The 105902-nt window shown below is 36.7% G+C and overlaps 7 protein-coding genes across 18 annotated transcripts; 3 read left to right on the top strand and 4 right to left on the bottom strand.

The window, feature by feature from the left end:
* Nucleotides 1-3576: 3576 nt before the first annotated feature.
* On the bottom strand, nt 3577-4808 carry LOC120776178 (melanoma-associated antigen D4). Its single transcript, XM_040106795.1, has 5 exons — nt 4529-4808; nt 4300-4468; nt 4082-4238; nt 3949-4021; nt 3577-3880 (listed from the first exon to the last, which is right to left on the bottom strand). Exons 1-5 carry the CDS (start codon nt 4697-4699, stop codon nt 3791-3793), a joined length of 660 nt encoding a protein of 219 aa, XP_039962729.1. The 5' UTR covers nt 4700-4808; the 3' UTR covers nt 3577-3790.
* A 535-nt stretch (nt 4809-5343) lies between these two features.
* LOC120776176 (guanine nucleotide-releasing factor 2) lies at nt 5344-57682 on the top strand. 5 transcript variants are annotated; one of them, XM_040106792.1, is made up of 20 exons: nt 5344-5747; nt 44105-44417; nt 44492-44945; nt 45527-45714; nt 46601-46711; nt 46783-46905; nt 46969-47141; nt 47279-47572; nt 47984-48536; nt 48753-48979; nt 50022-50045; nt 52288-52393; nt 52462-52906; nt 52971-53139; nt 53356-53524; nt 53586-53700; nt 53760-54157; nt 54237-54362; nt 55392-55523; nt 55585-57682. In XM_040106792.1, exons 1-20 carry the CDS (start codon nt 5720-5722, stop codon nt 55715-55717), a joined length of 4281 nt encoding a protein of 1426 aa, XP_039962726.1. In that variant the 5' UTR covers nt 5344-5719; the 3' UTR covers nt 55718-57682. The 5 variants fall into 5 exon arrangements, with proteins under 5 accessions (XP_039962726.1, XP_039962724.1, XP_039962727.1 ...); XM_040106790.1 differs by lacking the exon at nt 5344-5747 and adding an exon at nt 11556-12801; XM_040106789.1 differs by lacking the exon at nt 5344-5747 and adding an exon at nt 42257-42431.
* A 2404-nt stretch (nt 57683-60086) lies between these two features.
* LOC120774302 (coronin-7) lies at nt 60087-77641 on the top strand. Of its 7 annotated transcripts, XM_040103828.1 has the most exons (15): nt 60087-60256; nt 60371-60483; nt 69008-69559; nt 69632-70188; nt 70255-70407; nt 70623-71258; nt 72358-72583; nt 72651-72718; nt 72935-72967; nt 73052-73227; nt 73525-74451; nt 74551-74896; nt 74964-75099; nt 75191-75300; nt 76553-77641. In XM_040103828.1, the coding sequence occupies exons 3-15, from the start codon at nt 69064-69066 to the stop codon at nt 76646-76648; spliced, it is 3960 nt and encodes a 1319-aa protein (XP_039959762.1). In that variant the 5' UTR covers nt 60087-60256; nt 60371-60483; nt 69008-69063; the 3' UTR covers nt 76649-77641. The 7 variants fall into 7 exon arrangements, with proteins under 7 accessions (XP_039959762.1, XP_039959763.1, XP_039959760.1 ...); XM_040103829.1 differs by lacking the exon at nt 60371-60483; XM_040103826.1 differs by having other exon boundaries at nt 60087-60483.
* Nucleotides 77642-80113: 2472 nt separating this feature from the next.
* LOC120775622 (nuclear transcription factor Y subunit gamma) lies at nt 80114-82722 on the bottom strand. Its single transcript, XM_040105871.1, has 3 exons — nt 81578-82722; nt 81283-81477; nt 80114-81220 (listed from the first exon to the last, which is right to left on the bottom strand). The coding sequence occupies exons 1-3, from the start codon at nt 82559-82561 to the stop codon at nt 80876-80878; spliced, it is 1524 nt and encodes a 507-aa protein (XP_039961805.1). The 5' UTR covers nt 82562-82722; the 3' UTR covers nt 80114-80875.
* Nucleotides 82723-83034: 312 nt separating this feature from the next.
* On the top strand, nt 83035-84962 carry LOC120775621 (probable dolichyl pyrophosphate Glc1Man9GlcNAc2 alpha-1,3-glucosyltransferase). Of its 2 annotated transcripts, none has more exons than XM_040105868.1 (5): nt 83035-83173; nt 83237-83891; nt 83948-84213; nt 84279-84389; nt 84444-84962. In XM_040105868.1, the coding sequence occupies exons 1-5, from the start codon at nt 83106-83108 to the stop codon at nt 84940-84942; spliced, it is 1599 nt and encodes a 532-aa protein (XP_039961802.1). In that variant the 5' UTR covers nt 83035-83105; the 3' UTR covers nt 84943-84962. The 2 variants fall into 2 exon arrangements, with proteins under 2 accessions (XP_039961802.1, XP_039961803.1); XM_040105869.1 differs by having other exon boundaries at nt 83086-83173; nt 83248-83891.
* On the bottom strand, nt 84893-91520 carry LOC120775620 (matrix metalloproteinase-14-like). The gene is made up of 10 exons (XM_040105867.1): nt 91242-91520; nt 91014-91166; nt 90666-90862; nt 88862-89023; nt 88500-88789; nt 88274-88443; nt 85712-85941; nt 85546-85649; nt 85328-85450; nt 84893-85248 (listed from the first exon to the last, which is right to left on the bottom strand). The coding sequence occupies exons 1-10, from the start codon at nt 91422-91424 to the stop codon at nt 84917-84919; spliced, it is 1944 nt and encodes a 647-aa protein (XP_039961801.1). The 5' UTR covers nt 91425-91520; the 3' UTR covers nt 84893-84916.
* Nucleotides 91521-94126: 2606 nt separating this feature from the next.
* Nucleotides 94127-97181, bottom strand: LOC120775585 (probable insulin-like peptide 7). The gene is made up of 3 exons (XM_040105821.1): nt 96926-97181; nt 94546-94709; nt 94127-94441 (listed from the first exon to the last, which is right to left on the bottom strand). Exons 1-3 carry the CDS (start codon nt 97042-97044, stop codon nt 94278-94280), a joined length of 447 nt encoding a protein of 148 aa, XP_039961755.1. The 5' UTR covers nt 97045-97181; the 3' UTR covers nt 94127-94277.
* Nucleotides 97182-105902: the final 8721 nt, after the last annotated feature.

The following is a 105902-nucleotide window of genomic DNA, read 5'->3' as shown; positions in this document are numbered from 1 at the left end:
AGAGATAGCAGAGGATCTCAGGATCTCTTATGGATCTACTCCACGCAATTTGATAAATGTATTGAGTATGTGGCGTGTTATTGCTAGACTCATACTAAAAAAAAACTGTATTTTTTCAAAAACCAAGTAGGTTATAGATTGAAAAGAGAAATTTGACATCGAAGCTGATCAATTTTGGTGACGATGCGAGGGATTAAGAATATGACGTCGAAACTCAAATCAAAATTCGATGAAGACGAACGGCCTGAATGACGGCCAATTGAGCCGAGGCTTATAACAAATTTGATCAACTAAACCTCACTTTATTGTACTTATTGTTCTTGTACTTAATTTTAGTTGCTATGGAAGTCGTAACTTCGTAGCAGTTTATGAGAGAGTTATAAGATTCCAGTGCTATGGCTTTATTCAGCAGGACAGAACGTCAATCATTGTTATTAACTAGGGACCTCGTTCAGGCTTATTTCTGATCTATCTAATGACTTGATCCCAGTTTAGTTAACCAAAATCAGCGGATATGTTCGTTGGAATACATACATATGTAACATACGATGGCAGACCGATGAGCGCGATTTCTTTCTCAACGTATGTAGTATATTTTTACCTTTCAACCCAAGTCTTTAAATAGACTGAAAATAGAGGTCTGCAAAGTAGAACTTGGACGCATGGACAAAATCAAGAGTAAGTTTAGAGTAATGGTTGTTGAACGGGAAAAACTGATACAACGTTCTTCGCCGCCAATTATGACTACATATCGCGGGAAAACTCGGCCAATAACCCACTTCCTTCAGGTTGATTACACTTCTTGAATGACGGAAAACGGTATACTGTATGGCTGCTATATTTCACGGTCTCACTAATGCGTTTGTTGTTGAAAATGTGCAAACGCGGCTTCCATCGCGACGACAGTTTTTTTATAATCATGCACTCATATCATATTTCCGGTCTTCTGAGATGCTAACTGTATCTCGCGCACCTTCAATCGGCGGTCTGCTTATAAGAAATTGTGGACTTTTGTCACTTTATTTATTTGGCAGCCGTTTTCGAGCTGTCTGTGTACGGCTCATTAAAAACCGACCGAAAATCGATAAACCAATTTTAGACGGTCGTCATCGTAGGGGAAGGGTTATCCTAAACTGTAGCCAACCGGCCTTTGATTTCAATGAGCAATTTTTTTACGAAATACAAGAACCGAATCCCTGGTCGATATTGTGTACCCCATCATTCTAAAATAGAGAGTAGCGTTTCCATACGCGGTTAAAACACAACTACGAGTCCGATTGGTGGCCTTCTACGAGGTTGTACCACACGATGATTACCTATTGCGATAGTTGTGCTATCGTGAAGCTTTGATGGGCTCTCTCAGATAGGTGCAAAACCACTTCTTGTATTGGTGGTAGACATAGAGAGAGAGAGAGAGAGAGAAAAAAGGAGAGACAGAGATTTCCTTTAGGTTGAAGAGAACAAGAAGAGAAGGAATAATTTTTAATGCGCTATTGTGAACACAATTTCATTGATAACAACTACGATCAGAAGACAAAAAAATACAATTAAAGAGAAACCTGTTAAGTCGTTAATCATTAATCCAGAGTCACACAAGGATGACGAATTACATGGCTAAAGCTCATAGTCGTTGCTGGACATTGAGGAAATATTTAGATACTACAATAAAGTGAACATAACGGTGAAATAAAGTCTATAAAGTTTTTTGCAGATTCGAGTGACTTCCAAAAAGGATTTCGTGAATAAATACGTCGATTTGCTCTATGATGGTACTGTACCACTCACGAAACCTCTAGATACTTCACTACTGTGGAACAGACAGAAAATGGACGATGCCAATCCTGCTGATTGTAGTGCTTCGCAAGCTTTAGAAGTAAGACAACTTACATATTGAAGGAATTTATCTTTTCTATTTGGATTTCTTGCGGTTTGCTTCCGTCCTATAAACCAGTATTATCCGGTCAGATAATATTAGCATGCTCAAGGATTGTATTGCAGAACTTCTATTGGAGTTAATGGACAACTCTCTAAATATAATATAAACAGACACGTGGCAGTGGAACGGATTGTGCTAAGCACAATGATAGGTAGGCCGCGTAACAGGCCTTCTGTCAAAAGATAGTATAGAGTAATTTAATGGAATATAAACCATTCTAAAAATAGTTTCCAGACATACATCCGGGATCAATAGCTCACTCAGTAGCCTTTTGTAGTCCCAATAGATACCAACAGAAATAAGAAAATTAGGGTTCTGTAACAGGGTTTAATAGACAGCCGAATGATTTTCTATTCAACTTGCACTCCTGCACTCTGAGAGCACTCATCAGCAACTCGGTATAAGGGAACTGTGGGACGGCATCTCAAGCACCTTAAGTACAGCTGCAAACGACACTATTGGGTTTCGGAAAATGCCAAAGAACAGCTGGTACAATAAGGAGTGCCGTGTCGCAGCGCAACGTTACAATCGACAACAACACTTGGGGGATGGGATAGATACCGAGAGTTGAAGAGGGAAGCGAGACGCATTTGCAGGTAAAACAAAGAGAGATGCCGAAATGCGTGAGCACGAAGAGCTTGAAAAGCTGGCCGACAGGGGAAATGTTCGAAAATTCTACGAAAAGGTGCGGTGACAGAAGCTTTCAAGACCGGAGCATGCTTTTGTAGAACCCCTAGAGGTGATCTAGTGACTGATGCCCAGAGCATATTAAAATTATGAAGGGAACACTTTTCCAAAAGTATAACACCAAGAGATGGTGAATCCGATTCCCCACCCGATGACGATGGAGCGGACGTTCCATTGCCCGACCATGAAGAAGTTGGAATAACAATTACCTGTCTGAAGAACGACGGCCGATGGATTGTCGGCCCAGCTATTCAAATACGTCGGCGAAGAACTGATAACGAGCATGCATCAACTTCTTTGTAGCATATGGTCGGATGGAAGCATGCTCGATGATTGGAATTTAAGTGTGCTCTGTCTAATACACAAAAGGAAAACCGGACACTCTGCGTCAACTTCTATCCAGCGTATTGTGTGATATATTAAAGCCTATCGTCAAAAGCAAGTGTGGCATTAGACCTGGAAAATCAACAACTGATCACACCATGCAATTGGCTCTGGTAGTGAATGAGGGCAAGCCGAAATATCTCCTGTCATCAAACAAACAGTCTTCGCATTTGCCACTTGGCTCCTACGTCACTGCTAACAGTCATAAGTTCGAATGGATGAAAGCACTCCAGTTCTGAAAGTATTCGACGCAGTACTCACCGAGGGAAGTAGAGGAAGAGTAAGACCTTCACTCCGTTGGAAAGACCAGGTGGAGAAGGACCTGGCTACACTTGGAATCGAGCTCAGAACGAAACATCAGAGACCGTATAAATATATATACATATATAACAAGTTGACAAGCTGATTCATAACCCACTAAGATAAAAAGTTCTGACTTATGTGATCAAACAAGTAGTTAAACAAGATACACGTAAAAACAAAGAAGTTAAAAAATGCAGCTTTTCATAAAAGCACACCGCCTGTAACAATCAAACTGGTACAATTGTTTGCTTATGGAAAATCATTAGTATTTAGAATAACCTAGTTTTTTATATTATAACTATACTATACAATGAATATAAGTATAAACTTTAAAAATACTGTAAAATAAGTTAAATTGTAATTTTAGAAATATGAAAGAAACTAGAGCTAGTTAAGAAATGTTGACATACATACATGGTTAGTAAAAAATGTTTAATGGGTACAGCTATAACAAGAATGATATGATTTTTATTAATTCATTTAGTCCACAGCCATTGGTTCTTCATTATTATCATTTGAATAATATTTGTTGTATACAGAGACGAAATCCCTGGCTTCCTTGCCAAGAATCTGAAATTAAGCAAAACAAATTATAATTACAAATGGTGTTTTATATTAACAGTTAAAAAAAAATGTACCCCCGCAGTTTGTTGTAAAACATCTTTTGGTGGAAATTCCATAGTAGCGCGATAACCCCACGAGAACAAATACCTAAAAGTATTAAAAATTATTTTTATCAATTAGACAATTTGAAATGACGTATGTGCATGCCTTGTTTCCATGTCTGTTTCTGAATCGGATTTTTCTCGCTTCAAATATAATTGCTTTACAAATGTTTCACAAATAAGCTTTCTCAGATTTCCTGTAAAGTATGTATGCTCCTCGTCGATATCTATCCGTAGGCCTTTGAGGAAATTAAATAGTTGCTCTGCAAATAGTATGCGTAATTTAATATTATTTTGGGGGTTTTATATATATTTTCTAAATACCTTCATCCACACGGCAATCTTTCATTAACAGATAAGACAGTATAATAAATAATAATGTTAAATGGCGGATCTGTTCCAAATCATACTCTGCTGTGGAGGATGCACTTAACTCCGAATAGCAAATATATTTTCTAGTTTCAGGTACACGCTGTAAAACTATTCCATAAATCTATAAATGAAACACAAACTCTTTAGGCACATAAATTTATTTAATTAATATATTAATTACCTTTTTCAATGTTTGAATTACACTTGGTAGACATTCCTTGAGGAGTGCTTTGTCTTTGCCAAGTATTTCACGCATTTCTTCTTCCTTTATAGGGAGATTATTTTCAATATTGTTGATTGCAAATACCAAAATTGCATTTCGACATTGAGCAAGCTTCTCCTCGTCTTCCATTTTTTTAAAAGGCTAATATTTTGGAGGATTAAAAAAGCGCCAATTGTATTTACTAATAGTAATTTTTAAAGATGCCACATTTATATGTATCGATATACAAAAGTCTATCGGTTAGCACCTAAAATTAGTCGAATATTATACTGAAGAAAACTTTATTAAAATAAATTACATTATTTTTTTTATTTTAAGCAATAAAGATCCCGTCAAAAATTGGCCTTGTATTAACAAAATACCAAAATTTTAATAAATTAGGAAACGATAGTGAATAACATCAGGTAGTGGTCACATCACTAACTTACCAATTGAATTATGTTGTAAAGTCCAATCAGAATTTAGCTGTCTTATTATTGAATTATTATATTTAAAGTATTCAAATTTAAATTTATTTAATTTTTTACTTGAAATAATGTAATTATCTATTAAATATTTTTCAGATAGCTCACGAAGTGTGAATTTTATCGAACCACTATTTTGTTTACGAATCGTGTAAGGGAAAATGTCAGACAACAACGACGGACATCTAGTGGCGAAAATGTATAATCAAAAGTTAAATATAAAGAGAGTCACCGGTGCTCTCCCAACAGAAGGGAGCAAAAAATTCAACACACATACAATCGTTTTTACCATTCATCCTCGCGTACATAGTGGCAGCGACAGCGACAGAAGCAGAAGTGTAGACAGCGCGAAGTATATGTCGTTCTGAAAAGTGCCCTAAAATGAAGAAATGCTAAAAAGTCAAATTGAATTTATAGTGAAAAATATGCTGAAGTGAATTGGAATAAATAGAATATACGCGTGTGCAAATTAAAATGTGCTATTGATACAAAAATAAAAGTGAAAAGTAATAGAAAATATGTAAATGCAATATTATACCTACATATGTATATCAAAGTGAATATGTAAATTGTAATCAGAAGGAATTTAGTGACACAAAAACACGAGTAAAATAGCCCAGCAGGCGAGTAGCAGTTTCCGCAAAAGTCAGCAAAGCTCCTGCAGCAAAGTGGATTGGAAAGGAAAATGAACATGAATGCCCTGCAAAAAGTCGGTAAGTAAAACTACATCTCCATTCCACTAATATGTACTTAAGTGTCCGATTTTGAGAAAGGATTAGTGGAAAGCTGTACCAAACCATACTTTGTCTAATCATGTTTGTGATACTAAGAATTTGTGCAAAAGTATTTGCCGCAGTGAAGTTCTAAATATCCGGACAATTGACAGTTGCTCTTATACAAAAAATAGCATTCGATTTGCATCATGCCTTACCATGCCATACCAGCTTTTTCCAAAAATGCGTGCTACAGTTATAGGCAACCACAAACCCGCTGCTATAAACCAGCGCCCTACACAGAGCATGAATCATCATAAAATATTTTAACTAGTATTACAAATGTGGTTAACATGCCTTAAAAAATCTGTAGCATCGAAATCTGCACGTTTTACGCATATGGAATTTGTTCCCATTGGATCTCCTTTCTCGTGTGTATTTTTATCAACAAGTTTATTTTTAACATTCGGGAGGTGTAAAATGATTGTGTGTGTACACTCTAACGAAATGCTGTGATTGTTGCTCCATTCGCGTGCAGTACAATTTAGCTGCAGACAGTATAGCATTTTCAAGCATCCGCCCGCATACGCAAGGAGAAGCACATCATTTATTCATACATACAGGCATACACGTTCGTCTTGGCTGCAACTTTGAACGCCATCATCGGCAAACAGGCGCCTCACTCTACCCCAATTCCACTGTGGTATTGCATTCCTTGTCAACAACAACACAAACTCTATATTGTTGTATGTATTCATTTTGGTGTGAAAAGTTGTTTCAGCGATGCCATTGCAGTTTTGTATAACCATAGATCACCGAGTAAGTAAGCAGAGGAGTCAGTAGACGCTGTTGCAGCGCACTTCCTCTGAACGCATCGCTGCTCATGCCCCGTGTGACCGTTATGCATTGTGCTGGAGCATAGCACTAAGTGGAAGTAAAAGTTGCAGTGCTTCGGTTTTACGACGAGCACAGTGTTTAATTTCCACAAAATATTTAACTGTCTTAAATAAATATAACTCGTGCTTTTTGGCGTTTCGAACAGTTGTATTCGTTATTAATTGGTTTTAAAATAACCAAGCCGATTATTTGTTAGTACTTGTGTATCGATATAAGAGGGAAAACCTTTCAAAATACTACACTTTTGTTGGTGCTTAGCTACTTATTTTTGGAATTTCCAAACCTTATGCAATGCCTTGTTTTTACTATCTTAGTTATAGAATAGTAGAGTACATACATACATACATATGTAGCTAATGAACTGTCATCTTCCTACAAATAACAAAAGCAACATTTTTCCAACAAGTTAAGTTCTTGATCATTAGCTTGTTGAAGTGATCATGGAAACTTTTTATTTAACAAGATATCTTCACTAAATTTAGCATAGTATATTATTATCCAAGGAAGTGCTACAATATCCTAACTTATCGTTCGGATCGGACCTGGATGTATTGCTGGATATTGTTGGATGCATGGAAATATTTTTTTATTTAAAAATATGTATTCACAAAGTTTGGCACAAATTATTGCTTAGAGTAACGCTACAATCTGCAAACAAACTACTTAGTTGAGACCACCATACGCTTAGCTCCAATTCAAACTGAAAAAACTAAATAAACAGCTCTTTTACTCTTTTATGCTATGAACGTTTAAATGAACAAATTAATATTTAACATGTTTTACTATAAAATACGCCTGGTTACAAAGGTTTAGTAAACAAAGCAAAATATTGTAAGATCATTTATATATAAAAACTAATTTACCTGCCGGTCAAGATTACCTACCATATAATGACGAAATTGAGAAACGCTTTTGCATTAGTGAATATGAGCGTTGTCGTGTGGCTCTCAGCTGGTATTAATTGGTTAAAAGCTCAAACTTTTATGTTTACACTCGTGCTCACTCTCTTCACATTTGAACACGTGAGCATACAGTGATGCTCCAAACAGTAGCAAGGCGCTCTTGAAGTTGAAAAATTTGAAATAACTCTAATAGTACATCTCATGTGCACATATACAAATCTATATACTTTTTAATCGTCAAATATGACCCGGACTGGCCAACAAAAATTTCACTTGTTTTTAGTACAAGTGATTATTATCGCCTTCAAATTGCCACCAATTTCGTTTTTCACTGCAATCATGTCAGCATTTAATCCAATTTTGTATACACTTTCTTGGCTGGGATGGTCTTCGGTACCTTCAGCGAATGACTTAAAAACTTACAGGGAGCTAAATATGGCGAATACGGTGACTCTCGTTTCTTGTTTCGCCAAAAACTTAAGAATCATGATAAAATTTTGTAGGGCATTATCGTTGTAAAAATCCATCAATTTTCCGATCCGGTCATTTACAACGAATTGCTTCACGAAAACTCCTCAAAACGGCAAAGTAGTATTCCTTATTGGACGTTTGAAAAAGTAATCAAAAAAGAGCATCTCCACAGGGTTCACAGTTACATTGTCAACTTTACGACTTCTGTTCAACGTCGTTTTTGCAAAAAGTTCAGGTACGTGTCGAATATTGACACACTTCATACCCAAAACGTTAACCAAGATGTTTACATCCCTCTGGTGCCAACACAATGATTTTCAAGCACTATTTCTTTAGGATATACGGTTTTATCATCATTTAACATACTGACATGAGCCAAGTTTCCACGACTTCTCACTTTTAAACAAACAACAAAAATACATACACTAATTGACATATGAGGATTAAACTTCATACGAACATAAAAAAAATATCGACTCGGTTTACGCTCGCAGTTTAAACTACCAGTCCGAGCCAAATTTATCAGTGGGTTGGTTGGAAAAAACAATAGAGAGGGTTTGCTGTATTTTTTCTTGCTAATGTCTTCACTTGCTGGATCGTATGTTTTAAGGGACTATTCTAAATATTTGTCTACATGAAAAAGTAAAGCCAAGAAGGGCTAAATTATATAAGTAGTATATGTCTATGAAACGTTATACCATGTTATCAAAATAAACATTCACACTATGATCAAGGAAATATGCACCTTTTTATATTCTCAAAGTTCTTTATATGGAATAATACTTGTTCTCATATACCCCGAGAATATCTACATCAAATTCCTTCCTTCTCAGGAACTTTTAGCAGATAAGGTTTTCAGAGTAGCCCATTTTTGACACTCAGACATACCATTGTCAGGAAAGGATTATTCCTGAATTTCAATTATATATCTCACTCATGGACTGATCTTTGGGGAAAAAGTCAACTATAGGTACTGCGGTCCAAATATTTGGTTCCTAGTGGCTTGAACAGTTTTGGTTCGATTTGAACAATTTTTGATCAAAAGCTGGTATACTCCAAAGATGTTGTTCTTGAAAAGTTTTATAACGTTATATAATTCCTTCTTGAGTTGTACATTAGAAAGGAAAGAATCAAGTGGAATTTAAAATTGTGTTATATAAGAAGTAGGCGCGGTTGCAGTCTGATTTCGCCCATTATCGCCCTGTTACATTGGAATGTGGGAAGAATGTCCCTTTATGGGTTTTCTCTTAATGGCGTTTTGTGGCGTGGTCCGATTACGCCCATCTGCAATACCAACCGATGCCGAGAAACATGTTTACCAAGTTTCATTACGATAAACAGCTTAACAACGGTGGTCACAAAATATTTTTCAATTATTATTAGTGGCTCTGAAAGATTGATCGTCGCACTGCTTTTCTTTCGAAAACCACTGTACACACATCTATGTATGTAAGTGTGTGTGATTCAGTGTTATTTGTTTGTACCTTTGTAGATTGGGGTTTTTGTGGGTGGCTTGGAGGGAATTTGGCAAAATACGCACATGACTCTCAAATTACCGACTGTTGGCGAAGATACATACATAAAATATTCTAATGTGACCAGTTGTAAGAATTCTAACAATATACACATTATTACAAAATAAATTACTTATAAATGTTTATAAATTTTTATAAATAAATATAATACATATAATATACATATGTATGTATATACATATATATTTTTTTAATAAAAACTATTTTTAAATAATTTGGCTTATCTCAAAAATCTTATAATTAATTAAATTGATTATTTAATAAAAAATTAAATTAACTTCAAGTTTAAATATCGCATAATTTTTGGTATTATTTCCTCTTCGTAGTTGCTTAGGGTTCGGGGAAATAGTGTGTTCATTGTGGCTATAGTTTAAATCTTGGCGTTTGTAGTTTTGTCTTGTCTTCTAAAATTTCGAAATTGGTGATGCTTCAGTTAAGTCGGGAAGTCGTATGATATCAAACCCCTTTTAGAGCAATAATATTTATTCAAACCAAAAAAAAAAGTCATATTTCGAATGTGACCTTTTCTGTTCGACAATACTGGAAGCTTTTAATAGGCAAGCATTTTTCAAAAATCAGTCAGAAAATAAAATGTCTGGAACATGACTTAAGGTCATTTGGGTCTATTTATATGAATGAGATGATTAAAAAAACACTCGTTTTCGATCGATTTTCTCAATTTTCAATTAAAGTACTTTTATGATTTTGCTTTGACACACCCTTGCTTACGCATAAAGCTCGCGAGCGAAACTTCAGTTCATCATTATTTTATTTTAAGCACTGTTAGACCGATCTCCGATTTGTTTTTTTTTTTTATCTGCTGAGGTTGGTTCTGAAAACATCGGAAGTTTTAATATGAAAATTATTTAAAATGCTGACGGTTTTGGTTTAGTTGTTATGAGGAAAGGTGTTATTTATATTGAATTATTCGATGATTTTAACCTGAAAAAGTAGGATCACTTGCTTATAGCGTTTCCTCTTTTTCTTGTCTTGTGCTAGTATTGTGATTTCCTTACTCTAAACGATCCTATTAGTTGTTAAAGCTAAAGTCAACGTTTTCATTCATTTCCAGTTCCTTCTTTCTACTTGAGTATTAAGTTACTTAATACCATCTTTCTTTTTGTTGACAAGATATATCCAACATTTGCTATGGCCACCTCATATCTTTCTATTCAATTGCCATTATCTCCGCACGCCTTTCAAAGTCGTCGACAGTCACTGCAACAAATACGCCTATTGTCTTCTGCCTTAGCTAACGAATGTATGTATGTATGTACATTTGTACCACCCCACCCCAATGTATGCGCCTGATCAATATACAAATACACACATACACATCATATGTATAAAAAATGCCTATCTATGTATGTGTGCATTTAAATTTATTATTTCGCATTTGATAAGACACGATTTGCTAGCTTTTAGCACGACTAACAACATTGACGATAGCAAAAGCAAAGAGCATTTAGTAGACGATTGCGTTGTGAGCAGCTAACTGACTCTAGTACGAGCACAAGTAACTATAAACGCTGCGGGAAAAACTTATTGTAGACATAACCGCAAAACGCGATCACTGAAAGATTTCCACGTAAAAAAATCAAAACAGAAAATTTTTCAATAAATAATACAATAACAAAGAAAAGTGAAATAATAAAATACAAATCGAAAATAGATCGATGAAATTGAAATTGCGGTGAGACAATACATTGAACTGTGCGGAAAGAAATATACGCCACAAAATTGTCTATACATACATATGTACATAAAATGTGGTAGTTGAGGTGGTGGTGTTGTTGTGCTCATGTAGTGCTATGACTTACAGCGAAAATATCTATATATGTTATTGCAAAGTCAATATTGAAATTATAGAAAAGCAACGATTTCGCTATATTTTCGTATGCATTACAATACATATATTTATATTACAATACATTACATACATATGTATATGTTCATATTATATAGTGAAGCGTATACGAGCAAAAGCTTTTACATAGCCTGTGCCTGTGCAATAATATGTTTTTTTCGTAACAGCGCCTTACGTGCCGTAAACTAGTGACAGCAACAACAACAATAGCAACAAAAGCAATAAGTTCAATAAATGCTAGTAGAAACTAATAGAAAAGCAAAACACTATTGTATACTTGTAAATGAACTCAAATCAGCAACACACAACTCGCCAAAGCCTCAATTCGACGCGCCACAACTCACTTTCTGTCCATTCGACCAACAAATTTAGTGTGTTTTTTTCTTGAATTTTTTCATTTTTGTTGTGTTCGAATATAGTTTTTGATTCCACTGCATGAATGGATAAATGGTGAAGTAAATGACTGTCGAACTGTGTTGAACAATTTACAATAATACACACGATATTTTAAATTGTATACATGCTTTCATCGCGCACAGTTACTAAAAAGCCGCAGCAGAGGCAGCAATCGTAAAAGCAGCGTTAGCAGCAGCTGTAACAGCGACAGCGACAGCGACAGCGGCGATTGACTGCTGATGCCAATAGTTACAGCAGTTGGCATTCAACTTTAGTAGCGACGGTTGCTGTGAACATAACTACTTACTGTCTGTCCATCAGAGATCACTGTCAGTTTCGGTATTTTTGGCATATGAGCGTTCCAATAGCGCTGCTGTCGTTAACAACCAAGCAAGCAACCAACCAACCCTTCAGGCAGCTGCGCATCAGTTGCCGCTTGTGCCACACAGCGCTTGTGACCAGCCTTAACCGGAACGCAATTAAGATTTGTTTGCTGGCGCTGGTGGTGGTTCTAGTGTTGGGAAGTGTAGGCAGTTTTTATGCCTAATTTTGACTGCACTTTCAGTTTTGTTGCAAGCTGCATGTTGTTGGCATGTGCAAGTTGGAAAAAGGAAAATAATAAATTTTGAGTGTGAAATAATTGAAATAGAAATTGTGTGGAGTGTTTTGAGAAGAAAATTAATTTTAATGTGCTGTGTGTTTAACCGAAAAGTTCATTAAGTGCGCTAACAAAGCAAATGAAGTCATTCTCATTGTGAGCTCTGCCGTTAATTGTTTACCGTTTGTGTGTGTGTGTGTGTAAGTTTTACGTTATATTTACGCAGCGATGCGTATTTTAAGTACCGAGTTACGCTTACGCGTTAAAAATCGCAAACCGCGTCCATTTTCACGTGCCGCGAGTGCTGACGCCGCTGTCGGAGATAGCCGTTGCTGTGCAAATCCTGCTTTTGATGATGCCGATGGCGCGGGTGTGTCGTACAGCAGAGGTGCGTATATGCAAGAATGTCAAGTTATATTCACTAGCCTTAAGTGACTAATTTCTTGTAATACTTAAGAAATATAGCCAAGGTTCTTTGTAAACTCATTTGCATTAAGCTTCTTTCGTATAGGGATTGTTTGGATGCCCAGTTATAGCGGTATCGCCGGAAAAAGGAAAGCCGATGAGCTTGCTTGGAAGGGCGCCATTACCTATATTTTATCCGATTGTATGTGAGTCGGTAATCCGTTGTCCTCTTGTGTTATTAGCAAGATCTCTGGACATCTTGTGTGCTCGGGAAAGGCCGGGTCAACTGAATTTATGCGACTGTGAGATCCTTCTGGGCCAGAGTTAATCGTAATCTGAAGTACTTGCTCTTGGCAAAGTTAATTTCGCCGCAATTGTAGGTGTTCTGACCGCACACTTTTCTATAAGCTCAAACGCGGTGTGGCTAAATATTTATTGGACTCTCTTTACTAAAGCTATGTATTATATGTATATGGAGTATCACGAAATGGAATCATCTTGTTATTTTCTCCTCTATTGTCCGGCTTTTGCCAGACTGAGATTGAAATGTCTCGGTAGTCGCAACTTTGGCAAACCTACCGAAGTGGCTGGGATTGATATTAACCTCCTTAACAAATTTTTGATTAACTCAAAACGCTCCGTCAAATTATGAGAGTGTGATGTCTGTACCAACGTACAGAGCTGTCTTTGTGAGATTTATCGGCTTAACCTAACATAACCCAACTTAGCTACAGAAATTCAGTTCAAGATGTAACTCTCTCTGAATTCAATTCCAAAACACAAGTAATTACATTTCCATCGCCAGCTTGTTTATCGGTTGGGTTTACGCGAATACATATATATATGTACATAATAAATATATATAAAATAAGTATATATATAATAAATATGATAAAATTTAAATTTATTTGGAGTATATTTGCTTTTGCTATCGTCATTGCTGATAGGCAGCAACTCTACAAACTTGATGTTGTAAAGATATCTGAAATGATCCAACTCGGTGAGCAGTGTTATTAATAAAACAATTCATTGCCGCTTAAAATACGGGTATAATGGCATAAAAATGACATACCTTATCTATTTATCTCTTACTCATATGTTGAGTTTTTATGAGTTTCGGAACGTACACTCGAGCGGACAAGTATGCCCCTACATTTGCTGGTGCGCAATACATTGCAGACCCTTCACAAAAAAACACAGATAAAAGCTAAATTGAAAGTCATTCTAAGATATACATTAAGATTAAGTATCTAGCAAGAGAAAAGTTGTACTCTCCATCTAGTTTAATTAATATGAAGTATCTTTTGGAACTTTTCGCAAATACGGCCCCAGATTGCTGAGAATAAATCCTTAATTTTAAAAGAATTTGATGTTAGAAATAAACACATTGGTCGAGACATATGTACATACATATGTACTTACATACATACTTTATAGGTTTCAGGGAAGAGAGATTTTGAATCAGCGACCTACTCGCCTTTAGTCTATATTTACTCAAATTGATTTTAGTTCATAAATAAACATATATAAGGTCCCTGGCCATGCTGGTATTACAGGCAACCACTTTGCAGACCTCGCTGTGAAAAATGTAGCCAGGACTCCTGCCTTAACATACTACGTCTCATCCAAGCAAGACATTCTTAACCTTATTAAGCTCAAAAGGCATCAAAAAAACGCAAGCGAATGGAAAACATTTAAACACCACTACGCGGTCATAAACCCAGCCAGAAATCGTATAATCTACTCGTCAACAGTTCCAACTAGCGCAATGAAGACATATACTCGATTAAGGATTGGACACACTATCATAACACACGCCCACTTACTATCGGGTAAAAGCCCATCCATTTGCCCCCTTTGCGATGTCACCGCTTCTATCAAACACTTACTCACACTCTGTCCGATGCTTCACCCAACAGCCCACAACTCTGGCAACATTGATCTCATAAAACTACTAAGTGAACCTTCAGAAAAAAACGTGATGATTGTATATAGATTCTTAAAAACCAACGATTTGTTAAAATATATTTAAGCAACTTACATCTTTACTAACCCTTAGCAATTAGAATTTTTCACCTAGTTATAATTACAAGACGGCTGCGTTTATGTATTTATATAATAAAACTCTTTTTGTTATATGAATTATTATAAATAAAATAAATAAGGTCTTATATTTTTTTTTACAAATACCTGTCTATCATTATTTTCCTTTCGATTAATTTTGAGGAATGGCGACCTTATCGAGCAACTCACATAACCAAATCAAATACAGAGGAAAGAGGTTATGCCTTTTTAATGATGTATTCATATATTTTCTTGTATTAAAATATTTTGCCAAAGCTTTCACATGCAAATCTTTTACCAAGAGCAAAATATTAACAAAGTGAGTAAAAAGAGGCCAATCGAAGACCAAAATATTTGACCTATATGTTTAATATGTCTTTGTAGCATTTCAATACAGAGTATTGAAGATAGTTTGAATTCCGAACATAGCTGCATGTAAACAACAGTATCGGCCATAATTGAACAGCTTCCACTCTCTAACAGTTTACGTGCTAATTCTCTAACAAAACAAAACAAATTCTGTGTCTGAAGCATCAATTGGCTCCTCTAATTAATACGCGAAAAGAAAAAGGTGAATGGCTGGCTTCTAAACAAAAACAAGTAAGGAAGTGCCAACTTCGGGTATAACCGAAGATTTTATACTCTCGCAATTTGTGAGGATCAAACGCGGGAGAATAATTGCAGATGTGAGTAAAACATGGTAGTAAGGTCAACCTGAAAGTCGAAAATCGCTGTATTGAGATCTGGGGTAGGTTTAGGCTGATTGCATGCACCCTGGGCATTAATCAGAAAAATGTTCGAGAATATTTTTCCACGCAATTTTACCAAGATTTATTGAATTTTTGGCACAAGGTCACCTTTTTATCAGGAAAATATGCACTCGGTAATTAATTAATATATCTCCTAGATTAGCCGATATTATCGGTATGTATTGATAGTAGAAATACACAAGTTGTTAAACTTTTACGGTTTCTGATTAACGTATTTGGAAATGTGCAGTCTGTTTTTGACAATTTTAGATGTTTTGTTTGTTATGAGATCTATGCCGTTTAGTGAGGTCTACAATTCTCCTCGAGATCAAAGGCCTTTCAAACCTTCCGGAGCTCATAGACCTTAAGCGATATCTACAACATTTTACGAGATCAATGACCTTTTTGCATACTTTTAGCGGGGTATGCACAAGCTTTTCCGATGTCAATGGTCTTTAGTGGTTTCAGATCAATGATCTTAAGCGATGTCTACAACCCTTCACGAGAGCAATGACCCCGTTGTATACCTCTAACCAGATGCACAAACCTTTCCGAGGTCAATGGCTTCTAGTTTAGATCCTTGATGGGGTCAATGACCTTGTTTTTACCATTAGTAAAATCAATCAAATCGTATGTAAACCATATTTTAATTATACCTATATTTTTAAACCACGGATGACCTATCACTTGCATGGACCGACCAACAAAAGGAGAGAAATCGCCCTGATTATTTTGATGGATATACCTAAATATAGAGACATCTCGGAAGCTTTAGGTATTTTATATAACCTTCAGGGCAACACAATTATTTTACCCTATACAACGTGTTGCGAGAGTATAATGAGGAACATTAATAATATGAAACGCCTTGAAAAGTAGCAAAACAAAAAGCGATTTTGTCTCCCATACGCATAACAAAGGGTTCAACTAATGGCGATTATACCAAAACGAATACTTCTGTCATTAGTCATCAATGTTTCTAGGCATGTCGTAATGAAGATAGGGACATATCTGTATGTACGAATGTGTATTTCTATTTAGTGTATAAATAACTTTGCGGTTCTAAGTGCGCAAACCACAAAATGTTAATTTTAGCTTGTTATTCGTTTTCACAGCAACCAGTTCATACGTTTCGTTTTATATGATCACTCGTTCGCATTGAAATGAAATTCACGTTTGTGCAAAAGGGATCCACCCAGTAAGAATAGTAACACGTAGAGCGTAGAAATACCGAATCTGTTATATTTTATAATTACACACCTATCATAGCTCACATAGCATAAAAAAGCTAAATTAATCGAATTTTCTGACTCCTAAACATTCAATTCTTCGCAACAAAAATGATCCGACCTAAGTTGACAGGATTTCTCGCACGGTTCGTGTAGATTTGGTGTATCCGCTTAAGCACAATTTAACAGAGAACATAATCTAGATTACGCGGGCGCCACGAAAAATCATCTTACGAACACAAGATTGTCAAAATATTAATGAACGAATTGTAAAGAAGTAACAGTAATGTCAGTTGTGTATACAACACATTCTGTTGTTCCTGTTGTCAACTCATTGCGAACATGTAGTCAGTTGAGCATGACATAATTAGGCTCATTGTTGAGAGATATCGTCATACATACAAATGGATATGACACTATTATGGTGATTCTAAAGATATTAAGAATTTCAATGTATACTTTGGTGATATATGTATATACGTATTTTTTGTTTAGAAACTTTTACTTGTCCATTTAAAAAATAGGACAATAAAGAAAATTAATATGGCTTTCTAATAAAGAACTGTACCAGTTCAATATATGAAATTAATTCCGTTTTTACCATCTGATCAAATTTGACCCGGACTGAAAAAATACATTTTCACGTATTTTAATACAAATATTTATTACTGAAACGCTTTATAACCAAAACATTAACCAAAATGTGTTGAGATCCTCGACCATCTCTCTGATGCCTACACAATTTTCAAGCACTGTTTCTTTAACTTTTTCGATGTTCTCACAATTAGTAGACGTGAATGGAAGACTCACATGAGGCAAATTTTCGATGCCTTCTCTACCTTCATTGAATGCTTTTAGCCTGTTTCACACTTCTGAAACATTTTCAGCGATTCTAGGGACGTGATTCCTTGAAAATCTCGAAATTTCTGGTAAAAGTATTGATTCGGTTTGGGGCGCAGTTTATATGGACCAAACCGGAAGATTGTAATACCTGTAATACCTAATAAGATTGATTGATACAATTGATATGGAATTAAAATTATTTCCGACGTGGCGAGGACCACCTTAATGAATTCTACAAAAATTTATGACAATGCTTATTCGCACTTATAAATAAATGTCATGGAACGTGTGCGCAATTAATTTCGCTAAAAAAACTTGTCTAAAGCGCTGAAAAATGCATTGAAATAACTCGCATATACGCGGGATATTTTCGCGAGATCAAGAGAGCAAGAGCAGACAGTATATGCTATTTATGGGTGGCTGTGAGGGTAGATGCAGTGAGCACTTAACCTTTGGACCGCGACAATTTCCGTTGCTCGAATTTTTCAAATTCTTACAATATTAAATTGGGAGCGGCTCTTCAAAGATGAGAAATAATACTATAAAATAAAACCCTACATTTACTTTTCATGAAACTTATTTTTTGCCTAGAAATACATTTAAAGAGATTTTTCAATTTTTTTAGAAATTAATTTCCAGCAGGAAATGCGGAGCATTTCTTAAAAACGGATCAAAATTTCTGGTTGATGTTTTCTTGCTTTTCAAAATAGTTGACGAAAATCGCTTTGTTGATAATGAACACGAATTCCATTTAAAGTATTTTCATACAAAATTTCACCATGCCTATTACCATATACCAGTATGTACTTCTTAAAACACTAAATTTATTAGATATGAACATACCCTGCGAAATACCATTAAAGAATAAAATTACAATACGTTCAGCTCTGCTGATTAGCAAAAATAATGAAATATATATCCGAGCGCTCGGCTTTTTCTCTCTAAAATAAAGTCACGCTGTTTGGTTTTCGAATTCTAAAGAACAAAGAAGGCGAAACCCGAAACTTCTCACTCTGTATTAATGTGAAATAAGTGACAATATGAAATTTAATTCCGAACATATAATACGTAGGTTGCCTTTTATATTTCGGGATTTGGCTACCCTAGTGTTACAATCTTGTAACTCACAACCTTATCGTAAAGTTTGGCATTTTTGATGGTATACATACTCAGAACGTTTTGACATACGAGCGTATTTGTGTTGTTTACAGTAACATGAAATATTCATCTCGGCCAAAAAGTGGAATGCAATCGGGACCATTTTCGCGCGATTATTTTTTACAACTTTCGAGGTGGATTAACTCAGCCACAGTGCCTCGACGAACTTAGTTAAATTATTGGTGATGAAGCTCCAACTAGGGTCAGTGTTTACCGATAGTATGGTGATTTCGATCCAGGTCGAAGATCACTAAAAGAAGAATTTCCTGAAGGTCGTCCAAAATCAGTTGTTGTTCCGAAAACTATTAATGCTGTGCGTGAACTGATACTGCAAAACCGTTATGCGACTTATTATAAGATTGAGATAACTATAGGCATTAGTGGGACCAGAATATTTGTTTGTAGAATATTCTTTTTCACGTTCCATCCCACACAATTTGTTGATCCCTCAAAAAAGGCTCGTGTCGATTGGTCGAGAGCAATAAAAATACGATAGAGGTACTTCGTAACACGTCTGTGCCATCGGGATAGGTGGCAAATTTTGGAAATACCTCAATCAGAGTGGCAAAAGGGCTTCGCAAATTGGTTTCAACGCATGTAAAAGTATATAGATCTTATTGGAAAATATTCAGAAAACCAATAAAGCGTATTAATATTTCTTTTCGTTCTCCATTCCCGAAACATAAAAGGCAACCCTCGTAACAGTACATTTGCTGCTATAAATATTTTCTTACAAAGCTACCACCACCCAACCCAACATACTCTTTATACGATTATAAGCTTCATTGCCCGCAGCGCCGACACTATAAACATACTTTAAAGTTAACTCATTTTACGCCGAGCTTAATGATCAAAAATTAAAAAAAAAAACGTAAGAACGTGTGCCAAACATGCAGTCGTCATATCGTACTTAAGTGTGAATTTACATATATGTATGTATACATAACCATATGATTTATATGGACATTTATAGTACATATGTACATACACACATATGGTTGATGACGGCGTTGTCGCTGGCGATTTTGAGTTTCGTAGGCGTTCTATTTGGTATATGGTATGCTTACTTTTGTATTATTCTGGCTCTTTTAACGCTTTTCACTTCAGTTTCACATCGGTCTTGACTTGTGACGCGTTGCAAGTGTCGAACCCACTCGTATCGCATTCAAAGTGCATACAAAGTGCCTATAAAACTCTTATCATAAAGTAAACAATTATTGAAAATATCAGTGACACAGTGTTCTACCTGTTGGAGAATCGGTCGCCAGTGATTTTGGCACTCAAAGTATGCTCATCTGTGAATTAGAATACATACATATATACCTGCATATAGTTACGAGTATCTTACGCAATTAATTGGTGTGAATGTCAGTGAAGAGTCAATTGCTGAAATTGATTATATTCTAAGCAATTAGACAAATCGTATACTAATTTTGGTCGAGAAATTACGAAATGATTCAGCAAAGAATGCGTTTGTGGTAAATGGACACTGAGTGTAATTACTATGATTCATACAAAAAATATTCAAAAGTGAATATATCCGAGAATGTAAATTTATAAACAAATCTGGCTGAGATATGAAGATATAATAATTTCTGAAAGTATTTTATATACATATCTATAGTCGTTTCAAATAGACTAAACAAAAAAAAATCCATTGATTCGGTGGGATGATCGTAGCAACACTCTTTGTACCATCCTCATTCTAGCCTTGATTTTGGTAAACTAAAAGGAGAAAAAGTAACTCAGCACTCTGAACAATTTCAGTTGCTGGATGCTGGACTGACGTGATGTGATCCCTGCCCACGTAGATGGTAATATAGAATCAGGTATTCTGGAGTTCCCTGTTCCATGTCTCAAAACCGGCAGTTTGCGCAAGAGACTATGTCAATATTGTACAAGTGCTTCCTGAGCCTGCAGTGCCCTGTATAGAGCACGGCAAGGAGACAAATTGTCTGGGGGGAGGTTGATCATATCTTTAAAAATTGGAAGATTGTACCCTCCCGTTAGTAGCTCGGCGTGGCGCATTCTTGTTGCCTGCTGCCAGTGCCGTTCTCTCCCCACTCTCTCCTCCGTGCGGAGCAACTACTTTATGGTATAGCGCCCCACCGAAATTGGAACACTTATTTATATGAGCCCAAAAAACCCAAGAATACATTCAACATTTTCGGAATTTTGTACAAAAACTTTACTGACTTCATTCTTCTTGTTAATGCTTATACCATACAGTAGTACGATAGAGTAAGAGATTGTGACATGCTACGTCATAAACGAAAAAAACTGTTAAATTTCCAATATAAGATTGTAAGTTTTTGTGTTAAAAACACTCAAAAATGTAATTGTCCAACTGTCTATTCTTTATTTATGTCATTTTGGCTTGACAACCATTTATGACAGCTGTCAGAATACAACTTTGTACTTTTGAAACTACGAAATATATGATTTTAACGTATTTGAAAGTGCTTGTAGGTAGAGCGTTCGATATAACCATATAGCTAGCAATTTGAAAATACTTCAAAAGAAACAATTTCAAAATTATTAAAATGATTAGTGTATTTAATGCATTTTTATCGCCACTTCATTACTCTGAAAGGGATGAATAACAATACTTGACTCATTTTGATTATTTGTTTTGGTCTGGCATTTATGATGAGTAAGCATGTCAAAGAACTTTCAGTATTTTCAACAAAATACTGGCAATATCTAATTTCCGATAAGTGTTTGTTTCAATTCTTGTACAAAAATATTTATTTACAATTTTAATAATGCCAATAATGCAGGTAACCAGACATAGGTACAAATATTATGATTACAACCAAATTAAAACTGCTAAAAGGTGATTAATATGAAAGATCGTTAACAAGTGTTTTGAATAATAACAGAATAATGGAGTGTTTTTCATACATGTAATGATTAAAATAAACAATAAATAGCAAGTTTCTGTTTCTGTTGGCAATGCAATTCTCATCACTAATACATATAAACAAAATTATGGCGAATTTCGAACAAGTAAGGTTTGTAACTTGCAGTTAGAGACTGATCACATCATTTTTACCATATTTTCTAACAATTTTTTTTTAAATACTTCGAGTTTTTTGAAAAAGTTGTTTACTTCGGGGCGCACCTAATGGAAAATTTTGAAAAAAAACTGCTTACATTTTTGAAATGGCTGCATTTGTAAATTAATTGGGGAAAAAATTATCGATCGCTTATTTTGAATATGTTTCTCTGTGCTCTGACACCCCAGTTTTTCGACTGTCTGAAAAATGTTATTATCAACTCATTATTAGGGGGGAGGGTGCCTTTGGTTTGGGTAAGGTTTTAAAGGCAAAAAAAAAAAAAATGGATATATTTGTGTTTTTTTGCGGCAGCGTGAGTAATATATGTAATTTTTTTAAATTAATTACATATTATTGCACAACTTTTAAAGTATATTAGAAAAATTTTCAATGAAAAATATTAATAAATATAAAAAAATGAAAAAAAAAACTCCATCTTATTAGCTGTTGATTTATGTGAAGAAGTAATGTTCAAATTTTCAAAGGATCGGTTCAGTACATTTTGAGTTCTAATGTTCACGAACTTCAAAAATAACGTTTTCGGGGAAAATCGATTTGAAGTTTTTTATACATCAAAAGTCAGGTATTACGGCCGGTCGTTTAAAGCGCTGTAACTCCGTTAGTTTGACTATAATTGACTCAAAATTTGTACACAAGAAGAAAAAAATGCAAACAAAAATTTTAAAACCCTACCCTTGAGAATTTTATCCAACTCAGCGAAGGTACTGAGTATCTTCCTTGCTACCTTGGTCTTCATAATGCACCTTTGGTTCTCAATGGTTTTTAAATCTGGGCTGTTCCCGGGCATTCTAACGTCAAAATTCCATTTTGCGAGAGGAAGAATCATCCTGTAAGATGAGATCGTTTTATTACGAAAAATGCTCTTCAATTGAAGGTGTTAAATATTCCTCCAGTATTTGCTGGTATATAATTGCGTTTACTGTTCCATCTATTAGAGCCAGTCTGTCTACCAAGTCCATGGTAAGAAAAGCATCCCCATACCATTCGGTTGCCTCCGTGCTTAATCGTTCTTCGTACTCATCCTTTTTCTTCTTACGTACGACATCCCGTCGCTACATAACAGAATATTAATTTCTGCCAATCGACTTCAGTCCAGCTTTTGGAGTTTTATAGCCCACCAGAGACGGTGTTGACGAATTTTCTTAGTCAAAAGTGTTTTTTTTTTTGCGGTCGTCGAGCGGCCAAATCAGCAGCGGAGCCTGTTCCGTATAGTTCTAGCAGTGATTTCGGTTGCAAGGTCTTCTATGATCTCCATCTTGATGTTCTCGGAGGTTTTAAATAAATCCTTTAGGCTAATGCTTTCTATTTGCCGATCCTCCCTTGAAGATGCTTTCCTTGCTGCTCCTGAGCCTGAACCAAAATATCCCCGAAATAATATACTAAAAATTGTTTAACAAAATTTTACAGTCTGTCACGATAATGTGGAAGCAATCTGAAGAAATGAAGAAGATAATTTATCTAGATGTTGCTATCGTACATACTAAAAAGCTGACTTACCATACTTTTTCTCTAAATGATGGGTACCCTAAAAAAATTATTATTTTTTGTTATTCCTTCAACTTTTTTGAATTTTAAAAAATATCTTATACTGAATTTCAAAAAAAAAAAAATCGGTTAAGTAGAACTTGATAAATCAGTACAAATTTTTTTTTAAATCAGTTTCGAAAAAAAATGCGTTTAAATTCTCGGTTTTCGGTCCAGCTGATTCTGATGCTGTGTTACTAAAATATCTTTATCTCTGAAACTTATTAAGATTTTAACAAATACTCTTAAGGATACTTTCTTAAAAGGTTAATTAAGCCGGGAAATTTTGATTTGGTTTTTTTTGTTTTTTTTTCTAGACTATATACTCCTTAAACAATTCCGTTTATATGCTCAGTCTGAATGGACCAGAAGTATATATTATGTATACGTAGTATATCTCTAATTCCCTACTTCCATTCAGAAAACTCTGCGAAAACCATCAATTGCTAATTAAAGCTTTTTCAATCATATGTTTTTTATTTTTGACTCACTTTTGATAATTCAAAATGAAGCTGTGTGTTTTTAAAATTATATAAAAAATTCAGTTTCCGTTTAATTAATAATTACAAAAATCCGCTCAACAGCATAATTTCACTCTCGTTTATTGGAATTCCGTCTTTTCGTAATCACCAGCTTCAGCTACATTTGTCGTCACCTTGCGGTTATCGTTTATTTTACTACGTTTTTTGTATTTTTTGTTGTTGTAAGCAGCAACTGATTTCGCTTTCGGTGAAGTAAGTAAGTAATTACGACATTTTGACATTTCTAATTGCGGCAAATTATGTGATCCACGCTCTGTATATATGCGCACATCACGCCAACATACATAAGTATGTATAAGCTTTGCTTTATGGCTTGCAGCTACCACTTGTAGTTTCAGTCGTATGTAATTATGATTTATGGACGCTAAAAGTGAGTTTAAAAGCAAAGTTAACGCGTTTTCCTCCAATCCACCACCAAAAAGCGCCTGCGGTTTTGTAAACACTCAAGGCACATGTCTATGTCTATATGGCTGCTTTTATGTCTACATACACATATACACACATACATATGTACGTATTACCATATCTAACATTCGGATTTGCTTAACGCTCCAAAAAAGGAGCGAAAATGGTGTCACTGTACAATAGTTGGTGCAAAAATGCGGCGCATTCCCCAATTTGGCATTGCTTATTTCATTGCGAGCAATAATTTGCATGCTTACATTGCATTTTATGGTTCGCCTTGTATTTGCTGACTTGAAATTATCTGTATTTCTTAGTTAGTTCTTCTATTCCGCAACTCGACTTCAACTTAATTATAGCTTTCGGTTTTTTGCTGTTAAAGCTTTTGTTTTGTGTGTTTGTTATTATTATGATTATTTAATTTTCTATTTTTGTGCTTCACTTTATCATCATTTGTTGTATAGAAAAATAATTATATGCATGCTCTAACTGTAGTTATTGTTCCCGCTCATTGGCCTTGAATAGCTAATTAACATTAAAAAATGCATATACGCATATATTATATACATATGTATATAGTACATATCTATACATGTCTGTTTGTATAAAAATGTTTCGAGCGCTCATAGGAAAACCGCTGCATATTTGTAGAGAAGGAATAAAAAATTAGCACTTCATTCAAAAGTATTCACAGTCTACAAATTGTTTACTAATTGGGTCTTAGGTTGTGGGGTACAGAGGTACGGAGTAGTTGCAATGCACCAAATACATATGGTAGTGTATTATTATTTCATAATTGCAGAGTTGAAATGTACTTGGAATTATTTGTGCACTACTGAGCATTTTAGTTGATTAATTTTGTTAGTAAAAAATCGAGCGCGGAGAATGAAACAAGCACTTTGTTCAAGTTTTTCAAATATGAAGTGGAAAATGTATATGTATGTGACCTGGTCTACGAAAAGGGAGCTAACGTGCGAAAACTAGTTTTCCGAAACAGCTGTTAAAAATAAACAAATAAAAAAAAAATAAAAAAAACAAAATAAATTGATTTTTTGACACCTAAGCCCCCTTTCCGTAGACCAGGTCACATATATGTAAATATAAATATAAGACATCATATCGGTGGCCGAATAAATCTGATGCTAGGTACCATCTGATCAAAAATGACCCGGACTTACAAAAAAAAAACTTGAACCACTTATAATAAACCAAAACTTTTTATTTATAAACCCACATCTTGTGCGTTTGATGAATATAAAGGGTGATGTATTTCGAGTTTCCCTACTTTTTTAAAGTAAAAACACGGAAACTTCACATTTAATGGGAAATGTTTATTATCATTTAAAAGTACATTCTTTGCATTTATTTTTTGAAGATTATCTCTTTCAAATCTTGGCTGTGGCTATGTCTCAGATGGTCCATCCGTTTAGTCTAATTTTCGATGTTTCGTTCGAGCATTCTGACTGGTAACTGCCAAATGACATGCGTGACGTTTCGCTCAAAAGTCTGAGTTGAAGCTGGATTGTCCGCATGGACTTTAAACTTTACATTTCGCAAATAACATGATCTCACTCATTATATTTCTCATGACGACCGACGCGTGATCTGTCAAAAAAGACTATAAAAAAAATTATCTCTACTTGGATCACACTGTAGTATTCTCAGCTACGTTATCAGGCATCTCTTTGGCGCCTATGCTCGACTTCTTTTTTGCAAAATGTTCAGTTTGTTTCTAAGCATTGTCACTCTTCATATTCAAAACATTAACCAAAATGTTTTGCGTCGATCCATAAGAGTTGTGATCCTCTGCTATCTCTCTGATGAGAAATTGTCGATTTTCAAACACTATTTTTTTTAATTTTTTCGATGTTATCGTCATTAGCAGAGATGGATGGACGACTCGCATAAGCATAAGTTTGCGATGATTTCACAACCTTCACTGAATGCTTTGTGTCACTTAAAAGCTTTTGTTCGTGATAAAGTACATAGATTCACCAAAATAATTCTCCAAATTTTCAGCTTTATCGCAGCTGTGATTCCATTGGAAATGCAAAATTTCAAGTAAGTTCGTTGTTCAAATTCGTTTTATGGTGAAAATCGCCCGACACATTTTTCTTGTCCTTAATAAGCTGCTGGCAAGCACGCATTAATTGACATCCGGAGATCAAACTTCGTACGAACATAAAGAAGATTGCACCCAAATATCTCAAAAAATAATTTCAACGATTCGGCTTTCAATGAATCAGTCCGGGTCATATTTGATCATCTAAAAAAATGATTAGAAAAAAAAAAACAAAATTGAGTACAATACTGACAAAAAATTTGGCGGCAGAGCTTTAATTGGAAAATAGTTTTTCAAAGAAATCAAAGAAAAAGCTTATCATTCTACTCATTTTCTGCAGCAAACATTGGGTCTAAGTCGGTTTTCATGAAGAGCTGCCTTTAACTGCCCACCCAGTTCTCGAGATTTGACATTCTTTTAATGTTGTTATCTGAAAAGCCAAGAAATGATTGCTATATCGCTCGAGATGCTCGAAAAAATAAAAACGAGGTAAAACCAGTTGATTTTGTTGTAGTCAATAAAAGTGACAGTTGATACAATTTATTTAAAAATTCTTATTTTAGTTCAAATAAATTTTGAATTGAAATCTGCAGTAGAGGCTATACATTTTTCTGAAAATAACCTAGCCTATTTTTAGGCGCATTTACTGTTTATTGCCATACAAATAATTACTTCAACAACCTAAGGGTCAAAACTAGTATAAAAAATTGGAAAAAATAATTTTCTAGATTTTGCATATTTCGATAGTTTTTATTTTTAGAAGCAACAACTAAAATTTGAAATGAATACTTAAAATTTTTTTTTTTAATTTTTTTATAATTTATAACGCAAACCATGGTATAAATGTCGATTTTTCAGCTTTTTTTGTGGTTATAGATCCTTGAAAATAAAATCAGATGCAAGAAAGATGATTTTCTTTAATATCTCTAATAGTTATTGAATACTTTATAAAAAGAAAATCAGAAGGAAAATAAATAAATATTTAGAGCACACGTGAAGCTGGCCCGTGCCGCCTGTGTGTATGTTGCATAAAAATAACTATTACGCATAATGTAAATAATTTTTATTGCTCGCCTTTATTTACAACCACATATTTGCGTCGACGATCCGCCGGATATTTGGAAATTTCATTTGAAAGAGTTTGTTGGCACAAGCGCTGTCAGAAGTGACGCACATGCGACGAACAGAAAGCAAAGTTCCTTTGCCTGGCAACAACAAACACATGAATTTCTGATAAAAAAAAATAAATAATTTTATCAGCCAAAGCATGCCAGCGGCCCCGGAGCATACGGAGCGACATAACGGGGGAAATGCCCACTACGTACGCCAACATATATACTCATATACATAGGTGTATATTTTTATTTATATATGTATGTAAATGCCTGAGAACTTGGATGGCTGTCGAAGAATTATTGCGTCAATGGTTACAGCGCGTGCTGGCTGGCCGCCCAGCTATGACGTATTGCAGTAATGAAATTGTTGTTGTTGTTACTATTTGCCCATCTGTTGCATTAGTATGCGTCAATATTGCTGATTATGGGCGAATACAAATTTAGTTGACTTTATAAGGCAAGCGTAAAAATATTTTTATTTCCACAACAAACACACATACATACACACATATGTATATATCGAATATGTGTAAATAATAATAGTTTATGCATAACAGAAAAAGTATTGCATGCGCTTTAAAATGCGTAAATAGACAAACATGCATAGCCATAAAAATAAAAAAAGTGATAGCAATAAAAAATGAGCGTCCACGCGTGCGCGCATTGCGATTATGTCAACAGTGTTGCATCGCGACCGCTGGGGCGGATGAGTGCTCAGACGAATTAGTGACGTGGGCGCTGCGCAAATGTGGCATGCATTCAAGCGCGTACATACACGCGTGTATATATGCATAAGTGCAAGTGAATATGTCAGCCTGCGCGTTTTTGCAACACAACTCGCCATAGTTGGTCGCACTCTATTTATTGAACGCACGTTTTTTGTCGTCACTGATTTGCGTTGGCTGCATATAGTTTTATACCCTCAACAGGGTATATTAAGTTCGCCACGAAGTTTGTAAATAAAACCTCGAACACCCTATAAAGTAGGTATGTAAATGATCAGCGTGACAACCTGAGCCAAGTCAGACTGTCCCATCTCTCTGTATATCCGCCAACTAGACTTTCGGTTTTCGAGTTATCGATGTCAAATTTTGCACACGTCCTTTTCTCCTTCAGGAGCTGTTCATTTTACGGAACCATCGATATCGGACCACTATAGCATACAGACCACTATAGAATACAAACTGACCGATACAAATCAAGTTTTTGCTTGAAAAATTTGTTGATTTGGCAAGATATCTTTACGAAATGAGGCAAAATTTTTTTTAAAAGTTATTACTAAAATTACTGTCAGGAGCTCTAAGCAACTCTAGCTTCAGACTTCCCAACTATTTCAGTGTTTTCCAAGCCGAGATTGCAGCCATTAAGGCAGCAGTAGATTTACTGCTCTGAAGTGCAGCCTCCTTCATAGAAATTACCATTTACTTAGATAGTAAGGCGGCGATACGGCGTTCAGGGTTAGTCAAGGAGTGCCTAACCTCATCAATAGCATCTAGTGTCTTTGTAATAAGGCTGCGGGTGCCAGGCCACAGCGGAATCGTAGGAAAATGTAAAGCTGATAAGCTAGCAAGGAAAGATAGCCTAGAATCGCGATCAACAAAATGGGAGCGGGTCGGTGCTTCCGAATCCTCTTTTGTTCTATTACTATATAGCTAGGCTTTGCGGGAGCTTAGCTAGCGCTGGGTCACCATCGGCACAAGCGCTGTCGCAAAAGCCTTTTGGCCCAAGATCGAACGCAAAGCATCTAGTGATCTCTTTGCTCTTAGTAAGGCTATCCTCCCCTAGTTGTGGGGCTTTTAACAGGCCATTGCCTCTATTGGCTGGAAATCTTACAATACGACATCTGCAGGAGCTGTATGGAAGAAGATGAGATGGAAACAGCTCAACACTTCCTTCATGACTGTGCCGCGTTTGGGATATTGATCCCATCGGATAAGATGTAGAAGTCGTACAAATCGGCCGATCCACATCAAATTCTTGTATGAACAACTTTTTTATTTGCTAAAATATCTTCGCGAAATTTGGCATAGATTAGTGTCAAAGGCAATTTTAAAAATTCGGAACATTTTGTTTGAATCGGGCTACTATAACATATAGCTGTCATACAAACCGAACAATCAAAATCGATAAAATTTCTTTTTATACCCTTTTACGCTATGAATGAGGAACCTGTGCAGGGTATTATAGCTTCGCTGCAGCTGAAGTTAACGTTTTTTTCTTGTTTTTATTGTTATTATTTTTGTAATATTTGTTGATGATTTTTCTCATTTATCGTAATTTATTGACTCAGTGGTTTATTTCTATTTCCGGCATAGGCCTTAAACTTGCAGTTATTTTTGTTCTAAAATATTGGAAAAAGTTATGAATAATATTTTAAAAATTTTAATTGGAAACTAATAAATAAATAAAAAAAATAAATCAATATGCACTTTAAAATAAAATCAATGACGACGAACACTTGGAAAGTTCAATGAGCAATGTTAAATGAAAATAGAAATAGCCTGGGAAAGTGTGATGAGGTGTCACGGCTGGCGGCCTACGTAAAAACGCCCATGCCCACAAACATTCTTACACTGCTTTGCGCTCCACACGCTTTTAGTTTAATTCTATTTCAATTGCTCGTAAATTGTATTCATTTTCAATAATATACATACATACCCACACACATACAAATACTTTCAATTTATTTTAAAAGCAAAAAAACTAAAACGAAGTTTTCACACTTTTTCTCCAAGCATCAGCAAGAGGCCCAAGCATAACCAACCCACTGCTCACGTACACGTGTAGTTATGTCATGCCTTGATGAACATGCGTGTGTGTGTAAGTGTGTGTGATGGCTGCAGATGCAAGTGGGCTGCTGGCTGCTTGTGTCTATATAAATTCATAAAGTTCAATAGGTCTTCACCAATTATGCGTGCGATAAATTTAACTCGATTAAAGATATAGTTCACGCATAGTTGTTTGTATGTACATACATATGTACATATCTGGCTATGTGCGTGCAGTTGCGTGGTGTGGCACCCGTTATGGTGTGCTATGTTATGCAATTGCTATGTGCCGCAGTTGAGTGCGGATGAAAGTTTACATTTTATATATTGACCTAAATAAAGTAGACTCTTTCAACACAAAATATATAATAAAACGTACTGCAGGGAATTTACACTTCTTAGAGGGGAATACCTGAGCTTTTCTTTTTCATTTATAGCAAAGCTATTTTGAGAAAGACGGAGTAAACTTCAATACATTTTTTTATTCCGAGGTATATGAAGAAGTTTTTAACAAATAAATGTGACGGAAACTACAATATTCTCAATATGGAGAGAAACGTAGGTATAGAACATTTCCGGTACAAAGGTAACAATTAATACTTACCCGAGAAGTAGGCGTTTTTATGGATCAATTTTAGCAATTTCATAGTTGTTATTATATGGTTAAATAACGTTTTCTCCACTCAGTATATAAAAAGATTATTTTCCATCATAAAAATATACAATGTCTTGCTTCTGGCATGTAAGCAACGTTTTATAGTGATAAACACAAAAAATCTCCATTTAACCTCTATTTGGTGCGACTTTAAACTGAGGGAGACTGTTTGACACTAACTTTTTAGAATTTTCATAATATACTGTGTAATCAAATTTGACCCGGACTGAGTAAAATTAAAACATAGCAAACCAAAATAGGCTCCTGAGCGAATACAAGCATTCTAACGTCTAATCCAATTTTCCATACACTTGTTATGAATCTCGGACTGTAGACGGGCTTTCAAAGCTTTTATGTGAATTTGTTGATTTTAAGGTAATTTTTGGAGCTTTTTTCGCTAGATCGTTGGATAGTTTCGACATCATATTCTTAAACCGACATAAGTCTCGTCAGCAATAATGATTCTCTTTTGCGACCTTCACTCGTCGTCGTTTTGACAAAAGATTCACTCATACGAGTCTAGCATTGACACGCTTCATATCAAAAACATTAACCGAAATTTGTTGAGTCGATTCATAACAGGTTTTAAGAACCTTTGCTATTTCTCTGATAGATAGATAGTAAAATTGCGACCTATAGTCCCCTATATCACATACGGTCGCAAAGGTCCAGCATCCTTATCAATTCCAGGAGTCTGCTAGGCGCGACTGAGGTGATGTGATCCCTGTTCACGTAGATGGAACCTAGAACCTTAAGTCTGCTTCTGCAAATTGCTGGGCAATCCAGAATCAGGTGTTCTGGAGTTTCCTGTTCCATGTCGGAGAACTGGCAGTTTGCGCAAGAGACCAAAACCATGTTGGACAAGTGCTTCCTTCTGTATAAAGCGCGACAAGGAGGCAGAATTTGGTTCGGGGGAGTTTTATTATTACCTTAAACCTTACAAGGTTGTACTGTTCCAGATGTAGTTTGGCATGACGCATTCCTGGTGCCTGCTGTCAATGCTGTTCTCTCCCCACTCTCTCCTCCGTGCGGAACAGCTCCTTTATAGTTTGGGACCTCACTGCAATTCATGGTTCTGGCCCCATTATCTTGGACGCCTTCAGCCTTCCTATACACTCACTACTAAAAGCGATTTAACCTCATAGGCTGAAATCGCCTTTGGTGGCGCTTGACTATCGATAAGTATAGCAATAAGCTAGTTGCGGTGGAGATTGATTTCTGAACACCGACTTATAGCAAAGACTTTTACTTGAAAGGTGATCGGAAAACGTCCCATTGAGGTGGATAGTTTGGGATGCGGCTCCGCTATGCCTTCCGCTGTTTCCGAGCCGTCAGTGTAAAACTGAGCGTGGAATAGGGCCACTCTGTCTTACCGCCGAGAGTAACTTTGAACTTCTTTGTAAAGTTAACCATCTTCCGTAGCTGTGATTCTATTGGAAATACAAAATTTTAAGTAAATGCGTTAAACTATGGTGATCAAATTACACACGAGCATAAAATAGGTTGTACCAACCTTAAATACAAAGTTTTATCGATTCGGTTTGTGTGCGCAGTTTACTTGGACCAGTCCGGTTCAATTTTGATCAGACGGTAAATGCGATTAAAGACAGTACGAGCTAGATTTTTCCCATTCTGGTGTTTAGCATTAAACACAATTCTCAAACCCAGACTCTATAGTGGGCCAATTCGCTTTGGAGATACAATCCTTCTTTAAAACAAAACTTATATTCACATTCCAACACCACTTAATTAACATTACATAGGTTCCTTCTCGTTTTTCCCTATCCGAAAAAATGGAATAAATTTGTTCTAAATTAATCAACTGTTTTTCTGTTGTGAATGCCCCAGTTCACAAAATATCTAAGACACCCTCGTAAGTGTATGTTATGTTTAGGCAACTTCTAATTCACAAAATAAAGTTATCATATCGTTTGTTAGGCTTAAATTCTAAAGAAAGCTGCTTCCTGATTTTACGTTTATCTTATCTTAAAAATACTTAATTGCCTTGCTCACGAATTTTGTATAAAAAAAATGTGCAATAGACGATACAAATACACCAATACTCAACCATTCGGGTAGAGCATATGACTTGATTATAAGTTACTTTAATGCTTGAACTTTTACTATTCGTCTGCTATTATATTGTAAGTGATAATCGCTTGATTGATATACTTAGATTGATAGGCAAACAGAATCTACTTTGAAAGCTTCTCATAAGCTACGATTGTTCTTTATTCAATTCGCGCTTGTTATTGTTTTAATTCAGTGCCGGCGACTGTGTGCAATGTCGGACGAGAAACGAATGCGTAAAATACGAATACAAAAATATCTATAGGAATGTAAAAATAGCAAGCTCAAATAAAATAATAAATCGCACCCACGATGGAATTATTATTATCAGAGATATTTTTATATTTATATATAGAGATATATAATTTTTTATTTACATTATTTTTTGTATATTCTGTATTTTTATAATTTTTTTTTTGCCACTTTCATGCCCCTCTTAGTGGGCCTTTACTCTTGTAGCGGACAACGTCAAATTCCGATGGTGTGCTGCTGTGTTGCCGCACCTATATACATACGCATATACTTATGTATGCATGTATGTACTTATGTCTGTAGTAATAGTTTGACGCGTTTTATTATTTCATATGACTTTTATTATTCTTATTTTTTCTTAAGTTGATTGGACCCGCCGCTGGCGCCGTTGCTACAAACTCTATTTCGTTTATATTCATGCGTGAATCTACATACATTACCATGTACATATGTACATATGTATATAGTATATGCGCACGAGTGTATTCCATTCAGTAAGCTCTGCGCTTTAGGGTGGCTCTTTTTTGCTATTTTTTTTTGTTTTGTTGCTTTACTATGGTAAAAAAAATAAATAAATAAAAATAAAAGTAGATAATTCCAAAAGTCGCTCTCGAAAATTTAAGATATTTTTGTCATTGCCTGACGAGTATAAAGGGTTTTCCGGAAAGTAATAAGACCGACTGTACTTCGGAGCGTGCGCGCACCGACTAGATTCGGTAGATGTCGTTCCTAGCTAACGCCAGAGACATTTGATATGATTAAGCAGGCTTACCCAGATGTTGCTTTAGCAAAAAGTGGTGTGTTTCGGTGGCACCAGGCCTTTTTGGAGGGCCGGGAAGAGATCGCTGATGAAGACCGGAAGAATAAGCAAATCCAAAGTAAAAACGATGCTTTTAGACATCAAAAAGCATCGTCCACCATGAATTCGTTCCTCTTTGACAAGCAGTCAACGCCAAGTTTTACGTGGAAGTCCTCAAGAGACTCAAATCAATCGGGTTCGACAAGACATCGCAGCCAGTTGGAAGTTGCATCACGACAACTCCCAGGTTCGCACCGCCTTTCTTGTGAACAGCTACCTAACCAAGGCTGGCAGCCGCCCTACAGGCCAGATGTGGCCCTCTCGGACTATTTTTGTTTCCTTGCCTGAAAAGGCCGATAAAAAGCAAGAATTTTGAGACGACAGAGGGAATCCAAGCAACATGCACCTCATGGCTCTCAAGGCTATTCCGGAGAATGTCTTCCGTGACGCCGTCAATGCTTGGAAGTAGTGCTGGCAGCGTTGCATCGAAGAAGAAGGAGAAAGTTTTTAAAGAATTGTAACTATTGGTTCAATAATTTTTTTAAATCGACTCAGTTCTATTACTTTCCGGATAAACCCTTTATAGTTGACTCAAAAATCAATAGTAAATATGTCTGTTCATAATTGTATATTCTGTTAAAGAGGTATTTCGAGGTCTTCCGAGTATTAATATTATAAAATTATAAAGTAATGAAAAAAAGAAATAGGGGAATAAATCGTATTTTTCCTTTTTTGTTGCTGTTTTGGGACGTTTTAGATTTTTTTTAGTTTTTTATACCCCAAACAGAGACATTGAGATTGCCACGAAGATTTTAACTTCCAGAAAGAAACGACGGCGACTCTATAAAGTATGTATTGCATGTATATGAATAAATGATCAGAGTGACGAACTCAACCTGTCCGTCTACATATACATGTATACCCGAATGATTTCCTCACACACACGTTTTTTTCCATCAGAGGCTGCTCATTTGTCGACACCTCCGATATCGTACTACTATACAATATAGCTGCCATACAAACTGATCGAGATCAAGATCAAGATCTTCACGAAATATTTTTAAATTTTCCTCATTTTAACGAAAAAACAGCAGTTTGGGAAAATTTTGCACCACCCTAATGTACATCAACGCGTACATATGTATCTACTCTGCACATATTTCAATTTTTATAATTTTTTGTTGAATTTTGTTACGGGAATTTGAACTCAAGCGTTTTTATTATATGGTAAATGCATGGTATCTACAAAACGATAGTGGAATTCGGCATGCCGACAGCTAATGGACAGCGACAGCGACGTTGTACAAATGTTTGCGAAAATATAATTACTTCAATTATGAATTATCTTCGTTTTTCAATTAATTGCATATTTTTTTCACTTTATCTTTTGCTACGCTGTCAACTTGATAAGGTCTATCGATCGAACTAACTAAGTATTGTTATTGTCTTCATTTAAACACGTTCATAGCAAATTTAATGCCTGACATTTCACCTTTTAGTCACTCACTGTGTCAGCTAGTTATCCAAGCGAATTGCTGCATCCCACTGTACACTATAATATCTCTTCTTATATGGAATCACATAAATATTCACATATCCGCTGTCGCCTTCGCCTTTGCCGGTGCCAAGCTGTTTTTATGTTTATGTCATCAGTAGGCTTCTCATGTCCGATTTGCCTTCTCTTTGCGCTCATTCATGCCAGGTTTCACGCTTTGTTTTTGGGTTACAAAAGCCAATTGCTCTTTACTCCCTTCTCTAGGAATGACTGGCGTTTAGATATTTGGTCGATTGCTATCTGCTTGCTTCGGTTGTTATGTTTTAATGTAACGAGGTTGACATTCCGTCGTTCACGACGTCGCGTCTTTGTCCCATAAATTCCTAGCTGTAGTTTAGACATGACGTACGTACGACTCTTTCGTGCCCGCATGCTGATATTTATATACCGTGTGTATACTATATGTGTATAGTTATGTCTAGTGTAAGGTTTTTGGATTTCTTTTTCGCGCTTTGTCGCTTCTTTGCTCTATTTTTGTGTATTGCAAAAATCACGTTTTGCTCATTTCAAGATTCAGCGTTGACGTACTATGGTTTGCACGTGTATGCATGTATATTTCAAGTGCATGCACAATTAGTATGTGCTGAAATGTGTCGCGTCAATAAGGTTGCTTTCCAATCTTCAAGTCTGTGGAGAAAGTTGAGGTTTCGAAATCAGTGAAGACATGCTGATAAACTTAAAAGGACTGTTCATGTGTGTTTGAGTAAAAGAGTTGGTCGATCTTAAAACTCTGCTTTGAAAGAATTGACCCCTCCAAAATCGTTTTATCGTAATGTTCCTTAGAACATATCCCAAGCGCTTTAAAAAAATGTCGAAAACTAAAGTTGCACCAGGTTCATCGTCTCCGGTCCACACATTGTCTACCGAATTGTTGTTTCACCTGACCTTGATAATGCTGCACATTAATACACAGTCTTTCAGACCACTTTTCAAGCTGTCTTGTATCTCTTAAATCTCTTCTTCTGCTACGCGGCGACAGGGTGCTCTAGACTCATCAGTTAGATGTTGCTCAGAGTTCGTACAAAAGTATAGAGGCTTCGAATTTTTGCCACATCTGGAAACAACGGATTTCCACAGTGGTAAAACCCCGAAAATAAATTCCTCCGAAATTTTACGGCTTCGATTTCTTTATTTAATTCTACTCTTATCTCTTTGCTATTCAGCTATTAGGTTAGTGATTTTGACAGCTCGTTACGGCCATGTTTGTTTTCGGATTTGTGTCAAATTTTGTCAGTGTGTTCAGCAAGGTTTACCATTTCATCGTGTCACGTTTCACTTCGAGACTGCGCTTGGAAATTGTCCGAGATTTCTACCCAAACTCACTTTCTCCGAAAAATTCACAATTTCACGTTCATCGAAAAATTATATTCTCAAATAAAATCCATTTCCGGCTTAATGACCTCGCCAACACATAAAATTATCATTATTGGGGTGACTCAAATCCTCGTGTGATTTTGGAAACGCAATTGCAATCGGTAAAATTAGATCTTTTAATGCAGATTATGGTATGACGACATCGTAGGGCCTTTTATTCTTTCGAAATGAGTGGGTGAGTGTTATAACCCGATGTTGACCGACTCAGTCATGCGCCTTAAACACCCATAGATTATGTTCTATGGAGAATGTTAATTTAAAGGTTTACGCCATCGCCCAACAACGCTCCAGGGGCTTGAAGGCAACATTCAGCGCTCAATACCCGAAATGTTGCACCGGGTCATTGAAAATTGGCGTAAACAGGTGGATATATGCAAACGAAGCCCTTGTGGTCATTTGACAGACATATCTCATTATTATCCAAATCATAAATGGCATAAAAATATCTGCACAACATAATCTACTTGTTGGTAGATCCTTTAAATACATAATAAAGAATTTTACAACTCCATTTCCTCTTCAGTGTAAATGTAATAATCCATCGAAGTCAAGTGATTCCCCAAAGAGTTCATTTTTATGACGGTTGCCTTTCTTTATTAAACATTATTTTCCTTCCGATTCTCCTAACAACTCTCAATCGATGCAGGGACCCCCTAAGACTTTGTTTAAAGGATAAAACCAAACACATTATGCTGACAGATGACTGCAAACCAGACATTGAGAAAACGGCGCCTAACTGTATAAAAACGTATTTATGAACATTTTACTTCCTGGTTCAATAAAAATATAGGGAAATAGCTCAATTTCACCATTAACTCCAAAACAGCTTGAACACAAAAGCCTTTTCATGCCAAACTGACAAATTAACGTCGAACCAAAATAAAACACAACTCTCTTATTTCGACAGCAAGTCATTGTCCTTCCTGTTTACCGCAGCTACTATTTGTTTTTGGCGCGATTACTCAAGCAGTCCGCCATGGCGTGTTCCTCTTGCTTTGGCCAGTGCCTCTATGCGGAACATACATATTGTTTTTGTTGTTGTTTTCAAGTATTCCAACGAATTGCTAAAAAGTGAAATTCACTTTTTTCTTACACCTATGGCAGACGCGTATGCGATTTGTTGCTCTTGCCTATTATTTTACCTATTTTCCTATTAAGATTTTATGTTCATTTCGTGGTTCGGCAGCAGCACATTTGTTAGTTTGCGTGTGTTTCTGTTATGCATAATTCTCGTTGTTCCTGTATTTTGTATTGAAATTTCATTCAAGTTTTGTGTTTGCTGCCGCCGCTGCTTAGCTTCGCCGACTGCTACGCTCCGTTGAGCGAGAGTAAAGAGGAGGTGTACTCATTGTCTATTTATTGTTAATCACATATTGATGTTATGGCAAGTGCCAGCCCACAGCTGTAGTGACGATTCGTGCTCAATGGTAGCTGCACGAAGCGTCATTTTTATACCCAACACTATATGATGCTCAAGGGTTGGCAAAAGTTGTTTGGTATAGCATCACTGATCGCAAATATATGATGGTACAGCATTAAAGGGACAAGGGCAAAGCAAAGTGTATTATAAAAAAGTTTTAATAATATACTATATACAAAATCTACACCTACTCTACCTTTTTCTACTTTCGTCAACTTTTGAAATGATTATAAATAACGTAACATTTAGTCTCGCCTGGCTATATATAATCTCAATTAGGACTCTCATTCGCCTTAATTATATCCCTGAATCGCCCAGAATTTTCCGAGCAAAAGTCCTGGGGTCCTGACTATGAACTTGGATTAAAAAGAAAACAATGCAATGACTTGGTTCTTGGTTGGTATTTTCGATGAATATTTACTTCACTTCAGTTTACATGCTAATCCTAAACATTAATATTAAGTCCAGACGCTGAACCAAATTTTTGACGGTTTTCAATAATAAATCGGCCAATACTGTTGTTATTTCACGTTCAATATTCATACTAAGTTCATCAATCGTCGCTGGCTTGTTGGCATAGACCATAAGCTTGACATAGCCCCATAGGAAATAGTATAAAGTCGTCAAATCGCACTACCGAGGCGGCCAATTGACTGGGCCATTTCGTGAGATAACACGTTCACCATTCTTGGTTTTCAATAAATCCATTGTGACACTGTGATGCTGTGTGGCTTGTGGCGGCTTCCTGTTGGAACCACATACTGTCCAAGTCCATATCATCCAATTTGGGCCAAAAATATTCGGTTATCATTGAGCGGTAACGATTTCCATTCCCAGTAACGATCTTGATCATCACGGAAGAAGCCAATGACGGCCCCGGCCCATAGACCTCACCAAACCGTAACATTGCTCAATATTTAGGTGCAAGATTGGCTTTCGGCTACTAAACTCGTACTAGTATACGTAGCTGTACATAATAGGAGTGTACATTTCATTGCCCTCGTGAGTATTTGATATTAACGAAACGCAAAACTATGGAGTAAGGATCGAACAAACAATTAAGGGGGTATTCTGGTCTAGAAGCATGAATTTCAGGTAATTTTTAAAGTGTCGTAAAAAAAAGGCAATTAATATTTTTACCATCCATTTTTTTATTAGTTATTTGTTAATTTTAGAAGAGTACAGAAAAAAAATTAAAAACCAAAAAAAAGTAAAAAATTTCAAAAATTAGGAGCTGACGAAGTGGGGGGTCTCTAAAAATTTCCACGTGACCATACCCATGATTTCAACCTTCCTAGTTATCTGAAACCAAAAAAAAAAGATTATTAATCTAGAATAAAGTCGCAATGGCCGAAACTACGGAAAAGTGGGAAAAAAATTTTTTCACAAAATGGCGACTGCCTCAAGAAAAAAGTTTTTTTTGGATCACTTTTTCTGACTATTTCGAATTTTTTTAAAATAATAAAGTAAAAATTTGGCGATGGGGCTAGTTCCAACCATAGACAAGCCTATAAAGGAGGACTCTATAAAAATTTCAAGTAAATCGGTCAAGTAGAACCTGATAAATCGTGGGTATCGTTCCGAAAAAGTCAGTTTTGAGAAAAACGCGTTTAAAGTTTCGCGTAAAAGTTTGGATGCCGGGTCAGAAAAATGCCTATATCTCCGAAAATAATCTGAATTTTGAAAAATCCTCTTGTACACAAATTCTTGAATAGTTAATCTTTGAAAATATAAAAAAAAATCGTTTTTTTTTAATTTCTAGACCAGAATAAATATTATAAAATGGCTATAGCAGTATAGATCAAATCAAATGGGGGATAAGTGGTGAATCGAAAGGGAATTTTAAACAAAATACTAGGATATACATACATAAGTGATGACCAGGAATCTAAATGAACAAAAATAAGCCGTTAGTCCAGACACCACAGGTTTTCTTCCCACAGAATAACGTTAATAAAGCCCGAAAAAACACTAGTGTCGTCCGGTAAGGTTTTAGCCAGTATTTTTGGGATTCATGTAGCATTGAACATAGTAAAACATTCAATAAACAATATTACTGATATATCAAAATTATTTCACGAACTTAATTCCAAATTATTGAATAATCTTTTATTTTAATATCTAGTTTGGAAGACTAGAGAGACCATTCGGTTTCGCATTGATTAAGTACTCCCTATATTTCGCTTGTGTTGTTATTTCTGTAGTTGATGCTATTTTATTTACGTTTTGTTTATATGGGCGCGCGCAATACTTTTGTTGATATTTATTTCTATTCGACATAGAGAGCTGCTGCGTCGCTCTTGTCGACGATGACCACTGGCTGCTGAGCAGGCCCAGCAGAAAGCTAGCGCAGCTGTTGACAAAAACAAAGTGGCGCACCAGCGCTGATTGACCGCCTGACTGCTCACGTAAGGCCTGTTGGCTGTCTAGCAGGTTCACTCTTGACTGACTGCCGAGCTGTTGGCCTCTTGTTGTTGTGTGTTTGTTGTGCTTGCCTCTCGCCACGTTATTTGTAGTCAGCAGCATATAGTATTTCGCATATCCGTCTTCGTCTCTTATCGACTGTCGGATGGCTAACAGCCGCCAGCCGTGGCTTTCATAGCTCAGTGCGCTTCCTAACTTGAAGGTAACACACCGCCAAGCACGCGCAACGCGGCATCACACGAACAACACCAACTTACGGAACGGAACGTACGATGTCGACGATGTCAACGACGAGTGCTCGTATTTATTTGCAAAGTTACACGTATCCATATATTTGCAGTATCTGATTGCCTTGTTATCTCATTGTCTCGTTGTCGCGCATTGTCTATTTGGTGTCGTGAACAAAAGCAGTGCATCGCAGCGCTTGAACAAAAGACCAACCAAAAATGGCAAGAACCTAAGCGAATTGTGCGCGAAGTGTCTGTCTGGCAGTGAAATATTCTTGAAATATAATATAATATATGCATAGACGAGTTGCAAAAGTTTTGTGAGTTCTGTGAAGCTGTGCAAAGTGTTTGTCGTACGAAAAAAGTGTGACCCCATACCAAAGCAGCGCATAACTAAGCGCTAGTAAACGCATCAAAGCAACAGTTGCCGTCTGCTCGCCTTAGCCTCAATGATAACGTGTTGCTAATTACCTCAAATCTCATCAGCAGCGAACCACGACGACGACGACGACAGCACCAGCGGTGTTGAAACAAAAGCAACGCCAACAGGCAAAAAAAAACAAAAGCCCGACCAAGCCAAACCAAGCCAAGTCAGTCAGACAGCCTGCCAGCCAACGAGCCCGCCACCCAACCAGCTGGCAGCGTCAACCAGCGAGCGTGTTAACTTAATTATTTAACATTAGCTCAAAGCAAATTAGCGCAGCATCAGCGTTGCAGTCTTGTTGGCTGCGGCCATAGCGGAGGCAGCAGCAGCCAGTCACAGGCATTTCGCGTCAACGTCGTGCCAATGCAACTTCACCATTTTCACAAATGGGCCACTCAACCTAAATTTTAACCAGACTTTGTTTACAGACATACTCACATACACATACACACGCGTACACACGCTTACGTATTGGCTAAATTAGTTTTTGTTGCGTTTGGTGCTGCTGTTGCGTCTTTGCCTAAGGCTTTCCAAAATTTTCGGTGCTTGTCAGCTTCCTGATATTTCTTGTTTGTGACTGTGTTTATAAACGTCTTTCATACACACACACACAGGCATCTATATAAGCACTAATTACATCTTAGTGGCGGCAATCATTTATGGTTTATTACATCGCTGCTGCCGCAAACCGTTTGTTATGCAATGCCGCACTTCGATGAGTCGTTCGTCAGCGATTGTTCATATGCCGAGAGCCAACATGTTATCTCGTACTCATTGGATCGTGGCATGAAACTTTACCAGAGGCGCAAATTGAAATCGCCAAAATTTTTTTATACGCCCTATCGACCGCGTGTGGTCGTGAAGAATGTCATTCAGTGTAAGTACAAGTTGGTGTGTTCTGTTTATGGTTTGCTTCTACTATTTACTGGTGTCTGTGCGGTTTAAGTTGCAAAAAAGTGTTTTGGAATGTGCCAAATACTTCGGCTTTCCGGGTACATGTACAAATTTAGAAGTGGTTGTGCTTGTTTAGCCGGTTTCACTTTTCAATATTATCCAGAATTTTTTTATGTTCACGAAAAAAAGTATTTTTTGGAAATTTTTATACTGTGGATAGTGTATATTAAGCTTGTCACAAAGCTTTTAAGACCCGAAGGAAACACCAGATACCCTATAAACGAGCTGCGTTACGAGCTGAGTCGATTTTGCCATATTCATCTTTCTGCATAGTCCCTCAGGTTTTGAGATATCGATCTGAAATTTTACACACGTTCTTTTCCCCCCAAGAAGCTGTTCATTCTTCGGACCACTATAGCATATAGCTGCTATACAAACTGAACGATAAGAGTCAAGTGCTCGTAAGAAACATTTTTATTTGTGCAGCGTACCATGCTTCAGTGCAGCCGAAGTTAACATTTTTTTTGTTTATATAACAAATTATCTTCACAAAATTTCGATTATTTTCCAAGATAAGGCAATGTTCTCCCAACGAATTTTTCAGATCGAACCATCATCTGGGTTTTCGAAACTTTACTTATCATGTCAGTCAATGAATACCATTGTCCGAATTTTGTGAGACTTTTATTACTTATAAACTTCTATTATATAAACTTCACAGCAGAGACTTTTACATAATCGGTATCGAAGACAAAAACTCTCTCTTATTTCGTATACAGTGTTCTATATACATATGTACATGTTCTCTCTATCTAATGGGTGATCCGTTTCGAGGTTCCTTATTTTTTTAAAGAAAAAACACAGAAACTTCAAATTTAATGAGGAATGTTTCATCTCTTTGGTAAGACCATTCCTTGGCATTTATTTTTTGAAGATTATCTCTTTCAAATGTTGGCCACGGCTACGTGGCAGATGGTCTATCAGTTGAGTACAATATTCGATGACTCGTTCGAGCATTTCGGCTGGTAACTGGCGAAAGACACGTGTGATGTTTTACTCCAAGGCCGGATTCGCAGTGGGATTTTCCGCATAGTCTATAGACTTTACATACCCCCACAGGAAAAGTGGGGAAAAATTTTACTCGAAAACTTTGGATTTCTTGGAACTTTTCAAAAGCCCATAGAGCGAAGCGGTGTGACTTGAGAATATCGAGCTACTTCAGTTAAAGGCACAAAGCCATTGAATTTTCGTAATAAAGTTGAACGATTTGGAAACGTTGTTCAGGAGTAAGTCTTTCCATGATGAAGTGCCAAGCCACACTGAACAAAAATAACATGACAGCTTGACACGACTCGTGTGATCTGTCAAAAAAAAGGCTATAGAAAAAAGTACCTCTAATTGGATCATCCTTTATATCTTCACACACTAACTGTCATCAATTCTTTACTAATGAATTTTCCTTAATAAATAGTTTTCAAATAAAGTTGCTTAGGTGAACTTGTCAAATTTATTTGCTTGTGAAATAATACTATATATGGTAGATCAATTTGGTTTGACGCAGGTCACTTGGCTTGCTAATCTTCTAACAAATAATATTCCGCCAACCGTTAACTCTCAATATAACTAATCTTTATCTTAACAATTTTCTCTTTACAGACAGTGCCATCAGTTCTCCATCCACACCCAACTCCTCGCTTTCCTCACAATCGAATCTTGTTTGTGCAGGTGGTGGTACGCCATCGCCGAACACACCATCCCCCGCCACACCCACTTCTCAACAATCCGCCAATACACCGCTGAGCGGCAACAGTGCGATATATCAAGTATCAGGCGCCGGTTACGGTGTCTCAACGTCCGGTCATAAGAACAGTCTTAAGGGTACGAAATTGGCGCGTAGAGCGCGCTCTTTCAAGGACGATCTAATAGAGAAAATTTCCATGATTCGCACACCAAACAATACGCTGGGAAGGTAAGGGTCGAACGGATGTTCCATTATTACATTTTATTTGAGTACCGTTAACATTTGTATTTTTTATCTAACAGATCCCATTCCCCGCACAGTCCACGTAGTAAGTCCATGAAACCGCCAACAACAGCCGAAGAGTTAGCCGCGGCTGAGAGTCCACTGCAGACGCATGTCAAGGATATTTCGAATGCGTTGAAACACTTTCGCGACGTGATAATCAGATCAAAGCTGGAAGTTCTGCCGGGTAATGCAACTGTTATACTCGAGACAATCGCCAGCATGTATACCGTTATACAATCGTATGCGTTGGATAAGCACAGCAATGTACTTCTGTCGGCAACACAACAAGTATATCAGTCGTTGGGTAAATTAGTGAAGCTTTGCGACGAGGTAATGCTTATCTATGCAGCGCGGCGGATCGACGACGAAGGTGTCGAAGATAATCTGCAAGACGAGCATCAACAACTGAAAGCGCTGCTCAGCGAAGATAATGTAAAGGAGATTGTTGATTTACTTGGTGAGGCGGTGCGGGTAAGTGCGCCTAAAGAACCTACTGTGCATTTGCATATACATTTACAAAAATATATGTATATTCAAGTGTGTGTGTGTCTGGACATGAGCAAAAGCTTGATCAGTGACGATCACGTTGTTCATCGCTCAGCTGTGCGGTGCGCAAAAATGTCGTTGCAAACTAAACAAAGCAAAAATTACAAAATAAAAAAAAAACAACAGCAACAATATAAATAAAACAAACACTTAATGAATCAGCGCCCTGCGGCTGACAATACGTTTCTGCCACCGACTGCAGTTTCTTATGCCGCGAACGCTGCCGCTTTCTGATTCAGCGTTAAAAATAGCGCGCAAGAGAGCGAATTAGCGTGAAAGCAAGCAAGGCGTGATGTATTTAAAAAGAATAAACTTAAGAAGAAGAAAAAAGTTCTTTATAAAAATATTATTGTAAAGGTTCAGGGTCATATAGAGATGAGTTCATTTTACCGTGTGAATGTGTTGGTTGCTTATCTGTTTAGCTCAATTGAGACTAATTAATTGTAAAGTCGTTTTGTTTATACATTTAACATCTTACGCTCATTTTTCTTCCACTTGTTCTACAGAATTTGGCGACGCTTGCGCATCAGAAACTGAAGGAGCGCGAGGAGAACGCTTTGAAGTATGCACCAGACAATGCCGTCGCAGCTGCATTGGCTAACAATGGCGCAGCCGTATCGCTCAATCATCTAATGCATCTGCCGGAAGTGGCTGGCCAACGTACATCGCTGCCTGACATAACGCTAACACCGAAGTAGGTCCAACATATGCTTAACGCTTTTGTATAACCTATATTTATAGTGTTTAGCTTACTTTGCGCTTTTAATGACTTGTCCTTCTTTTGGAAGTTTCTGGTATAATCGTATTGGAAATTGGAAAGCTAAATCTGCTGTTTTTTAAAACTATTTTCTTTTATTGTCAAAGCCCAGGAATAATCGACGAATTTATTGTAAATTTCGAATGCAATAAACTTAAAATGGCGTAATATTGCTGACTAGCTTTGAAATTCCATAAAATTTTCTCCCGGCTTCTCCTTTGCTGTCGTAGAAACCGCTTACGCGATTATAGCTGAGTTAACAACAGCGCTCCAGCCGTTTCTTCCTTTCGCAAGGTGGCTTTTAAGCGAAGCCAGGTCCTTCTCCAGTCTTTACAACGGAGTGAAGGTCTTCCTCTTCCTCTGCTTCCCTCGGAGGTTACTGCGTCTAATACTTTCATAGTTGGAGTGGACGACATGACCTGGCCAGCGCAGCCGTTGTCTTTTAATTCGCTGAACTGTGTTAATGTCGTCGTATATCATATAGCTCATCGTTCCCTCTCATCCGAGGCTGTTTAAATTTTTTCATTGGGGGCGTTTTTTACCTGGCGGGTCCCAAACCCAGCACACAACCCTGTGGAGGGGATATTTCGCCTTCTCACTTTAGCTCGCCTTCAAACGGATGTTCTTAGGCTACACAGAGTACGAGTATACTTGGTCTTGAACAGTTGCTAAGAAGTTAAAGAGAAAATGTCGGAGACCTTAAGTGGCGTCAGTATGTCCCTCAGTTGCTATACGCCCCAACTTCTTGGTCCTTATTTACACCTCATTTCATTATGCATTAGTATTGGATATTATTATTAAAAAAAAATACTTAATATTGCAGGGAACGTGATATTTTAGAGAAGACCAACTCGAATCCGATACGCGCTTCACACAGTACCGAGAGCATTTTGCGCGACACGAGCCCTCCACCTAAACCACCGCTACCGAATAGGTGCGAAACGAACGAATCAACAAGTGACTTAACTTTAAATATAAATATGTGATATCCTTACATTTTTCTAGGCCACCACCGCTGCCACCGAAGCGCCGCAATCAACAGCAACAACCGAGTTTAAATAATAAGAGCATTAACTCGGATTTCGACTGGAGTTCGGACATTTCACTGGGCAACTATGGCGCTGATTAGTAAGTGAACATTTTTGTAAAAATCACTAGAAACAGCTTGTTAATTATTAATTTTCCCTTAAGTATCAGCAATCTGTCGGTGCACTCACACTCGCCGGATGAAAATTCTAGTCAATGTTCACTCGATTCAGAGCTAAATCATTCACGCGAGGAGGAGGAACTCAAGTCACTGGGTCTGGGCAATCGCTACAATGACAGCCTGCTCGACAATGATGTTGACAAATTAAATATATTAAGTAAGTTTGATCAATATATGTATATATATAGTGTCTATGCGAAATACGAAACAAAAACAAAACAGAAAACCGTTTACTAACCAAATAATTAATTTAAAACTATAAATATATAAACAAACCACAAATCTTATATACAGAACCACTAGTAAGCGGTGGCAAGCGTGTTACGTTGAACAATAAAGTGGCATGCAACAAAGCAATTGGCAGTGGTAATGAAACCACCAACACTACCGTTGTCACACAAACACAAAACGTTGCGGCGGAGAACACCAAACGGCGTGCTATCGTGACCAGTTCAGTGGCTAGCGATGGCGCGGACGAGTGTGATTTTATTTTGCAAAGTGGCAACGGTAATAATGGCGCTGGTGGCAGCGCTTTGGAGAAACTGGAAATGCGCAAAAATACTAACAATCGTCATTCCAATGAATCGGGTACTTAAAGAATATCAATTATACATAATATGTATGCCTTCATTGCATTACTGCGTATCATTCTAATATTTTGCGACTTTTTCTGTTGTCACTAAGTTTGCGACGTTATTTTGTTTTGTCGTTTTTTTAATACACATACATATTCGTATACAGCATGCCTCGTACCATTGAAACTCGTTTTGTTGTTTGTTATTGTATTTTTTGTTGTTATAGTTCAAATTTGTGTTTAACCGTTTAATTAATTTGAAATATTACTTATAATTTTTCGATCATGTATATTTTATTTATTATTTTAAATTAGAATTCTAACTGTTTATATGTATATTATAATATATGCCCATAGTCCTTATACACATGAACACCAGCTTAATCCCACCAATTAAATTTTCCGCTGAATTTTTGCCCTTATAGGCTTCGTTTCTATGACATCGGTGCGCACATCGGCACAGAGTGTATCGAAACGTTCATCCGATTGCGGTTTTCAATCGTCCACCAAGTCCAGTTCGAACTCAGAAATTGCATTCGATGCCATTGAATCGTCGAGTAGTGGTGAATTCCACACGCAAGCGCAAGAGTTCCATCAGCATACAACAAGTTCGACCATGACGAGCACCATGTCATCGACAATGATGGCCACATCGACTAGCATACTAAACAATATGTCTACATTGTCGCATGAGGCACGTTCGATTAGCAATACCAGCAGCATCAGTCCCGATCACTATGAGAGTAGCGGTCTCTTGACCGAACGCTCAATGCATACCAGCAGTACTAGTCATGTCACACAATCGTCATTTTCATCGCTGGCAAAAGCTAGTAGTTTGGATACAGCTTCATCATCGGATGGCATGGGTTCACACAATGATTTGGTGCCACCTGCATTGCCGCCAAAAACTAGTCGGAACAAAGATGCGCGCATATTTTCGCAATATGATAATTTCGATGAAATAGACGATCATAATGGGTAAGTCGGGTGTATACAATGTAGAATGCAGAATGTATGGTTAGTTACAAGAAGAACCATGTAAGAAATAGAGATTACGCAAATTTCGTTCCAACAGTTGCTTTTATTTTTGTAATCAGATTCTTTTTACCACATATTAAAATTATATATTTTATTAGAAAACTTTGTATTTATATTTTCAAACTATATATTAATATTTTCTAATTGATTTTTTAGCGAAATACCCGAACTCCGCCCTCATCATCATACCCACTACAGCAGTTACAGCCAACATAATCACCATTTCCATCATAATCACTATCAACATCACGTGGCACCGTGGCATCAAACGAAACATCAAAGTTTACTCGACTCAAGACACTTGGTTAGCGGCTTTGTCAGCAGTTGCACGAGTATTGGCGATCTGGAGCAACCGCCACCGCTACCGGCTAAGAAAAAGCACAGTAAGTTCAATCACACGGCACACACAGTTAATTTATATTTTCGTATTTTTTCTCTTCTGTTTTCTTTTTTCTATTTTTTCACTGATTTATATTTACGTCACATATTGCGTTTGGTCTTACCCCACGTACATATGTATTTATTATTGTTTTTGTGTAATTTGTTTGTGTATTATTGTGAAAATATACAACAACCATACGCGCCTAAAAACACAAACATTCCCATATATACATACATACATATATGCGTTTATTTATATACATACATATATCTATTTAATTATGTTTTCTGCGTACGCCCACACATACCAACAAAACCACATTATTTGTTGTCATGGTAATTACCGTTTTCCTGGTGCCATTTGACGGCGTTGGTCCATTCACTTTCACCTTCGCACAATTTGCATACATGCCTACATACCTACATACATGTACCGTTGATTTTTGTTTGTGTCTCATTAAACTAAAAAAAAAAACACAAAAAAAATTACTTGAACAAAGTTTATTTACTTCAATCATTTACTTATCTCCTTTGTTTTTGAAATTAAAATTTTAATTTCAATGAACTTTTTCGAAAATAGTATTTATCAAAAGTCGTTCGCATTCAAATTCAAACGCAATACACAAAACCCCCAAACAACAACAAAAACTCAAGCGAAAACTTGTACAAACCAAAATAGTACAACAACGCTTACAGAATCAACAAAACCGCCAACTACTTCCGCATTTTCCACTAAACTTCCGTTACACAGTAGTAGTTGTAGCAATTCTCAAACACAAATATGTCACAATATCAATAACTGTACTCCCATACACAGTAGTAATCCAAATGACTTGCTTTGTAGCAGCAAACAAATACACAAACAAACGCGTACCGAAATCGACCAAACAGAAACAGAAACGGAAAAAGCAATAGCTACAGCAACAACACCAACAACAATTACCAATAAACATTATTATGAGCATACTGATTATAATGTTAATAATAAATGTAATATTGTCTTGCGAAAAACACTAACCCAAATGAATTGTTCTAACGATTTAGTGTTTCAAAGTGTGGCCTTCTCGGGTAAGTTGGACTGCCTGCCTGCCTGCCTGTGTTCTATTCCACTCCACTCTCTTATTTTAGCGAACAAATTGTTGTTTTGCCTTTAGCGCAATTGGCAATTTATTTATATTTGTTTGCAAAATTGAATTTTTATTGTTATTGCTTTATGTGTTACATACATACATATACATATGTACATAATGTACTTAGTTACATGCATATACTTGTATGTATTAAATGAACATTAAAGAGCTGAAATTTCAAGCCGAAGTTATTTATTTGATTGAATGTGTGTTCTTCTCCTGTTGCTCATTCATTGATTGATTTCTACTATTGAATGAATTTATGTTTTATGCGCTTCTGATTTGCTTTCTCACACTTCATCTCTCTACTTTCCGACGCAATACTCGTATAAGCGTAAAAAATGGGTGCTCTATTAGAATATTAGGAGATATGTGTCTATTTATAGTCTATTACGTTTGAATGTTTGACATTTCGAAATAAAATATCTTCTGGAGAGTAAAATGATGTTTTTTTAATTGAAATTTATTATTTATCTTCCTAAAAGTGTTCTGAAATCTTATTTTCAGTTATGTATTTCCATTTTTATAACCTTGCAAACTCAAAAATTCAATTTCCAAGTGTTAATTTCGAAATTGTTAATACTTCTTCTATAACTATTTTGAAAATTCTTTTGAATAATACAAATTTCGGTTTCTCTTCCCATAACGATGCCAGATTTAAAATTTTTATACACAGGCTATACAGATTTTTTTGAAAGTTGTTAAAAAAGAAATTCTGAAATTTTTGGAAAAAAATATTTTAAATTCGGCCATTGCGATGCCACCGGTGACCCTTCGGAAAAAATGCGCCCGCGTTTTGAAAAAAAAAAATGTATTAAACCTTAACTTAGAAATATTGGTTAAAACCTTAACTTAGAACTTGGACGAAGGATAAAAACTGAAAATTGGACTTTTAGTAGACATTTTTACAAAAAAATTAAAATTTCAGTGAAATTTTCGCGATTTTTTTTCAAATTGTTGTTATCGAAAAAATCCTTCGCCGAGGTCTTTAAGAATTGTATATCAAATATCTGTGTAAAATTTCATGAATATCGGTTGAATCGGTTCTCGAAAAATCTTTCCAACCGACTTCAAAAGCAGAGTTTCTAGAAAAACGCGTTTAAACACGGCGCACTTCGCCTAGCTAGTAATGATATTTTCATCACTTTCCATTATTAATAACCACACATAACCTTAAAATGTATGCCAAAATTGCAAATAACCAATTTTTTGGTTTTTATGTTTTTATCTTTTACAAAAAAAAAGCGTTTTTTTCACAAAATTTCGGTTAAATAGGTTGGTTGTGTCCCGAACACATTGATTAAAAAATTAATTTTTTACCTAATTTTGACTTAATATTGAAAAAATGTCAAAATTGCATTCAAAAATACTCACGTCTAAATATTTGCTCTTTAAAAAATATTCGGTAGGCTTTCATTCACTGAAATCCCTACTTTGGTGTGAAAACGATTACATTGCTAAATAATGTACTTATTATATAAATTATCGATACTGGTCTACATTTATATAAGAGCATAAAATTTTATATTTATTTTGAATTTTAATTAAATTAAATTTAGGTTAAATTTTCTGCATACGTTTTGGACGTTTACCTATAAAAAATCTACCTTGTTTATCTTAATTTCAATAATTACCGCAAGATTAATTTCAAATATTAAGCTGCACCCTTTTAATTCTAAAAATAAATTCGCCTTTCAATGTATCTTCAAACTAGTTCCAACTTAAAACTGCCTTTTTTGAAATTTCAATTTTGTTGCTTCACAGTTGAAGTGGTGCTTTTAATACATGTATGCCGTTGCGCATGCGTTTGAATTTTTACACAGTTTTTAAATTTTTGTTTCAAATCTACAGTAGTCCGCGCTGATGGCTCAGCGAAGTGCATTTTATACGCATATGTAAGCTTTGAAGTTTGTTTTTTTTCGATTCTTTTATAAATGTAACGCTTTAAAGCTCAGTTGCGGCTATTAAAATATTAAAATCATTTTGCCTTCTTCATTTGTAGCTCTGTTTCTCTGTCTCCCATCTGGCAATATATCCATAAAGTCATTTGTTTCAAACAATGCTTGAATTCTCCAAAATGTGTTTACCGTTAACTGCCATTCACCGCTTTCGATTTCTCATAAATTATAGAGCATTTACATATTAGTTGCAAAAGTTATTGATAATTTAATTTTCAACAGTTTTCGCATACATGGAGCTGTGTCAGGGTCCCCATCGACCCTTCGATCGTCATACGATGCATGTACAGGATCTAACGGGGAACATTACGCACAGCCAGACAATGAAGTAAGTACAACGTAAACAATTTCCCGATCAATTTTGGCATAATTAAAAAAACTTGTTTTTATTTGCAGTATTGTGCCACTACCAAAGGACTTATCGCCACCGTCGGAGCAGGAAACGCCGCCCGCACTCCCACCAAAGAACTACAAACAGCAGCGCAAGTCCAGCGCTACACCGCCCACCATAATTACAACGCCACCACCTAGTCCAAAGCCCACACATTTGAGTGCTAGTGCCGATGCGGAGAATGGGCGTCCAGCGCGCGTTATATCCGCCACACAAGGCAGTGAAATGATGTCCACCGTGTGTGAGGAGCTCGGCGATCTAACCGAAGAGGAACAAGCGTCACTCCGTCACTCTCACCAGCTGCCCAATGAGAATTGTCACGACAATCATGTAACAAGTAGACATTCACCACTACGTCGCGCCGACACACATGAGGGTACGCCCGGCAGCAGATCTGAGAGCGCCGGTGAAGATCAATTATTGCAGAACAATAGCTTTACTGATGATAAGGTGGGCGAAGAGAAATTTGTACAAATAAAAAAATAATTATAACTGTTTCACATTTATTGTATAGTGTGGTGAGTTGCAAACGGTGCCACAGGATGAATTGCCAAAAATGCTGGAAGAAATTGATGTTACCAAGTATTTGGTGCTCAAGCGAAAGGATGAAGATGGACCGGATATAAAGGGCGGCTATATTGATGCATTGATTGTACATGCGAGCCGCGTGCAGAATGACAATGGTGAGTTAGTGTTAAAACTTATCAAAATATATATACAGTGTGGTCTCTAGTGGGTTAACATTTAAGAGGAACACTACGGGTTTCCATAAAAGGGAAGTCAAAGTATTGGCAAATTGTGGTAGTTGTTTTAAGGTTTAGAAAAGCACGCTTACATACAATTTTATACACATACATACATAATGATGTTAACATAACCTAATATTTTTTTATTTCCAGCATTCATTGATGCCTTCATCACGACGTTTCGCACCTTTATACAGCCGATCGATGTGATTGAAAAGCTAACCCATCGCTATACCATATTTTTCTGTTGCCAAAACGATCACAAGCAACGCGTTGCCCGTGAGACATTCTCACTACTTATGAGAGTGGTAGATGGCTTAACGTAAGTAAAATTATATTTTTTTTATAAAAACTAGTTTTCCTAATTTATTTTTATATATTAGGTCAATGGACCTGACAGATCAGCTCTTGGCTCTCATAGTCGAATTTAATTATCAGCTGGTATGTGCCGGCCAATTGTATTTAGCGAAAACATTGCGCAGCATATTTGTAGAGAAGGTAAAATCAACCCAACCACAAATCATACAATTACCACTAATAATTGACATAATTCGTAGGTAACGTTATTCCGGGAACAACGTTTGCCACCACCTAAAGCCGATATGCATATCACCGTCACCAATCAGCCCAGCCTACTCGATCTCAAATCGGTAGAGATTGCCGAACAAATGACACTACTCGATGCCGATCTATTTCAGAAGATCGAAATACCCGAAGTATTGCTCTTTGCCAAAGAACAGAGTGAAGAGCGTTCGCCCAATTTGAATAAGTTTACCGAACACTTTAATAATATGTCATTTTGGGCACGTTCGAAAATTCTCACATTAGGCGATGCAAAAGAACGTGAAAAACATGTTATTAAATTCATAAAAATTATGAAATATTTGCGAAAAATGAATAACTACAATTCGTATTTGGCTTTATTATCAGCGCTCGATTCGGCGCCCATACGGCGGTGAGTTATCGCTACTAGTTGCTACGTTACTATTATATATTCGTCTACTTTAATCGTTGCTTCTTTTTTTTTTAATTAGACTGGAATGGCCTAAGACTATAACGCAAGACATTAAGGAATATTGCCTGCTGATCGATTCTAGCTCTAGTTTTCGAGCATATCGCACTACTTTGGCTGCAACAAGTCCACCCTGTATTCCGTATATGTAAGTATAAAACTATTAATATTGGCTTAAACACTCTTGGCACTTTTGGGATTAAAGATTTAAGCTTTTAATGGGTCGTTCACTAAGTAATTTCATTTTTAGTGCAATTTCAACACAATTTTTTTATTCCGTAAAACATTTTATGAAATTATATATTCTCCAATTTGATTTAGTGCCTTTTATCATCTTTCGGGCAAGATATTGATTCTATGCTCATAAAGTTTGCGAACAAAAAACTTATCCAAGTAGTTTTTGACGTCCTGAGGTAAGAAAAAAGCCAAAAGCTGAAATTAAACGATCCCTTTGAAATACTATCAAACAGACAACACAACCTTTGTTTTGGAGACAAACGCCCTTCAAGGTAGCTTGGACAGGCTAATGCTTTTTAGACCATGATCTCTTGCGCTTTGCATTCCACTTTTCGTCGCTTCAAAAATGGATCACGCTTGATAAGCACATTAAAGTCATTCTTTAAGCATATGGGGATCCATTATGTCAGGCTTCGAAATCCTACACATTTAATGAGCTTGCGAACAGTCGCTTTAATCAAATTCAATTTTTCTGCAATTTATCGAGTTGTTATTCGACGTTTTGCATCGCCCACTTCGTCTTCAAAAGACTTTCCAGGGCGTGATACATCCCCAACATCAACACGTGTTCTCCGTGACATAAGATCTTTCTTTTCATTTTTACCCCTTTGATATTAAAATATGCCGAAATTCATGTTTTTGAGTTTCCGTCTTCGATAGGACTCCAAAAGGTTTAAGATATTTTTTTATATACCTTCCTATATCAACTATTTAAATATATAACAGTAAAGCGGTTAAGTGTGAGGTTGGCTGTGAAAAAATTCAACAAAATCAGCTGTTGTGATAAATAAAAATTATTTAGTGAATACTTAAATTAAAAAAAAAAACATGTTAAAGAATTAAAAGTTTGTCGCTTTTACGTTTTATAATTTTGTTTGTTTTTTGAACGAAAATGTAATGTAATAATTAAATAAATACTTTTTTTATTTTTACCAAACAGTGGTCTAGTGCTGCAAGACTTAACATTCGTACATGTTGGCAATCCAGATTATTTAAAGGAAGGCGTCGTCAACTTCTCCAAACGTTGGCAACAATATCACTTAATAGAGAACATGAAGCGCTTCAAAAAATGGTTTGTGCACGTAATAGGCTTTTAAAGCTTAAACATTTTCTAACTTTTTTCCTCTACACAGTGAGTACAACTTCCGCCGCAACGAGCGCATTATACGTTTCTTCGATAACTTTGAATATGAACTGGGTGAGGAAGAGATGTGGCAAATATCGGAAAGCATAAAACCGCGTGGCCGACGACCTGTACAAGCATAAACGGTTTGCGTAACGGAAGCCGTACATTCACATATCCTGAAGGAATACTCAATTATCAGCAAAGAACTAAAAAAATAAAAACAAAAATGAAATGTGCATGCAATGTAATAGAATTACTTATATGCAAACTATATCCTTCAGCGCTGTCAGAAGCATAACATTATATGAGGTTAAAAGCAGCAAAGGAGAAAATTAACCATAAAACACAGCTATTAAATAGTAATATATATAACAATGCACAGTTATATTGGATGCACACTTGCTATCATCATACATATATATAACTAAAAGCATAGTGATAATCACCGAAACGCGCACTCATTGAAAGCACATCTTATGTCGACATTAGCAAAAATTATAATGTTATGCAAACCAAACAAAATTGCACATAAGTTCAATTTGAGAAGTAGTAAATTGCTTTAAATTAACAGAAACAGAAAAATTTTAAAGCAAAAAAAAATCAACTCAAATGTTGTAGAGCAACCAAATACCAAACCAAACTCAACTTGCACCGACACAAACACAACGAAATTTTATTATATTATATTATATGTATTGCATGTTTTTGTACACCTTATCAGTTTTCATAAGTGAAAGAATTTAACTGTCTCTCTTTAACAGTGATGAGCAGTCGATAAGAACGCCGTGTTTCATATAACAAGCAATCAAGTAATTTGTTTTTATATATTCATGTAAAGTAACAATAAATCAACGATAAATTCATAAACCGTCAATATGTATGTATGTGAAGAGTTGTCGAAGCGAGCGCTTAGCGTAAACAAAAACGAATGAACTTTAAAAGTAACAAAAAAATGTTTTTAATTCTTATGCAACTTGAATCTTTTGAAAAATAATTTTTATCATTAGAAAGCAATGTTAGTGTGCTAGCAATGTGTTTGTTTGCTAGCATCCTGTTTTCGCACAATTATCTCAACAAAATGGGTTTGCATATGCTTTTAAATGCTACTATAATAAGTTGTTTACATTTCAAAAAATATAAAAATATTGCAGTTTACATTAAGCGCTTTTATAAATATAAATCGTCTGGTTTTTATCAACTAAACATTTGTAAAGTATAATGTGAAAGCAGTGTATTGTAAATCCCGTTAAAATATCTATAAAAATATTATTTTTGAGAAACATTTATAAAACCCGTTAACATTACTAGAAAAAATATTATTTCTTAAAAACATTTATAAATCCCATTTCAATTTCTATAATATTGATTATTTATCAAAAAAAGTATATTTTACTGCTTGCTGTTTCTGTTACTAATTTGTTATATAAAACAGTTTCAAAATTGTAATTTTCCTTACTACGTAGAATTGTGTAAACAATCATTTTACACACTGAATATATTGATTTTATGGTAATCAACTATGTATACTTTGTAAATAATTACCTTACTGGCATAAATATCTAATACATACTAGCAATATGTATTAATAAGACTACGTTAGTGCAGGCAGTGTTGTAAATATAGATTGTTACTACTTTCTTCAACTACAGAATTGAAAAAAAAAACTATAAAAGTTTAAATATTTCTCAATTCTTATTTAGAGTCTTTGGCGCACGAATACAAATTATTTTTATAACCTTAAAATTAAAGTCTACCATACTCTTGGGCAAAATATTAAAGTGATAGCATATTTTTAAATGAAAAATTAAAAAATTCAAATAACTGTTGGATTTAAAATAGAGTATACTAGATATGCATTTTTTAAATAACACTTTTTTTTAATAATTCAGACATACTATTTCTTTACTTTTCTTTTCAAAAATCGATTCCACAAAATACTAAGCTGAAATTTGTTTCACGATAAGGTGGTTATCGGGTTATGTGGTTATTAGATTAAAAATAAGCTCTATACTCCGTGAAAACCCTATGTATGGTTATTTGCTTATTTTTTACACAAACAGCTGTTCATTGTTTACAATTTTAATTCAATGAAATTCATACTTATAAGATGCCTAAACAAAGTTTAAAAAGCAAAATAATCGAATTTAAAATTTTGTTTGTGCGCCATAGAATTTAAATTCCAAAAATTATCTGCATCCACAAGCACTGCTAAAACTATGCTACACACTAAACTAAATGAATATAAAGAAGACTGTCTTAGGGTATAAATTAAATAATTGCACAGCAACGTACTGGCGAGAATCCGGATCCGTTATGCTTTGCTGTGGTGAAAAGGAAATATGGTGCAGTGTATGATGTAATCACTGCTAACTTATATTACAAAGTTGGTATTGGTATTCTACATTTGTTTATGAAATGAGTAGTAGAAAAGGCGAAGACTTTGCTTTTTATAGAAAGCAAAAGGTACATTTATACACATATATGTATATTAACAACAAAAATTAATTGAAAAACACTGATAAAATGCATTTGTATAATTTTTAGGTTATATCTATACGATGCAATAGAAGTGCTGCTATCGTTTGTAAAAATACAACACTTTAAATTATGTACAATGATAACAATATTTAGTTGCAAGATATATTTTGTATAATAATTTCACACAAAACTATATATAAATAAGGAATAACTAAATAAGCTAAACATCTACTCTATAAATATAGGTATGTGTGTAACAAATGAATAATATATGGTACTGCAAATCGGAACTTTTTTGTTTCAAACATGCCACGGTAGCCACAATCCTTTTCCATGCATTTATTTCTTCTTTCATTTTCATAAACTTTTTCTTATACTATCTCTCTGAACTAATTCTTATAAAAATGCTTATGTGCCTAATATAGTATATAAAAAATCTTACATATGTACTTTTAATTCTACACAACTAATTATAAACGTCGTGGATTAATTAAAATTTTCTTCTCTATTTTTTATTGTTAATTTGAAAAAAAAACTATTTATTTTCTATTTTATCTTTTTTTCAAATGAGCTTATGAGAAATTGTCATGTGAAATATCTCATTCATTCGGTATATTTAAATGTAGTGCAATTTCTATTAACATTTAAGCTAAAAAAAAAACATATAATAAAAGGTATATGTATATGTAAATGTTAAAGAATAGCATATGTATTAGCAACTACTCATGAAACATACAAATAATGTATCATGTATAACATTGCAGTGATCCACATTAATGTTTGTAATTATAAATTAAGTATGAATTAATTTTATCTTAATAATATTAAAAAAGTAAAACTGAAAATAACTATAAAAAACTATTTATGAAATTACTTTACAAAATAAATGTATGTACACATATTTTCCTTCGAAAGCGTTGTTTTACTACAATTTATCCTTTCAAAAAAATATTAAATTGTTAACTTCGGCTGCACCGAAGCTATAATACTAATCACAGGGGTATGGCAGCTGTATGCGATAGTGTTCCGATCTTAATAAAATGTTTGGACAAAAATGTTTTGAAAATTCGTGAAGATATCTCGGCAAGTATAAAAGTTACATGCAATAGTGTTCGGTTATCGGTGATTCCGAAAAATGAACAGCTTCTTGAGGTGGAAAGAACGTAAGCAACATTTGAGATCGATATCTCAAAAACGGAAGGACAGATGGACATGGATAAATGGACTCAGCTCGTTACGCTGATTGTTTATATTTACATTTCTAAGGGTCTCCCATGCTTTCTTCGGTGTATTACAATCTTCGTGGAAAACTTAATATAACCTTTTCATAGTGTAACTTTTAAAAAATTACAATGCTGGTGATGTAAGTAAGTTGTACAAAAATCATTAAATAGGCTTATTAACATTTACCAGGCATAATAAAATAGTTCTAAACAAGTTCCCATAACAGTAACCGAAAGGACCTGTGTCTCAGGCTTAGATTATTTTCACCACATGTGATAGCACTGTGAGACATGTCGTATGCTTTTTTTAAGCAAAATAACCATCTTAGTATTGTTAAATATACTGCTTTCACATTTTTAATAATTCTCTAAAATTTGATCTTTGCTGTAAAAAATGTTTCCACCATATTTTTAAAAGTTCAATTCTATGGTTCTGTTTTACCAGTTGTACTTCTTTTTCACCACCTAATTGTCGTTTGCAACACTACTTTTGTGCAACTCTGTTGTTACCGGAAGATAACACTTGATACAATTATTTATTATATTTTAGCCTACAGCTTCTATGTCAAATTATTTACACTTAAAAGAAAAAAAGAGTATTACTTCGAACGATTTTTAACATTTTTAAAGCCAAAATTTATTTGGATACTTAGGAATAAAAGAATGGATGCCTTCGCCTTCTTTCGATTTATTGCAAACGATATATTAAGATATGGCAGCTCTACTTTTATTTCACGAAAAGTGCTTGAGCGAAAACGAAATCGACGAAACTGCTGAGAAACGATTCGATTAGTCGCTCGAAGAAAGTCGGAAGAAGAAAAAGTGTTTTTAAATATAGCTGCAGTAAAATTTAAAAATTTTGGGTGCATTTCCTCTCAGATTGCACTATTTTAATCGACCTAAACAAAGGATTCGCCGCAGAAACGCAAGCAGGCAAAAAACGCTGAAAACATTTCAAGTGCATCGCGATAAGTGACGGTAATTTTCTTCGGAAATAATAGCCCTAGTTACCGGCGTAGTGTTTGTGTGCCGAATTTTGAAAAAGGAAAGAAATCAGTGGAGTAAATGAAAATATTATTTCCTACATTTCAGTCTGAATTTATATGAAAATTAAAAAAACAATTGCATTCAAGTGTTTGTATTGTGTGCAGCAGAGGCAAAAATATATCAAACAACAAGCTGAGTTGAAGCTTAAAACAAAAGCGGTGAATATCCTTATAAATTTCTTTGTGTAGTCAGTGTTTTTGTTTTTGTATGCAGCTAGGTAGGATATATACCTATTTATTTAAGAGATTCGATTATGGGCGGCAGCTTCCTCGCAGAATTTTTATGCCGCCTAATACCGGCTTTGGACTTAGCGTTGCTTCGTTTGCGTCTGCACATAAAAGGGTGTGTGCTCTTTCCAATGGAAAGTTTGGCGAAGGCGACGTCAACGGCAGTTATATATATGGTTATATTGACAAGAACTATGCAGACGACGTTTGCGCGAACTCCAAACCAGCAACAACAAAGGTTTATTTCGTTTGCGAAAAGCCAAAAAAGATAAGAGAAAAACCAGAAGAGCGCATACAATTCTCGAAGCTGATCGGGTAACAGAGAGCATAATACTCTGTGTGTATTGCAGATTCGATTACTCCCTATAATTTGTTTTGCTGATTATTAAATATAATCATTTTTAAATAGAAGTTAAGTACATATGTAGATCGAATCTAAAAATATTAAAAAAAAAATAATTAATTGCTACAAAAACGGCGTGAGTAATGTGGTATTTAACTGGTAACACTTCAACAGCGATAAGCGAGCGGTGTTTGTTTGTCATGTTATCGTCGCAAAGTTATAATAACAACAATAAGCGGCCACAATCGCTGAAAACACAGCCAAACCATCAAAAACATTAATTTTTGTTTTTGTTCCGGTATTCAATGTTTATATGTAAGTGTCGCTTTGCCGGGCGGTGTTGATGGGGTGGGAGGGTGAAACTATTGGGGCGAAATGAATGGCATATGAATTAGTTGTTATCCATTTTTGTATTCCAGGATATCACTTGAGACAAGTTTCAATCTTTTCAATATTTTGTATAGTATATGATATTTAAAGCACCTTATTTGTATGATTTTATGACAACATCCCAAAAGCGCGTCTATTAGTCATCGTTATGAATCATCATTTGTGTTAGTTTTCAATAATTACTTGATAACACAATTATCACAAGCCGTGAAAATATCAGCAATACAGAATGCACACATTGCAGGATTAAGTACTGTGTGTGTGTAAAGATTGTATGTACATACATACATAGTGTTGCATTCATTGCTATCAGTTAGCCATTATAAAATTTAAATTTTCCATTTAAGGTACATTCACTTAATGAACAATGAAACTATACATATTCGCGGTTCGTACTCTTAGTGTTATTTATTTATTTTTGTCGCCTACTTTGCTGGTATAGCGTAGCCGAGACATTCGATTGATTGACCAAGCTTATCCATTTGTCCTTGGGTAGCAGCTTTTTTCAGCGATGCGCCCATTCAACGTTCAATCAACCCTCTGTCGGTATATAAGCAGATATCTACAATGGTAAGCTTAATGACGTTGTTCCCCTAGCTATTGCCATTCCTTACGTCCACAAGAAAAAAGTTCAAAAAAAAAAAAATTAAATAAAAAATCAAAGAAACACACGGTCTAGGTCGGAATTACGACTCTGTCTTTTTCTATATCTGTTTGCACTTCGAAACGATGCCAGTTGCATACACTGCAACGATTCATAGTTTTCTTTGCCGGACACCATGTCCAGCACTTTCTATTGTTACGAATTCGTATGCGTCTTTATCGCACAGTGTCAACAGAAAGAAAACGCACATAAAATACTAAGCACAAAAAACTCTCCAAAGCTTTAAACTAAACCTAGAATGAAATATAATATAATTGTTAACATATGCATATGAGGATGGAATCAGTGCGAAAAAATGTATATGTGTTGATGTTACTGGCAATTTGCACACTTTTCATATAAGTATTTATACAAAAATATGCAGTACATATGTGTATGTAAATATTTCTATATTCAACGTTAATGATTAGCGATATATGAATACTAAAGAGTTACAGCTCAGCGTGTTGTGACAATTGTGGAGGTGTATATCTGCGCTTTAGTCAACTGGTTGCTAGAAATTAACTGACCTCATTTATACATGGGATCTCCATCAGTCACGCACGCTTGCCCACTTTCCATTTTGCTAAAAGAGAATAGCTTTTTATCTAGGTTTTTATGTTTTTATTTGCAGAGATTTATTTAATTTTGCTTTAGGGCTTGGTATTGATTGAAAAAATGCTGACGGGGAGGAAGCTGTAATATCCAATTTTTAGTAAATAAAATAGTACTAAGTATAACATTTTTTCTGGGATATTTTATTTTTTCTGTAAGTTATTTTTATTTTTCAGAGTTGCAATTTTTTTAATTAAAAAATGTTGTATTAAAAATTAAATATGTAATTCCGGGTTTGAGCATTGTGATTTTGAATATCTTGAACTAAATTACTTTTTCATTTTAATAGTAATTTAATGAAAATTTATTTTTTAATCTCAAAACTCTTTGATTAAAGATTGAGGAAATATTTTTTAATTAAAAACCTTTAGTAAAAAATGAAAAAAACTATTTTTCAAATTAAATGTTGTTGAAACACTATAAAAAGAGCAAATAAATATAAAAAAGAGCTATACTATGTTGATATTTTATTGAAAATAAGATTTCCTTTTCAGAAGATAAGATAACTAAATTGACAGAACATGAGGTAAACAAACGCGTAAAAATGTAAATTCTAAAACAATTTCTTTCCCTTTTTTAAATTATAAGCTTGGGATTAATTTGTTCTCTTTCCAGTATTGGAGTAAATAAATTAAAAATGTTTAATTTTAAGCAGAGTATTTGGGTAAACATTTATTGTCATCATATTGGGTATTTATTTACTTTTTTTAATTCAAAATTTTTAATTAACATTTTTGGGTAAAAATTATTTCAAATGTTAAATTATTTTTTTAATGCATTATTTGCAACCCTGAATGCGACAAAAAATTACATATGTTTAGATTAAAATACAATTTGAAACCGCAATTTAGCTATAATTCATATTATGAAATAATTATGACTTGAATCATTTTTCTAAAGACTTCGAAAGTTTTGCTAATAATTTTATTAATATATTTTAATTTTTCTGTTGTTGTTGTTGTTTTAACGGTTATCAGTCCCCGTTAAGATGGTAAGGGTCATCTGTGTTGTCATCGAAGCCATCTAACGGGAGGCCCAGGAAACGTGCTGTTTCGACGGGGTCGGACCAAAGGGAAAAGGGTGTTAGATGTGTGGGGTTGGTAGGGCATGCAAAGAGGTGGTCAGTATCATGCGGAGACTAGTTGCATGCAGGACATACATTGGTTATGTCTGGGTCAATTCTGGATAGGTAGGAGTTTAACCTGCTACAATATCCAGAACGAAGCTGCGCTAGGGTCACTCGCGTTTCTCGCGGCACCTCGAGCTCTTCGTCTGCGATGGGTGGTGGTTTGACTCCAAGAACGCCATTCACAGGAGGGGAATCGATGAAGGCGTTAATAGCTCCACTGTGAATGGCGGTCAGTAATTGTAGAAATTCAGTTGCGTCCGAAGTCCGGTCGGCGTACTGTACGACGTCGTCGACATAGTCAAGGAAGGACCTTTTGATGCTCCTAGGAGGCGGTTCCGCTCCAAGCTGATGGCTGCAAAGATGATTTCTACGAAAACATCCCAGCAGGAACTGCTTGGAGAGGAGTTCATTATGCTCCTTACTTAGCATTTAATTTTCCTCAAACCCTTCGGTCCAATTTTTGTATAAGCAATACAAAATTTAAACCACGCTATCCATATATGTAGTTAATAGAATTGTGTGAATAGAAAAAGAGAAGTGCACTTACAGTGGACGCTTGTCGAAATTAAACAGTCGATTGTGTAACAATGAGAAAAAATATTCCTAATAGTTTAAATGTATATTTTGAAACGGGAGAATGGGATATAGGATGTCATTGCCCATTGCGTCGTTAAACAGGTGCAAAACTCAGGTGCTGCAAGTGAATGACATATCAATCGCTTTGTAGGAAATCATATACTACTAGGTGAAAAATAGTGCTCAAACCAAATGAAATATGCACACACACACCCAGGTTGTATGCTGAGCATTAATCTTCAATCAGTGTCCTACTGTTTTCATGAGAACTCAAAGTGGGAGTAATGCCTGTAGCTGTCTTCCTTACCAAGCCATTTGTATCATGAAAATATCCGTTTATATTGCGCCTCTTTCCGCCTGTATTCGTAACTTTTTTTAGTTTTATTTCAGCTTTTCCTCCGCTAAATTATTTAAATTGTGTTCGCCGTGTTGGAAAAGGCCTCAATGCCGCATGTAGGTTGGCTGTTTGACTGGACTGGATGGTGGTACTGGTTGGTTCGTTTTATGTTTTCTTTTCAGCACAAGTGCGACATGAATAGCGAAATCAACTCAGCCGACACAAGCAAGGCATCCAACAACTTGGCAGGAAAACGAACAAATACTACTTCAAGCCGCCAAGCAACTTTTATCTGTTTCCTTTTTACTGATTTTATTGTTATTACCGTACACTTGTCTGATATGTGTGCTTTGTGCGCATTTGTTGTTGTTATTGAAGCATGCAGTATGGTCGATTGTGGTATTCGCTTCATTGTTTAGCGGTGCTCCAGGCTGTTTGGTTATCTTCAAACAGCCTTATTTGTCTTGTTGTTGTTGCCTTGTGGCTTGCAGCAGCAAACAACACGACGATGACGACGGCATCGCGACAACGACAACTTGTCCAGACTATACTGGTGTCTCCAGTGTCACTGCAGCATGAATGCCAAATACCATGCAATGGCCTTAATAGTGTAATCGTCGAGGAAATTCTTGCAACGGGGCAAACCGTTTGCCTTACAACAACATATGTGTGTATAAATGAAAATTTAGTTAATGTACTATGGCTTGAATCGCAAATTTTTCGGACCAAAAGCAGTTTATACAAGGAGCTAGAAATTGGTAACTTTTTTTCCAACAAATGTTATCACCTTCTTGTTTAATGAACTGAAAATAAACTAACTAACTGCTACTATACATGCAATAGACCTGCATTGTCAAAAATAAATATGAAAACACTTTAGTGTTCACAATCTTGACATATTTACATCTTGACAGCAGAAAAGAGTGCAAAATTCGCTAGCAGAGGAGTACCAAATCAAAGATGTCAGATATAAAGCAAATTTAATGTCAAAAAAGTATATTTTAGGTGATTATAATCACTTGCAAGATAGAAAAACACACATTTTAGTGTTTTTAAAGTATTTTTATTTAATAGATAATCATGCAACAATAATAGATTTTTTTCGAAAAATGTTGGATTCATATGACTCCGTAGGCGATGAGAATTTTTTTCTTAAAATTATCTAAAGTCCAAAAAAATATCTTACAATAGTTGAATACAGTTAATGATCGAAGGTCTAATCAAAAATTTGATTTTTGACAAATTGGTGGTTTCCCAAAAAAGGAATTTTTTGTGAAAAATTGTGGCTTAACAAGTCGAAATTATCATCAAAAACTCCTATCATTATCTGACAAACATATGTAAGAAGTTCGTGTGTAAATTTCAAATCGATCCAAATTTTCTTACAAATACACTCATATCTCCGAAACTAATTGCCGGATCAGCTTCAAATTTTCGGGGAATATTTTCAAAAATATGAAAATAAAACGATTAAAAAAAGCATTTTTTTGAAATTTTAATCATATAACCCTTTAAAATAACCTTTAAACGATATTTAGTTTAGTATCAAGGACTTTGAATTCAATTTAATAATGTGTATACTAATTAAGTTCATTATTTTTACTTATTCCTCAAATACATATATATTCATATTTCTATGTTTTGAATATCAGCATGCCACTTTGTTTCAAAGTGTTTACCGTACTTCCAGTACGAACTCATCTTGCCTGATAGCTGCATAAATGTCATCAATGGAGCAGAAGACAGTTGCCAAGTTTTTCTCAATATTTTTTGTTTTGTTTGCTGTTTTTGCTGATTGCATTGCTGCCATTGCCGCTTTCGCAGATGTCTTTATCCATATATCCACGTAGGAAAGATTGCCTTCCTTATATGTACATATTTTGTGGCCTCTGTTAAATGTTTTTCGCTCTTTTATTGTACATATGTATTATTGTATTTTCTTCATTTTTTAACTTCCGCTGCAGTATGCAACAAAGCGTAACCGATATTGCACCGAACTTGCGAGTCCACAGTCAACAGTAGCCACAAACAAAAAATGTGCATAGGGACCCCCTGGATTTTGACATTTTGTAGTTGATTGCCAGCCGTTGCGCTTGTGTGATGGAATATTTATATATGTATATACATATTTTATAAAAATGAAGTGACACATTCGTTCCTGTAAACCGCAGAAGGGTACGAGAGAGCACATCGTTAATAAGTACACCGGAATGATTGGTGAGCACTGATTTCCTTGAGTCAGTTGGACTCAGACGGAAGGAAAGAAATGTGTGCACTGTGAGAATAACGAAATTGCGTTACCGGGTCTGATCCCGATGTGTCGTGGGACTAATTAAGTATCCTTCAAAGCTTAACAATCTAAAGCTGCATTGATTTGGGTCAAAAATGATTTAAAATTCAATTTCCCCAAAACTAATTTTTTTTATTTTTACTGAATGCATAGTTGACCAAATGCTTTCCAATGACTCTGTCCACTAGGCAGCATTCTTGAAAGTTTTAGACCCGGAACGAATCCGCAATTTTTCTTGGCAAAATCTCTCAAAATTATTTGGGGAGTGTTTTTTGACTATTTTCTATAACAACATTCAAACACTACTGATACTGGAGTACCGACCTCAAGTTTTGTCCTTTTCTTGTGCTTAATGCCCTCAAACTTATTTAACCTTCGCACAAGCAGTATTAGACTCTCATTCGGCTAACAAGTTACAAGAATAGCTCGAAATCCTAAATGATAAATGAAGATATAGTTGTGACGGTGGTGATTCGAGTGTCCGTCGATTTTGCCAGCTATATGACATTGGTTTTGGCTATTTAATTGGTGGTGGCAGCAAAGAATTCTTGACCGCTTTTTGTTGCAACACAGCAGCTCAACAAATATCTACTTTGTGTATCTAATTTTGAGCAACTCGGCATTTGCTACTTGGCTCGCTTGGGCGGAAACGTAGTGTTTTCAACAGCTTCTGGTGGTGATCGTCGTGGTGGTGGTGGTGGTAGTACACATAGTGCTGATAGTGTATTGGGGTTCACAATGTCGACTCTTCTCATTTGTACTGCTCCGCGTTAGCGGTGGTGGCATAATTCACACTTGTCCGCCACTTACCAACAAATACCAAAATAAACGCGAAAGGCAGAGCAAGTTGCGAGCAACCCTCTTCGAAACCGGTGGGCTCTAGTGGTGGCATTGTATCCATATTTGGTTATTTCAACTATACAGCATATTCGTCGAAGTGTTTTGCCCTGCATTGCTGCTTGGACGTGTTTATTTGTTTTTGTGTGTTTTCTTTTGCTTTCTCATTTTCTTTGCACCGGCTACTGGGCCGCTGCATTTGTTTTGCCTTCAGGAGAGAGCGTTGGAAAGTAAAAGAAAAATACGCTCAATGTTTGTTGCAAGCGTCGTACGCTCGTGTTGCTTGTGGCGCCTTGCTTCCACCTACACAGTAAACGGAATTTTTATTTTTGATTCACTAGCTCGGCTCAGTTGGTTTTTTATTCCGCTTGATGGCGACATTAATTGAGTTTTAACGCATACTATACATTATTATTATAATTTTATATAAGCGTTTGTTGTTGTTTTGTGATTGAAATGCATTTTGGCGTGAGGAATGTGCGTTAGTTGCCTTGAACCATGTGAATAGCATTAATATTTTAATTGGTAAATTATTTTAGTTGTGTCATCCAGTGCCATGTCTTGTTGAATTGATGAAAAATATTAGGAATAATTCAAAATGGGGCAGAAAACAGTGCCAACTTGAACTTGTGAGATTGTGTTAGGCACAAGTTTTTTGTGGAATAATTTTGGTACCGGGATATAAATGTGTAAACAAACAGATGTTAGTGAATTGTGGCCACTTTATTGTACTTTTCTATTTATATTTATTAATGGTTTTCCATATAAGAATTTGATTTTGACCAATCAGTTTGTATGACAGCTATATGGTAGAAAACTCCGATTTAAACAATTTCTACGGAGATTGTACTTTTGCCTTGAACATTAGTCCCGGCCAAATTTCGTTAAGATATCTTGTCAGATACAAAAGTTTTCTACCGTATACACTTACTGCTTTTTGATCGATAAGTTTGTATGGCAGCTATATGTTATAGTGGTCCGATATCGCGGTTCTGACAAAGTTAATATATCCTGTACAGGGTATAATTACTATTTATTTAATCTAACATCAATAATCAATCATAAATTTTGGTATTAAACTTTTAAAACCCTTAAAGCAGAAAAAAATTGTTTAACTAATTTTTAACCTAAAAAATTTTCGCTTGTAGTAAGCATAAAACTACGAATAAAATTTAAAATATGAAATTTATTTTTTAAAATACGACAAAGAAAGCTCATTTTTTAAACTACACTTTTTGGTATCCATAACCGTTATATTTTTTAAAAGAAAATTTCTATATTCCTTTAATTCGCAGGTATAATACAATCAAATTGCCAAAGTCATCTATTGACTGTTTAAGCTACCATCAAGATGGCGTGGCGCTTTAAAGCATCCAAATACAAGAATGCCGCACCGATCGTCCCGAAGCCGGAGGCATGCATACGTGACATCTGTGTGGGATCGTATCAGACCTTCGGCAATAATATTGCGGCTTCAGCCGCTTTTATGGCCTTCAATTGGGAACACACGGGTTCGAGTGTTGCTGTGCTACCATTAGACGATTGCGGGCGCAAGAGCAAAATAATGCCATTATTACATGGTCATACAGATACTGTAACTGATTTAGAATTCTCACCCTTTCACGATGGACTCTTGGCCACAGCGTCACAAGATTGCCTCGTTAAAATCTGGCATATACCGGAAAAGGGGCTGGAGGCATCACTTTCCGATCCCGAATGTGTGTTTTCACACAAGCAACGTCGCGTAGAGACTGTCGGGTTTCATCCAACAGCCGATGGTTTGCTACACTCCACCGCTGTCGGTTGTGTGACACTCTTCGATATAACAACACAAAAGGAACTTTTCTGTAAGTATTGAAGACTGAAGTTATATTTGTGGTTAATATTATACTTTATTTATCTCTTCTATTTTTTTGTAGCTAATAATGAACATCCCGAGGTCATACAGTCGGTAAGCTGGAAACAGGATGGCACAACACTTGCTACTAGCTGCAAGGATAAGAATGTGCGCATATTGGATCCACGCATTGCTGACTCGCCCATACAAATGGTCGCAGATTCACATCAGAGTATTAAGGATTCTCGTGTCGTATGGTTGGGCAACCAGACGCGTATACTGACCACCGGTTTCGATTCCGCACGTTTGCGTCAGGTTATCATACGTGATTTGCGTAACTTTTCAGTGCCGGAGAAGACATTGGAGCTCGATTGTTCCACCGGTATACTTATGCCACTGTACGATCCCGACACAAATATGTTATTCCTTGCTGGAAAGGGTGACACAACCATTAATTATCTAGAAGTGAGCGACAAAGATCCCTACCTGACTGAAGGTCTGCGTCACACCGGCGAACAGACCAAAGGTGCTTGTTTGGTACCAAAGCGCGCGCTTAAAGTAATGGAAGGCGAAGTGAATCGTGTGCTGCAGTTAACTTCCAACATGGTTATACCCATTATGTATCAGGTGCCACGGAAGGTAAGTTAAACTTAGAAAGAAGAGCAAAGCTTATAATATTTTTTAATGTTTCTTAAATCCCCGCAGACTTATCGCGATTTCCATAGCGATCTCTACCCGGAAACCACGGGCTACAAGACCGAACTCACGGCCAGCGAATGGTTCGGTGGCGCCAATATGCCTGTGCCAAAGATGAGTTTGGATCCCGCAAAGCGTGAACTGGGCGACTCACCAATAATTGTAAGTAAATATAATGTTGTAACGGTTAGTTAGGCGTATTTACAAAAATGTACAAACATACACAATTCGATTTTCAACTATGCATTTAACTTTGCTCTGTGTCCACCATTCGTACTCATTTTTTGTCTTGTTTCCAATCTCTATTTCTATCTACAAACATTTAAATTAACTGAATATATTCGAATCGCCATAACGGACACTACCTCAATCATTAGGTACATCGTGGTAATTTGAGTGATTTAATTAAAAATATTGAAAACAAAAAAGTATGCAACAAAACACCAACCCTAAAATCGCCTAACAATGCGATGGTCTCAAGTAATGTGTTGCAACAACAACGCAACGGTAATGGCAACAAACATTTCTCAATGAAAACAAGTATAGAAAATGAAAAGGACGATAACGAAAAAGCGCGTTTGCACGACAGCAACGCCAGCGAAACGGAAAAAGCTGAGGAGCAAATTGGTACCGTGGGATTTACTAAATCCGAATTGCTACGTAAATTCGACAACAAATATAAAACTGATTCAGAGAAGGATGGCAAAGATACGGAATTGATGCGACGCTTTAGTCGCGAATCACCTGCTGATGAGTCAACCGGCAGCAGTGAGGATGCCTCAATTGCAAATGCGGCAGATTTATCATCGCCACAGCAGCAGCAACGTGAACGCGAGGGCAGTAGTGGCAGCGTTGGTAGCGGTGTAACCTCACCACCGCGTCCGATGCCGCGTACTTCGCGTAATAATTCTCTAGGCGATGCAGCCACAACTGCTGCACTCGCAAGTGGTGGTGGTGGTGATGAGGTTATGCCGCGACCACGTCCACGCACCACGGCTGCAGCCGCTTACAAGGTGTGCAGGTTTTTTGCTGTGAAGAATGTAACTGATAATTTATTATCACGGATCAGACCGAAGTGCAGAGTTGTAATAAGAGAGAAAACAAGAGCGAAAGAAATTTTGTGGAGAGGAAGAAAATGAGAGCGCATAAAAGACTAGAAAAGTGAGGTTAATTACAAATAAAAATTGTTAGTTTTTGTTGTAGCAGCACTAATTTGCGAAACCTGTGAGGGTTACAAATACCCAAATACCTGTATATGTTGTATTTGAAATTTGTGAGAAAAGTAAATCTTCTATAATAGAGAGAGTAATCTTTTATAAGACTTCAGTGTGTCTAAAAGTGTTTTTTTTTTCAAGGGATAGAATGACAAGGGCACGGGCTGTTTTTTTTTGTTGTTAAGTATATCATGTATAAATTATAGTTGTTGTCGTTGGCGTCCTGTCACCATTCGTCTCGAAATTTGTATGTGTATATTGCCACTATGATATTTTTCATTCTATGTCAACGCATTTGTGTAAACATTCCACAAAAAATATTTCCAAATAGTTGATCTTGTTGTTGTAGCGGCAGAAAACGTTTTTGAAATCATTTTGAGAAATGGTGCCGAGTTGACAGTCCTTAGCCAAATAATTTTTAGATACTAGTGAATAGTCAGCTGTAAACTTATATCGTACCGGCTAAGTATAGTGGCTCACTTGACTCTCTACTTTATTGTAACTGCACTTCCGTCTGAAGAAGTTTGTAGGCTTGAACCTGATTATTGCTATAATTTCTGTTCTTTTGACATTTTCAGTTCTTCAATTACGTTTTGTGTCGTTGTTGCACTGTTTTTTTTTTATAATTTTGTTGTGGTTATATTTGCACATGCACCAGTAACAATATTTCCATTTGTTGTTTGCTTATCCGCTCATGTGTTGTTGTTTTTTTTAATATATGGTGGTCTATTTGTTTTGCTGTGAATTTTCACCTGTTCTTTCATTTCTTATTTACCTTTACCTTTGATTTATTTAAAATTTTCATTGTCACTTTTATCACAACACATGCCCCAATCATTTTCGAAGCAATATTATGCATAAATTATATATAATTTTTATTGTGTTTTTGTTCACCCAGCCACGCCTTGGACCCAAACCATTTTCCAGCAATTCCGGCGATGTTTCGTTCGACAAAGTTTTCGCTGTGCCAGTTGCTCCTGGTTCTCAGGAAAATATACATCATGCTTCTACCGCAGGATCGGCTGACAACGGTGGCGATAGTTTTGTTGCGCCAGCACCACCTGCCCCACTGGCGGCCACAACACCAAACAAACCCGATCTGATTGTGGAGATCGAAATTAAAAGTGAGTTGAAGAATTTTTAATTTAATCTTTTTATTATTGTAACTTATACTTTTTATTTCGCCAACAGAACCCAATGCTGATAATGCCGGCGACAGCAGCGTACAGAAATCTCTGTCGACTTCTGAGCGTCGCAAGGTATGCAAAAAGTTGTCAAAATATAACAAAATTATTCAAAAATCCTAAATTTTTTGCTTATGACTTATTAACCAAATTGTGAAATTAATGTATTAACTTTACAAACTAACACTAAACTAACTAATTTAAATATGCTAACCTAATTAATTCTTTCCTTCAATTGCTAACCATATTTCGGCAACAAACATATACACACACTCACTCACTACAACACAGTCCTCGGCTGATGCTGATGAATCGCCCGATAAGGTTACTGCTTTTTACCTTTATCTTTGTCGATTTTATTTTTGTCTTAAGTTGAATGGAAAATAAATGTTAACCCTTTTTATTTAGATTTTCGAGCAAACACATTCGGAGTCTTCGGAGAACTCTACGGAAGGTGATGATAAACCTGATGCGGAATTGCGTCGTTTCTCGGCTGCGCGAAACAGTATTGCCGAAAGGCGTCGCTTGTATGAGAGCCGTTCGAAGAGCACGGTCGAGGAGAAATCGCAATCGCCAGTGCCACTGTAAGTTTGAGCCTAAAACGAAAATTTTAGTTAGCTGATCTTAGATTTTAGTTGAATAACAAAAAATTAGTATTTGATTGTTGATTTTTATACCCTAGAAGTTCTGGAGATCATAAAATATGTATATGAAGTGATCAGTGTTCAGATTGGATCATTGCGATAAGACAAAGATCTTTTTATACTCCTTTATGCTCTGAGAAATGCCCCTTTAAGAGTATTACAGCTTCGGTGCAGCCGAAGTTAACGTTTTTCTTGTTTCTTATTTTTTTACGCAAACGCTGTTTTTTCGTTTTTCAGACGTCGCGAACTCTCCAAGGGCGAACCATTTAAACCGCAACAACAGGCCAATTTGGTCACACCAACAGCCGATGTCAAACGTATTTCTGCACCCGAGGGTAAACTCTTAGAAGAGCGTCGTCGCAATGTCACAACAACTGTGGATGGTGGCGCTGCCATTAAGAAGTCTGCAACTGAAGCGGCAATAACCACCACACACAAACGCACTTCGACTGTTTTCGGCAAAGTTTCGAAATTCCGTCATCTTAAAGGTACGACCGGTCACAAATCCACACACATTGAGAATCTACGCAATCTCAGTCGTCAGATACCTGGTGAATGTAACGGCTTTCATGCCAACCACGAACGTGTCGCTGTGCCCTTATCGGGTCCTGGCGGTAAAATTGCCATATTCGAGTTAAGCCGTCCGGGTCGTCTACCCGACGGTGTTATACCATCTTTGGTTAACGGCAGCAACATAATGGATTTCCAATGGGATCCATTCGATTCGTCACGTTTGGCTGTGGCCTGTGACGATGGCATAGTTAAGTTGTGGCGTATACCAGAAGGTGGACTCAATGAGCCAACGAACACGCCGGAACGTGAACTCATTGCACATTTGGATAAGATTTACTTTATACGCTTTCATCCGTTGGCCGAAGATGTGCTCTTAACGGCCAGTTACGATATGACAATTAAATTATGGGATTTACATACTTTGGAAGAAAAAATACTATTAACCGGTCACACCGATCAAATATTCGATTTGGCCTGGAGCCCTTGCGGTAAGATGGCCGCCACCGTGTGCAAAGATGGCAAATTACGTGTCTACAATCCACGCAAGTCGGAGACGCCCATACGTGAAGGCAATGGTCCTGTGGGTACGCGAGGTGCACGTATCACTTGGGCGCTGGAGGGTCAATATATCGTTTGCACTGGCTTTGATAAGTGAGTACAAGCATTTATTATTGGGTGCAATAACACACACATATACATACATATATAAAGTATTTTTATAATCCATAATTTTCCATTTTCCTTTTGTAGAGTTTCGGAGCGCCAAATAAGCGTATACAATGCACAAAAGCTGAATGCACCATTGAATACGGCCAGTCTAGATGTCTCGCCATCCATACTGATACCTTACTATGATGAGGACAGTTCGACATTGTTTGTGACGGGCAAAGGTGACTCGACCATTTACTGCTATGAGATTACGGATGAGGAGCCATACATTTGTCCTTTATCGCATCACCGTTGCACATCACTGCATCAAGGTTTGAGTTTTCTCACCAAAAATCATTGTGACGTTGCGAGTGTGGAATTTTCGAAAGCGTACAGATTAACTAACACGACTATTGAACCGCTGAGTTTCACTGTGCCACGCATTAAGGTATGTGTTATAGATCTTGTTTAGCTCGCAAATAGTAGGAGTACTTACAGCCATTTTTTGGTTTTAGAGCGAACTATTTCAAGACGATCTTTTTCCGCCAACACGCGTCACATGGAAGCCCACACTGTCTGCGGATGAATGGTTTGCATGCAACGATAGGAAAGCGACTAAGTTGAGTCTGCAGCCTGAGGGCATGGAAGCCTGTAAGTGTTCTTCGCAATATTTAATATTAATTTCTTTCTAAGATCCTAATCTATCTAATCCTTACACAATTTATTGATTTTTCTTTTCAAGTATCATCCATTCAGCAAGTCGCCCCCGCTAAGAAGATAGAGCATGCGGGCAATGGCAGTAGTGGAGGCGCAATGACTCGAGCGGAATTCGAGAAGAATAAACAACAAGAGGTGAGTAAATGATATAGAAGCTGTGTTCATTATACTCTGAAGATAAGTTTGCCACGAAGTTTGTGAAGAAAGAAAAATCGGATCGAGCGTAACGAGCTGAGTCGAAGTTTTTAATTTGTCTAAACCTTCGATATCGTACTACTATGGCACATTCGCAAACTGGACAAAGGAGTACAGATTTGACTTTAATACTGCAGTCGATGGCAATAAGATTCCGACTGTCAATAACCGTAAGATTTTAGGTGCGACTTTCGACCAACTGTGCTCCTTCACACGAACCGCTATTATTGCCAAGTACAGAGCTGCAACAAAGTCCTTAAGTCGCTAGTCGGCAAGGCCATAAAAGGCCATCGGCCGGCCGGTCCTTAACTACTGGTCGCCTGGATGCAGTGAAACGCAGACGAGGAAGCTGCAAACATATCAAAACACTGCATTCCACACTACGACGAGATGTCTCTTGATGTCTCCCATTGAACATCTGCATTGTAAGTCTCGTATGCTCCCAATTAAGGAGCATAATGAATTCCTCTCCAAGCGGTTTATGCTGCTTTCGCAAAAATCATCCCTGCAGTTACCTGCGTGGAGGCGAACCGTCTCCTGGGAGCATCAACAACGCCGACTACATAAAACAATACACCGAGCAGACTTCGGACACAACTAACTTCAGACATACACTGACCGCCATTCACAGTGGAGCCGTTAATACCTTCACTGACTCCCTCTTAGTGAATGGCGTACTTGGAGTCAAACCACCACCCATTGCAGACGAAGAGCTAGAGTTGCCGCGAGAAACGAGAGTGACCATTGCGCAGCATCGTTCTGGATACTGTAGACGGTTAAACTCCTACTTATCCAGAACAGACCCTGTCATATCAAACATATGTAGGTCCAGTGTGCAATGAGTCCCTGCATGGCACTATCCACCTCTTTGCATGTGCTAACGCTACACATCTGACACCCTTCTCCTTTTGTTCCGACCCCATCGAAACAGCACGTTTCCTGGGCCTACCGTTGGATGACGTCGATGATGACTTATCTAATTCTTAGCATCCTAACGGGGACTAGCTACCCGTTAAAACAACAACAACCATTGTAGCCTATAGCTGTCATAAACTGATCGATCAAAATCGAGTTGTTTAACTGCTAGATTAAATATCAATGTATAGAATGGCCACTTCTAGTTTTTTCTTCTTAACTGGGCTGCGATAGAAATTACTCTAACTAAGAATTCATATTTCTCTCTCTTTTTCAGATTCAAAAGTCAGTCAGTGCCCGCTTGGAGTACAATACCAAACTGGAGCAGGACGACATGGAAGGTGTGGATGAAAATGAGTGGCAAGAGGATTAAACATTTTGTCACAAGCAAAAAGAAAGCAAAACCAGTCAGTGTGCAACTAAGCGCTGGCATTTAGCAGTATATTACATTAAGTTAATGTTTATGAGCGTAAATGAGTATGGAGCGTGCATACCATTAGATAACTTTTATATGTATGCCTAAGACATACAGACAAATATATATATTTTTTAAAACGTATTTAGAAATTATATTCGTTTTCACAGTACATTCTCAGTTAGAACATTCGAAGCATTTATAATTACATACAACAGTATAACGTCAAATAATTATGCTAAAAGAAAAATTTCATAATACCACTTCCAATAGGAATTGCAACGACATTCGAAAAAAAATCAATCAGTTATATTAAAAACTAAACACTTCCAGGGACAAAATTTACATTACAATGCAAAAAGAACAAAGGTATATAACGCAAAAGACTGCATATAACTGTATTTTAGTTAGTTGGGAAATATTTATGTGAACCGTGAACTTCCTCTTTTATTATAAACTAAATTTATAATTAATGAAACTTAAGCATATTTTTATTAATACTCAATATTTGCCAAAAAAGAAATTCGAACACCAACTCGATGCTAACATTCCACAAGAAAAATTAATTATTAAATATGTTTTGTAATGATTTATAAACGCGTTGTTTACTAAAAAAAAGCGAAATATGTTAAACTGAAATTTGAGGTTATAAGTGAGAATTTTTTAACGCAAAATTGAAGAAGACATTCGACTATCGTATTTAGTTTTATTTGAAGGAAAATGTCTAATTAAAACTGTTGCCATAAGACATGCAAATTCCTCTTGATTATTTACAAATATATAATGACTTTATAATTAAATGGATATTTAAATATATACATGTATGTGTAGTGGATATACTGTGAAATATGCATCTATACATACCGTAATTAAGGCATACAAATTTATGTAATCTATTTTATAACTGATAACTAATGAAATGATTATGATGATTATTATTATAATGACAAAGCTGATGTGACAACTTTTTTCTCTTTAACATACACACATATGTATTTATGTTTATTATCTTATATAATTATCTGTAAATTAATAATTTATAATAACATAAACTACAAAAACATGACAAATTATGTTACAAAAAACTTTTGCTCTCTAGTCTTCGGGTAAAGAATATATATGTATGTACATATATATATTTCGTTTTTGGAAATTTAAAAACTTTCTGCTGGACTACTCGTAAATACTACCTTCAAACAATCAAGCGATAAATGAACCGTTCAATATGCAATTTTCAGCGGCAACATTACTTGTTTGTAATATTTTATGGGTATTGTGCTTCAGAAAGGGAAGGTAAAGAGAATGGACATAGTTGAAATAAAAAGTGCACAAAAGCCGCTTGAAATTTAAAGGAGTTAAGATTCGTTATTTTTTATATTTCAAATATTTCTTACTTCAAATTTTTAATATTTAATTTGATTTTTAATTAAATTTTTTTAAATAATTTTTTATTAATTAAATGTTTTTTTAATAAATTTTTTGGATACTTTTTTTTAATTTTTTTTTTAATAAATTTTTTGAATACTTTTTTAAATTTTTTTTTAATAAATTTTTTAATTTTTTTTAAATAAATTTTTTGGATACTTTTTTTAATTTTTTCTTAATTTTTTTTTACATTAATTTCTTATTTGGTTTTTATTCTACTCCTGTTAAATTTTTTTATATTTGTATTCCATTTTACCCCATTAACGGTCATCTCTCTCGGCCGGTAGTGTCAATCTTCAAAACCCTGCAATTTTCTCATGCAAAATTAAATATAAAAACCTTCAGCTGCTTGGAGGTTATGTAAGCAACTCCATCTGTCCGTAATGAAAGTGTCGTTAGGTTCTTATTATTGCTTTTAAAATTTTGTGGTAATAAATTACACATTGTATTGTACACATTTTGTGTCGACTGATGAACACAGCATATTAAAAAAAATAAATTTCTTTCTAAACATAACATCACAATGTCCTATAGAATATTACTCAACAAGTTAATGTTGTTGCTGTGAAAGCAATACTAAAATATATACTTAAAAAAAAAGAAAACAAATCGCTGCAAACGAAAAGACTTCAATAAAATATTGCCATAATGTTTACATCAATTTTTATACCAGAAAAAATTAAAATTAAAAAGTATTTTGAAAATCTAACAAGTATTTACACTTATTGAGAATTCAGAAAATAACGTACGTTTACCATAATGAATAATGTGATCACAATAACAGTGTCACACTTATAGATACATATTAAAGCAACAACTCAGGCCCACAATATTGGTGCTGGTCGTCGTTCTTACGCAACTTATCGAATAAATAAGGAAAATAAACACATTTACTAAACTTTTAACGACAACAACCGCATACACACTTATAAAGAAGCAATGATATGGATGTCAGCAATAATTTAAGACATACAACCCAACATACATACATACATCAGTAATGATATATTGAACGCGCATAAGCTACTGACAATTGGAAAAAAAAACACCAGTAGTTTTAGTATAACAACAATAAATACGCAACATTTACAACCGCGCCGCTCCGCCCCAATTGACTCAATAACACGGAAACTAATGAATAATAATCGTAAAATTAAGTAAGCAAAACCTTAATAAAAATTTGCGCCCGTTGCAGATAATTAATTTTGATCACGCAATGTTTTGCAATTATTTTTGATATTATGTAAAAATATGTAGAATAATAATTTTAAAATTCATATTCTAATATAACGGGTATTTGAATATTTTTTTATGTTTTTTAAATATATATTTTGTAATATTCGTCCTTTTGTAACAACTATACATTAATAAACAATTTTTGCTTTAATATTTGACAAGATTTCAAAAAAACTTCAATAAAGTCATTTTCAAAAAATAGTTTTGAAACAAAAGAGCAGACTCATCACATAAAAAATAAGAAAAGTAAACACAATATTTATTAAGCATATTAATAATAACAATATTTTATAATATCAATATTAATTTTTGAGTATTAAGTAATAATAAAATAAATATATTTATATATCCAAAAACAAACATTTTTAATTGAAAAAAAATTTCAATTGCCCATAATTAGGTAATTAATATTAAATGTCTTCGTTCAGAAAATAATAAAAATAAAACAAATAATTATAACATTTGAGACTACATGGGCCTCATGAATTTTTTGATTGAGAAAAAAAGTAAAAAGTCAATAATTTGCGGCTGAATGCGCCGAATCCTTCGCGCAATGCCTGTAGGCTGTAGTGGATACATTCCTGATTGTAGAAAACCTGGCATGCTGGTCACCCTGTATATTCTTTTGTTCGCCAAGTAACGGTTGGTGCATAAATTATTGTTTTTTTTATTAAAAAGTGATTTAGTAGGAAATTTTTATACTAACTGTTTGTGTCATGTTTTTTTTTTATTAATGTGTAATCAAATTTTATATTATTATTTCACTTTGTTGAAGACCGTGTGATAGAAAAATTTTATATAGATTATTTAATTAATTTAAAACATTGTGGTACATGCGAAGTATACTGCGAGTCTGTTGTTAACCAGACAGCCTGCTACAAACTAAAAAAACGGAAAAGAGGAGGGGAGGATACCCGGATACACAAGTAAACAACATATTTAAAATTACTACATTATATATATTTGTATTAAACTTTTGCACATTTACATACATCATTAACATCCAAATGATTTATTTTTTGTGTTCGTTCATTTCAAACACATTTCCAATAATACGTATTCTAAAAAAGATTCATTTTATATAATTTTGTAACTCTGTCCTAAATGCTAAAATAGATTTCGTTTGCACAAATATGCGGCGTAATAAGTTTCAAGCGTAAACTGCGGTTATTAATCACAGACTCGAATTAATTTCATTTAAACCTGTATTACTGCCGTTCATATTCCCTTTGTTGACTTTATAAACTTAGCTCTAAAATCTATTTGGCCTTTTTTATATTCACTATTTACACTTGCATATTCTAAATTAATATATAATATATGCATAACTATAATTTATGATGAATTTTATACATTATGAATGTATAATTACTAAAATTATTAAAGACTAAAGTAAATTAAAAGACTGATGTGCAAGTCTCAAATGTGATCTCTACCATTGTATTGTGCCGCTATGTGTCCTTTCGTGGCGAAAGAAATGTTAAAAGTGGGTGCTGCTTGTGGATGGTAGATTAGCTCCGGTGGCTAGCAATTCGGACGATAGTTGCCGCCTAAAGTGCGATCTGTAGCCACAATTGTGGCGCCGGCAACATTAACTTGCTGTTGTTGCTGCTGCTGCTGTTGTTGTGCCGCAGCAATGTGTGGTGTGGCGTTTATAAATATGTTTGCAGTACCAGCACTTGCATTATGAAGTTGCTGCTGCTGCGGCTGTTGTTGAATGTGGTGCTGTTGAGCTTGCACTTGGGCAGCGGTTACATTGTGCGAGGTAGTGACTGGGGCATTGGCGGTATTTAACTGCAGTAGCTGCTGCGTTGCTTGCGGTTGCATTTGTAGACGCAATAAATTCAATTGATTTGCGTTGATAGCGATCTAAGAACAGACAGAAATAATTACGTTGCAGCCATTCTGTGTACGATATGCATTTAACTTACGGGCACATTGGTCAATTCGCCTGTTGGTGTTACCACCTGCTGCAGCAATTGTATTTGTGGTTGTTGTTGGTGCTGTTGATGTTGCGCCAAATTCTGTAAAATTGTCGCCTGCTGGTGCTGCGCAGGATTGGCCGGTGCAGGTGTGGCAGTGAATTGTCCATTTGGACCTGCTGTCAATATAAGCTGTTGTGGTTGCTAATGATCAAAATAATAATGTTTTTAAAAGTGTTTCAACGATATATTTATAAATGACGTTTGTTGTTCACTTTATTTAAAACTAAATGTTTTCACTTACATGAGTAGTTATAAAGTACTGCGGTTGCGCCGGCTGCTGTATGATCTGCAGTTGTGGCTGTGGCGCCGCATTTTGTCCATGTGCTGCATTTAGAGCCTCCGGTGTGGCAATAAAGTATTGCATCTGTTGTGGTTGTGTCGCGGATGGTTGTTGTATTATTTGTAATTGTTGGGGCGCATGCATAGTGGTATGCGCTTGCTGTGTCTGTTGTGGTTGGGCAGTCGCTGTGGCTAAGGTATCGGTATTGAGCGCGCTAAAAGTCAACACTTCACCTTCAGCTGTTTCCATCTTAACGGGTAAAGTCACGGTGCCTGCAGTCATGACAGCATTTGCTCCAGCTGTAGCTGTTGTATTATTTACAGTATTCACGTTGGTACTCTGTTGCTGCGTGTCCTTTTTCTGGCCGCTACTCGTACTGGGTTTTATATCTTCACGCGGCACAATATCAATCAGAAAATCAAATTGATCGTAATTAGCTATAGCCTGTGCAATATCTGATCGTTGAAGTGTGCGTCGTTTGCTTTCTTCAGTGTGTATCCAGGCACGCATTGTAAGCTCTTGTATGAAGTACTCACATGCTTTGGCAAAAAGGAGTGGCGCCTCGGCCGCTATCATCCTTGCATTTTCATCTAATTTCATAATTTTTTTAATTCGTGCCAATGGTAATGCTTGATGTTTGGCATCTACTTGATGTATCGCTCGCACATCTGCCATAATATTCTGCCAGAAGTTGTCAATGGTGGGTGGAGGTTTGCGTACAACAGCCGTGCGCTGTGTCTTCGTTGATTGCTTTTCTTTGGGATTGTTGGGGGCACTACTGCTGGTTACTACCACATCACCCGATATGCTATATGTTGCAGATGATATGATATGGGTGGTATTTAATTGATTGTTGCTACTACCATGCCGACCACCACTGGTAGTGGCAGGTACTGACACAGAGCCGCCACTACTACTCGGCGTGTTGGAGTAGGAGTGCGACATTATTTCAACTGATATTTAAACACTGCACAGTATACTTTAATGTATTGGAATTATATTTTACACGTTATTAATGGCAAATGTGCAAAAAATATGAATTAAATAAGTTTTGGCGTCAAACTAGTCACTGTTGTGTTCCACTTTTTTATTGGTTTCACTACTTTGCTTCCTCTTCCTAATTTAGTCAATCACATCTAAATGTTCATCGAGACCCACGCAATCGATACACAGAAATCGATAAACATAATTATTAAAATCTAAGAAACAAAGAGATTAGTTTGTTGAAATATTATAAAGCAATATTTTTATTTAATGGAGTATTTATATTAGAGATTTACAATAAAGAGCAATGTACTCTGATAATTCAGGGCATTATATTTTACATGACATTTACATACATGTATGTGTTTAATTTGCTTCATTGTGAATGCTTTATACCTGTTATCAATGAAAATGACAACTCCACATCAGCCGGCTTTATTTTTTTTTATTAGTTGGCAAAGTAGAAACAAACTACCCAAATTTTTTCTAATCAGTGGCTCCAATAATGGAGTGCCATTTCTGGAAGATTTTCGCTCTATCTAGCGCAGTTAAAATATTGCTAATTCCTTCGCCGTAAGTCAAAGTCAAAAGGCATTCAATATAATATATCAATGTACTATAACAACTGTATCTTAGTCACTCCACAGATTTCGAAGTACACCGGAATTGGTTGGCTATAACGCATTCATTACCCATAAGTAAATGGTATTATGAAAACACTAGCAATTGGACGCTTGACTATCCACCCTTCTTTGCCTATTTTGAGTGGCTGCTATCTTATGCCGCATCCTTCGTGGATCCGCAAATGGTAGTCGTGACAAACCTCAACTATGCTTCTACGGCTACAATTTATTTCCAACGTTGCTCAGTGATAATTGTGGATCTAGTGTTCGCTGTTGGTGTACGACGATCTCTACGGGCATTAAAAATAACGCAATCATCGTCACAATCATTTGCTGCGGCGATGTTACTTTTGTTTAACGTAGGATTGTTATTTGTGGATCATATGCATTTCCAATATAATGGTTTCTTATTTGGTATTCTCTTGCTGAGTATAAGTTTTCTGCTGGAGGAACGTTATCTGCTCTCAGCATTCACATTTGCGTCATTACTTATGTTTAAGCATATTTTTCTTTACATGGCACCAGCTTTTGCAGTTTATCTGCTGAAGTTTTATTGCCTGGATTCAAAGTGCACAAGGAATGCAATAATTTGTATAGCTAAATTGGCAATTGTCGGTTTAACACCTATTGTAGCTGCTTTCGGACCATTCTATAATCAGATGGATCAGGTGCGATTTTATATTTATCAAGAAGTAAAACAAAATTACAGCTTAGTACTTTTCAGGTTTTTAGTCGCCTATTTCCATTCAAACGTGGCTTAACACATGCTTATTGGGCGCCAAATTTCTGGGCCCTATATAATACTGCTGACAAAGTTGTAGCCAAATTATTACGCATTCCAAGTCCAATAGGCCCATCAACCACTTCCGGCCTTGTACAAGAGTTTGAACCACAGTTCTTGCCTAACATAACGCCGCGCACAACATTTGTGCTGACTTTGCTCTTTATGTTACCAATATTGATAAAACTCTTTGCCTATACGTCTAAAAGGTATCTTTGCTTGCTCAATTCCCATTGCTAAATGCCACTTCAACAAAATCCAATTCTTTTAACAGCGAATCAAAAGCTACATTTCTGCGTGCCGTTGTTATTTGCTCTTGCTCTTCGTTCATGTTTGGCTGGCACGTACACGAGAAGGCCATATTAATGTGCCTTTTACCACTGTGGTAAGCAACTTTTGGCATTAACACTTTCATTTCTACAATTTTTCACCTTTACAGCTTGCTTTTTGTACTCCTCCCAACGGATGCCACATACGCATACTGGTTAAGCATTTTTGGTTATTTCTCGCTATTTCCATTACTTCACCAATCGTGCGTGCTGCTGCTGCGTTACGCTCTCTATTTAGCCTATGTCGCATTCATGTACGGGCAATTGGCCAACCTGTATCCGAACGAGCGCCAAACGAAACTGCATGTGTTAGAAAAGCTTTACACAGTTGGTTGTGTATTGATTCCCATATACGAACATTTCATAAGTCCATTTTTGCATTTAGACAAAACACTGCCATTTTTACCGCTATTACTGACATCACTTTACTGTGGTCTAGCTGTTACATACTTTTTCATTCGTTATTATTTACATGCACTAGCTATAAGTCCCAGTGCATCTTTTACAACTAAAACTAATTTTAAGCCCAATACAACAACTACAAAAACCGTTAAAGCTAAGGATAAGTCAAAATCAAAGTTGTTCAAGTCAAAGCTGAAGGCGCAATAAAAGTAACTGTTGTATTGTAATTGCGTAGTGGCTTCCTTGTTGTTGTAACACAATGCAACCAAGCGCTTGAGGCGCGTCTGGGATAGCCACGCATCGGTCTAATGCTGGCATTGTCGTAAAGCCAATAAAGATTATTTTTGAAGAAATAAGTTTTGCCATTGTTTAACGTCGCTGCTGCATCAATATGGCCGGGGATGCCGGGCCAACGGCGCATAGGCTTTGGATAGCCTACATCCAACGTTTTCAAGCGATCATTATAACGCCAAAATCTTTCGCCAGCAAATATATACGTCAGATTATTTTTTGCTGCAGGAAATATGAAAAACAAAAAAAAAAAAACAGTTTTACACTGTGGCAGTACCGTTACATAATCACAAACACTTACGCCACAACATAACGGCGTCGATATGTGGCGCATAACCTATCAAATTTTCGATTGGAAGCGGGCTGTTTTCGATGAGTATAGGACGCTTGCTCTGTGCATAGCTGAATACCCAATATTTATCGCCTATTAGAGAGAAGTGATAGAGAGAAGGTAAGCACATTTTCATTTCGCGTTAAATAATAATAAAGTACAGTTATAAATGAATACGTTACAAATACCTGTAAAAAATACGCCAGCGCCATCGTAGCGCTCATAAGCAGCGTCAATGCGCTTGACATCTGCCGGTAGAAATGGAAACATTTCGTAAATGCTCATCGGGTAGCTACGGAAAGAAAATGTTTTAAGAAATAGTCTTTAATGTTTGCATTTTCATTTTTGAAATACCCGTTCATAACGGTGTAACGTGGCGTTAACTTGTAGACATATTCATTCTTGAAAACGTGTACCGTTCCATTTAACACGCTCACGGCATCGAACTGGCCGAGACATATATTTGGTATCTTCGAAAGTTCTGGTTTTGGCCATAAAGTAGGCAGCGTTGGGTTTGGCGGTGGTATATCTGTATTGCTAGTTGAAAGTTCTGTTAGTTTTGTCGTGCTGGAAGCGAAGCGGCTCTGCAAAAAACAGAACAAAATACAAAAACTTAGTTGATTTATTATTGTCTGCATTATTTGAGATCTAAGCCTATTGATGTCAAGGCCTGTATGCTTCCGGTTAAGAAACATTCTAATGCTTTCAAAGGAATCTCACTTGCAGCTATCTTTTTCTCATAGGAACATCAAAAGGTCACTCTTTGATTACTTCGCTGACGCAGAATAACACACCGAACAGATTACTGGCGAAACTAACTTCAGACATGTACAGAATGCTATCAACAGTGGAGTCCTTGAAAACTACCCTGACTCCGTTGCTGTAGCGGCAAAATTGTGCCGAGTTGATAGTTCTTAAATGTATAAATTTAATTCGGGTCCGTTTCGGTTACGTAGATCCGACTGTCGTGGGAACGGAGTCCGGTGTTGTTGTTGTAACAGTAGAATTCTGCCGACTGTCTTGGGAACGGAGTCCGTTGTTGTTGTTGTAGCAGTATAATTCTGCCGACCGTTGACCGTTGACAGTCCTTGGCCGGATAAAAATCTGGGTCCGTTCCGGTTACGTAGACCGGACTGTCGCGGGAACGCAGTCCATCCCAGTGAATGGTGTATTTCGAATCAAACCATCTCTGCAGACGAAAAACTGCATAAAGCTATATTGCGCCTTGCTACCCAAACGGGATTGTTGTTGTTAGTAATTTTGAGGAATGCTGTCGGTTTGACAGTCCTTGTTCGGAAAAAAATTCGGATATGCTCCGGTTAAGTAGAGTCGACTGTCGTGGGAACGGACCCGAACAGGGTTTAGATAACCGCTACAACAATAACAGATGGTTTGCGAGTCTGTGCACTTGGGTCTTCGTATAACTAATATATTCGTCCACTTTCTTAATTACTTTTTGACTAAGCTCATGATTCATCTTCCTGGGATCGTTTAACTCCTACTTATTCCAACTTTACTTTATGTGCAAAAGAGGATAAGCATTTCTTCGAGGTCCTGAGTTAACCGTTCGGCTTTGACCTCCACTTTCAAGCCGAGTTTTTTTAATTTCGGCTAAAATTTGGATTTAGAGTATAGATTACTTGCATGAGTGTAATTCTTAAGCTAAACGCTTATGTTTTCCACTTAGATATATGTATAATAAATGAGCTTTTCACCGCGACCTAAGGTTTATTGTCTGTAAGTCATAACGATTCACATAGTCCCAGCAAATTGATGAATTCAAATATACTGCTGGGTGTTATTGAGGCGATGTGCTTCCTATTGGAAACATGTATCCAAGGGTCTTAATCCTGTGTCTGCAACGGGGGTTCGGGAGTCTCCGGCTCCATGTCCCAGAATCGGCAGTTCGCACAAGAGGCTAGGACTACGTTAAATAAGTGCTTATTGAGCTTACATGGCCTGTGTAGAATGCAACAAGTCGCCGGAACTTGTTTCTTGGGTGATTGATTACGTTTAGCACCCATTAGCAACTTTGCCTGGCGCATGGCTTGGGATTGTTTTCATTCTTATCCCTGCCGAGACTTTCCTCTTTGCGAAACAGTTATTTTATAGTATGAGGACCAACCCCAATATAGGGTTTCGATTCTACCATTCTGGTGGAAACTTCAGAACGGATAAACTCCTTAGCTAGTTCATTCCCTGCTATATCCTTGTGACTGGGCACTCAGATAAGGTGCAATTGCTTAAAATCTGACAGGCTGTTCAGCCCTTCTATGCACTACTGCATCAGTAAAGATTTATTCTCATAAACAGAGATCGCATTAAGTTCTTTGACTTTCGCTGAGTATGGCAATACTTTCTTTGCGATAGTTGATTTGGAGGTTTCTCTCTACAGGCCGACTTTTAGCTAAGACTCCTGCTAGGAAAATGCTTGGAGAGCTTCCAACATGTATGGAGAGTTTGGTACGTGCTTCTGCGATTCCTGGCAATAGATCGAATCAATCTTACTGCCGGGAGACTTTAAATTTTCTAATGAAGTTTACTCTTTTGGTAATGCTGTTAATTGAGAGAAGAGCGAGATTGCCTTCCCTCTGTCAAACCCTTCTGCTGTCATTTTATGTTTGCCTGCTTGATTGATTATTAGGTGAAGCGGTGTAAGTTCTAGCATGATTTCCAGTGGTGCCGTAGTAAGCATTGCACCCAACGCGCAGATGCTGGCAAGTCGATGTAGCTTTTGTCGCCCAAGAAATAATCGGTCTCACGGTCGTGGTGTACATCTGCGTGATAATCCTTGGCTTGCAGCTACAGGATTTCGATTGTACAATATGAGTGCTTTTGTAGCTATAGTCAGAACAACATACTGTTTCCGAAGAGTGGAATCCAGAGTTGGGCCCAGATATTTGACCACTTACTTACTTTATGTCGTTTTACGGTCTCGTAAACGTCATGAAATGACGGCAATGCGCTCTTAGTTGTCTGCTTCGACCTCTCCTCTTTCTCCACATGGAGAGTGGGAGTGGTTAACGTTATCTGCAGCTCTTCTGGTGTTGTTACGATATTCTCATCGTCTTCCAAAACTTTAGTTACTGAAATGCCATGATCGTTTGAAAATACTTTCCTCTAAAACTGGAAAAAATCTTACGGTATATGGTGTACATAGCCAATGTGTCATCATAATCTAGTGTTGTGCCCGCTCCAGGACCTTTATAGTAGGGAAACATAATTGAGTTGTAATGTGGAGAATGCGCCAAGCCCAAACTGTGACCGATTTCGTGTGCTGCAACTGCATAAAAGTCCACACCCGTTGCTCGATCGGTGGAGTTCTCCTGCCAGTTTTCGTCCTCATCGAAGTGTACGTCACCACCCCAAGAACCCATTTCATAGGGGTAGAAAGCATGGGCCAATATGTTGCCAGGTCCATCGAAAGAGAAGCTGTGTAAAAAGTAGAATTATCATGAAATTTTATAAACTGAAACTTATATTCTAGAATATTCTTTGTAGTACTTGTCTCCGTGATATCGTGTGCCGAAGTAGAGAATTATATCGGCATTGGTGTCATTGACGCGCTCGAAACGAAGACCACTATACCGTGCCCATAGCTCCAGAGCCCGTGCGATGTCGCGCTCCACTTGAGATTTTGGAATTTTCCGAGACCAATTGCTGATGCTAAGAATGATATTGAAAACTTAAAATTTATAATAGCAGTGTTGCTAGTTGTAATGGTATTTGTGTAATGTGTAGCAAAAGAAGTCGTACTTAACATCTAATCCGGCTTCGGGCATTAACAATATTAGTTACTTTCATAAAGTATCGTCCTAAAGTATTCCACTTCGTCTTCTTGTTGTTTGACAACTCTGGCTATTTCAATAATCGTTTATTAGAGAATATTTGGTCTGACTGGACTGTACATCTATCTCTTAGGTGTTACATTTGGGCGGTCCTGAACGCTATCATTCCTCTGATGCCCTGGTATGAGAATTTTTTTTATACCGCCAGAGGCTTCCATTAAGTTTTCTCAGCATGAACTCTGTTAGAGAGCTACAAGATTTTTTACAATTCTTTAAAAACTTTCAAAATAGGCTCCTTCTGCGTCGATTCAGCGCTGCCACCTCGATTTTCAAATATTCAAGGCGTCACGGAAGACGAAACCGGAATAGCGTTGAGAGCCCAGGTGCCTTCTGCTTGGATCCTCTCTGTCGTCGCAAAATGTTTGCCTTTCATATTTGCCTTTTCAGATTGACTCTTCGTTTGAGTTTCTTGAGGACTTCCACGTAAAACTTGGCGTTGACGGTTTGTCTAGGAGGAACAAATATGCACGAGTCACATTGTCAGCGTTTGCCGAAGTCGCAGGTCTCTAAGCACGGTCTTCATCAGCGACCTCTTCCTGGCCTTCCAAAAATGCCTGTTTGATCATATCAGACGTCTCTGTCGCAGATTTACAGAGTTTCACACAGAATTTAATCGCTTACCACTGCTCTAACGAACGCTGCATTTTCGGCTTGCACCACTCACAGAAACACGTCGCGCGAAAATGTTTGTCCTGACAACAGACCAGCTGCTCGTTCGTCAGCCAGGAACTCCGAAGTACAGTCCCGGCAGAAGAAAATCAGTCCTATTACTTCCCGGACAAACCCTGTATAACCGTATATCTATCTCGATTAGTTTGAGATGATAGAAACAACCGTTAGGTGATCAAAGCTATTATACTTTGTAGCTATCATGTTGCAAGATTATATAAATAAATGACAAGCTATATGCTATAGTGGCCCGATCTGAAAATATTCTTCGGAATATATTCTATGGAGATATCTCGACAAATAAAAACGTTTTCCATACAAGGACTTGATTTTGATCGATCAGTTTGTATGACAGCTATATCGTATAGTGGTCCGATATCGGCGATTTCGACAAATGAGCAATTTCTTAGAGAGAAAAAGGTATGAAAAATTTCAGATCGGTTATACAATTCTCCGACCTTTCCTTCTAGGTGCAACAAATTTCGTGGCAAATTTAATATGTATATCTTGTTCAGAGAATAAAGAACAGATGAATTTGAAGTGATTTTCGAAAAGTTCTTACTTCCGTGTCACTATTCTGAATTAGGATAGAAAAAAAGATGAAGGCAGCCTCTGTCTCCCGAACGACGTTCTCTCCTACATATGAGTTTCCTGGAATCATAGCTCTTCTCTTAATTGGTGATTTAATCCAATGAGGGGTTTTAACTCTTCTCACTTTTGAATTCTAAGCACCTCCTATATTGCTTACTATGGCTACACGAATACCACTACCTCAGATTACACATACTTACAAGTAACGTAAACGCCGTTTCTTCCAGGTAGGCGCACCGACCACAAAACGTTTGCGGCGTACACTAAAATCACTTCCTGCCCGTGACTCACTCCTTCTGTCTCTGATGCTTTGCACATATGCGCGTTGTGTGCTGCTTGTGAGATAATACGGAGTGCCTTCAATGTCAGGGACGCCGCAGCGTGGCTTGCTGAAGAGCTTAAAAGTAAATAAAAACTAAAATTAACACATTGCTGATGCGGGTTCAAGAGCTTTAAGTGCCGTTAAGTTCAATGTTTCACACACGCTTATCATTATCAGCATGTTTTATGTTTGCATGAAAGCTTGTGATGTCTTATTTTTAGACTACCTCCAATGTTTGATTGTCCAGCTCGCCCGTCTGGTTGAGCGCTCCATATTTTTGTACATTTTTTATGGCTTCGACAATCGCCGACTCATGATAAAGTGATTCCGAATCGCTTGGATTGGCCTCCAAGTAGCCAAAGCGACGCATAAAGCGCAACTAAAATCAGAATAATAATAGTTGACAATACAATTTGTTTTGTTATTATTGTTGTTTCGTGCTTGTTTTGCATACAATTTCCGGTGGCGGCACTTCAATGTTCCGTTTTTCGCGCGCATCCGCTTCTTGAGTAATTTCTTCAATCTTCGTTATTGTTGTGGCAGTTATTGAATCTTGTATATTTGGATTTGCTGGCGCTTGCCGCGTCTCCCACGCTAGCGCCAAGCAAATAATCAGACAAAGCCAAAGTGACGTCATAATTTTGAAAATTATTAACACACTTCCGTTTACCGCTGCACGCACGCACAGTTCTGCTCGGGGAGAGCAGATTTTCGCAACTGACTTAAGAGTGCGCCCATTCAATCGGTCGGAGGGGCTATTCATGTACATAGTGCTGCGGGCTTATCACTAAAGCGTGCGTAAAAATATATGTATGTATATTTGTATTGTAATAATAATGTGATGGCGTTGGCCCAAGCTTGATATATTGAGGCGTGACTTACAGGCTTAAGATAAGTGCTAGTGATGAGCGCTGTGTATTTGTTTTTAATCGCTTATAAATCGGGTGTTGCTAATCTTAGGCTATAGAGTTTGTACTGAGTTTTTTAATAAGAGTAATATGATTACTTTCAAAAAAAAGAAACAAAAAAAAAAAAAAAAACACACACACACACTAATTGTTAAGGAAATTCAAATGCTTACGATCGATACAATAAAGTTCCAAATATAATGTCATTCAAATGGCCTCTACGACTTCTTTGGCAGGAACACCAACTATTCTCACAATAATTCGGTTGTTGCACGTGTTGTGTAGCACGCAGTCCCTTCTTGTGAGAACCAGATGTTGTCAAGATCAACTTCTTTCAATTTGCGGCCATAAAAAGCTGGTTATCATCGATCTATACCGCGCTCCATTGACAGTAACGGTGTCACCAGCTTAATTTCAAAAGAAGTACGAACCGATGATTCTTCTTCTTTACTGGCGTAGACACCGATTTGCGGTTATAGCCGATTTAACAACAGCGCTCCAGTCGTTCCTTCTTTTCGCTATTTGGCGCCAATCGGAGATTACAAACGAAGCCAGGTAATTCTCCACCTGGTCTTTCCAACGGAGTGGAGGTCTTTCCCTTCGTCTGCTTTCCACCGCGGGTACTGCGCCGAATACTTTCAGAGCTTTCTCTCGAAAACCCGTATCATCCATGGCTCTGCACCACATAGCAGGAAGGGAATAATGAGTTTGGTTTTTGTTCGTCGAGAGAGGACTTTACTTCTCAATTACCGACTCAGTCCGAAGTGTCGTCTGTTGGCAAGAGTTATTCTGAGTTGGATTTCGAGGCTGGCATTGTTGTTGCTGTTAATACTGGTTCCAAGATAAATGAAATTATCTACAACTTCGAAGTTATAACTGTCAACAGTAACGTAACGACTAGGCTCCCAGTCGCGAGTGCGACGACTGTTTGTTTGATGACAGGAGATATTTCGTCTTGTCCTCGTTCACAACCAGACCCATTTGCTTCACTTCCCTATCCGTTCTGGAGAAAGCAGAACTAACGGCGCGGTTGTTGAGGCCAATGATATTAATATTATCGGCGTAAGCCAGAAGCTGTATACTCTTATAGAGGATTGTACCTGCTCGATTCAGTTCTGCAGTTCGAATTATTTTCTCCAGCAGCAGATTAAAGAAGTCGCACGATAGAGAGTCGCCTTGTCTGAAACCTCGTTTGGTATCGAACGGAGCTTTTGGTATTAGTTTTGCGTGGATACGAAATTCAGACATAGCGGCATAAATGCAGCTCCTTTTCGTGCTGTAAAAAGCAGCTTTGAAATCGACAAAGTAGTCTTCTTTTCACGGGCTTAATTAAGTAAAAAGCTTATAAAGGAAAGCGACAAATTTCGCTCTCATTTTATAGAACCTGTTTCTTAACTGATACAAAACTAAGAAAGATGATTTTCACAAGTTTCTATTGGGATTAATTTTTCTCTATCAAAATCATTGGTATACATAGGAATCCAACCTCAGGCCTTTGCGACTTCTTTGGCAGGAACACAAACTTTTCTCACAATAATTAATTAATAATTCTCTGCTGAGGCACTATCGATATATGTGGTCTCCCGTTGTCGCCATGATACATAATTCCTCCCCTGTTGGCCTCAGCTGGCCACATCTGGGCGATTGTTTCTTTCAGTTGGTGTAATTGTTGGCAATATGTTCTCTTTTATGGTGTCCATCTTTGACGCGTTCTAAAACAATACTGAGTCAAGCAATCACCAACCTGTCTAAAAAGTTTTTTAGTACGAAATCTTGTTTATCTAACGCTTATAGCGTAACCTAATCTCACTTATACGCCGTGAGATACAGATGACTAAAGCAGTTCATTGTAAAAATAATGAATCTCATTTTGCTAGACGTGCTAAACATATACACTAAGTCTAGCTATAATCAGTGACCGAGATCGGGATCAATTCCTACCGAGCCCGAAGTTCTTAAGGCGGCTCGGTGCTGTGCAACAATATTTTGCGAATTTTTTCTCCAAAAAATTGATGGATCTGGGGGCTCGATTCCTGTATCCTCCCCGGGTCACGGTTTTCTCTCTACGCATCTGTTTGTACTACTTTATGACAAATAAGAATAAAAACTGTTGCTCGTGCGCGTTTCGAGTCATTTGCGAAACCGCATTGTTTTTAAGTTATAATTTTTTCGCTTTGTTCCCCCATACCCACTTTTTGTTACCACATTTCTTCACCATCGAGTAGAAAACAAAATATATATACTTTTTATTTGATGCAAACACAACAATTCATTATACATACATACATTTATACAATGCCTTTGTATACATACATACATGTAACTATGAGTATTTATCTATAATATTTTACAAGCATTTCGTTAAGATTTTATATTATTTTTACAACAACTTTTTTCTAATCAATCGCACATAATATTTGTATATCTTATATTGAAAATAGCTTGTTTTAACCAAATACATATGTATATGATCATCTTCATTATTCGGGTTGAACCTATTCTTCCTGATGTTGCATATCTTAAGTCTCATTTTTCCTTATTCATTAACCCACTTTGCCACGCGCCTTGGTCTCCTCCTCATCTCAGTAGTGATTGCGACGCTTGTTCGAGGGGCAATACTCGGCATATTCCTCCCAGGTGCAGCCGACCTTAGTGCAACACTCATTTGTAATCGAGGGCGCATCGGCGCGTCGTGTGCGCAACAGCGTGTTCACATAATCCAATTTCAGCCAGGTACGTGCGATGGCTAGTAAGATATGAATTGTTAGGATATCGTATATTATACTACCTTTTTACCTACAATATTTATGAATAGCGTAATATTGGTAAAAAGATAGACTCTCTACTCACGTTTGCTCCTTTTATGCATTGCTTCATCGTCCGTACGTTTGCGATTGCGTCTTGTCAGTCGATAAATGTCCTTCTCACAGGCCCAGAACAGTTGACGTATCAATTTGTCGCGACATCGTGAATGTGTCTCCTGATGCCAGACATTTTCCCAATCCGATTGTGATCTATAATGGTCAGAAACAAAAATAATTTGTGTAATTAGCTATTTTTTGGAGAATTTTTAAATCGCCACCGAATGGCTGATGGATTTTATAAGAATAAGTTTCGGAGCCTTATTTAAAAGCTTATCGAGAGACAAACACTTTTAATGTGATATTCGGTTTTACAATCCCATATTGTTTACTATTTTTAACAACATATTTGGACCAAAGCATAACATAGATTTTTCATAAAAAATTGACAGAGCCAGTATTGGTTCAAGCATTTTTTGATCAATAACTTGGAGAACGTGAACATAGACCGTAATCTTTATATACATTGTGACAAAAAAGTACCCGAAGATTGTAAATAAAACGCAAAATATTTAATTATTCATCAATATTTATTTCTTCGTCTTCAAAGTAATATCCATCAGATGTAATACACTTATGCCAACGATTTTTGCAGTCCTCGAAATACTGCTTATAAGCACTTTTTGGGATGGCCGTCAGCACCTTCAGCAAGTTTTGTTTTATATCATCGATCGACTGAAAACGCATGTCCAAAAGGACCTGTTTACGGTACTCTTTTTGAAAAAAAATTCATCTTTTCGAACAAGAAAGGGTTTCATATAAAAAAATTTCAACCATAGTCATTAGGAAAACTCCTGAGAGATGTGGAGCTCTCTTGCCATCGCTCAAATACTTGCCTGACGATTTTCAAGCAGCATATCCTTCACGTTTCTAATATTTTCATCAGTTGAAGAGGACGAAGGTCGTTCAGAACGAGGCATGTGTTCAACGATCTCTCGACCGTCTTTGAAGGCTGTATACTCTATTCTCAAAAATCGATCGATTTTTTTATCGTCTTATTAAATTTTACAACACCTCTAGAATATTGCCCCAAATATTCAAGTTGATCCGGGTAATAGTTTCGGAGATACAGCCTTGAGGACTTGTACGCTCGAGGCTAGCTTGGCTAAGTGCGCCGTCTTTAAACCCGTTTTTCTCGAAACTCTGTTTTTTGATGTCGGTTGGCCAGATTTCTCAAGAACTACTCAACCGATCTCCATGAAATTTTTCACAGGTCTTTGAGACAATTCTTAAAGACTTGGACGAAGAATTTTTTTTGATTACAACTATTTCAAAAACCAAAAAAAATATCGCGAAATTTTCACTGAAATTTTAATTTTTTTGCAAAAATATCTGACAAAAATCTAATTTTCAGGTTTTTTTCCCTCGTTCAGGTTTTTTTCGAGTTTTGGCCTCGATATAAATTTCGCTCAAGAAAACCTTTCAGACAATTTTGTATTGCTAGACTCTGTGTTGTTTAAGAACGCGTCAAAGATGGACAGAAACAAAGAGAAAATAAGCCATATTTTACAGTTTTGATTAAATAAAGACGAAAGTCCAGTATGCTGTAAATGGGAATAGCGTTTTCGGTTCAGATTCGGTGCGAAAATGAGCTTCGAACAAAAAGTCAACATTAAATTTTGTTTGGAAACTGGTTAAACTTTTACTGAAACATTTCAATTGATGAAACAAGTTTATGGCGATGATTGCCTATCCCGTAGCAGAGTGCACGAGTGGTTTCAACGTTTTCAAAGTGGTCGTGAAGACATAAATGACGATCAACATGTGGGCAAATCAAAATCCGTGATCACCAGAAATTCCATCGAAACTGTCCGTGAATTCATCAAAAATCAGCCGAAACCTTCATTGAAATTCATGGAAATGGAATTGAACATCTCCAAAACATCGATTTAGCGCATTTTGACCGAACATTTGGGCTTACGAAAGGTGTGTGCACGGTTTGTTCAGCACACATTGACTGACGACCAAAAAATGCTCAGAATCCAACATTCGATTCGACGCTTGTGACCGCTTATTTGATCAAAATCAAAAAATTACATTTTAACCATTAACCACTCCCCGTATTTACCTGATATGGCACCGTGCGACTTCTTCCTTTTCGGAAAAATGCATTTGCCTATGAAAGGAAAGCTTTATGCAGACGTAGAGGCCATTCAAAAGGCTTGCACCGGCATACTGGCGGCCATACCGGCCAACGAGCTACAACACTCGTTCGACATGCTTTTGGACCGTGTAAAAGCTGTATTGAAGCAGAAGGAGACTATTTTGAATAACGATTTTGCCGAAAATACCATTTGTTCTGTTTTTTTTTAAGTCCTGTTTACTTTGGAACGCACCTTGTAATATATTGATTTCCTCAAAAACCTTACCTTTCCCGAAATAAGAGCTCCAAACCCTCTTCGGTGTGTATGGAGTCCACTTGCAAGAAATACAGTAACAAAAAGCATAGAAACAAGCTGCTATTCAAAATACCGGGGGTTGGTAACATTTCAAAGCGAAAACCGAGTGTTTTCCTGTTTACAATTAAACCGCAATGTTAACGGAAACCAAAATTCACTGATCAAGAAGCACACTTGAGCACAATACAATTCACTACGCGGACACAAGCTGCTCCAAGCGGAGTGGAACTGCACAACTGGACGAGTCGACGGCAAGGCGTAAACTGATTTCCCAACAGCCAGTGCGACAGCGTTTTGATTTCTAACCCGCAACCCATACTTCGAGCGGTTAAGCCAAATGCGCAGGTTGCCTGAGATTTAAAACACCTGCAACTCGGTGCACGGGTGTGCGGCAGTGTGTGGTGATGGCGGTGTTTCTATGCTGCCAGGACCATATGATATTTGAAATTACGACTTTGGAAGACACCTAGTTATCATAGCTGTTGTTATGCCTGTTGTTGTACTTAATGTTGTTGTTGTTGAGCGCATGTTAATTTTGGCTTCGTTTATTTAATTTTATAGCTCTTTGCATTTGAACCAACGCTTACAAACACACACGAACACTCACAACTATGCATTGGCACATATGTATGTTTGTATGTATGTACTTATAAGCATATGACTCTGTGGCTTTCAACCGATCTAATGAAGACATATCTAACGCTCACTCAAATACAATCCGTTGTATCTGTTTAATTCAGTTGTTGTTGTTGTAGTACGGTGTAAATTAGGCACTGATAGGGTTGTGCTTGGACGCTCGCACTATCGCATGTTCATATTCACCTGTGTATGGATGTGTGCGTGTGTGTGCTTACCGTCGTCCATATGGAAAAGCGCAAGCAATGAATTCATTTGTTTTCCTCACGCGCAAATATATGCGAACGCGAACAAATATGCTCACAAACCTACACACACACACACAGATGCATGTGTGCACTGGCATCTAAATATACTCAACTCATTTGTGGACAAAAACCTGTTGCTTATATTTGCGCCATTTCATTGTTTTCTAATAAACACCGTAAAAATCTGACAGCACAAGCGTGTAAGCGTTGTTCATTAGCTCCAGGCGTCGGCAGTGTAAATTATTGTATCCATCGCAGCCCTACAGGAATAATTTGCGATTGTGCAGCAAGTGGCTATGAAGTTCTCAGCCTCAGACATTTCGTTTTTAGAATTTTTTAACAAATCTCAGACGAAATATAACCAATCTTGAAAGTAATGGTTATTTGTTTCTTCAGTACTTCTATCTATCCCTTCTTCATGCCTTGATGATTGCTTTACTGATTGGGCTGCCTTTGATAAACCCTTGCGAAGCTTTAAAATTGAACAGGGATCCAATTAACTCCACCACGGCCACGCTTGCAGAAGTCCAGACGTTGAACCCAATTTTCGACGGTTTTCTAGCATAAATCGGCCGATACTGTTGCAATTTCACGTTCGTACGAAATCAATCGCCGCTGGCTAGTTGGCATAGACCACAGACTTGACGTATCCATTTCGTGAGATAACACGTCATTCAAACTTGGTTTTCAATAAATCGATTGTGACATTTGCTGTGTGGCTTGTTCCTGTTGGAACTACATATTGTCCAAGTCCATGTCATCCAATTCGGGCCAAAAATATTAGGTTATCATTGAGCGTTAGCGATTCCCATACACAGTAAAATGTCGGTCATGGAAGAAGTACGGGCCAATGACGCCGACGGTCTATAAACCGCACCAAACGGTAATTTTTTCGTGATAAAATGGTGACTCATGTAGCACGCGTGGATTTCTGTCTGGCCAATAACGCCAGAAATAAGCATCATTGCTGAAGATGATTTTTCGATGGAAATCCGGATCATTTTCAAGTTGATGCTCACCCCAATTTACGAACCTACGACGTTTCTGGTGGTCAAGCGGCTTCACTTCTTGAGTCAATTTGATCTTGTTAGGAAGTAGGCCAAGATCTTTTTACAAAATTCGTCAGAACGACGTCACAGAGATGCTTAATGCTTGAGAACGACGTGTGTGAGACTGATTTTCTTGATCTGACAGGACGATTATGACGACCATAAATTGGAGGAGCACTTTTAAAGTTGAGGCCACTGACTCCGAATTTCGATAGTAAATTTCAATAATTTCGACTCGTTGTTAGATCGTATATTTTTCCATGATGATGGAAATTGCAAACCTTCTTCTTCTTTACTGGCGTAGAAAACGCTTACCCGGTTATAGGCGAGTTAGCAAAGCGCGCCAGTCGTTTCTTCTTTTCGCAGGGTGGCGCCAATTGGAGATTCCAAGCTAAGCCAGGTCCTTTTCCACCTGGTCCTTCCAACGGAGTGGAGGTCTTCCTCTTCCTCTGTTTGACATCGTATAAATAAATGCTAAAGTGCAGGGAGGTGAGCATGAAAGAGATGCCGGATTACCTATTATGCTTCTGTCCGGCGTTACTCAGAGTTCATCTTAAATATCTAGGAGCTTCGCAGTTCAGGAGACTAGACGAAGTAACAAACTAGACATCAAATCGCTCTTAAAGTTCAAAGGACTAGTAGGTCTACGTATGGCGTGACAGCCGGCCAGTATAACCTAACCTCTCCAGTGTTGCACAAAATCTATTCTGCCACTACTCCTCTTTAGTATTTATGCAAATGTCGGCAATAGTAGAATAGTAAGTATCTTAAGCGAGGTACAAGGTTTGGTTGTTACTTGACTCCTCCGGCAGTATTATTTAATTTAAAGGATGTTTTGCAGGTTTTATATATTCTGCTTTACCTAAGCTGAGTGCCTTGAAAAGGCTAGAAATTTTTGATAGTCAATTTGGAGTTCTGAAATTACTTCTGTCCGAGCTCAAGTCAATTGTGCATTTAAGTAGATTCTTGTGTTTGGATTCTTTCAGCATTCTGAGTATTACTCTTCGGCGCCAATGCTGGTGTACCGTTCATAATTGGCTGTTTTAATGTAATTTGCTTTGACATAGTTTTTTCGCTTTCGGTTTTTAGTATATGCTAATATCGTGATCTATCGCCCGAGACGAAGTGCGACAACATTTAACTTCGGCAAACCACAGAACGATTTATTGGTAAACATAATTCACGAAAATCGTCTCATGAAAGTATTCACGACTTAATTATATTTTTTCCACCAAGACGAATATTGATTCTGAATCTAATACCACTGGACATTTGAAATCTTTGTTTGTTGATTTGTAGCAGGGATTTAGTGGTATTCCGCATAAGGTGCCTCAAAGTTAAGGTGATGTTTAAGTATCTTTTAGTTTTCTTTGATAAAGGTCTGATGCTAGAACAGCTCCGAAAGGTCATTTGCCGAAAAAATTCATAAAATAATGGAAATCGTCGAGTTCGATCATGAAAGCTCTGCTTCCATTGCCCAGGAGTTAAACATGGCAAAGAAAACGGTTTGGAACAATTTCAATAAGGCTCGCTACAACAGAAGAAGAACAAAAAAACCTCATAGACTGAATTTGCAATTGCGAGCCAATGCTGAAACGATATAAAAACGATCCATTTCTGAAGCGATTAGTTACAGGATTAAGTGGACTTACCACAACGTCAAGCGAGAACGGTCGTGGTCCAAATGCAATGCCCAAGCCTGAATTGACAGTCAGAAAGGATTTGCTAAGTGTTTGGTGGAGTTAGCGGGGAAATATATAGGTACTATGAACTGCTCTCCTACGGTTGAATTCTCAATTCAAACCTGTGCTGTCAACAATTGGACCGTCTGAAGGTAGTAATCGCCCGGAAGCGACCAGCTTTGGTCCACAGTAAAGGATTTATATTCCATCAACGACAACGACAGGCCACAAAAATCGATGGTGGCTCACCAGAAGTTATGGAAATTTTGTCGGAAGCTTCTTATGCATCCACATTATAGTTCGGCAAAGACACCAAATGATCTCTACCAATTCCTGGCTATGGCAACTTTGCTGGTGAATAATTCACCTCAACTGAAGTTTGTGAAAATCAACTGTTCCGGTGTTTTGAAAATAGGCACGAAGATCCCTATCGAACAAATCTATGCATATTTCATAAATCGACCCATTCTAAAAAAAAGAAAATCTTATTACCAAATCTTATATATTTTTTTGCAAAAAATTGAAAACGCTTCGTTGAAAATCTCTGCACTTCGAGGAAAATATATGGGGAAATCTCTAAAGTTGTTGAAAAATGCCGAATATTCGGCTTTCTGGCTACTTATAAGCAACCACTGGTTCTGTTTAGGCAAGGAATTCGTAAAATACATTTCAGTTTTATAATTGACGTATTCACTACAGGCAATCTACAGTCACTAACACGCACACTTAAATTATGTCGACTCTCCGCATTGAACGACGTCAGCAACAAGTTGCAAGCTTATTAGCCACCAGCTTATATCCACATACCCGTATATACTTACCGTCGACGCTCTGTTTGCTTTCGCATTAACCTGTTTATAAATTCGCATAAATTGTACAATATTTGCACAGTTTCAGTGTATTCTTGCTACACTCCCACACCTGCAGCGCCGCTTGTTTATTGTTTAGTTTAACAAAATGTATGGCAAATATGCTGAAAAAAATCCACAAAATAAAATATGTAGCAACATTCATACTCGTTCGCTTGCACTCGAAACACTTTAACGCGCCCTGAAATGCACACACACGCATACACGGGTTCAATTGGCCAATTTGTGCCACACAATGACGCACTTGATACTCCCGTCGTTTATTCGCTTCAGCACCTGAGCATCGGCTGCAGCCTCACAGCAGCTGAGCGCCATTTCAACTGCGCAGCAAAAGCACTTTAGTGAGGTTATGTTTTCGTTTTTGCTGTTTATGCTTTTTTTCAAATGTTTGTCTATGCCGTTAAATGTCGAACTTGTTGAACGTGGCACACTCGTGCAAACTGTTGTCGAAGCAGCGGGAGCGCACCTAAAGTGCCTTTTGTAACGCATATTGACATTTAACCTATGCATGTATTTGAATTTTGAATGATTCCTTTTTGAAATGCTTGTAAAAAGGATAAAAAGCACTTCAGACAAATTGAAGAGTTATTGCAAATTTAAAACACTGTTAAAACAAACGTTTTCGTTTTTGTGGAAGTTTACTAACTATTCATAAACTTAGTGTATATTTGTTTAAGGTAACTTGGGTTCAAAAAATTGAAAATTTTTTTACTTAATTTGAAAGTACAATATCTTGAGAATATACTGTGAAAATTTCAGACAGAAATTCGAAATATTTCGGGAGTTATAACGAATTTCATAGAACGCCTCGGAGTCCTCTCTCTCGGAGTTGTTGAACTTTGAGCGCGTGTTTCTGAAAACATTGTTTTTCTGGTCGGTCCGGGTCCTAAATTTTTTTCTACTGAACCGATTGCTTTCAAATTTTAACAGGCTATTCTACACACTTATAGTTCTCGTCGGTACTAACGAGAATTTAAAACCCTTTCTTTGCCAAAATAAAAGGACTTTTTCCAAAGTCCCCCATTTTGTTATCTACCCTTGAAATTTAACTTCAGTAGTTCTGACCAGAATGACATGTCTATAGATTAAGAATAATTAAGAATATTTGATTTCAGATAACATCAAGAGCCAAAATCACCTGGCCCACCCATGTGCATTTTTTTGAGGTTCCAACTTCGAGTGACAATAATAATAGTAATAAAGTATTAAATTTTTTCAAATAAATTTTTTTTAATAGGTCTACAACTTTGCTTCCGCCGTTTTTTTTGTAAATTTAAGGCTTTATTGTATAAAAACGGTTACAAAAATGTTATTCAAAATATTGGCCGTCGCTAGCTACTACTTTTGACCATCTTTCTGGCAGCATGCGTATTCCGTGACGAAAGAACTCCTCATCTTTCGAGTCGATCCAAGTAGCAATCCAATTTTTGACTTCTTCAGAAGAACTGAAGTGCTTGTTAGCTAAACCGTGTGCCATCGATCGGAACAAGTGGTAATCAGATGGAGCAACGTCTGGAGAATACGGCGTGTGGGGTAAGATCTCCCATTTCAGCGTCTCCAAATATTTTTTGACCACCTTTGCGACGTGAGGCCTAGCATTGTCATGCTGGAGAATGACTATATCGTGTCTTTCCTCGTACTGTGGCCGTTTTTCTTTTAGTGCTCGGCTCAAACGCATCAATTGCGTTCGATATCGATCTCCAGTGATGGTTACACTTGGCTTTAGCAGCTCATATTATATCACCCCCAGCTGGTCCCACCAAATGCAGAGTATGATCTTGGCGCCGTGAATGTTCGGTTTTGCCGTCGACGTGGAGGCATGTCTAGGCTTTCCCCATGACTTTCTTCGCTTATGATTATTGTAGTGGACCCATTTTTCGTCGCCAGTTACAATGCGATGTAAAAATCCCTTTCGGTAGTGCCTTTGAAGCAACTGTTAACATGCAAAGAAGCGCCGTTTGATATCTCTTGGTTTCAAGTCGTAAAGAACCCAGTTTACTTGTTTCTGAATCATCCCCATGGCTTTGAGGCGTTCTGATACGGCTTGCTGTGTCACTTGCAACGATTCGGCCAATTCCTCTTGGGTTTGAAACACATCTTGGTCGAGTAATGCTTCCAATTCAGCATCTTCGAAAATCTTCTCCCTTCCACCACCATGCCGGTCTTCGACTTCATAATCACCAATCTTAAAACGTTGAAACCATTCGCGACATGTTCTTTCACTTAGGACAGCCTCACCGTACTTATCCGAAAGCATTCGATGAGTCTCAGCCGCTTAACCCTAGAGACATCTATTGGAAAACGGCGGAAGTAAAGTTGTAGTTCAATATGTAGATAAAAACACTCTAAATATTCAAGATAATTCATTTTTATTTTCCTATAAAAAACCACCCTACTTATGTATGTATGTGAGTTGTTGCACGAATTGTAACGAAAGTTCACGAATTTCGTGGGAATTTGTAATTTGTTCGTGGTAAAATCGTTTTTCGGTTATGTTATGAACTTGGATTGCGGCAATTGTTAAAAATTTCGTATCAAACCAGTGCAAAAAGCTGTTAGTGGGAATATGTTAGAGGCGATCAACCCAAAACTTATTCCGCAAATATGGAACTCAACATCTTTTTTTTTAGTAACGAAGAGTTTCATCTAGGTATTTAAGCATTGTGTAACAGTTTATCTTTAAATGCCTTTTTCTCAAAACAGCAGTTAAAACCTAAAAATCAAAATATCCGATCGCTTCACTAAGCACTTAGTTAGGATATAAAATGGTTTAATAGGTTTAATGTACATATCTCTTTAAATAATTAAGTTAAAATAACCAAATACGTTTTGGACAAATCTTTTAAGAACACCTACCTACAGTGCGAAAATGAATGAAATCGGATGGTGTCCCGCCCACTCCCCATATAACGATTTTGTTAAAAACGAATAAAAGAGCGATAAACCAATAACTTATGCGACATCAAATTTTACCCCCGAGATGGAGTAAGACGGCTTTATAGGAGCTGGTATCTGGAGCTACGCTCACCGCCAACTTTTATGTGAAATCACATATCTTGAGACCACTCAACTAAACTCGGTGCATTATATTCTTCTCATATTTTTATCTTACAGTTCGAAAATGTAGAAAATTGGACTTCAACCACACCTACTTTAAATCAAAAGTCAAAATTTTAATTTATATCTGTTCTTTTCACATTCCAGTATACAAATATAGCTCCTATTAATGTAGCGGGATAAAACTTCTCTCGATTAGTGCCATTAGACACACACACTTCGTTCGGTTGATTATTTACCGCATATATCGATTAATTTTTTATCTTAATGAAAATGACAGTATGTTTTACTAATAACGGGGTATCTTTGGGCCAAAAATCGGGATAAAACTTGACTCTACCCCTATATACCTTAATAAAACCCAGGATCATTTTATTAGTATGGGTCGTGTTCGATACTATCTTCAACTTTTAATAAACTTTATGCCAAATATGTCGTTGATTTGCTTGAAAATATAGTACGTGTTAAGTATACCTGAACAATGTCAAAATTAATACAATTAGCCCGTCCGTTTCTCTGCCCTCAATATACTCCATATAATGGTTTCCGTCTTTCCCCTTGTAATTAAGCCGTTCATTTTGGATAAATTGTGTGATATTTTAATGAAAGTTAATGGAAAAGTTTTCATAAAAATTGTGTGGTTTAGCGCTTAATTGGAATGAAATTGGTATATATTTTGGTCTAAACATCATATCCCTAATGAATTCCGATCTTTCGGTTAACGCTTTCCACCTTAACTCAATATACATTAAAGTAAGCCTTCTCAGTCCTGTTGATATCATATACTATACATATTTCTTCGCATAATGAATGTTGAATTCTTTCGCAGCATTTTTTAACTAAAAATTTGCCAGCACCTTATCGAATTTCCCGGGGTTTAATTCTTACAATTCGCTCGGGTTAAACCCGAACTTTACTCTTCCTTCCTTGTCTATATCTAAATTTTTAGCTATGACACTAAAATTAGAACCGACGAATTAATTTCCGTTTTTCAAGCCATCTCTGTAGAATGAAGAAGTACAGAACTTTTTAAAGAACTCTTGATCTTACTTCGTTCACAGAACTTTCTTTTGACCACTTTTCCATTCCTATTAAGCAAAACACTATCCATGTACGCTAAGCAAAACAATCAATAGTCGCGACAAAGCTATTTTCTTTTAGCTATGTATTTAAAGCTAGATTGGAGGGGTCCCAATTTTATCTAATGCCGAATTCGTATATTTTCAGACGTTACATTACATGTTAGGAACGTGCCCATATATGTCTAACCAAGGCCTCAGAGCTTCGAAATACTGCAGTTGGTTTTTTATTTTCAGAAATAATGCAATGTTTAAGAAACCGTCAGATGAAACACAGAAACTCCAAATTGAATGGTGAATGTTTATTATAATTCGAAAGACAAATGT

The sequence above is a fragment of the Bactrocera tryoni genome, chromosome 4 (genome assembly GCF_016617805.1).
Source record: "Bactrocera tryoni isolate S06 chromosome 4, CSIRO_BtryS06_freeze2, whole genome shotgun sequence".
NCBI lineage: Eukaryota > Metazoa > Arthropoda > Insecta > Diptera > Tephritidae > Bactrocera > Bactrocera tryoni.
This window is presented reverse-complemented; position numbering and strand designations above follow the sequence as displayed.

Excerpts from the sequence above, each read along its gene's own strand:
- LOC120774302 (XM_040103829.1), top strand. The coding sequence starts at position 69,064 with ATGGCGTGGCGCTTTAAAGCATCCAAATACAAGAATGCCGCACCGATC. Across the intron at positions 69,560-69,631 it reads AACACAAAAGGAACTTTTCT|CTAATAATGAACATCCCGAG; the intron begins GTAAGTATTGAA and ends ATTTTTTTGTAG. Across the intron at positions 72,584-72,650 it reads TGTGGAGATCGAAATTAAAA|AACCCAATGCTGATAATGCC; the intron begins GTGAGTTGAAGA and ends TTTCGCCAACAG.
- LOC120775621 (XM_040105868.1), top strand. The coding sequence starts at position 83,106 with ATGGAGTGCCATTTCTGGAAGATTTTCGCTCTATCTAGCGCAGTTAAA. Across the intron at positions 83,892-83,947 it reads TCTATAATCAGATGGATCAG|GTTTTTAGTCGCCTATTTCC; the intron begins GTGCGATTTTAT and ends AGTACTTTTCAG. Across the intron at positions 84,214-84,278 it reads TTTGCCTATACGTCTAAAAG|CGAATCAAAAGCTACATTTC; the intron begins GTATCTTTGCTT and ends TTCTTTTAACAG.
- LOC120775622 (XM_040105871.1), bottom strand. The coding sequence starts at position 82,561 with ATGTCGCACTCCTACTCCAACACGCCGAGTAGTAGTGGCGGCTCTGTG. Across the intron at positions 81,478-81,577 it reads AGTACTTTATAACTACTCAT|CAACCACAACAGCTTATATT; the intron begins GTAAGTGAAAAC and ends TTTGATCATTAG. Across the intron at positions 81,221-81,282 it reads GCGAATTGACCAATGTGCCC|ATCGCTATCAACGCAAATCA; the intron begins GTAAGTTAAATG and ends GTCTGTTCTTAG.
- LOC120775620 (XM_040105867.1), bottom strand. The coding sequence starts at position 91,424 with ATGACGTCACTTTGGCTTTGTCTGATTATTTGCTTGGCGCTAGCGTGG. Across the intron at positions 91,167-91,241 it reads AAGTGCCGCCACCGGAAATT|TTGCGCTTTATGCGTCGCTT; the intron begins GTATGCAAAACA and ends TTCTGATTTTAG. Across the intron at positions 85,451-85,545 it reads CGCTGGCGTATTTTTTACAG|GCGATAAATATTGGGTATTC; the intron begins GTATTTGTAACG and ends TCTCTCTAATAG.
- LOC120775585 (XM_040105821.1), bottom strand. The coding sequence starts at position 97,044 with ATGTTACCAACCCCCGGTATTTTGAATAGCAGCTTGTTTCTATGCTTT. Across the intron at positions 94,710-96,925 it reads GAGCTCTTATTTCGGGAAAG|ATCACAATCGGATTGGGAAA; the intron begins GTAAGGTTTTTG and ends TGACCATTATAG. Across the intron at positions 94,442-94,545 it reads AATGCATAAAAGGAGCAAAC|CCATCGCACGTACCTGGCTG; the intron begins GTGAGTAGAGAG and ends ATATCTTACTAG.
- LOC120776178 (XM_040106795.1), bottom strand. The coding sequence starts at position 4,699 with ATGGAAGACGAGGAGAAGCTTGCTCAATGTCGAAATGCAATTTTGGTA. Across the intron at positions 4,022-4,081 it reads GAAACAGACATGGAAACAAG|GTATTTGTTCTCGTGGGGTT; the intron begins GCATGCACATAC and ends TAATACTTTTAG. Across the intron at positions 3,881-3,948 it reads TTTTACAACAAACTGCGGGG|ATTCTTGGCAAGGAAGCCAG; the intron begins GTACATTTTTTT and ends GCTTAATTTCAG.
- LOC120776176 (XM_040106789.1), top strand. The coding sequence starts at position 42,257 with ATGCCGCACTTCGATGAGTCGTTCGTCAGCGATTGTTCATATGCCGAG. Across the intron at positions 45,715-46,600 it reads GACATAACGCTAACACCGAA|GGAACGTGATATTTTAGAGA; the intron begins GTAGGTCCAACA and ends TTAATATTGCAG. Across the intron at positions 47,142-47,278 it reads TGACAAATTAAATATATTAA|AACCACTAGTAAGCGGTGGC; the intron begins GTAAGTTTGATC and ends TCTTATATACAG.